A 144,179-nucleotide genomic window follows, 5' to 3' on the forward strand; every position below is an offset into this window, starting at 1 on the left:
TTTTCGGCCTTTTGGCTAGACCAAATGTAGATGTAATGTCACATACCTATGAGATTGGAAAACTGATGTGTTTTGTTTTGTGTTTTTTTTTCCCAAGAGAATATTTATATAATTTTTGACTGAGAATGCTGAACACAGAGCTCTAAAGCATTGGGTATCAACCATGGATGTGCATGATAATCAATTGTGTAAATAAAATAAGAATGCCAGTGTCTATGTTCCACCAAAGAGAAATTCTAAAGAATCTCTATAGCCAGGATTGAAAAATATTGCCATACAAGCAAGGCTTTGGAAATTCTGAACTTCATCACAGGTTGAATTTTTCACTTTTTTTTTTTTTTAATTTTTTTTAACGTTTATTTATTTTTTTGGGACACAGAGAGACAGAGCATGAACGGGGGAGGGGCAGAGAGAGGGAGACACAGAATCAGAAACAGGGTCCAGGCTCTGAGCCATCAGCCCAGAGCCCGTCGCGGGGCTCGAACTCACGGACCGCGAGATCGTGACCTGGCTGAAGTCGGACGCTTAACCGACTGCGCCACCCAGGCGCCCCAAATTTTTCACTTTTTTAAATAGGTTTTATCAGAGATAAGTTCAGATAATAAACAACTGGTTTTCAAACATATATATGAAAATAATAGCACAGAGTTTCTACCTGTATCCTGCAATTTCAAATGATAGAGAATCTTGGAACTCAAGGCCCAGTTTTTAAATTAAAAAACAACTGCTTTGGGTGCCTGGGTGACTTAGTCAGTTAAACATCTGACTTAGGCTCAGGTCATAATCTCACAGTTTGTGATTTCTAGCCCTGCATCAGGCTCTCTCTGCTGTCAGCGCAGAGCCTACTTTAGATCTCTCTCTGCCCCTTCCCTGCTTCCTCTCTCTCTCAAAGAAAAAAAAAAAAAAAAAAACAGTCAAATAGAACCAAAACAAACAACAACAACAACAACAACAAAAACATTGTTTCAAAATCTCAGATCTACAAATGAAAATATTATCCTTAGTTTTTCTTAAGATATTCTGGCTAAATTCACTCTCTCATAAAGAAAGAAACTCTGATGGCAAAATTAATATTATGGATTTTTTTCACAGACTAATGATGAGAACGTTTCTTAAATAATTTTAATAGCTTTTACAAAAATTAACAATTCAGATGATTTTTATATCCAAGCTGACAATATTCTCAAGTTGACAAAACACATACTTTTTTAAAGGCAAGCTGTCTTATTTATTTGGGATAAACCAATAAACAGAAAATAAAACCATAATATTTGAGACTGCTGGGGAACAAGAATCCCTATCCCTCTCAATGGTCCTTCTAGTTAGACAAGGAATCAAATTGACACGGGACAGATTAGCAAGAAAAAATCAAATTTAATAGTGTACGTATAGGGAATCCACAGACATGGAAATTCTGAATAAGCAAAATGAAGTATATACGTATATGTTTTCCTGAACTAGGGGTTAAGATTTTAGAGGAAAGGAGTACAATCAGGGCAATAAGAAGAAGATGCTTGGTAATTAGATATTTACCCAACCATACAGACGGGTACTCAGATAAAATTTATGTTTGCGAATAACTCTTATTCTGGGAAAAACTCCCAATTTACATTCTTCTATGTAGTTAAAGAAGGGGCAAAAGTTTCTCTTGAACCCCTATGGTCTTGATTGCCTTCAGCTCAGAATAATCTTTATGTCAAAGTGGCCCATCTTGGGGCAGCCTGCCTGCAGCCCTTACAAGACGAACAAAGCAAAAGCAACTCAGAGACACCAAAATACAATCCAGTGCTGCTCTGGTGTTGTAAGCAGCATGATGATTATGAGTGATTATTTTAGAAAGAAGAAATGTTTCTTTTTTTTTTTTTAAGTTTATTTATTTATTTTGAGAGGGAAAGAGAGACTGCCGTGGAAAGGCAGAGAGAGAAAGGAGAGAATCCCAAGCAGGCTCCTAGCTGTCAGCACAGAGCCCAACACAGGGCTCCAACCCACAAACTGTGAGATTATGACCTGAGCTGAAACCAAGAGCCGGACGCTTAACTGACTGAGCCACCCAGGCATCCCAAAAGAAGAAATATTTCTAAACCAGCCAAAATGTATCTTTCAAATACTTTATTTACTAAGTCCCTTCTCTATGTCCACATTTTATTCTCACTTTAGCCACTTTTGAATTTGAGTGAACACTGCACTCTCTTTCATTATGGAAATTAGGACACCAAACTGTTTGCATTCCACACACTCATGAGGTAGGTAGGTGTCTGGAAAAAACATTTTTTTCTCAGCCTTTAAAAAATTTTATCTCACTGTTTTGTGGTTTTTTGATTGCTAATTATCCAAATATTTTAATGATTCCTTCCAGAAAAGTTTTCTTTTTTCACTTTTTTAAAAACATAATGGATTCATATTTGATATTCTGGAATTTTGCAACAATTTGACTTTATTTGGTTTTTTTTTTAAACTATATACTTTTCTTGGTAATCTTTTGGATTATTGCAGACCTTTATATATAATATAATGTAATATAATGTAATATAATATAATATAATATAATATAATATAATATAATATAAAACTCTTTCTGAATTTTGAAGCTCCATTTAGTCATATATTATACAATCCATCATTTTGCTCTTTGATTCACATGTTCCATCTCATTTTTTTTTACTACTTAATTTTATTTATTTATTTAATTTTTAAATTTACATCCAAATTAGTTAGCATATAGTGCAACAATGATTTCAGGAGTAGATTCCTTAGTGCCCCTTACCCATTTAGCCCATCCCCCCTCCCGCAACCCTTCCTGTAACCCTCAGTTTGCTCTCCATATTTATGAGTCTCTGCTGTTTTGTCCCCCTCCCTGTTTATATATTTTTTTTGTTTCCCTTCCTTTATGTTCATCTGTTTTGTCTCTTAGTCCTCATATGAGTGAAGTCATATGATTTTTGTCTTTCTCTGACTGACTAATGTCACTTCACGTAGTTGCAAATGGCAAGTTTTCATTCTTTTTGATTGCTGAGTCATACTCCATTGCATATATATACCACATTTTCTTTATCCATTCATACATCGATGGACGTTTGGGCTCTTTCCATACTTTGGCTATTGTTGATAGTGCTGTTATAAACATGGGGGTGCATGTGTTCCTTTGAAACAGCACACCCATATCCTGTAGATAACTGCCTGGGAGTGCAATTACTGGGCTGTAGAGTAGTTCTATTTTTAGTTTTTTGAGGAACCTCCATACTATTTTCCAGAGTGGCTACACCAGTTTATATCCTGCAACTTTGCCATTGGGCTCTCCTCATTCAGTGCAGGGCTCACTTGGGATCCTCTGTCTCCCTCTCTCTCTGACCCTCCCCTGCTTGTACTCTTTCTCGCTCTCTCTCAAAAATAAAAATAAAATAAAAACCTTACAAAAAAGTTGTGATTTCATGTAAGAGCAATTAATGACCATGAGAGAGTTCAGAGAAGCAAATGTCTTCCACAGAATCAAAATACTACCTCAGGAAAATCATTCTTATTATTGTAATACTTTTGAAAAATAGAAAAGTGTAGAAATGAGATAATTATGCTTAAGATATCTAAAACATTAAAGTTTTTATTTTTTTTTAATTTTCTTTTTTTGAACGTCTATTTATTTTTTGGGACAGAGAGAGACAGAGCATGAACAGGGGAGGGGCAGAGAGAGAGGGAGACACAGAATCGAAAACAGGCTCCAGGCTCTGAGCCATCAGCCCAGAGCCTGACGCGGGGCTCGAACTCACGGACCGCGAGATCGTGACCTGGCTGAAGTCGGACGCTTAACCGACTGCGCCACCCAGGCGCCCCTAGAGTTCTGATTTTTTAAATACCTGGCTTAATACTGATAGTTAAAAGAATGTGATATAGAAGACCCTTTATGGAGAATTTGACATGAAGTTTAAGGTAGAAAGATCCAGGAATACAATAACTTATCCAGGATGTTATATCTAAGGGAATTGTTAAATTTCTCCCAAATCTGAGATGTAGCAATAATTAACTAAAAACTTTGTGCCAGTTTTGACGGCTGAATTTTCAGGCGTCCCTAAATGGTTGTAATACATCTGCATAAGCCAGCTATATATATATATTTTTTTAAATTTTTTTCTTAACTGACTGAGCCACCCAGGAACCCCTTTATTTCTTTTTTTATTTTTATTTGAATATAATTTATTGCCAAATTGGCTAACATACATTGTGTAAAATGTGCTCTTGGTTTTTGGGATAGATTTCCCATGGTTCATTGCTTACATACAACATCTAGTGCTCATCCAAGAAGTGTCCTCTTCAATGCCCATTACCCATTTTCCCCTCTGCCCACCCCCCATCAACCCTCATATTGTTCTCTGTATTTAAGAGTCTCTTATGGTGTGCCTCCCTCTCTCTCTGTTTGTAAATATTTTCCTGCTTCTCTTCCCCCATGGTCTTCTGTTAAGTTTCTCAAGATCCACATATTTTTATTTTATTTTATTTTTTAAGATCCACATATTTTTAAAAAAGAATAAAGATGAAAATGAATTATTCACAATAAAGACCAATTAACGAATGAGATAAATGGACAGCTACATTTCCATTGTTTCTTATGGCACATGGAAATCTCCAGCTTTGCTTGGAAACCCAGCTTTGTCTTCCCATCTAGTTATAGAACGTTTATAGAAATTTTATTGGGATGACATCTACCCACTAAGAGCCATCTGAACAGCTGAGAAGAAATCTGTACCCCTGACACCCATCTTTTGGTATAGTACAGATATTCATAAACCTTCCCAGAACGAGATTACAGTAGTTAAGCACAGCATGTGGAGGAAGTTTTTCCTGTGAAGGTTTTGGTTTGGACTTCTCTTCTTGGAAATGACTATGCCCTCTTAACTTCTGTAGGTCACTGTAGGTAATAACTCACCTGCCAAGTAGGTGGACTTCTCTTTTGACTTCAGAGAGAATCATCCTTACTGCATACACCCTTTATAAAATAATTAATTGGCAAATCCCTAATGAAGTTCTTACTTCAATGAAATAAATGGAGTCATTGCAATTACACTAAGGCTTAACCCATGCCACCCACAAAGGCTGTTTACATAGTTTTAAAACCAAATATTGGCAGTGAAAGAGATAAATAGAATTCATATAGACTTTTTAAAATGGAGCCCTAATAAGTAATTTGTTGAAAAACTTCATAAATCTACCCAGTATTTCTGCCCCCAATTTGGAGTTGTAGTTCTTTTTCCATCCATTTCTATTGGAAACACAATAATAAAATTTTAAATAATTCCAGGGTAAACAAATACCTATATAGTAATTACAGAAAATTTATTTTAAATATCATAGTGTAAAATTAAATGTATATATATGTATATATACACATGTATATATATATACATATGTTTGAATTCGGAGGGAAGGATTGGGGGGATTTTTTAAATTAAGATACATTTTTAAAACTATTCAGGGGCGCCTGGGTGGCGCAGTCGGCTAAGCATCCGACTTCATCCAGGTCACGATCTCGCGGTCCGTGAGTTCGAGTCCCGCGTCAGGCTCTGGGCTGATGGCTCAGAGCCTGGAGCCTGTTTCCGATTCTGTGTCTCCCTCTGTCTCTGCCCCTCCCCCATTAATGCTCTGTCTCTCTCTGTCCCAAAAATGAATAAACGTTGGAAAAAAAAATAAAAAAAAAAAAAACTATTCAGACATTATTAAAACCAGTTAATTTTTAGCCCTGGTAAAGAGGTAAAATATGTGTGCTTCTTGCCTTCTATTTCCTACAATGAAATGGAGTGCTTTCAAAAGAAATAATGCTGTAGATATTCCTGGAATAAAATATAAAAGAGAGAATATATTTTTGTTGCAATAGCCTCTTCTACTTGGCTCAGCTGTTTTAAAACACATTGCATTTGAGAGCTTTTTTATTATTTAGACTGACTAAAGTTTAATTTACATTAGCTTTATGTTCTTGTAGGAAAGAGTGGTTATTTGTGACCAAGGAATCCATTTATTACTGATTCTACCATTGATTTACTGTGTGTCCCTGAGCAAGGCAATTAACTTCTTTTTGACTCTATTTCTTAATTTATAAGGTGCAGGTGCCACTATTATGCAGAAATGGTGGAATAAATTTTAAATTTCCAATGAAGAAGAAACTAAGGGACAGAGTGTACAATGTGATGGAAATCTTGTCAGCTGTTTTAAAATGCTTGCGTTTAAAGTCTATGGAAGCTGCTTAACCTAGCCAGATTTCTCAGTCTATACAATGCTAAAAAGCAAGTGCTAGAAAATTTAAAGGGGTAATATATCTAATTCATCTTTGCCAACAAGGAAGAAATGCTATTTTACATATGAATAATGTCTCACCAACATTAGCTGGCTTCCATAGAGGAGTAAGAATGCAATATAATGCCAATCAGAGCACAAAAAATGGGTTAGAAATAATTTTTCTTTCCTTATCATAGAAAACTATGAAAAAAAATCTGCACTGCTAGTCTTCAACTTTATAGAAGATTTTCACATTAAATGTGGTTTTGCATAAAAATACCTCCCTTGATAACAATTCAGATGCCTGAAATTATAACATTAGAAGTGTATTTTCTTTGCAAATATGGAAATTTCCTTTTACTGAATAAAATGAAAACTCTTCTCCAATCAAAGCACCTAAAACATTGAATTAAATATAGCAAACATCCTCTAATATTTCTGTAGTAATGAGTGTAGGCAAGTGACCAGGAAGATGATGGAATCTAGAATTGGAAGAAGATGATGGAAACTTGAACTGAAATTATAGCTGCCCAGGAAAATGGTCAGTTTTGGGACAAGGTTTGAAGATGGCAAGAGAGAAATAGGATGCAAATCTGGATCCAAACAAGAGGGATAGTTTCACTTCTAACAAAAGATTGATGTAGAAGAAATACATACATATATACATATATACATACGTACGTATACATACATATGTACATACATACAGCCAGAGAGACACAGAGATAGAGAGAAAAGGAGAGAAAGGAATACAGGAGAGGAAGAAAAGAAATTTACCTCACCTGAGATTTGGTTAGTGAAGAATATTTCCCTCCAAAATTATAGAAACAGCATTTTCTCCTATTATTCCATAGTTATCATCACCCAGTTTATAAAATCTGTATTATCTCAAAGAGAGGGTGGGTGGGGGCTAGGTTAAATAGGTGATGGGGATTAAGGAATGCACTTGTGATGGCCACCAGGTGTTTTATGGAAGTGATGAATCATAAATTATACATTTGAAACTAATATTATACTGTATGTTGCCTGACTGGAATTTATATAAAAAAATTTTTAAAAAATCTGTATTATCTGAAATTTAGAACTGAAGTCATAGTAGTCACATATTAGTACTTGTGTTGTTGTCTAGAAAATGCAAAAATAAACCCTGGTATTAAAGAGTTCACAATCTTACATTGCTCAACTTACATAAATATGTTTTACAAATGGAGTCATGATAAATTAAACACACACACACACACACACACACACACACACACACCCACCCCAGAAGTAGAAGCCTGAGTATTCTGTTGAGGGAATTGTCAACTATACAAATTATATGAAATATAAAATAATGGATAGCCAAATTAGGAAAATATATTATTTAAAAAGAACAAGTAGAATGTGAAAAGGTCTAATAAAAGCTTTATATGTGACTTAATAATCATTACAACTTGAGGAATGAACAAAATTACAGAAATAATGGGATTGAAGATAAAATTAGTGAAATAGAAGATAGATTTGAAGAAATAATTCAAAATGAAATATAGAACAGCAAAGAGATGGAACATGTGAAACCAGAAGCTGGTTCTTTGAAAGAATTAACAAAATTGATAAATCACTAGCAAGTTTGATCAAAAAGAAAAAGGAAAGGACCCAAATAAATAAAATCAAGAATGAAAGAGGAGAGATCACAACCAACACAGCAGAAATACAAACAATAACAAAAGAATATACGACTATTTATATGCCAATAAAATGGGCAATCTGGAAGAAATGGACAAATTCCTAGAAACATATACACTACCAAAACTGAAACAGGAAGAAATAGAAAATTTGAACAGACCCATAACAATTAAGGAAATTGAATTAATAATCAAAAATCTGCCAAAAAACCAGAGTCCAGGGCCAGATGGCTTTCCAGGGGAATTCTACCAAACATTTAAGGAAGAGTTAACACCTATTCTCTTGAAGGTGTTACAAAATAGAAATGGAAGGAAAACTTCCAAACTCTGTCTATGAAGCCAGCATTACCTTGATTCCAAACCAGACAGAGATCCCATTAAAAAGGAGAACTATAGACCAATATTTCTGATGAACATGGATGCAAAAATCCTCAACAAGATATTAGCCAACCGGATCCAACAATACATTAAAAAAAGTATTCACCATGACCAAGTGGGATTTATCCCTGGGGTGCAGGGCTGGTTCCATATCCGCAAAACAATTAACGTGATTCATCAAAACAATAAAAGAAAGGACAAGAACCATATGATCTTCTCAATACATGTAGAGAAAGCATTTCACAAAATACAGCATCCTTTCTTGATAAAAACCCTCAAGTAAATAGGGATAGAAGGAGCATTCCTCGAGGTCATAAAAGCCATATATGAACGACCCAATACTAATGTCATCCTTAATTGGGAGAAACTGAGAGCATTCCCCCTAAGGTCAAGAACAAGACAGGGATGTCCACTCTCACCACGGTTATTCAACATAGTATTAGAAGTCTTAGCCTCTGCAATCAGACAACACAAAGAAATAAAAGGCATCCAAATCGGCCAGGAGGAGGTCAAACTCTCACTGTTTGCAGATGACATGATACTCTATATGGAAAACCCTAAAGATTCCACCAGAAAACTGCTAGAACTGATTCATGAATTCAGCAAAGTTGCAGGATATAAAATCAATGCACAAAAATCGGTTGCATTCCTGTATGCCAACAATGAAGTGACAGAAAGAGAAATCAAGAAATCGATCCCATTTACAATTGCACCAAAACCCATAAAATACCTAGAAATAAATAAACCAAAGAGGTGAAAAATCTATACACTGAAAACTATAGAAAGCTTATGAAAGAAATTGACGAAGACACAAAACAATGGAAAAAGATTCCATGCTCCTGGATAGGAAGAACAAATATTGTTCAAATGTCGATACTATCCAAAGCAATCTACATATTCAATGCAATCCCTATCAAAACAACACCAGCATTCTTCACAGAGCTAGAACAAATAATCCTAAAATTTGTACGGCACCAGAAAAGACCCTGAATAGCTGAAGCAATCTTGAAAAAGAAAACCAAAGCAGGAGGCATCACAATCCCGGACTTCAAGCTATACTACAAAGCTGTAATCATCAAGACAGTATGGTACTGGCACAACAACAGACACTCAGATCAATGGAACAGAATAGAGAACCCAGAAATGGACCCACAAACGTATGGCCAACTAATCTTTGACAAAGCAGGAAAGAATATCCAATGGAATAAAGACAGTCTCTTCAGCAAGTGGTGCTGGGAAAACTGGACAGCGACATGCAGAAGAATGAACCTGGACCACTTTCTTACACCATACACAAAAATAAGCTCAAAATGGATGAAAGACCTAAACGTAAGACAGGAAGCCATCAAAATCCTCGAGGAGAAAGCAGGCAAAAACGTCTTTGACCTTGGCCACAGCAACTTCTTACTCAACACGTCTCTGGAGACAAGGGAATTAAAAGCAAAAATGAACTATTTGGACCTCATCAAGATAAAAAGCTTCTGCACTGCAAAGGAAGCAATCCACCAAACTAAAAGGAAACTGATGGAATGGGAGAAGATATCTGCAAATGACATATCAGATAAAGGGTTAGTATCCCAAATCTATAAAGAACTTGTCAACCTCAACACCCAAAAAACAAATAATCCAGTGAAGAAATGGGCAAAAAAACATGAATAGACTCTTCTCCAAAGAAGACATCCAGGTGGCCAACTGACACATGAAAAAATGCTCCACATCACTCATCATCAGGGAAATACAAATCAAGACCACAATGAAATACCACCTTACACCTGTCAGAATGGCTAACATTAACAACTCAGGCAACAACAGATGTGGCTGAGGATGCAGAGAAAGAGGATCTCTTTTTGTTCAAATGTCTGCTGGTGGGAGTGCAAACTGGCTCTGGAAGACAGTATGGAGGTTCTTCAAAAAATTAAAAACAAAACTACCCTATGACCCAGCAATTGCACTACTACTAGGTATTCATTCAAGGCATACAAGTATGCTGTTCAAAAGCAGCATTATCAACAATAGCCAAAGTATGGAAAGAGCCCAAACGTCCATTAATGGATGAATGGATAAGAAGATGTGGTGTATATATATACAATGAGGTGTTACTCAGCAATCAAAAAGAATGAAAACTTGCCATTTGCAACTATGTGGATGGAACTAAAGGGTATTATGCTAAGCGAAATCAGTCATTCAGAGAAGGACAAATATCATATGACTTCACTTATATGAGAACTTTAAGAACAGAACAGATGAACATAAGGGAAGGGAGGCAAAAGTAATATAAAAACAGGGAGGGGGACATACATAAGACACTCTTAAATATAGAGAATAAACAGCTTTTTGGGGGGGTTGAGGGAGGGGGGCTGGTCTAAATGGGTAAGGGCATTAAGGAATCTACTGAAATCACTCAACATGTCTCTGGAGGCAAAATCCAGCATCCTTTCTTATATGCTATCTAACTTGGATGTAAATTAAAAAATAAATAAATTTAAAAAATGTTCTTATCACAAAAAATAATGAAAAATAGGATGGTTTGAGGAAACTTTTGGAGGTGATATGTTTAAGGTCTAGATTGAGGTGATAGTGTCATGGCTTTATAGTTATGTCCAAATTCATTAAGTTGTGTATATTAATATTGGTTTTTTGTATTTATACATTTATGTTTATATTTGTATTTTATATTAATTATGTACTTTTTGTATTTCATCATACCTCAGTAAAATGGCTTTTAAAAACACCAGTAATTTAGTAACACTTTTGCGATCAGTTTCTTCATTTTTTTATATCAGAATAATTATGCCTGTTTAAAATCCCTGGTAGCAGATTTTACTCTCTTATCTACAGGTGCTTAAGACATATATTGGTAGTATATTCAGCTCTTATTTTATAATAGGTTACATACCTGTAAATTTTATATGTGACTCATCTCCAACTCATTTTATGGTCCCTGTAATCTTAACCAGCAACTGAATTGTTTGGTGTTTTGAAAATAGAGTATTCCTCCTTTTATTCACAGAGAATGCTTTCCAAGACCCCAGTGGATGCCTGATATTGCAGATAGTGTAAAAACTATATATATTCTTTTTTCCTATACATATACTGCTATGATAATGTTTAATTTATAAATTATACACAATAAGAGATTAACAATAACTAATAATAAAATACAATTATAACAATATACTGTAATACACATATGAATATGGTATCTCTTTCTCCAAATATCTTATTGTACTATACTCACTGTTCTTCTTTTCATGATGTGAAATAATAAAATACATGATGAGATGAAGTGAGCTGAATGACATAGGCATTGTGAGCTTGTGTACACAAGGTGTACTTGTTTTAATACACCTATACATTATGAAATTCTTACCACAATCAAACTAATTACATGTCCACCACTTCAGGTGGTTACCATTGTGTGTGTGGTAACACTTGAAATGTATGCTCTTAGCAAATTTGTCACACTAAAATCCAGTTACTTTTGCAAACACAACTGTGCCAAAAAGCTGGGAAAATAGCCATCATAGAAAAAATAAATTACAGCATCTGTGATATAAACTATAAGCCATCAGATTAGTCATTTTAGCAATCTGGCAGATGTAAGTGAGTGAAGAAACTATAGTTGACAATTACATAAAATATTTATATTTTGAAAATTTCAACAATATTTATAAATTTTTTCATGTTATATAAAATTTATTTTATGGTTGGTAAAAGGTAGAAACTTCTAGTTATACAATAATTAAGTCATAGGGATATCATATACAGTATGGTGATTATAGTTAATAATACTTTATTATATATTTGAAAGTTACTAAAACAGGTAAGTGTAAAAATCCTTATCACAAGAAAAAAATGTTTCTAACTTTTTATTGTGATAGATGCTAACTCTAATGTGGTGTTCATTTCACAATATATAAAAACATTAAATCATTATGTTGTATACATGAAGCATAATATATGCCAATTATCTCTCAATAAAATAAGTAACACAAATATTTAGTTTTAAACTAGTAATACTTTGAGATTTCAGTATCTAGTTTGCTCTAACATAGTATTTTTCAAATGTGCACAAGAATAGCATTCTAAAGGAGGCTGAAAACTACTTGAGAAATGCTGTTCTAACAAAATCTGAAATGACATTTCAGTTTAAAACAACGTGCTTTTTTTCCAAATTCATTTTTTGAAAACTTTCCATGATCAGTGATTATTATGATTTATATCAGGGGTCAGCAAACTTTATCTATAAAGGAACAATAGCAAATAATTTAAGCTTTTTGGGACATATAGCTTTTGTCACAACATTCAACTGTAATGCCATGATGTGGAAGCAGCCAGAGATAATATATGAATAAATGAAGTGGCTGTATTTCAATACCATTTGATTTACAGAAACAGGAGGTGGGCCAGGTTTGATTTTCATGGGCTATAGCTTGTAAACTCCTGATTCAGATGATACCATATATTACATTTTTATACAGCTAATGGTTACATTTTAAAAATTATTTATAATGCATCTTTTAGAGACATGCAATACTAAGGATGTTTCCGTTAAGCACTTTACAATAATTTAGGAATGGACTACAAAACAAATTAATAAATACGTGATTAAAGACATAAAATTATTTGTGTGACTGAGCATTTTCCAAGAGAATAAAACTATATTGAAAATAATGAAGAAAAAATGAACTGAGGAGCGGTATTAAATTAAAAATAAAGTATTTTATACCATAAACTAATTTAATTTACAAACTATAATTGTAAAATATATATTATGAAATAGGAGGATTTTTTAATATAAAATAAACTAAACATAGTCATATGGGACTTCCAATTTCCATTCTGACAGGTAAGGAGCTTGGAAGCCATCGGTCCCATCCTTACAACAACAAGAAAAAATACAAGAAAGAAATTTCACAAAAGTCGAAATAAACAACTGTTCTTAAATCCATCAGATAGTTAAAATCACAGGGTAGTGCTGCCCTAAAAACTGGAGAGACAGGCAGATACAGGGAATCACAGTTTACGTGGAGCAGAAGGTAGTGCTGGTGCTCCAGGTACACTTGAAGCTGGACTTGATGAGGTGTCAAATTCAGTGTAGATTAGTTTGAAAGATAAAAATTCAGAGGTGGGCTTTGTGAGTTTTACCTCCAAGTGCCATACCAGGTTCTCAGGATGGACACTGGAGACGTAAGCCAAATGTGAGCAAGTTACTTTGTAGATAACAATACACTTATTTTAACATATGAAAGGCAAGATAACTGGAAAAAAATCAAAATTGGAAGACTGACACCACTTCAAGCTGCAGTGATGTAGGCAGTGTAGTCTGGGCAGAGAAACAGCCAAATAGATGAATAGAACAGAAAAGGCAGTCAGAAATAGACACTTGGAAATATAATAAACTGATCTCTGAGAAAGGAGTAAAGGCAGCCTAATGGAGAAAAACAAAACAAAACAAAACAAAACAGGCTTTTCATCAAATGGTGCTGGAACAATTGGGCAAAGGCAAAAATTAAAACTGATGCAAAGTTTGTATGTTTTATAAAATTTGCAACTAATTTTAAAAGCACAAAACTATAAAAAGAGTAGAGTATAACGTCAGAGAAAATCTAGATGACCTTAGATATGATGATGAGTCTAGATAAAACACAAAAGACATGATCTATGAAAGAAAAAATTAGTAAGTTGAACCTCATTAAAATAAAAATATTTTTATTTCCAACAGACATAGTCCAGAAAACAAAACAAAACAAAACAAAACAAAACAAAACACATAGCCTGGTGGAAGATACTTGAAATCTCATGTCTAATAAATACTGGTGCTCAAAAAGACATAAAGAACTCTTACAACTTACAGTAAGAAAAGAAACAACCCAATTTAAAAGTGGGCAAAATATCTGAATGACACAAGAAAGATAAATAGATTCCAGATAAGCCCATGAAAAAGATGTTCAATATTGTATGTCATTAAGGACTTGCAAAGTGAAATGAGACACCAGTATACACCTATCAAAATGGCTGTATTTCAAAACACTAGCGACATCAAATATTGATGAGGGTATGAAACAATAAAGACTCTGATAGATGTCTGGTGGGAATGAAAAAATATACAGGCACTTTGGAAGAGAGTTTGACATTTTCTTACAAAGCTGAGCATAAGTCACACAATATGATCCAGAAATCATGTTCCTGGGTATTTACACAAATGAGTTGAAAATTTATGTGTATACAACCTCAACAAGAATGTTTTTAGCACTCATTTATAACTGCCAAGTAGAAATCAGTAATAGAAAAAAAATGCAAATGTCTTAATAATCTATTGGTCAAAGAATAAGTTTAAATGAAATTAAAGAAGATACTGAGCTGAATGGAAATAAATATAAAAATATCCAAGGCTATGGGTTATAGCTAAAGCAGTGTTGAGAGGGAAATTTTTATCATGAAATGCTTACATTAGGAAAAAATTTAAATCAACAGTATAAATTCCCACCGAGGAAAAGAGGGGAAAAAAGAACAAAGTAGATGTAAGGCAAATAGAATGAAGAATGTAATAAAGACAAAAGAATAGATGAAATTGATAACAGAAAAAAAAAAAAACAACCCAGAAGGAATGAAACTGAAAGTTGGTCCTCTAAAAAAGTCAACAAAGTTGACAAACATCTAAGAAAACTAACAAAGAGAAAAACTACTCATGTGAAGAATAAAATGGGGGATATCATTATAGACTGTATAGACATGAAAAGGATAAAAAGCCAATGCTACAAACAATTCTATATACATAATAAATTTGACAATTAAGTTAAAAGGCATCAGTTCTAAGATAAGTAAATACTGCAAGTCTCTCAGTATGAAATGTCTATTTGGAAAAGCCCTATAACTATTAGGGAAATTAAATTTGTGATTAAAATATCGCACAAAATATTATCTTCAGAAACAAAGAATTCTACCAAATGCTGAAGAAGTAATACCAATTGCAAGCAGTGCAAGGAGAGTGAAGCCATTTTTTTAAAAAATTGATGATATATACGTGGACATCTATCAGAACACAAAAGCAAACTACAGGTATTTAAGAAACAAAACAATGAAAAGCCTGCAAAAAAAAATCCTGAGCATGCCTGTACAATCTTAAGGGAGGAGGAAATACAGTCTTAACTGATAAAATATAATTGACATAAATTAAAATGCATACTTTTACTTTTGTTAAAGAAAAAATCACGATAATAACTAAAATAAATAAAATTAGCAGAAAGTATAATGTAAGAAAAACATATGCAATACAAAAACAGTGTGTCACAAGAGCAGGACAGAACCCCTACTAGAAATATAAGCAGGAGTGTGAAAATACAAGTCACGTTACAGCAAATTCAAATGACCAGCATCCTTACAAAAAGATGCTGAAATGTATTGCTAGTAGACAAAAGGCAAGTTAAAGTAAATATGAGATATCATAGTACAAAAATCGGACTGACAAGATTAAAATGAGTGATAATATCTATTGTCAGCTAGAATGAAGGCAAAAAAGTACTCTCCTACATTGCTGGTAGAAATACAAATTGTTAAAAAAAAATCTTAGAAAGCCATCTGGCAACCTTTACAAAAATTAAAAATATACTTATACTCTGTTCCAACAATTCTATTTCTATGAATCCATTCCTTAGAGTAAAAAATGCACTTGTGCATAAAAAGTTCAAAGATGTTTACTGCCACATACTTTGCAATAGCAACTAACTAACTAACTAACTATGCATTGGTTAATGTATTTATAAAACTATTGCAACTATTATACATTATAAAACAATGCAACATTATTAAACATTATAAAACAATGCAACTAACTATGCATTGGTTAATGTATTTATAAAACTATTGAAAACAAGTTGGACTGTAATCAATTTAATTCAAAATTAAACCTAGATTTGAGTGATCAATTCAGAAAAATGTGCACCAGAACTGTGCAAGTTAATAAGGCAATTAATAAGGCTAATGATGACAAGCAGTTCCATATATAAGAGTAGACCAAATCAAAATGAAGAGAATGAACAAAAGTAATCTTAGTTAACATGTGCTAAGAGGGTATTGGGCACATTGATGTGCATGGATGCTGGAATAAAGAAGGGAGACCCCAGTAAGAAGTACAGAGTAAAAGTGTACTAAATATGTATGTCTACCAAAAAAGAAAAAGATAAAGAAAACAACAAATTAGATATAGCTTATGGAAGGAACTGTTTTAGAGCTGAAAGAAACTATTTATTCTAGTAGACAAAGTGTCTGCTAACAACAGTCTGGCTGTAAACACATCATAGAACAGCTTTCTTTTAGTGCCAGATTTTGGGTTCCCTTGGTGACTATAGCCTTAAATAGAAAATAACTCTTGAGCAGAAGCTCAAGTCTTTGAACAAAGATTTAGTGGATTGTCACAAAAGCTTCTGTAACTAAATCTTTCACTCTATACCTGCATCGTTCTCTTGATGTTTCTATGATCTCTTCTCTAATCACTATGTTCTGAGGGATATCCATAGGAATTGTAGTTTAAGTGAAATGACATAAAGTTTATTAAAAATAACTACAAAGAGAGATTTAGTAGAATTACATGTTTTCTTTAGTTGTATATTTAAATAATATTTGTATTTAAATTTTATTTTTCTATTTGAAATAATGTAAGGCATAACAATTATAAAGAAAATGCCTTAATTTTGTTCAGCTAGGTAACTTCAATTTCCTGGTTTAAGAACTAAAAGTCATAGCAATTGTAAAGATGGTACTTTGGAGAAAATAATCTATCTTCAATGGGAACATTAAAACTTTTCATGTGTGTGTTTAGAAGACACAAATGAACCAAGTAATAATCTATTCAGGTATTCGTGGCTGTCCTTTACAAGGAATGAATCTAATGTAATTTGCAGATATATCAAAATCTCATTTTCTGAAGAACACTTTTGCAGCTCCCATAGTACAGCCTAGGAAAGGCAATAAGCAATATGGGCTTTAAGAAGGAATTATTGTTACAAATGAGATTCCTATTAAAAATATATAACAATATTACAACAAACTAATATATGGCACAAGCATAATCAAAATAAACTATATGATATATGATTTTGAAATTATATTACTAGAAAACCAAATCAGGGTTCATCTGCGAACACCTAAATATTTAGAAAATAAAGACAGTAACACAATATTTAACAACTTTTGAAATAAGGGGTTTTGCTCAGTAATCTGAGCAATAATAAAACTGATAAGATGCACATAAAAATGTTGGGTAAGAAGTTCAGCCATAATAGAAGAAAATATAATATGCCCATCCACCCACCACTATGAATATCCAACTAAATATGGGTGAAGTTTTCACTATTATGGATAAGTTTGATTACTTTTCTAATTTACCCAAGATGTTACCACTGATATCCTTTTGTATATCCATTCTAAAATTATACTTTCAAGAGGTACAATTTTGATATGGAGTGAATGGATGGGACTGAATGTTGTATTCTGAATTCAAAATCACCAAGTAGCAAGTTCACCATCTTCTGATATTGTGTAGATGAGATAGTCTGAAATTTGGAATATTATATGCATTATTTATAATAATATTAGATATCAGCAAAGTCTGTATAATTTAATGAGCCATCTACAACAAGATTTCACAGTAGAAATCTATAGCAATACGTTAGATGGTAAAAGATGTTATCAGGCAAGAGGCTGATCAGGAGGTATCTATTTTCTTTTCTTTCTTTTTTTTTTTTTTTCTTTACAAAATGAGTGAGTGACCTAAAGGGGGAAAAATGAGGAAATACCATTTTGTTACATTTGAAAGAACTATTACAGGTGGAAAAAAGAAAACCCATATAGTTTTCAAAAGTAAATAGAATCACATAGCACATCTAATTTTGTCTGTCTATAAAATTCAAAGTATTTCATCATACATGAGAAAATACATTCACATACATGAGAAAATGATTGAGATAATAAAAAAAGACGATCAGAGAAATGTTAACAAAGTTGTATGCAAACCAAAAAGGTAAGTACAATCAAATCATTATTAGAAATAGTAGAGTAGGGGTGCCTGGTTGGCTCAGTCGATAGAACATACAATTCTTGTTCTTGGGACTGTAAGTTCGAGCCCCATGTGGGGTATAGAGATAACTTAAAAATAAAATAAAAAAAAAAAAAAACAATAAAAGTACTTCTGTTAGAGGCTAGGAAAAATAGAAATATGTAAATAAACAAAATTGTGATATTGAAATAAAGATATCAGTAGAAAAATGAAACTCTAAGTAGACCAAACAGCAGAGAGAACTAGGAATAGCAACAGTGAAGTAAAGGGGTAAGGAATGTGATTAAGAAAGTATAAAATATTAGGGCACCTGGATGGCTCAGTCGCTTAAGTGTCTGACTCTTGATTTTGGCTCAGGTCATGATCTCAAAGTTTGTGGGATGCAGCCCTGTGTCAGGTTCTGCGCTGCCAGAACGCAGCCTACTTGGGATTCTCAGTCTCCCTCACCCTGTCTCTCCTCTGCTTGTACATACATGTGCGCTCTCTCTCTCTCTCTCTCTCTCTCTCTCTCTCTCTCTCTCAAAATAAGTAAACAAACATTTAAAAAAGAAACTATAAAATATTGAAATTAGAATGATAAATTTCAAAATATACCTTGTAAGAATTCCAGAAAAACAGTATAAAATATCGGAGAAGCATTATTTGAAATTCTTTTAAGAGTATTTTAGAGATTTTTAATACGTACATCTTTATAAATTAAAAAAATAAAAATAAAAAATACATAAATCAATGGATTGAAAATTTTCAGAAAGAGTAAAGGAGTATCGTGAAAAAGAAAAAACTTGACTATAATAGTGATATCACAGATTCTCAAATAAAAAACAAAAATTAAATACCTGGGGCAAACACATACTACCCTGAAGATACTTTCCATTTAATGTGACTGACAGGTAACTTTTTATCATACAATAGAATAATATATTTAAAATTCTAAAGAAAAAATAGTGTAATGTGGGATTTTGTACCCAGTTAAAAACATAATTTATAAAACATAACAATACAAATGATAGATGACACATAGGTAAATAGTTTCTGCCCAAAAGAACAAAAATTGATATAAAACTAAAGGATGTTCTTGAATAGAAAAATAGTAACAATATGTCATCTGAACTCAATAGGCAGAATTGGAAAGATAGACTATACAATAATTTTGAATAACAACCACAACAAAGATAAAACCTAAGGAAGGTAAACCTAAGGAAGAATTTAAAGAAACTAAAAAAGAATACAATAATAAAAAATTCCACCAAAAGAAAATAATAATTCCAACTCCCAATCACGTAGCATAACTTTGTAGGGCCAATTGGAACATCAATATCCATGTGTCCAAAACTTGACTCATAGTGTCCTTCCAAAACATGTTCTATCTGATTTAGTGAGAAGTCCCAGCTTTAGCTCAGTTTCCAAAAAGTCATTAAATTCATCCTTAGTGCCACCTTACTATGTACTCCCCAGTCAATACATCACCAAGTCCACCTCAAATTTTGGGGCACCTGGATGGCTCAGCCGCTTGAGCACCAGACTCTTGATCTCCACGCAGGTCATGATCTCATGGTTCATGGGACTGACCCCCCATGTCAGGCTCTGTGCTCACAGAGCAGAGCCTGTTTGAGATTCTCTCTGCCCTTCTGCTGCTCTCTCTCTCTCTCTCTCAAAATAAATAAATAAAACATTGTAAAAAACACCTCAAAAATCTATTTTTTCCATGTGTACATTTCCCAAATTTGGGCTCCCATCATCTGTCACCTGGAGTACTACAAAGTGCCAATCTGTCTTTTTACCTTTTAGTTCCTTGTACTTTAATCATTTCATCCAAGTAAGTCTGATGAATTTAATCAAATTTAATAACTTCCCTTACTACATTATCCCATAATTCTGGTTTCTTATTGATTTTATGTTGTTCCAAACTGTTAAAACAATTTGCAAATACATTTATTTATTTACATCTTCAGCTGTAAGTCTTAACAGTGTCTCCCAACACATGCACATACGCATATAGTTTTGTTTCCTCCTGTCTTCCCTCTGTTTTTATTCTGACATCAGGCTTTTATTCTTACCTCTGGTAATTCACACACTTTTTTTCTCCCTTTCCTTTTTTCCTCTTCCCTTCCCTTCCTTTGTCTTCTTTCTTTCTTTCTCTCTCCCTTCCACCCTCTCTTTATTTCTTTTCTTCCTTCCTTCCTTTTTCCTTATTTCTCTTTTCTTTTTTTCTTTTTCTTTCTTTCTTTTTCTTTCTTTTCTTTGTTCTTTCTTTTCTTCCTTCCTTCCTTCCTTCCTTCCTTCCTTCCTTCCTTCCTTCCTTCCTTCCTTCCTTCCTTCCTTTCTCTCTCTCTCTCTGTCTTTCCAGCATCCCCTAGTTAAATATCCTATATCTTCTACCACTCAAAGTTACAGACTTTCCAATGTACTCAGTGATCCATTTTCTTCTTTCCAACCAAATGATTTTTAAATTCTTGGATCACAGTGCCTGTTCTCCATTTAAGTTCCTCTTTGGACTCAAATTATGTAGTTATGAAGTTCAGAGACTTTTCCACCTATGTTGTGTATCACTGTATCACTTTGGGCACTTATGTAGCACTTAGTATGCAGGGCATCAGCAGATATTTGTCAAAGTTATAGCTCCACTTGTATAATTCTTACAGTCAATTTTTTTCTATTTATATACAACTATTATTTCAAATATTCCTCATTATATTCAAAACTAAGATTTTTGTCAGGAACCCAATAATTCTCAAGAGATAGCAGTGTCTTTTACTTCATGTGGAACTAAATACACACTAGAATTAAACTTCTAATTGTCTCTACAATCAAACACATCTCAGTTTCTATGGATACCCACCCCTTCCTTCCTCCTTTCTATAACAACATAGGTGTTTCTTAGTTTTATGCTTAGTCTCTTCTCCTAGGCTTGGTATCACTTCTCATTTCATCCCTTCAGGATCTGTTCTTTATTTATTCTCCCCTTTCTAATGAATATCCTAAGTCAATCTCTTTCACAACCATAATTTAATCTAAATGACATAATCTTCTAAGCAATTTACATAACATCTTATTTTGACTTTAATCTCCCTATAGCATCTGTTATTTCTGATATCCCTTTCACAAACTTTCAGAAAGAAATGCCTGTACACATAAGCCCCGATTCTGTGCCTTTTATTTACTATTCAACCTTCCATATGTACACCCCCCCCACTCAAATTTCAATGAACTTTTGGCAGTAAAATCTAGCAAACATAATTTTAAGTCTTCGTATCTGTTCTGTAGGAGAGTGTTACATTGATCTCCCTCTTCTGAAATATTTTCTACCAAATTTCTGTGTAAATATCTTCATTGCATTCATCTGGAAGTTTTAATTACTTTATTCTGCATTTAGTTTCTCCTCTTCTGTCCTCTTAGAAATCTTAATGTTTTTCCTAAGCTTCCTTTTCTTCTATACACTCACCTTCAATCTTCTTAATTCCCATGGCTTTAATTACAATCTTTATGCTAACAAGTTGTCAAGATGATATCTCTACTACAATAGATGCAAGAAGATTTTAAAAGCATATATTAATTAGTTTCTTGTCAACTATCTACCCTAAGATAAATTGTGGTTTATATCTTGATGGTTTATATCAATGTGGTTTACATAAAATAGTTCCACTATTGATGTCCAAATCTTAGATCTGAAATTTGCTCTTCCAAAGCACGTATCATAGGACTGTGAATGAATTTACTTCTACCCAGTTGCTCAATCTTCTGTGTGTATGACTCTACTTCTCATTATTTACACTCTATCAATTATGACATCTCTTTAGTTTTAATTTTAAATGCCCATTTGCCCATTTTACTCATCTCTATTATTCATGATTCAAGAACAATCATCTTTCAATTGGATTAGTGAAAAAGTCATACTGTTGCTCCTGTGAGCTACCTCAATAGTCTTCCAAATGTTTTAATTGCACTGATAAAGTTAATGTATTTTTCTTACTACTATAATAGATATTTGATAGCTATCTATTAATATGACATTGAAACATAGACATACAAACTCATAGTAAGTGAACTCAAAGAATGGATTCCAAGGTAATCTATTTTCTTATTATACTCCTTTCAAATCAGGAATTTGACAATTATGTAATTGCTGCTTATTAATCATACCATGTTTAAACAAAAAGAAATAATAGGGGCATCTGGGTGACTCAGTTGGTTAAGCGTCCAACTCTTAATTTAGGCTCAGGTCATCTCACAGTCTGGGAAATTCAAACTCTGCATGGGCTCTACACTGACAGCGCGGAGTCGGATAGAGATTCTCCCTCTTTTTCTGACCCTCCCCTCTTGCACGCTCTTTGTCTCTCTCAAAATAAGTAAATAAACTTAAAAAAAATTAAAGACATAATAATAACATATATTAAGAATATTTCTTAAAAACGTAAAATCATTCACAGAATATACTATCTTAATTAGAGCAAAAAAATGTAAAAATTATATCACAGTTTAATTTTACAAACATGAACTTTGTGTTCTATTTTCATAGCAGTCTAATTTGCATCAAACACTTAATTCCATTTGTATAAAATATATTCATTTTTAGGCAGGACTCCTGAACATTATTTAATATCTGCACCACTTGGAGTAAGTATTATAGCTCTGCTTATGATCAGAGAGATTTTGTCTGGGGTGTCCTATACATATAACAGTACAAATCCTGACAGAGACCCATCCTAACAGATGTCCCTCCATTTCAAAGTAGAGATATACCACTCTAAATACTTCAGTCAGTTGTTATATTTCTAAGTTTGCTATCTATAACTCAAAATGTGCACGTCTTATATGGAATTTTGTATCAGGAAAAGCTTTTAATTCTTAGACATTATGAAATATAAAATATTCTCTAAACTTGAAATATGAAATGAAATATAGTTACATTAGGATAATATAGTGTTAAAGATCATAATTAAAAAAATAAATTCACAAATTTGAATAAGGAAGCAGAGGCTCAAAGGGGTGGTTAAAAAGGGGTGAGTTATTAATTTAGTATTTAAACAAAGTTTATAAGCATGCTACAATAGGGAATAAATATGTTATGTAAGTCAGCATGTTATATGAAACCTGCTTTCATTTCCAAAGGGTAGAATTCAGGAGATTATACTCCTCATGAAATATTTTTTCATAAAAATGATAATGTGAGTTGACAAATATAAGCATTTCTATTTTGGTAAGCAGGCCCATTCTTGTATTGTAGAAATATCTTCAGAGTTCACCCTGTTTTGACAACCTTCAAAAAATCCATATCCTGAGAGCTGTCCCAGCAATGAAGAAGCCTTTCAGCATGGGGTTGTTAGCTCAGCTCTCACCTGATGGCTCTGCTTGCAATGAAAAGCTACTGCTGGGAAAACACATGTAGTGGTCTTGAAGCTTAAATCCCGCAGGCAAACAGAAGCCTATTTTGTGAGGAAGCATTGGGAGAAATGATTCCAAGCAATGGGTAGGAAATATTTTCCTGTCATACAATTACATTTTATAGAGAGAACATAGAAAATAGTATATTGTTCTTAATTGCATCTCTGTATCAAAAATCTTAACTCTCTACATGAAACTTTGGTAGATTGGCAATATTATTATTTGAATAATCAGACAACATTTTTTTGGCTACTTCTTCTGAGATCCACCCACAAACTATGCAGGACTCCTTGCTGCTGATTAATGGTACACGTTCTTATTAAGAGTTCTGAAGAAAGAAACTAAAAAGAATGTCAAATGATTCATCATCACATTATCAGCCAGCTGTCTATCATTTATGCTCAAGGGCACTATTTTTGTCTCCCAACATTTGCAACTTTTAAAAAAGAGCTGAAATTTTGTTCCCAAGTGTATAAAAGCACCTAAAAAAAAGACTTGGCATTTATTCATGTATTATCATATATTCATTCTCTCTGACCATTTTAATAAAGCCATCAATATTTATTGAGCACATATTTTGAGTCTAGTCTTGACCTAGAAACCATTAGAGACTCATAAAAAGCATAATACTTTGTCCCTGATTTAAAGAACTTAAATCTAATAATAAGGACAATGTGAGTCACGAAGCAGCACAAGACAATATATAAATTCTAAGCATTAGAATGTTTGAAATAGATACATCTAAGAATATAGTAGAGAAACGTCAAGGAAGACTGGAATAGTGCCTTGAAGTGTTCAGTGATGAAGGGAAATGTGAATATGCACTTGAAGAATAAATAAATATAAATGATAAAGTATCATATGTGTACCTATTTTAATTTGGAAGAACATGAGAGGCAAAGGAATTTAGCATAAGCTCAGATAATAAATAACTACTTATTGGGTGAACACTATGTGCAGATTTTAAAATACAATAAGTACAAAGAGGCAGTGGCCCTATGTACTGACAACCTAGTGGAAAACATGTCTTAATATAATAAATACATTGTAGTTCTCTGATAATAAGTAAAATGCACTGCAAACACCATATGGGAATTTAGACAGAGTGAGAAAGAAAAGGAAAGCTTCCAGGAGTTTAAGACCCAAGATAGAAGTTTTATATGATGAATAAATGTTTCCTCAAAAAGAAAAAAATCCCTGGTGTCAGTCAATTCCAGGCAATAAACACAACTGCAAAGGCAGAGTGATATGCCAGACAGAGTGTGAAACATGAAGGCACTGATAAGGCAAAACTGGAACTTCAAGTATTATGGGTGTCAAAGTAATGAAATACTCAGTAAAGATTAAGAGCTAGTGACAAGGTGATGAAATTATTTACTGTTATTCTAAAGTGTTTTAACTTAATTTGAATATACTTGAGAGCCCTAAAATGATTTTTTTATGAGAGGAGTGATATTTTCACTTTAAAGACAATTAACTCTTTCTTCTTTTGCATTTCCATTCTAAGAATTATTTCCTCATACTTTTATAATGCATATTCTCTAATAGATGTAGATACCAAATTGGAACTGTAAAACTACTCTTTGATTACATCTGAAAACACTGAGTACAAAGTGAGTAGTAAGGAGGGATCTTAACCTTTTTTGGAAAAGTAACAACTAATTAGAGAAAATAAAATACACAAAGGAAGCACTGAAGAATATTTAAGATGATTTCGGATAAAGATAAGACATTGTTCTGTAGACTGTGAAATAAAAATGTAAAAAAAAAAAAAATGACACAAAAAGAAGATGGAGGCAAACATTTAGAATTGCTATTTTTTCACAATTTTCACTAGACCAGAGTCATTAGGTAGACTTGAGTCAATCCAATTCAAAAGTTAACTATTAAGATAAGCCTATTGGCAACTTTATTCATATGATTCCTTTTTACCCTGTGCATAAACTTTCTTCAAAGACAATCCATTTGGGGGACATATATAAATCAGTACTGTATACTGAACAATAAATTTTCTAGGGGCACCTGAGTGGTTCAGTAGGTTAAATGTCCAACCTGGGCTCAGGTCATGATCTCAGGGTTCATGAATTCCAGCCCTGCATTGAGCTCTCTGCTGTCAGCACAGAGCCTACTTTGGATCCTCTGTCCCCCTCTCTCTCCACCCCTCCTCTGCTCTCTCTCTCTCTCCCTCTCTCTCTCAAAAATAAACGTTAAAAAACTTTTTTACGAAAGCATTAAATTCTAGAAAACAATTAGCACTTAATTTGGTGCAGATGTCACTTTCCCAGCTGCTGACAATAATTTACAGTGCTTAAAACACTTTTTTTAAGGGAAAGGTTAAGTTTACCATCAGCTTAGTTTTGATATTTCTCCAAAAATATTTTTATCTGTTTTTCAACAGTTCTGACTTTGATATTTCAGCCCATAATTTTCCTGCAGTTCTGAAGTTATGTAAATAGGAAGCTGAGGGAAAAGTTGATGCAAACAATGTAAAAATCACTGGTAACTAGGCATCCACTTACTCCTTATAGTAATTTCTAGAAATTGAAATAGAGCTGGTGCAAGATAGGGCACATGTCCATATTGCTTCAGGAAAGTAAAAAGATTTGGCAGAATAATACACTGATGCAAATGATATGTAAATTAGCACTGGCTTTTCAAATACTTTGTACTTACTAGTAGACAAGAAATTGAATCTGGGCATGCAGAAGTAGAGATTTCATGTCAAGATAACTGAAGGAAAAACCAAACATAGGGTTTTGTTTATCTGTGTTCTCCCTGCAAGATCCAATAATGAGCCTCATGGGCTAGTTAGCTGGGTAAATGACAAATGTGCTTTGCTATGATAATATTTTTATAATTAAATATAGCAATACGTAGTGTTATATCTATTGTATTCCTTGCCTCACATCAGAAAAGATAATGGAATATTATTTATTGCCTTAACTTATTATAAATTATTATTTTCAAAACTATTAAAATATATTTTTAGAAAGTTTTATTTATTAGAAAATAAAAGCTGATGTATTTCTATTTATAGGTGTATACTTAGAAATCATGGATGATTAATTTAAAATTACTATAGGATAAGGTTTTAGGGAACTTATTTCAATTATGGAAAATCAATTGGTATAAAAATTTACATATGGAAAAGTATCTGTGATATGTCATAGAGTAAGATAAAATTTTAACCACAATAGAGATTTACCATCTATAATTCCCATATGTTGAAGATGATATATAAAGCTTTTTTCTTTGGTTTATGGAATTCAATTCATTCACATTAAAACATATTTTTCATTTGAGAGTAAATATCTCCCTCTTCAGGAATTTTTATTAAATTCAGGAATCTGAAGATTACACTGAAAAAGGTAAACAATTTCATTTCACCACTATCAGATATATGTGAAAACCTACCAATATGTTTTAAATATAGCTCATATGACTTTGAAATTCTATGCAATACAGATTTAATTAATTTTATTTTGTGTCCAATATGCATAGATTTACACTTTTAATATTAGAATGTTTAAAATGAGCAATAAAAATATTTGCTAATAAGCAGACATATATACTGATGATTAATACACATTTATTTTATTTTTATATCTAGTATTGTTTGTTTTAAATTTTGCTCACTTTCATGGTCTTCATTGTGTCCTCAAGTTTACTTTAGTTATATTTATTTAGATAAAGCTCATCAATTTTAACAGTACTCTTTGCTAACACTCAAGTCATAATAAAAAACTAATATAGAAGTAATGTTTTAAGTAAACTGTACAAATTAATTAAAATACTAAGAACTTTATTCCCAATACAAACCTTCAAAACATCTAAAAAAACAAAAAGCCCAATATATAAAAAGGTGGTTTTGAGACCTAGTTTTTCATAACTTGGGGGGAGAATTTTTTTCCTTAACCAGAAACTACATGTGTTAACATGAATAGATAAAGCTTTTAAAAATAAAAATCTACAAGGGACACCTGGGTAGCTCAGGCAGTTGAGCGACCGACTTTTGCTCAGGTCATGATCTCACAGTTTGTGGGTTCGAGCCTTACGTTGGGCTCTGTGCTGATAGCTCAGTCCTGGAGCCTGCTTCATATTGTGTCTCCCTCTCTCTCTGCCCCTACCCCGCTCATGCTCTCTCTCTTTCTCTCTCTCAAAAATAAATAAACATTATTTTTTTCATTTAAAAATAAAAACCTACAAAATCATCCATAAAAACCTTACAAAATTATTTCTGATCCATACACAATTTAGATAATTTATATCAATGTATTTGTTAATAAAATCCCAAATAAAGTTTAAAAATTTTAAAGGACATTTTAGAAAAAAATATCAGTTGCTTCCATAAAAAAATGCTGCATGATGATTTGAATAAAAGTTGTAGATGTAAAAATATATACAGTTATTTTTTTTAATTTATAAAACACTGGCAGGGGTGCCTGGGTGGCTCAGTTGGTTCAGTCTCCAACTCAATTTCAGCTCAGATTATGATATTGAGGTTTGTGGGATTAAGCCCTGTGTTAGGCTCCATGCTGACTGCCCAAAGCCTTCTTGATCTTCTCTCTCTCTCTGCCCCTTCCTCTCTCCCTCTCTCTCTCAAAATAAATAAATAACCTTTAAAAATAAATAAATATAAAACACTGGCAAAAATAAAACACTGGCAAATGAACTTGAAAAAAAAGGTTTATTCAAGGTGATACAAATGTTCTAAATGTTATAGAAATTTGAAAATACTTTTATTCATAAAACAAAAGTGAAATAAGACTTTTTTTGGAAAATTTTTTTAGAAACATTAATAATTTGTGGTAATTTTTAATATTCCTTAACACTACCTGAAAAGATATTTTTCTTCAGCAAAAGAAAAAAAACAACCAGTAAACTACAGATTAGTCCTCACATATTAAAATCAAGAGTAATTTCAAGAGGGGGAAGGGTTACACAAATTGGGTGTATTCTTAGGTTCTTACTCTGAAGCTTACCTTTGGAACCATTTTAGCAGTAGACACAGACATTGTGTATATTTTTATCCTGTTTTCTCAAAGGTAATGCCACTATTCTATAACAGATAGCAATGAGAAAGGTCTAGCAGTAAGTGAAACAAGAGTGTAGCTGTGTTCTAGAATAAGTGTTTATCTGTCTTTTCATCCAAGCTTCTCATTACAATTCCTTGAAGAGGTGTCAACCATGCCAATCACAAAGAAAAAAAAATTCTTAAAGAAAGAGTTGAGCAGAGTCTCCTCCTGCAGTTGCACCACAGATAAATATGGGTTAAAAACCTTGAGAAGATACTTTAGAATAGTTCTTACCACAGATGCAAAATTTGTGGGAAACTGTACACCAATATTAGATTGAAAATAAATTTAATCATCAAGCTGATGAACCAAAGTTGACAAACAGTCAATACACTCTAGAGCAGAACATTTGATTGTCTTTTAATATTATTGTCTGCCAAATGACATTCACGTTTTGGAAGAGTTTCAAGACAGAATTCTGTAATACTCTAATTGAAGAAATCCAAGACTTAACTGTGATCCATTTGCTGGGAACCCCTCTCTTCCCCAACACAACAGCTTGTATCAGATTCCCACTTCCTAGTGCTCCTTCTGCATTTTTTTGAGTTTGTAGTGAAGAAGCAATTCAGATATTTTCTTCTTTGTTTGGATGTTTTAAATGATCACTGCTAAGGAGAAAGCTCATCTCTCCTTAGAAGGGACAGAAGGGGCAAACTGACTCAGTGCCCAATAGAAGATGGAATGGAGACCACCCCAAGATAGGGTGTAACTGGTGCAGGCCACAGTACCTCACAGACTACAACTGAAGAACCAGCCATTTTTCATGAGGTTCACTCTAGGTTTAATATGAAATATACATAAAAACTTGTGATATGTCAGGAAAACAGAGTACAAATGTCTACACACTCATTGCCCAAGTTAAGAAATAAAACTTTACCAGCTTTGAATCTCTTTCTAATTAGTTCTCTTTCTCCCAGCAAGACATACACAACACACACACACACACACACACACACACACACACACACACACACACCCTACACTTACTTTTTTAAATTATTTTATTTTCTTTGTTTTAATTATAAGTTATAATTCTACCCTTCAGCATACATAAAAATGTGTCACCACTGTCACTCCATATAATAATAATGACTTTTAAAAACTCATCTTGATAAATACATGATTCTGGTGTTCATTCACTGTTCTCTCTGCATAATTTTTTATTTAGTTAATATATAGTGTCATCACATATTCCTGTCCTATTAATATATATTCCAGTTTTCTTTTTATTTTATTTTTTTATTAAAAATAAAAATGTCTAACAAATGTCTTTAGAGATATCCTAGTACATGTGCAAGATTAAGTTCAAGACGATTTGTTTCTCTACGAAATTGTGTCAATTTTATCCCAACCATTAATCATAAGATATCTGATGATTAAATGTCAATGCTGACACTTCAAATTATGAAATGTTCTAGTTTTGATACTCTAAATTGCTATATAAAACATTATTTTGTTAAGACAGTTTTTCTTCATAAACTTATTAAATATCACAACATTCTTTAGCATCTTTAGAGTTTACCATATTTTCGTGCCTGTAATTCATGCCTTCATTTTTACTTAATAATCCTGGGTGAGTGTCAATTTTAATACTTTTCAAATAACAAATTAATTTTTTATTCCTCTATACTAAATTCATTTTTTTAATTAATTTTATTCTCTATCTTCTTCCTAACATATTTGTGTTTAATTTGTTTTTCCCCACAATTCTTGAGATGGATGCTTACTGATTTTAATTACTTTAAATTATAATAAATTCAATTAAAACTACAGATTAAAGCAAGACGACTTTAATTGCATCCCATATCCCACACATTTTAGGTGCTTTATTTTCATTTATATAGTTCAAAATGTTTCTATTTTTTATTATTTCAAGTTGGACTGCAATCTATAAACTTCCAATTCTTTGCATTTTGATCTTGCTCTATTGCCAGTAATTGGATAATTTTTCAAAATGCTTTGTAGACTCTTAAAAATAATATGTATTCTACAAAACATTGATGAAAGAAATTGAACATGACACAAACAAATGGGAAGATATTCCATGCTCAGAGATTGAAAGAACAAATATTTTTAAAATGTCTATACTGTCCAAAGCAATCTACACATTTAATGAAATCTTTATCAAAATACCAATAATATTTTTCACAGAACTAGAACAAACAATCCTAAAATTTCTATGGAAACACAAAAGATCCTGAACAGCCAAAACAATCCTGAAAAAGAACGAAACTAGAGTTGGAGTCTAATTCTAGACTTCAACCTCTTTCATATCAGCTGTAGTAATATATTTCTAGATTTGTCTCCTGAGGCAAGGGAAAGAAAAGCAAAAATAAACTTTTGGGACTATATCAAAATAAAAAGATTTTGCACAGCAAAGGAAACAACCAATAAAACTGAAAGATTACCTACGAAGTTAGAGTTGGGTTAGGGTTAACCCATATCAAAAGATATTTTCAAATGACATATCCAATAAAGGGTTAATACCAAAATATATAAAGAATTTATATAACTCAATACTCAAAAACAAATAATCCAATTTAAAAATGGGCAGAAGACATGAATAGGCAGTTTTCCAAAGAAGTCATATAGATGGTCAACAGACACATGAAAAGATGTCCAATATCACTCATCAACAAGGAATGCAAATCAAAACCACAATGAGGTATCACCTCACGCTTCCCAGAATGGCTCTAATTAAAAACACAAGAAACAACATGTGTTGGCGAGTTTGTGGAGAAAGGGAACCCTCCTGCACTGTTGGTGGGAATGCACACTGGTGCAGCTACTGTAAAAGACAGTATGGAGTTTCCTCAAAAAATTAAATAGAACTATCCTGTGATCCCGTGATTTTTGGGTATTTACCCAAAGAATGTGAAAACACTTAGTTAAAAAGACATATGAACCCCTATGTTTAATGCAGCATTATTTACAATAGCCAAAATATGGAAGTGACGCAAGTGTCAATCAATGAATGAATGGATAAAGACAGAGAGAGACAAACCAAGATATACTCTTAACTATAGAGAACAAACTGATGGTTACCATAGGGGAGGTGGGTGCAGGCATGGGTTAAATGGGTAATGGAGATTAAGGAGTGCACTTGTGGTGAGCACCAGGGGTTGTATGGAAGGGCTGAATCACTCTATTGTACACCTGAAACTAATATTACAGTGTATGTTAATTAACTGGAAGTTAAAGAAGAACTTTAAAAAGAGTAATAAAAACAAACCGAGTTAACTTTAGTAGTAAGTAATAACAAGACTAAATTAGATTAATATTGAACAGTAAGCAAGACTAATTTATTGAATATATATTTGAAATAGATTTTTAAGTTTTCTATTGAAATTATTTGTATAATCTAAATTACTAACTAGATGTAAATTATAGTGTTTATTATATTCAAACCTGGAATTTATTTTAAAAGCAAACCTTGATATTGGAAATATTTTAAAAGTGAAGGTAAATGTGGAAATTTTTGCAGTTCTCTCAGTTAACTGTATTTTCCAGTGCTTATAAAGGATGATTGAAAAACTATGTGTATACTATTCCATTTAGAGTGGATCTACTCTGGTAGTCAACTTCTAAGTGTGTCCATCATTACCTTTGACCAAAATCTTCTGTATGGAATACATATGTCAGAGGCAGTCAATATATATATATATATATATAAAATATAAAATATATGTATATATATTATATTATATTATATAAAATATATGTATATATAATATAAAATATATGTATATAATATATGTGTGTATATATATGTAATATATATGTATATATGTAATATATATGTGTATATATATGTAATATATATGTAATAACATTTCTTCATTCTCTGAATTAATCATTTTTTTCAGCACATATGCATTGAGTGCCTGTTTCTTTTCTATTTCTCTCTCTCTCTCTCTCTGTCTATTCCAGTTTATTGTCTAATTTTATATCAGATCTCTGCCTCATATCCTTGTACCTTATTACCCACACCTGTAAGGACTATCCTCAATTATTTGGGATTTAGTGCATATCTATCTATCTATATATCTATATATAGAGAGAGACTATATTATATGATAGAGACTTAAAAATATTTTAGTTAACGAATTCCTCATGTATTCATACTGACTTAGGTCTTAGAGAAATCACTATTTCTTTCAAAGAATTATTAGTCTCTACAGTTTTCTAAAATTACTTTGTAAATTTCAAGAGGTGTGAAAGCTATACTTTGATAATAAAATCAATAATGTAATATTATGATTTGTTATGTTTGTATTCTTTTGGTTAAATATCAAATTAGAAATTTAGTGTCATCATTATTCAAATGAGACACTAAGTTTGGAAGAGTGGACAAAAAGATACATGAGAGAATAGAGAGATTCTGTGTAATAGTTATTCTTTGAACCATCAGCTTAACACAATTTTCGATTTTAAATATCCTTTGCTGTATGGGTAATCATTTCTCATGAGCCATAAATCACTTACAAGAAATCCGTTTTATTGACATTCAAGAGGTCTATGTAGGAGATATTTTGCAATCTGTTACAGTTCAGTGACAATACTTGGCAATGGCACAATGGAATGTTTTTCCTAATTTTCACACTTATTTTATATATATCTTTCTAATAGTAATCAGAAGGTATCAGGAAACATGAACCACTAAAAACTATGTAGAAATAGATCAAATGATTCTTTAAACTTACACACTATTAAAAACTGGCAATATGAGTTCCATTAAAATAGATGAGTGCGTTCACTTCTTGAACTTTTCAACAATATAAGAGTATTTACCAAGTATATAAAAAGTTACATATTATGGGGGCACTTGAGTGACTCGATTGAGTGTATGACTTCGGCTCAGGTCATGATCTCACGGTCTGTGGGTCAGTGAGTCCAGCCCCATGTCAGGCTCTGTGCTGACAGCTCAGAGCCTGGAGCCTGTTTCAGAATCTGTGTCTCCCTCTCTCTCTGCCTTTCCCCAGCTTGTGCTCTCTCTCTCTCTCTCTCTTAATAATAAATAAATAAAATTAAAAAATAATTTTTTCATGTTGATTTATTTATTTTCAGAGAGAGAGAGAGAGAGAGAGAGAGAGAGCATGCGTTGGGGAAGGGCAGAGAGAGAGAGAAGAAGGGAGGAAGAGAATCAGCAGCACAGAGCTCAATGCAGGGCTTCATCTCATGAACCATGAGATCATGATTTGAACTGAGATCAAGACTTGGACGCTTAACTGCCTGAGTCATCTAGGCTCCCCTACTTCATACTTTTAACGGACACTTGTTTCCCAAGATTAGGGAAGCCAATTCACATCATTTTTTTTTTCTTTTGGGAAAAAAAATAGTGGAAAAAATAAAGCTCCAAGAAAAAAATGTCTCTGGACATGAAGTGGGACTGTTGTAACATACATTCTGTTTGTGGGTGACACACGTGAAATCTATACATGGAGCCCAGAAGAAAACACGATTTGAATCAGAGTTTTCATAATATTTCATCATTATAACTTGAATCAATCTAGAACTAAGATATTCATCTACATGGGTATGTACTATGTGAAGAATGGGATTTTGAGAAGTTGGGCAACATAATTGATTTTTGACATTTTCTTTATTCCCTCAAGATATATAAGTCATTTTTTCTTGTGATAGCATGATTAAGTTAGCAGAATTTGAATCATCACTGCTGTAAATTATAGAATTCAGGGATAAATTAACACCTTTATTTATATTCTGCAATATTTCTAACTAACTTTTTATACCAGTTCCCAAGAAATATTTGAGGCAAACTGAAACATGCTTTCAGGGAAAACACTAGATAGATTTTTGTTCTGGGGGCACCTGGATGGCTCAGTCAGTAAGCATCTGACTCCTGATTTTGCCCCAGGTCATGATCTCATGGGTTGAGATCAAGCCCCATGTCGGGGTCTGTGTTGATAGCACAGATCCTGCTTGGGATTTTCTCACTCCCTCTGTCTCTGCTCTTCCACAGCTCACGCTGGCACTGGCGCTCTTGCTCTCTCCCTCTCACACACACACACACACACACACACACACACACACACACACACTAAATAAATAAACACACACTTGCTTTGTTCTTAGTCTTCTTGCAATATAGTGATGAATTCTCTTGCTATCAATGTCCAGAAATTGATTTTAATTAGAGCAATTTAATGATGTGAAGAAACACCTTATTTACAGATATATAACACAAATGTGATGTAGATGTGCTTTCTTGGAAGTGAAGAGCCTGATCAAAATAGTATTGTCCCCAAATAAGGTTTTTTTCAGATTTTGTAATTTTTATTTTTGAAAATCATGGTAGATATGTGTACACTTATTGGCAAAGGATTTGTTTTTTAGTGTTTATTCATTTTTGAGAGAGAGAGAGAGACAGAGAGTTTGAGCAGGGGAGGGGAAGAGAGAGAGGGAGGCACAGAATCTGAAGCAGGCTCCAGGCTCTGAGTTGTCAGCACAGGGCCTGACTTGAGGCTCGAACCCACAAACCACTAGACTATGACCTGAGGTGAAGTCAGATGCTGAACTGACTGAGCCACCCAGGTGCCTCTGGGTGACTGAAGAATTTTGAATGAAGAGGGTATTCGCTGTTACAATAAAAGGTAACGCCCTTTGTCTAGGTAAGATCGCTTTGTTTCATTCTTTCATAGATATTGTCACCATTGGGCACAATTGATCTTTCAGATTGTGATTATTTAGGAGATGTCTGTATCTCATGTTGTAACATGATTTCTTTAAAGTCAGAGACTTTATCCATCTTTACATCTTTATCACTTAACAACATATACCAGATTTTTGCACATCAAAAAATTAAATTAATTCACCTCCTCTGTATCTTACTCTTATTAAAAGTTATCCATAAGCAAAGTACAATTATTAAGATGATATTAGTCCATACACAAGTAAATAGAAGTCAAATGACACATCCTGTCTAATTTGCACTGTTAATATTCTTGAGGGAATTTCCTCCAGGAAAGATTGCTGTAATACCTTAAAAGATGAATCCCCCCAAATTAAATCCATAATCTAAATGACACAATAATGTTAATGTTAAGGTCAATGATTTGGGAGTGGATTTTCCAGACCATAAAAACATTCCAAATTCAGTGTTATGGTGATTCAGCTTTGACCAGCAGATTCTCTAGGATGCATGTTCATCTTGGTGGCTACAGCTCCATAAGGTAGGTTCCATCTTGACCCAAAACTAAAATGTTTTCCATTTTTAAACCAATACACAATCCCAAAGATGTCCTCCTGCCAACGTTCTCTTTTCCACAGTGGGGGACCCACTGAACCTGGAACCACTCTAGCCTCACCCTTCTAACCACCATATAAATACTGTCTTACTTTCTATACTCTGAGAACGCATCTAATTGCTCCTGGACATAGGATGCTCATATAATAAAACAGATATTTTTGATTTAAATATATATGTAAACATATAAATAAATGCAGAATACAGTGTAAGCTAATTATGTCCTATATATTCAAAAATATGTTTATTTTAATAAGTACATATCACATATTACAATAGTGTTATGCTTCATGTAAGAAACCATTATTCTCATAAATGTATAAAGAAGTACCTGATGTGGAATGTAGACATGAAATAGACAAGAATTTTCTACAAATTCTAATCAATTGGCCTCATCATTTTGCTTCTTTTATAAATCCAGTTCCATTGTGTGTGCCTTTTTGGGAACATCATGAATCTTACATTCTCTGTAGTTTTACTCACTTGTCTATTCCATCATGAAGTAAATTTTTGCTGTCACTTCACTCATCCAAGTTATCCTACTTTTCCAGAGTACCTTGAAAAGTACTTTTTGACGTATCCTACATATAATAATTAAATCAAATCTGACATGACATCAAAAATAAAATTTTAAGACAGACATAGTCATGGTTTGAGTGTGTTATAATTCAGTTTTGCAGAGAATCTAGACTATATATATCATCTAATCTTCAGCAATTTCTCAAATTATTTCCAAGTTTTGCCTATATTTCATACTAGCAAAAGCTACTTATCTTATTATATTTTTATATAATTTTCCACTCTCCACAATGTTTCCCATGAAAAAGAGGTAATTATCTAAATTGTTTTGTGTCCCTCAGTTGAGAATCACATCATAGAACTTGCCATTTATATTCACTGAGCTAGCTAGGCAGGCCATAATTTGTGTTAACTTAACAGAAATTGTTTTAATTAGGGACAAACTATTACACAAATACTGAGAGAAAGAAAATATGATTTATTGAGTCATTAACTTGTAATTGAAATATATGTTTTTAGGGAAAAATTATATTTCTGTATAAATTATTCTTTTATTTTTTAATTCAGTTTCTTTTTTTTTTTTTTTGCATTTATTTATTTTTCAGAGACAGAGTGAGACAGAGCACAGTGGGGGAGGGACAGAGAGAGAAGGAGACACAGAATCCAAAGCAGGCTCCAGGCTCTGAGCAACCGGTCAGCACAGAGCTCGACGTGGGGCTCGAACCCACGAACTGTGAGATCATGACCTGAGCTGAAGACGGATGCTCAATGACTGTGCCACCCAGGTGCCCCAATTCAATTTCTTTTGATTTAGATTTTAATGATTTGAACTAAAAGACAAGGCAGATGGTAATTTTTCAATAATGCTTTAAAATGATGTTATCAGGCAAAATAAAAGCAAATATAGTAAAAATAATGCATTATACAAAATTTGCCTCTCAGTTTTAGCTTCTATGAACTTTCTGAATCTCAGATACCTCCCTTCTAAAAATAAAAGAAGTAAAAAATAAGTAAATAAAGGAGGTAATACAATATTTCTAAAGTCAAATACATGTCTAATATTTACAGATCCAACATTTAAAGTTTTATTCATTTAATATTCATTTCTAACAGCTTCACTCTATTTCAGGAATTATAATTCATTAGGAGAAAAAGTTTTGATAGACTAATTCACATTTTTATAAAATTACAATAATTAGAAAAAAGTATCAAAGCATATGGGGATTTTGTAAATATAGTTTTTAAGATATTGCAATTAAGATTGCTTATTTTGGCAATGAGAATGAATAGCTACAGAAACATGAGTGTGCTCTTTTAAATAAGGAAGATTAATGTTAGATCATGATTATGATTTTGATAAATAGATTGATCCAGAGTATTGATAATTTCCTAAAACATTTCTATATTCACCATAAAGCAAAATGCATACATTATATTGAGAGGCAATGCTACTGAAGAGTTTAAAAATAAATTAGAAAATGTTTCTTTCCACTATCTTAAAATTCATTCCCATGAAAAGGACCTGTCTACATCCTGTGGCAGTAGCTATTTTCTATACTTATTGTACATTGAGTCTGGTCTTTTAAGCAAATGTTTATGTATAAAATAAGTGAAATCTAAAGTATTAAATACAAAGAATTTTGCTATATGAGGGGGTAAGATTTTAAAACTGGCATATAAGCAAAGGCACTTTTCAGAAACTCTTTACCAGAGTTTCAGACAATATCTTGAACTTCATGGGTAACCTGACCAATCACTTATAGATTTTGATGACAACCTATTTCAAATTAATTACAACATGGCAAATGTCAGGATGGATAAAGAAGATAGCTCAGCAGTACATTAAAAAATTATCAGTTAGTGACACTGCATAGAGACATGAACTTTCATTGCCATTTGTCTCTTGTAATTCTCAGTGTCAAGAAGAGAGGAGGTGGAGTCTTAAGATACCTTCTTTTTTAGCTTTCTTTTATTATATATGAAAAATCACAGTCCTATGAGTAGCAGCAGGTTCCATAATTAGCCCATTTTAATTTTTGACCAATAGCAAGAAAGAACCAAGAATGCACAAAGAAGATCATGGTGTAAAATTTGTTGTAGATTAAACTGTACTGTTTTACATTTAAGTTCTATCCCCCATATAGGCCATTTGAATGTACCAAATTATATTATGTTAATAACTTTATGTTTTTATAACTAAACATTTAATGTTCCATATATTTAATAAAATTAATCAGTTTAAAAACAAGAGCAAACTCTTAGGGAATAAATAGTTATGACATAATCTGTTAATATCTGTTAACAGATAAAACATATTCTGTATCTAACATGCATGTGAATATATGCAGACATTGAAATAACCATAAAGTCAGCACTATTACTATTTAGTTGACCTAATATATACTGTACACTGTACAATATACTGTACACTGTACAAATCTCATGTAAAATATTATTTTTATAGAAGTCCCATAGAATTGACCCATTAATTGTAGTTACCCCATCCATGTTTGAGGATTCATGAATAATGTTAGCTCTTTGTGGGTTATTGTCAACAGAGATTTGCTGTTCATTTAATATACTCTGTGCAGAATAACCAGAACTTGGTTGATGTAAATGGTAGCAAAAAATGCCTGGCTTGTAGCTAAAATGAAGTATTTTTTTGTTTCTAAAATTAGAATTTATTTTTATGTTACTCAATGTTATTTTATTTGGTAATTGAAAGAACAACGAAATGTGTGTGTGTATGTGATTTGATATGAACAGATAAGTAGAAGGAGGTGGTTTGGCTAATGGGACAGACTACAGGGACTAGAAGAGATATAAAAACATCAATGATCCATTATCCACTTAAAGAATTGAGCTGTATTTGGATGCCTTTCCTAGTGACAGATATAGAAATAGGTCGCTTTATTCTTCAAGAATAAAAAGTATAGCATATGCAATTATGAAACTACTGAGTAAGGTTGTAGTCCAATCATTGAAAGAATATGTAAAATGGATGATTCACTTAAATTCTCTGAGCTTAATTCCTTCATCAGTACAATGAAATTATTTGTTTCAGGGTTCTGGAAATAACACCACAGACTAATCCACTCAGTATGCCTTATGTTATACACAATTAGATCACATGGTATTCTTGCAAGATTTAATCAAGTGTCTTTAAAAAGGGTTTTGTAGAGGCCACACATTTTTTTATGAGAGAGCAAAAGAGGACAAAAAATGAATAGTACTAGCTAAATTTATCAATAACAAATTCATACAAAAGAAGTGATGTTTAAATTAGTTTTGCAGGTTGGACAGGAATTTAAAACAATAAATAAATAAACGAAAAACAAATGAGGCCATATTGAAGAAGGAAACCGTGGTATAGACGGAACCTCACTGAGATACTCTGTGCTTGAAGGCAGAGGTACATTAAGTTGAGGGGGATCTGAGACTAGAGAGAAAGTGATGACAGCACCAGGCTGTGCTGTCTTCCTCTGACAATAGCTATGATCCTGTGTCAAAAAGCTGTGGGTGGCTGTTCCCAAGCAAGTGTAAAACACCAGAGAGAACTTAGAATAACCTTGCATTAGAGACCTGAAGAAGCAAGAATTCCCTCCATAGCCAGCTTGCATCTACCAATGTAGAAGAATCTTACACATCTCCGGCAAAAAAAGGTCCTGAAAGAAAGAGCGTGCTGCCTACTCATGACCACCAAAGTTGATCAGAAAGTTTACCACATAGAATCAAAGATTATTATATACTTAAGGAAAGCATACATAAGGAAATTTATCAGAACAAGTAGAAGAAAAAGGAAATCTTTCAAATAAGCATTACCTAATCATCAGAATTTCAAGCAAATAGTGTATCTATTAAAAAGGTATCAAAAAATTTCTTGGCAATTAAAAACATGGTTACTGAAATAAAAACAATTTAAACAAATTAGAAAAAATACATGATAGAATTGAAAAATAGTTTTATATAAATTATTTAATAACTTTAAGTTAATAGTTCTCAAGGAAAAGTAAATATTCAATTTACATTCCATAAGTGATAGATGACAAAAATCAAGAAACAGGAAGAAAATTGAAAATGTATCAAAATAACTTCTCTTCCAAAAAGGACAAGGTTTAGATTGTTTTAGAAGCAGATTTTACTAAGTAATCTTGGAATAAATTTTTCCATACATATACATGTAATTGTATGAATACAAAGGCTACACAACTCTTTCCAAGGTAACCATGACTACTCTACTCCTGACCACACAAGATGCATCATTCTTCCCTGGCTTCCAAAATAAAATACCACAGACTGCATAGTTTAAACAACAGAAATTTATTTCCTCACAATTCTGAAAGCTGAAAGTCTGAGATAAGGGGACCAGCATGGTCAGTGCCTGGTAAGAACCCGCTTCCTGGTTTATAAATGTTTCCATCTGGCTGTGTCCTAACATGGCAAAGAAAGAAAGAGGAAGAAAGATGTTTGGATCTTTTTATAAGGTCCTAATCCCATTAAGACAGCCCTACCTTCTTTACCTCATCTTGCCTTAATTACTTCCCCAAAGCCTTATTTCCAAATACCATCACATTAGGGATTAGGACTTAAATATAAAAATTGGGGGGAAGGGTACAAGAATTTAGCCCATATTCTAGGACATTTGAAACCAACAGAGGTGCTTTAAAGAATGAATATATGGGGTGCCTGGGTGGCGCAGTCGGTTGGGCGTCCGACTTCAGCCAGGTCACGATCTCGCGGTCCGTGAGTTCGAGCCCCGCGTCGGGCTCTGGGCTGATGGCTCGGAGCCTGGAGCCTGTTTCTGATTCTGTGTCTCCCTCTCTCTCTGCCCCTCCCCTGTTCATGCTCTGTCTCTCTCTGTCCCAAAAATAAATAAACGTTGAAAAAAAAAAATTTTTTTTTAAAAAAAGAATGAATATATGTATAGTTTGTTGTTTAATTTATTAAGCATGTTTCAGGTAAACAATGCAAGTTAATACCATTTATGATGCTTAATTTCTACTCTCTTAGCAAATTTCAAGTGTACAACAAACTGTTACAAATTATTGTCACCATGCTGTATGTACATTAGTTCCTTACAATGTATTTAGCTTAGATCTGGGAGGAGCCAAGATGGTGGAACAGCATGGAAGCTTTTTGTGTGTCTCACATCCATGAAATACAGCCAGACCAACACAAAACCATCCTACACACCTAGAAAACTGACTGGAGGAATAACACAACAATCTGCACAACCTGAACCACAGAATTCAGCAGGTATGCGGCATGGAGAAGTGAACTTGGGGAGCTAGAAGGCACAGGAAGGGAGGTACTTTTGTGAACAGAGAGAGGACAGAGACTGGGGGGGTGGGGTATAATACGGGAAAAGCACCACTCCCCAAAAGCAGCTGGAGAGAAAGTGGAAAATTGGAAACAGCTGCAGGGACTAAGCTAAAAAGTGAGAAAGGAGAGGGTTTAAATTCCTTAAGACTGTAAACAAGGGGAGCGCAGTCTGCAACTCTACAACTCGATACCTGGCAGTGCTCTGCTGGGAAGGGCGAATCCCAAGAAACAGAGTGGGGTCCAGGAGGTTCTCAGGCCACATGGGGAAAAGTGGTTCCACTTCCAGAAGGACATTTGGTAGAAACTGTTGAAGCCACCTGGTCCCAGCGGACCCCAAGAATAGCCACATTTGCTAGTGCTGGAACAAGGTCGTTAAGGGTGAAGCCTGGTGCCAGATGTGTGTTGTGATTTTCCATAATCCCTGAAACACTGCTGCTACACTCTCTGGTGCACTATATCTGGGGCGGGCTGGCACCTGGTCGTAGTCTTGGGGCACCGGCAGCAGCAGGGTCCAGCAAGCTTTCCTGGGTACAGCTGACTTTCAGCCATTGCTCATTCAGCCATGGCTTGGTGAGACCCTCCCACAGAAGGGTGGAATGGGTCAAAGACACAGTCCTTCAGAAGTAAGTGGCTGGGGAAAACAGCTGCATCAGGGGCAAAACTTGGGAGAGAGGTACTGTCTGGGGCCTGATCAGAGAGTGAAAAAGCAGGGAGTGGACGAAAGCTGAAGACAGAGGACCAGTGTGTGACTGCTGATCCGGGAGAACAAACTGGGTGGCTGGGTGGCGCCATTTTTCACCGCTCCCGCGCATGGGCATGGACACCAAGAGCAACACAACAATCTACCCCAGTAGGCTAGCAGCGCCATCTAGTGGAGAGCAGAACTGTTACACCGAGCCCTCCCCAACTGGGCCAACTTTGCTCTTCAAAAACACAAGTCTCACCACCGGCTTAGCTTATGGACTATAAAGCACTACATAGACTAACTTCTAAGGGAAAACAAAATTTCAGTCCTACTTCAATCTGTTACCAGGTCCATCTATTCAATTTTCTTTCTTTTTTTTCTCTTTTACACTTCTTTTTCTTGAATACAGAAAGAGAAAAAATTCATTGTTATTTTCCACTTTTATTAAAAATATTTTTTCATTAATTTTTATTACTATATTTTTTCAAATTCTATTTTACTTCTATCATTTTATTGTAGTCTACTTCAGTGTATTCACCTTTTCAAATTTTCAAAGGATCTCCTTTTTTGTTTCTTTTTCTTTTTTCTCTTTTTTCTTTTCTTTCCCTTGAATGCAGAAAGAGAAAAACTTCATTTTTACCTTAATTTATATGAAAAATATTTTCATTTAATTTTTTTACTATATTTTTTGTTCTTTGTAGTTTTTTCAAATTCTGTTTTACTTCCACCATTTTATTTTAGACTACTACAGTAGACTACAGTAGACAGTAGTCTACTACAGTATTCATTTTTTCAAAATTTCAAACGATTTCCTTTTTTCCTTTTCTTTTTTTTCTCTTTTTTGTTTCTTTTCTTTTTCTTGAATATATAAAAAGAAAATTTTCATTTTTATTTTTAATTTTTAATAAAAATATTTTTTTAGTTCTTTTCTACTATATTCTTTGCTTTGTGTATATTGTTTCAAATTCTATTTTACCTCCATCATCTCATTTTAGTCTACTTCAGTGTATTCATTTTTGCAATTGCTGAAAAAATTCAATTTTTCAAAAACGATTTCCTTTTTTTTTATCTCCCCCCTTTTTTCTCTAATCTGTCAAACCACTTTCAACATGCAGACCAAAACACACCTAGGATGTAGCATCATTTATTCTATTTGTGTGTGTGTCTAATTTTTTAATTTTAATATTTTTTAATTTTAATTTTTTTAATTTTAATTTTCTACCTCATTAATTCCTTTATCATCATTTGATTTTTTGTGTGTATGTTTGTTTTTAATATTTTAATTTTAATTTTTTTAATTTTAATTTTTTCTACCACATTAATTTCTTTTCTCCCTTCAAAATGATGAAACATAGGAATTCACCCCAAAAGAAAGAGCAGGAAGAAAGGACAGCCAGGGACTTAACCAACACAGATACAAGCAAGATGTCTGAACCAGAATTTAGAATCACGGTAATAAGAATACTAGCTGGAGTCAAAAATAGATTAGAATCCCTTTCTGTGGAGATAAAAGAAGTAAAAGCTACTCAGAATGAAATAAAAAATGCTATAACTGAGCTGCAATCTCGAATGGATGTCGCTGCAGCAAGGATGGATGAAGAAGAAGAGAGAATCAGTGATACGGAGGAAAAACTTAGAATAATGAAGCAGAAGAGGAAGATTAAGGCAAAAGAGCACGATTTAAGAATTAGAGAAACCAGTGACTCATTAAAAAGGAACATCAGAATCATAGGGGTCCCAGAAGAGGAAGAGAGAGAAATAGGGGTAGAAGGGTTATGTAAGAAAATCATAGTGGAAAGCTTTCCTAACCTGGAGAAAGACACACACATCAAAATCCAGGAAGCACAGAAGACCCCCATTAGATTCAACAAAAACCTACCATCAACAAGGCATATCAGAGTCAAATTCAAACAATACTCAGGCAAGGAAAGAATCATGAAAGCAGCAAGGGAAAAAAAGTCCCTAACCTACAAGGGAAGACAGATCAGGTTTGCAGCAGACCTATCCACAGAAACTTGGCAGGCCAGAAAGGAGCGGCAGGATATATTCAGTGTACTGCATCAGAAAAATATGCAGCCAAGAATTATTTATCCAGCAAAGCTGTCATTCAAAATACAAGGAGAGATAAAAAGTTTCCAAAACAAAAATTAAAGGAGTTTGTGACCACTAAACCAGCCCTGCAAGAAATTATAATGGGGACTCTCTGAGGGGAGAAAAGATGAATACACACACACACACACACACACACACACACACACACACACATATGGGAGAAAGTAGGGATAGAAGGAGCATAACTCGAGATCATAAAAGCCATATATGAACGACCCAACGCTAATATCATCCTTAATGGGAGAAACTGAGAGCATTCCCCCTAAGGTCAAGAACAAGACAGGGATGTCTGCTCTCTCCACTGTTATTCAACATAGTATTGGAAGTCTTAACCTCTGTAATCAGACAACACAAAGCAATAAAATGTTTCCAAATCGGCCAGGAGGAGGTCAAATTCTCACTCCTCACAGATGACATGATACTCTATATGGAAAACCCTAAAGATTCCACCAAAAAACTGCTAGAACTGATTCATGAATTCAGCAAAGTTGCAGGATATAAAATCAATGCAAATAAATCAGTTGCATTCCTATATACCAATAATGAAGCCACAGAAAGAGAAATCAAGGAATTGATCCCATTTACAATTGCACCAAAACTCATAAAATACCTAGAAATAAATAAACCAAAGAGGTGAAAAATCTATACACTGAAAACTATAGAGGGGCGCCTGGGTGGCGCAGTCGGTTAAGCGTCTGACTTCAGCCACGTCACGATCTCGCGGTCTGTGAGTTCGAGCCCCGCGTCGGGCTCTGGGCTGATGGCTCAGAGCCTGGAGCCTGTTTCCGATTCTGTGTCTCCCTCTCTCTCTGCCCCTCGCTCGTTCATGCTCTGTCTCTCTCTGTCCCAAAAATAAATAAATGTTGAAAAAAAAATTAAAAAAAAAAAAACTATAGAAAGCTTATGAAACAAATTGAAGAAGACACAAAAAAATGGAAAAAGATTCCATGCTCCTGGATAGGAAGAGCAAATATTGTTAAAATGTTGATACTACCCAAAGCAATCTACATGTTCAATGCAATCCCTATCAAAATAACACCAGCATTCTTCACAGAGCTAGAATGAATAGTCCCAAAATTTTTACGGAACCAGAAAATACCCCGAATAGTCAAAGCAATATGCTTTTTGAGCAAATAAGCTCAAAATGGATGAAAGACCTAAATGTAAGACAGGAAGCCATCAAAATCCTCGAGGAGAAAGCAAGCAAAAACCTCTTTGATCTTGGCTGCAGCAACTTCTTACTCAACACGTCTCCAGAGGCAAGGGAAACAAAAGCAAAAATGAACTACTCAGACCTCATCAAAATAAAAAGCTTCTGCACAGCCAAGGAAACAATCAGCAAAACTAAAAGGCAACCAACAGAATGGGAGAAGATATTTGCAAACGGCATACCAGATAAAGGGTTAGTATCCAAAATCTATAAAGAACTTGTCAACCTCAACACCCAAAAAACAAATAATCCAGTGAAGAAATGGGCAAAAGACATGAATAGACACTTCTCCAAAGAAGACTTCCAGATGGCCAACCGACACATGAAAAAATGCTCAACATCACTCATCATCAGGGAAATACAAATCAGAACCACAATGAGATACCACCTTACATCTGTCAGAATGGCTAACATTAACAACTCAGGCAACAACAGATGTTGGCAAGGATGCGGAGAAAGAGGATCTCTTTTGCATTGTTGGTGGCAACGCAAGCTGGTGCAGCCACTCTGGAAGACAGTATGGAGGTTCCTCAAAAATCTAAAAATAGAACTACCCTACCACCCAGCAATTGCACTACTAGATATTTATCCACGGGATACAGGTGTGTTGTTTCAAAGGGACACATGCACCCCCATGTTTACAGTACCAGTATCTGCAATAGCCAACGTATGGAAAGAGCCCAAATGTCCATTGATGGATGAATTGGTAAAGAAGATGTGGTATATATATACAATGGAGTATGACTCAGCAATCAAAAAGAATGAAATCTTGCCATTTGCAACTACGTGGATGGAACTGGAGGGTATTATGCTAAGTGATATTAGTCAGTCAGAGAAAGACAAAAATCTTATGACTTCACTCATATGAGGACTTTAAGAGACAAAACAGATGAACGTAAGGAAAGGGAAACAAAAATAATATAAAAACAGGGAGGGGGACAAAACAGAAGACGCTCATAAACATGGAGAACAAACTGCGGGTTGCTGGAGGGGTTGTGGGAGGGGGGATGGGCTAAATGGGTAAGGGGCACTAAGGAATCTACTCCTGAAATCATTGTTGCACTATATGATAACTAATTTGGATGTAAATTTTAAAAAATAAAAAATTAAATTAAAAAATGTATTTTGCTTATAAGTGACAGTTTGCATCCTTTGACCAATGTCTTTCCATTTCCCACCCCAGCACATTAGTCTTACTTTTGTTGTTGTTGTTGTTATTAGGGTCTGCATGTAAGTGATATTATACAGTATTTGTATCTCTTTGTCTGATTTCACTTAGCATCATGTCCTCCATTTCATTGATGTAGTCATAAATGTCAGGATTTCCTTCTTTTTTATTTTCTGTGTGTCTGTGTGTGTGTGATTCATATTTAAGTTAGTTTCCAGTTTCATTTTTAGTTGCTTATTTAAAGCATTCACTGACTCTGACATTCAAGATTAAAAAAAAAAAACAAAACCTCAAGTCATATTTTTCCTCTTAATAATGCCAGCTTTGTCTAGCACATTCAAAGTTGACCTAATTTTATCCTGACATTCATGTGGCCAAATCTGAGGGAAAAAAATGCTTCTAAATAGCCTAACATTGTTTCTTTAATTTCTCCTATCTCTATCCAAAATGCTTTTTCTACCACTATGTGTGACAGAGTAGTGTTCAGTTGACTTGTAAACATGTGGTGGTATCAGCCATGGCAACACATGAGCACCCAAGTTTGAGGACTTTGGAATAGTACTGTATTATCCAGAATTTCAAACCTGCACTATGTTCATGAGCTCTCCTCCCAGAGTTTTTTCAATTTAGTTAGATAGAAAAGTTTCCCATTTTTGCCAGTGAAGGCAAAATGTGTAACATGAGTATATATGCTATTTTTGTTGCAGACAGGATTTACATATATTCTCTATTTTTTATTTCTTGTTTGATTTTTAAATTGTGTGTCAAAAGAATGAAGTGTGTTTATAAATAGGAAGCCTTCAATTTCATTGGATATTATTAACATAAATATAATACCCCCCTTTGTTGGCTACTTGAACTCTGGAAACATTTTATGATTGAACATGTGTAAGTAAATACTGAGATATTATTAATCAACTCATCTTTGGTATTACCAACAGTGTAACATGTAAAAAAAACCCTGAATTTCTAAGGACTTTAACATACACAAATTTATGTATAAATAATAAAATCATATATAAAAAGCAACATTCTCCTTTGACATACAAGAAGAAAATCCAGTATAGCAAAACACACTAAAAGCATTAAAGTAAAATTACAGTAAATAAAATTAGAAATTCATGGATGTTTTATAATGCAAATACATACCTGTCATGTATAATCAACACAATTAAAATTAACATGGGGATATAACAGGTAGATTACTCCAGGACTGAGTTCCTATAATTATAATTAAAATTACTTTCTGTTGAGTTTTTTGAGTTGTGTCAATTTACAACTTATCACTAGTGTCCTAGAAGAAACAGATGAATCATTGAGGAATATATGAATATTTGAATATTTCTGAATAATTTGAGGAACACTTAATAAAAAGACTATATAAATGTGGACATTTTATAATAGATTATTGTTCAGCATGCTTTATGTTATGGTATGGTGAGCCAGATGAGAGCTGGTTCATGATAGAGATATCTGGGAGCACAGTCACTTGATCATGATTTTAATCTCTCACAAAGCTTAGTAGCAAAGCAGGTAAAACTTTTAAAGTTTAGAATATTTAGTGGCAGATGAGAGCATAGCCTTTTTGTTAAAGCTACAAATCTTCTCTGTGATTTTCCTATGGGCTTTGCAGAATCCCTGTATATATTCCTCTCTGCCTGTAAGCATTTCCAATACCATTAGATGTGTCCCTCAAAATTCACATAGTGATCCTCAATATGATGGTATTTGGATGTAGGGCCTTTAAAAGGTGATTAGGTCATAAGGGTGGAATCCTTATGTATGGGTATTAGTACCCTAATAAAAGAGATGCCAGAGAACTCCCTCATCCTTTTTGCCATGTGAGGAGACAGAAAGAAGAAAGACTGTGAACCAGGACTATACTAGATCTGCCAGTTCCTTGATCCTGAACTTCCCTGCCTCAAGAACTGTAAGAAATACGTTTCTATTGTTTACAAGTCACCAACACATGGCATTATTATTATAGCAGCCCTAACAGACTAAGACACAATCTCAATATGTACATGTCACACATGGGATGACATGCAAGCTTGAAACTATAAACTGCAAAGCTTTGTAAGGAAAAACAGAAAGTATACCAGGCTACAGGCTTTCTTCCTATCTCAACAAAAAGGCAAAAGAAGGATGAAAGAAGGCAAATGAGATGAAAAATTGAGGGATAAGATTATTCATTTATTTTATCCCATGGACTGATTTAGATTATTTTTCTTAAAATGCTAAATCCTTTTTGATATTGAGCAAGAATCTTTTAGAAATTGACATGTCATTTCAAGACGCTAATCAGAAATAGCACCTGTCAGATTTCATTTCCAAAGTGATTCTCTGTTACCCAGTGGTTAGGAACAGGTCTCCGTGTTCTAACTCTCTAATTACTTTGTGACACTGTTGTATTCAAACACTTGAAAATTTAAGGAAATGAATAACAAACTCAATTAATTAACGACACATTAACTCTGGTGTTTTTACGGCTTTTGTCACTAAAGTAACACTTTCAGCATGGTACACTACGGATTCCATGAAATGATTCAATTAACCTTAATGTCAACTTTGTAAGAGGCATTTCCCATAAAATGAAACAGGGTTGTATATGTTATAAAGTACACAAAAAGGAAGAAGAATAAGACTCAGATTTAAGTGCACTTAAAACATGTACTCATCAATTTTATCATAAAATAAACATAAACTCCTATGATAAGAGAATTAGTTGATTAAATAATTGACTTGATCTATTAATTAAACTTCATTAGTCATTACTAACCATAGCGACCGTAGTTGTAATGATGTGTCATATGAGGACATTGAGAACTTGGCAGTGTCACCGTAATCAGATGGGAAATGTCAAGCATCATTTTAATCCAAGCCAATCCAGGATAGAAAGGAAATGCTATTATTGCTGCTGCTGCTGCTGAAAATCTTGACCTCTTCTCAGTCTCTCAGTGCCTTGTCTCAACTGCCTTGTATATAAGCTTACAAACTAATAAACACAATTTAATATTTTTCTGAAATTTATGAGGAAAATTCATGTTGTTTTTAGAATAAGTGAGGTTTATGATAGATTCTATTTGCCTACTTTAAGCTTTGAAACTAATTTTATATGCAATTAAAACAAAATATAACTTGCTATTCAGAAGTGATCTTTTAAATCATTCCATCACTCTACTAAAACACTGAACTGATCAAATATACAGTGTTCTGTTTTGATTCTATCAGTTGTCACAATGTATCTTATCACTAATACAGAGAACTCTGTATTTAACTTTTATATGTTAATTAGTTCCATGATACAGTACCTTACCTTGAGGGGCGCCTGGGTGGCTAAGTCAGTTAAGCATCTGACTCTTGATTTCAGCTCAGGTCACGATCCCAGGGTCATGGGAGTGAGCCTTGCGTTGGGCTCCATGCTGACAACACAGAACCTACTTAGGATTCTCTCTCTCTCCCTTTCTCTACCCTCTCCCACTCATGGTCTCCCCCCTTTCTGTCTCTGTCTCTCTCAAAATAAATATATAAACATTAAAAAAATAAAAAACAATATTTGACTTTGAGTCTTTACTGCAACAGTGATGTATTTAGAATTACTTAGTCAAAGGAAAAACAAAATATAGCCTGCAAAAATATTTCAAACATAACACACACTGGGAGAAACAGTGGATAATTTTGATCAAGAAGAGAGACATATAAGTATATATCCTAAAAAATTACACAGCAAAGTGTTTACTTCAAAATATTCCTCTCATAATTACTCTTTGCAATATTATTTTTTTAAGTTTTATTTATTTATTTATTTTGAAAGAGACAGAGACAGAGACAGCATGAGCAGGGGGGTGGGTACAGAGAGGGAGAGAGAGAATCTCAAGTAGGCTCTGCACTGTCAGTGCAGAGCCCGATGTGGGGCTCAAACCCACGAAACCATGATATCATGACCTGAGCCGAAACTGAAAGTCAGACTCCCAACTGACTGAGTCACCCAGGCACCCTTGTAGTATTATTTTGAAATCATTACTTTAATAAAGTTTGGAATTATCACATTGGATCATACACTCCTTAATGAACTATTTTATAATATCTAATATCATCCTTACTTGTGAAAAAAACCTGAATCATAATATACTTTTTAACTATAAAAACAGTATGTGAGATGTTATTATCAACTCAGAGAATTTAGATATTATAATACAATATGGAGAATATTGCATCAAAAGATAAGCCCTATTATATTTTTAAAAATCTTTTTCAGGATGATTTTGAATATCTCCTTTATTTATACTTTCCCTTGTGACATGGGTCATTAAAAAGTGTCTGTGGCATGAATGAAATTCATATATGAACATATTCTAAATTATTATGTCATAGCAATGTATGCTCATTGCATGCTATGTACTTCACTAAGTAATTTGAGAAAACTGAGGGAAAAATAAAACTTCTTCTCTATTGTAATCTATAATTCTCTCACATTCCTACCTCAGTTATGAGCATCCTTACTTTGACAGATTAAATTTTGGAGTTGAAAACAAATGAGAAAAGTTAATGCTTATAAGAAAATACTTTAAAAATTCATGTTTTTGTTTTTTTAACTTTTTCATCTTACTCTATTTCTTTTTCTTTCTCCACTATAATTTGATTGATGTATATCCTTCCTTAAAAGTAAGCACAATGGGGGCATGTGGGTGGCTCAGTCAGTTGAGCACCCAACTTTGGCTCAGGTCAGGATCTTGCAGCTTGTGAGTTAGAGCCCCGACTCGGGTTCTGTGCTGACAGTTCAGAGCCTGGAGCCTGCTTAGGTTTCTGTGTTTCCCTCTCTCTCTCTGCCCCTCCCCAGCTCATGCTATGTCTCTCTCTGTCTCTCAAAAATGAATAAACGTTAAAAAAATTTTTGTTTAAAGTAAGCACAATGTCTCTAGACTAGAAAGCCATGGGCATGATTCAGGACAACAGGGAGGCAGATGAGTGCTTGATGAGATGATGAAATAGAAATGGAATTTCTGGTCACAGTGACATCTAGAGACTGTGCCGTTTAAAATGGCACTATGAGTACATTCAGTTGTTCAATAAATGTTAATTAATTCCTGCTAGGCCTTCTGCTAAGACAGAAAGGCCCTCTACTAAAACAGAGGCCCTTTTCCTCAGACAGAAAAGGAAGAAAAATCTCTACCTTTCTGAATCTGGCTTTCAACTCACTTTGAGAAAAGATAGTATCACTCTAGTTTGTGAAGAGAACAGGAGAGGAAGGGTAAGAATCAGACTGAGAGATTTATCAGACACTAGTGGAGTCATTTTGATGAGCACAGATGATAAATTATATAATTGTGGAGGTAGTTTTGCAATATGTAGTCATGAAAATTAGATGTGGACTCCATTTGAAGAGCTGCTGAAATAAGCAAACTCATAAATATACATACAAATGCTGAAGGTATAACTTGCAAGAGATGATCTATTTATTAAATTGTTGGAAAATCATCCATTGTTAAGACTTGTATGCAGTCACTTATTTCACTTATTTTGATGTTTTTGAAGAGCAGTATATATTTTCAATGGTTTCAAATGTATTGGCATTAAGATTTTCTTATCATTACCATTTTAAAAACTTTATTGTAGATTTATTTTTCCTGGCATTTACATAATTGCATAACCTGAATATCTTCTTGTATAAAATACCTAGAAACAATGCAAACGATAACTTACTTCATAGTGTAAAACTGACTTCCTTGAAAGTAACCAATTATTCCAAAAACAAACAAAAAGGTTTCTTAAATCCAGATAATCCTGAGCTGAGGCGATAGCTAATCTATGTAGAGAGAGAAAAGATATTCCTAGGATTATTTATAAAAACAAAAATCCGCATACAAACCTCCCATAAATTCTAAAGCCTACTTTGAGGTAAAAGATTTCACCTTGGTTTGGCTCTGGGCAGAAGCTGAGACACCCAGATAATCCCTATGGTTCAAGAATTATATCCTCATATCCAAGACTATTTAGAGAGAGAGAGAGAGAAAGAGAAAGTTCAAAATATTGAATGACAATATCCTGTCTGAGAGGATAAGTCTTCAGGATTTCTTTTCAGGGTATTTACATAAAAATGTTAAGATTAACTATCATAAGAGTAATAATAAAAAAATACTCTCAAACCTTTAGTAGGAAAACAAACCAAACTCAAATAATGTAATGGCAAGCAAGAGATTTTTGAAAAATGAATACAAACTGGAGGTTTACCACCCAACACAAAATGAACTGCTAGAAATAAACCTAAATATAAAAGTATTCACAAAATTAGCTCCTCAACTAGATTGCTTTAGTGTACATTCCACTGATTCTACATGCCCCGTGTAACTTAAAATTTAATAAAATTCTCAAAAAAATAAAATTCAATGAAATTCTTTCTCAATATGTAAATCAAGTATTTAAAGAAGTACACACCTCAAGAAGTTTGTTTAAAATAGTGCCGGAAGTGCTAGGGCACAGACAAAGCCATCCAGGACCACAAATGAGACCTCACTGAGAGGAGCTTCCCCAGTGCCAGAGTGCAGGGAGCAGGACTTTGAATCCTAGCCAAGCACTGGGTCAGGGGAGTTGGTGGAGAGAGAAGGACCACCCCATCTATGCCTGTGGCACAGGGGTGAGGACGACTCAAATGGAGTCCCCCAGTCTGTGGAGAAGAGACTGGGGGATCACCATTTTCCGTCCCCCCACCACCACCAAGGCAGAGTCTCAGGGGGGTCTGCAGGGCCCACAAAGGAGGCGGGACCAGCCTACACCAAACCACGCCCCTCCATGCCTGGTAACTGTGTATCTACTGGAGTGGGATGGACACTTTGGAAATAGAGGGACAGGTCCTCCAGACCAGTGCTGCAGGATTGCCTGGATTTAATTCTAGAACAATTCTGGATATACCAATATATTCCTCCCCACCTACCATTTCCCCTACCTTATCTCTTCCCTCCTCTAGGCTGGTTACTGTGGTTATTGGTCTGTCTAAATAGACATATTTAATCCATTCTCTGGATACATGTTCTACACCTTCTTCTTTACATTCTTTTTTCTCTCTCTCTCTCTCAGGAATATTTAAGCCATACAGTTTCTCAGTCTGGGTAACTTTACCTTCATTTCTTTGTCCCCGTCTCCTTCCTTATTTTCCTTCATCTCTCTCTGGATTAAGCCTTTTAGTCTCTCTGCCTAGTCAATGTTTATTTTTTCTTTTTCCCCCACCCCTGTCATTTCTCTCTTTGCATGTGCTCTTCCATCAGCACTTCCTCCACCCTGTTCTTCATTTGTAGCTGGTGTTTCTGGTTTTTGCTTTTAGATTGACTTTAGTTTTTTTTCTTTTGTTTGTTGGTTGGTTTGTTTTATTCGTTTGTGTGTGTGTCTGCCCGTTTTTGTCTCCTGTTTGTCTGTCTGTTTGTTTTCCTTTACAGGGGTACTTCAAGGAACAAATCAAAGCACACCTGGTGGAGGGTCCAAAACATCACTATGAGTAGGGAAATAAAATAACCAAAGTCACAACAACAGAGAGCAAGTAATACTCTCCAGAAAACACCTTCTGAAGGGCCAGACCCTGGACAGTGTATGACCCCCTTTAATATAGCAGTGCTCACAGGTGCAGAGCACACAACAAGCATTTAAAACTCATAAGGGACATAAAACTAGCAAAAATGATGAAACGGAAGAATTCTCCTCAAAAGAAGTTCTAGGAAGAAGTGATAGCTAAAGAATTGATCAAAGCAGATTTAAACAATATAACTGAACAAGAATTTAGAGTAATAATCATAAAATTAATTTCTGGGCTTGAAAAAAGCATAGAGGACAGCAGAGAATCTATTGCTACAGAGATCAAGGGACTAAAAAATAGCCATAATGAATTTAAAAATGTTATAAATGAGGTACAAAATAAAATGGAGGCAGCCACAGCACAGATTGAAGAGGCAGAGGAGAGAACAGGTGAATTAGAAGATAAAATTATGGAAAAAAAGGCAGCTGAGAAAAAGAGAGATAAAAAAATCCAGGAGTACAAGGGGAGAATTAGAGAACTAAGTGACTCAATCAAATGGAACAGTATCTGTATCATAGGAATTCCAGAAGAAGAAGAGAGAGAGAAAGGGGCTGAAGGTGTACTTGAACAAATCATAGCTGAGAACTTCCCACTCTGGGAAAGGAAACAGGCATTGAAAACCAAGAGGCACAGAGAACTCCCTTCAGACGTAACTTGAATCAAACTTCTGCATGACATATCATAGTGAAACTGGCAAAATACAAAGATAAAGAGAGAATTCTGAGGGCAGCTGGGGATAAATGGGCCCTAACATACAAACGTAGACACATAAGGGTAGTAGCAGACCTATCTACTGAAACTTGGCAGGGCAGAAAGGAAAGGCAGGAAATCTTCAATGTGATGAACAGAAAAAATATGCAGCTGAGAATCCTTTATCCAGCAAGTCTGTCATTCAGAATAGAAGGAGAGATAAAGGTTTTCCCAAACAAATAAAAACTGAACGAATTCATTACCACTAAACCAGCCCTACAAGAGATCCTAAGGGGGACTCTGTGAGTGAAATGTTGCAAGGACCACAAAGTACCAGAGACACCACTACAAAGCATGAAACCTACAGATATCACAATGACTCTAAACCCGTATCTTTCAATAACACTGAATGTACATGGACTAAATGCTCCAACCAAAAGACATAGGGTATCAGAATGGATAAAAAAAAAAGACCCATCTATTTTCTGTCTACAAGAGACCCATTTTAGACCTGAGGACACCTTCAGATTGAAAGTTAGGGGATGGAGAACTATCTATCATGCTACTGGAAGTCAAAAGAAGGCTGGAGTAGCTATACTTAAATCAGAAAAACTAGACTTTAAATTAAAGGCTGTAACAAAAGATGAAGAAGGAGTAGCTATACTTAAATCAGAAAACTAGACTTTAAATTAAAGGCTGTAACAAGAGATGAAGAAGGGCATTATATAATAATTACAGGGTCTATCCATCAGGAAGAACTAACAATTATAAATGTCTATGCACTGAATTTGGAAGCACCCAAATATATAAAACAATTAATCACAAACATTATTGTGAAACCTTATTGATAAGAATGTGGTAATTACAGGGACTTTAATACTCCACTTACAACAATGGACAAACCATCTAGACAGAAAATCAGTAAAGAAACAATGGCCCTTAATGACACACTGGACCAGATGGACTCTATATTTAGAACTCTACACCCTGAAACAGCAGAATATACTTTCTTCTTGACTGCACATGGAACATTCTCTAAGACAGATCACATAATGGGTCACAAAACAGCCCTTAACAAATATAAAAGAATTGAGATCATACCATGCACACTTTGAGATCACAATGCTAAGAAAGTTGAAATCAACCACAGGAAAAAGTCTGGAAAACCTCCAAAAGCATGGAGATTAAAGAACATCCTACTAAACGATGAATGGGTCAACCAGGCAATTAGAGAAGAATTTTTTTTAAATATTTAAACAAATAAAAATGAAAATACAACAATCCAAACACTTTTGGATGCAGCAAAGGCAGTCCTGAGAAGAAAATACATTACAATCCAGGCCTATCTCAAGAAATAAGAAAAATCCCCAATACAAAATATAACATCACACCTAAAGAAACTAGAAGCAGAACAGCAAAGAAACCACCAAGTCCAGCAGAAGAAGAGAAATAATAAAGATCGGAGCAGAAATAAACAATATAGAATCCAAAAAATAGTAGAGCAGATAAATGAAACCAAGAGTTGTTTTTTTGAAAAAATAAAAATTGATAAACCTCTAGCTAGGTATCTCAAAAAGAAAAGCAAGAGGACCCAAATAGATAAAATCACAAATGAAATGGAATTACTACAACCAATCCTTCTAAATACAAGCAATTATCAGGGAATACTATGAAAAATTATATGCTAACAAAATGGACAACCTGGAAGAAATGGACAAATTCCTAAGCACCCACACATTTCCAAAACTAAAACAGGAAGAAATAGAACCTTGAACAAACTATAATCCGTGAAGAAATTGTATCAGTTATCAAAAATCTCCCAACAAATAAGAGTCCTGGACCAGATGGTTTCCCTGGGGAATTCTACTAGACATTTAAACAGAGATAATACCTATCCTTCTCAAGCTGTTCCAAAAAATAGAAAGGGGAGGAAAACTTCCAGACTCATTCTATGAAGCCAGAATTACTTTGATTCCTAAACCAGACAGAGACCCATCAAAAAAAGAGAACTATAGGCCAATATCCCTGATGAATATGGATGCAAAAATTCTCAACAAGATACTAGCAAATCGAATTAAACAGCATATGAAAATAATTGTTCACCATGATCAAGTGGGATTTATTCCTGGGCTGCAGGGCTGGTTCAATATTCACGAATCAATCAATGTGATACATCACATTAATAAAAGAAAAGATAAGAACTATATGATCCTGTCAAAGATGCAGAAAAAGCATTTGACAAATTCAGCATCCTTTCTTAATAAAAACCCTCAAGAAAGTCGGGATAGAAGGAACATACGTAAACATCATAAAGCCATTTATGAAAAACCCACAGCTAATGTCATCCCCAATGAGGAAAAACTGAGAGCTTTCTCCCTGAGATCAGGAACATGACAGGGATGTCCACTCTCACCACTGTTGTTTAACATAGTGTTGGATGTTCTAGAATCAGCAATCAGAAACAAAATGAAATCAAAGGCATCAAAATTGGCAAAAATGAAGTCAAACTTTCACTTTTCTCAGAAGTCATGATACTCTACACGGAAAACCTGACAGACTCCACCAAAAGTCTGCTGGAACTGATACATGAATTCAGCAAAGTTTTAGGGTACAAAATCAATGTACAGAAATCAGTTGCATTTTTATACACCAATAATGAAGTAACAGAAAGAAATAAATTAACCCATCGCATTCACAATTGCACCAAGAACCATTAAATACCTAGGAAAATACCTAACCAAAGATGTAAAAGAACTGTATGCTGAAAACTACAGAAAGTTTATGGAGGAAATTGAAGAAGATACAAAGAAATGGAAAAATATTCCAGGCTCAAGGATTGGAAGAATAAATATTGTTAAAATGTCAATAATACTCAAAGACATCTACGCATTCAATGAAATCCCAATTACGATTGCACCAGCATTCTTCTCAAAGCTAGAACAAGCAATCCTAAAATTTGTATGGAACCACAAAAGACCCCGAATAGCCAAAGTAATATTGAAGAAGAACCAAAGTGGGAGGCATCACAATTCCGGACTTTAGCCTCTACTATAAATCGGTAATCATCAAGACAGCATGGTATTGGCACAAAAATAGACATATAAACCGATGGGATAGAATAGAGACCCCCAGAATTGGACCCACAAATGTATGAGCAACTAATCTTTAACAAAGCAGGAAAGAGTATCCAATGGAAAAAAGACAGTCTCTTTAACAAATGGTGCTGGGAGAACTGGACAGCAACATGCAGAAGAATGAAACTAGACCACTTTCTTACACCATTCACAAAAATAAACTCAAAATGGATGAAGGGCCTGACTGTGAGGAAACCATCAAAACCCTAGAGGAAAAATCAGGAAAAAACCTATCTGACCTCAGCTGCAGCAATTTCTTACTTGACACATCTCCAAAGGCAAGGGAATTAAAAGCAAAAATGAACTATTGGGACCTCATGAAGATAAAAAGCTTCTGCACTACAAAGGAAACAATGAACAAAACTAAAAGGCAACTGATAGAATGGGAAAAGATATTTGCAAATGATATATTAGATAAAGGGTTAGTATCCAAAATCTATAAAGAACTTTTCAACCTCAACACCCAAGAAACAAATAATCCAGTGAAGAAATGGGCAGAAGACACAAATAGACACTTTTCCAAAGAAGATATCCAGATGGCCAATAGACACATGAAAAGATTCTCAACGTCACTCCTCATCAGGGAAATACAAATCAAAACCACACTGAGATACCAATCACACCAGTCAGAGTGGCTAAAATGAACACATCAGGAGACTGTAGATGCTGGCACAGATGTAGAGAAATGGGAACCCTCTTGCACTGTTGGTGGGAATGCAAACTGGTGCAGCCACTCTGGAAAACAGCGTGGAGGTTCTTCAATAAATTAAAAATAGATATACCCTATGACCCAGCAGTAGCACTGCTAGGAATTTACCCAAGGGATATGGGAGTGCCAATGCATAGGGACACTTGTACCCCAATGTTTATAGCAGCACTTACAACAATAGCCAAATTATGGAAAGACCCTAAATGTTTACCAACTGGCGAATGGATAAAGAAGATGTGGTTTATATATACAATGGAATACTACTTGGCAATGAGAATGAAATCTGGTCATTTGCAGCAATGTGGATGGAACTGGAGGGTATTATGTTAAGTGAAATAAGTCAGGCAGAGAAAGACAGATATCATATGTTTTCACTCATATGTGGATCCTGAGAAACTTAACAGAAGACAATGGGGGAGGGAAATGGGGAAAAAAGAAGTTACAGAGAGGGAGGGAGGCAAACTATAAGAGACTCTTAAATACTGAGAACAAACTGAGGGTTGATGGGGGGGTGGGAAAGAGGGGAAAGTGGGTGATGGGCATTGAGGAGGGCACCTGTTGGGATGAGCACTGGGTGTTGTATGGAATCCAATTTGACCTTAAATTATATTTAATAAAAAAATAAAAAAATAAAACCGTGGCAAACTCCAATAACAGATATAAGATAAATAAATGTACTGTAATATTTTTAGTGTTATTATATCTATCAGTCTGGGTCTAATCAGGAATAGCAACTGCACAGTAATTTAAACATGGAAAATATAAAAATATATCAAGTATATGAGGACATTAGAATATCAAGGTACTGGCTAATAAGAGTAAGTATAACTCTAAAAAATACAGGAAAAGAAGATACAAGAAGATACAAGAAAAGAAGATACAAGATACAAGAAGATACTACAAGGGCAGAGATAAGCACTTAAGACATACATCTCTGATCCCCTAAACTCAAATCCAGATATTTGTTGGAGAAGGGGTGACCTTGAATCACTGAATGCTGAGAAAGCATGGTGTTGGTAGATCTTGCTGGTAACCTGCCCTCCAGAACGTGCCAGAAAACCATCCTATAGGGAAGGGCAGAGAAAACCACTTAAGGGGCTGCCATTAGAACCTGCTGGCTACCAGCAAATATAAGAGCTAGGGACTGGAAAAGCAGTGTGTGCTACAAGTAACCTGGGACTGGAAAAACTATGTCCCCATAGGAGGCAGGTACTGGGGAAGTAACACACTGTAGGAACCTACTGAAAAAGCACACTGGAACCAGGAATCACCCCTTACCTCCTGCCTGGTTTCTCTAGTGCCTTATATTCATAAAAAATATTTAATACACTGATCCATTTTCACAGAATAGGCAAAAAAAGGACAGAATTTGGAATTAAGAGGCAATAAATTGATAACTGATGATGTTAAGTTGTATAAAAATATCATTAAATAAGTAGAGCTTATTTAAATTACTTTAAGAATTCAAGTTATATGCTCTTCAAAAAAAGCATTCCAAATTATAACACATCTAAAATGTAGTGAGCAGAATCCTAACAGCACTTCCAAAGATTGCTCAACATAACCCCCAGGACTGTGCACTTGAAATAGTATGCCTGTGATTATGCTATATTTCATAGAAAATAAGATTTTTACAGATATCATCAAGGTTACTACTCAGTTGACTTTGAGTTAATTAAAATGGAGTTTATCAACATTGCACTAATCTAATCACATGAAGCTGACTTTTAGAGACTGTGCAGAAGTCAGAGAGATTTAAAACATGAGAAGACATATGTTTGGTGAGGGCGAGGAAGACATATGAATAGGCCTCTAAATATAAAAGGCCTCTAAATCTCCTGACAGTCAGCAAAGAATCAGGTAAGACATGTTATAAAAATATGTAACTATATCGTGGCATCAACCTGAATGAGTTTGGAAATGGATTATTTCCTGGAATCTCTAAATGAGAACCCAGCCTGACCAACACTTTGATTGGAAACTTTTCAGAACTTGAACAGAGAACCCAGTGCAGTGCATTTGTGCTTTTCTGAAAAATACACTTTGTTTTTAGAGCAGTTTTAGGTCAACAAAATATTGAACAAAAAACACAGAGATATCCCATATACTTGCTGCTTCCACATGTGCATATAGCCTCCTTCAATATCAATATCCCCCACCGAAGTTGTACATTTGCTACAATTGATGAATCTATATTGACACATCATTATCACCCAAAGGCCATAGTTTACATTAGGGTTTACTCTTGGAATTGTACACTCTACAGGTCTGGACCAATAATGATGACACGTATCCACCATTATAATAACATAGTAATTTCACAAAACACTGTGTCTTTTTCAGAGAAAAAATAATTTTAGTGAGGTATAGCTTATTAATTTTTTAATTCATGGATTGTAGCTTTGGTATTGTAGTTTTAAAGTCATCACCAAACAAAATGTCATCTAGATTTTCTCTGTATTATCTTCTAGAAGTTCGATAATTTAGTTTTTTATATTTAAGTTTGTGGCCCATTTTGAGATAATTTTTGTGAAGGATATAAGAGCTGTGTCTAGATTCTTTTTTGGGGGGTGGGGTGGGAGACATTTGGATATACAGTTGTTCTAGCATCATTTGTTGAAGAGACTATCTTTGCTCCATTGCACTGACTTTACTCCTTGACAAAGATCAGTTGACTATATTACGTGATTCTGTTCCTGGGTTCTATCTTGTGTTACATTAATTTATTTGTCTATTCTTGTGCCACTATGACATTGACTTTATTATTTTCACTTTATATTTAGTCTTGATGTTGGGTAGTGTCAGTTCTCCCACTCTGTTCTTAAATATTGCATTATTCTGGATCTTCATAAACTTTGGTATCAGTTCATTGCTATCCACAACTTGCTAAGATTATTATTGAGATTGCAATGAATCTATAAATCAAGTAGGGAAAAACTGACATCATGACAATATTGAGTCTTCTTATCCAAGAACATGGAATATCTCTCATTTAGTTCTTTATTTTATTTATCAGAATCTTTTAAGTTTTCCTCATATATATCTTGTACATATTTTGTTAGATTTATACTTAACCACTTTATTTTGGGGGATGCTTATGTAAATGGTTGTGTTTTAATTTCAACTTCTACTTGTTTATTGTTGGTATATAGGAAAACACTTGATATTTCTACATTTATGTATCCTGCAACTTCATTATAATTGCTTTTTTTTATTACAAGTACTTTTGTGGATTTTTTTTTCTGATGTCCTACATAGATGATCATGTCCTCTATGTAAAACAGTTTTAGTTATCCTTCCCAATCTGTATACGTTTTATTTTCTTTGTATTATCCCACCACTAGGACTTCTGTATGACACTGAAGAGCAGTGGTGAGGGGCACGTGGGTAGCTCAGTCTGTTAAGTGTTTGACTTCAGCTCAGGTCATGATAGTCACTTCAAAAATAACCTTCTAAAATTAAGGAAAGTAATGAGAAAGATGGAGTTAAGGTACGTATTTTGTTTATTTTTAAGATGAGAGAATTTCAATTATGATCATTAATCAAATGTATGGAAAAGCAAGAAAAATTGATGATGCACAAGGAGCTAAGCATAAATGGAGAAGCAAGGATTTTGAGATGGCTAGGGAACACATGATACAGAAAATAACTAGATAACATAAAAAAGAATAACCTCTCCCACTTTAACAGAGAGAAAAACAACAAATATCAGTCGGCTTCAGGTAGATTTATAAATCTCTCTTGTGAAAAGATAAAGCCTTTTACCCCTGATAAACTGTAAATGAGTCAACATATGAATACTTTTCCTGATACAGAGAAGACAACAAATATAGCAGAAGTAAAAATCTGAGGTCCCATTAACTAAATGTGAGTTGTAGACAGAAAATATGCATCCAAATTATAATAACTTACCATATTTTAGAAAAAAATAACAATATAGGCTAACACTTGGAAGTAACTTAGCAATATTTTGTACTGTCATGGCAGGAATATAAAAAATCAATAAAATATAAAATCCCAACCAAAAATGAAAATGAACATTTATGAATAGTGGTTAACAAAAATAATATTATTTATCATACACAGTATTTTGCAGTAATGTAACTGCTCTCTATAATGTATTTTTCAATAATTTAAATTTTACTTACAGTAGATAATATCTTATTTTGAAAACCTAAATTCCATTTCACCAAAGATGGTTGAGAAGGAAACCCATGAAAGTTTTCACGCTCATAAATGAAATAGTAAATTCTAAGATTAAGCAAGGCTCAGAATATATGGCATTTATATATTATTTTAAAATATATTTCTTGGGGTGTCTGAGTGGCTTAGTTGGTTAAACTTCCAACTTCGGCTCAGGTCATCATCTCACAGTTTGCAAGTTCAAGCCCCACATCAGACTCTGTGCTGACAGCTCAGAGCCTGGAGTCTGCCTCGGATTCTGGGTCTCCCTCTCTCTCTGCCCTTCCCCTGTTCATGCTCTGTCTCTCTCTCTCAAAAATAAATAAACATTAAAATTTTTAAAAAATATATACATATATATTTATTGAAGTATGTGTACTCTCTTTGAATACTAGGTTATGCAAAACTACAGAAAGCAAGCATTTTAAAGTAGTAGGATAAAAATATGGCTAGAAATTTAAATAGTTAAAATGAAGGTGGCTTAAATATATAGGAAAAGTTATACTGTAAAAGTGTAAATGCAGCCCAGTGATTAATGACACAGGTTTTGCAATCAAATAGATCTCAATTTAAATAAAGCAAATAGCCTCTGCTAGCTATGTCACCTCGGGCTAAGTTTTTAAACCATCCTGGCTTTGGTATCCTAATTTGTAGGATGGGGATCACATCATCTGTCCCTAATGTAATGGTAAAATTTAAATGACAGAGTATACGTGAATGCTTATCACACATCCTCTCACTGATTAAGTGCTTAGAAAAGGCAGCTAGCAGAGGTAGAAAGCAGAAGCAGCTGTACTATAAAATTGTTGTAAATCTGTTTCTAACAGATTTTTAAGAGAGTATACTGGCCACATGAATACCGCAGCATGAGAGGTATGCAGTTCAGGGTTTCACAAACTATGAGCTCAGAAATCATAACAACTCTCCAAATATGTCCTTTAAAAATCTCTGTAAAAACCAGTGTCTATTATGGAGAGCCAAAAAACCTTATCAGAAGAAAAAAAAAGTTTGCTGATATCACCCTCACTATTTTTTTTTTCTGGGCTCTTTTATCACTTTTCTTACTACACATATTGTTCCTGTGCACTTAAGCACAAAAATATTAAAACCTAGATTGTATATAAAAACCCTTAGAAAACCTATTATTTACCATTTTGACCTTTACTCCTGTTAAGGCAATATCAATGAATACAAATTTTAGATATTTGTACATTTCAAACAAAGCCTCCCAATTCAATTAGGTAAAAGTAAAAATGCTTAAGAATATCTATTATGTTTCCAGGCATCCATTTAAAATCATGTTGGTTGAAAGAATTTAGGCAGAATTTTAGTTATTCATTCTTTAAAAAGTATTTGGTAATAGACTCTTTGCATAATTGTACAATTAGTGGAGATGCAATAATAAACAATAGACACTGTGTTCCCTCATTAATGGACTGGTATCAGAATGATCTTAACAACCTACAGTCCACATTAACAGCATGAAACTAAGATCTGTAGATTTATCTCATGTTTGACAAATCCAGAACTCATTGGCAATAGTCATTATACAGGGTTTGCAGCCAGCACCAGCTGGAATATGGGAGATTAACTTTGTAATGCCCCAAGGTCATTCAGAATTTCGCCTGCCCAGATAGGTGTTCAGCAATAACACAGACTGTAGTAAGAAAATCAGTAATATTTGTGAAGGAAACCATGTCTATGGGCAACTTGTCAGTAACTCACCTAGAAGCATTCTTATATCTAGAGTACCCCAAACTGAAAAAGTAATCTGCCATGGAAGGAAAATTATTGCAGAAAACCTTCATTCCTACATAGTCTTCTGAAAAAAGTAGTCCTTGATTAAAATGCTCCAGTAAATCTAAATTACTTTGGAGGATAATTGTCATCTTTGTAATTTTGAAACTTGAATTATAAAATCTGAATTAACTAAAGCTTTCTTAAAAGACCTTATATTTTGGTTATTGTTGATAATGCTGCCATAAATATTGAGGTGGGTGTATCCCTTTGAATCAGTATTTTTGTATCCTTTGGGTAAATACCTGGACTCTTAACTCTTAGAGAACACACTGAAGGTTGCTGGAGGAGAGTTGGGTGGGGTGCATTAAATGAGTGATGGATATTGTATGTAAGTGATGAATCACTAAATCCTACACCTGAAACTAATATTATATTGTATGTTAACTAACTGGAATATAAATGAAAACTTGAAAGGAAAAAATAAAGACCTTATTTTTTAGAGCAGTTTTAGGTTCATCTCAACATTGATCAGACGGTACAGAGATTTCCCATGTAACCCCTGTCCCCACACATGCAGAGCCTCCCCCATTATCATTATTTCCCACCAGAGTGATGCCTTTGTTATAACTGATGAACATAGATTGACACATGATAACCCACCTGAAGTCCATAGTTCACTTTTGATGTTGAACATTCTATGGGTTTGGACAAATGAATAATGATCCATTGTCATGGTATCATATAGAGTGCATTCACTGTCCTTAAAGTCCTCCTGTATGCTCCATGCATTCATCCCCCCCTCCTCCCTAACCTCTAGCAAATACATACTTGATGTTCAGAGATTGTTCCAAACAGGGTTAGTGCTACCTAGTGATGGCATAAATGGGTGGCTACTATTATTTAAAAAAATTATCTTTGAATTATCAAAATACAAAAAACAATTTGGCTGTTTGACATCTTATCTTCCAATTCATATCATTTATTCTCTTTCTAAAATGTTTTTCTCAATTTTGCTTGCTTTAATCAAAAGTTAAATACATAGCCAAAAGAATGGTGCTAAGTTTTAGCTTTAGGGGGATTTCATGACCCATGGAATTCTACTGTGAGTACTAATATAAATTGATACCAATATGTTGGGAAAATTGGATAGCTACATGTAAAAGAATGAAACTGGACTACTTTCTAATACCATACACACACACACACACACACACACACACACACACACACACACAAACTCAGAATGGATTAAAAGGCTAAATGTGAGACCTGAAACCATAAAACTTCTAGAAGAGAGCACAGGCAGTAATATCTCTGACATCAGCCATAGAAACATTTTTCTACATATGTCTCTTAAGGCAAGGGAAACAAAAGCAAAGATAAACTTGGGACTACATCAAAATAAGAAGCTTTTGCACAGTGAGGAAACCATCACCAAAACAAAATGGAAACCTACTGACTGCAAGAAAATATTTGCAAATTATATACTCAATAGGAAGTTAATATCTAAAATGTATATAAGAATTTATACAATTCAAAACCAAAAAATAATCTGATAAAAAAATGAGCAAGGACCTGACTATCCATTGTTTCCAGAGAAGACATACAAATGGCTAACTGACACATGAAAATATGCTCAAATGCAAATCAAAATCACAATGAGACATCATCTTACACCTGTCAGAATAGCTAAAATTTAAAAGACTAGAAATAACAAATGTTGGTGAGGATATGAAGAAGAAGGAAACCTTTTGCACTGTTGGTGGGAATGCAAACTGGTGCAGGCACTGTGGAAAACAGTATGTAAGTTCCAAAAAAAAAATTAAAAATAGAAATAGAAATCCACTTCTAGGTTTTTACCCAAGGGAATAAAAACACTAATTCAAAAGGATATATGTACCCCCATTTATTGCAGCTATTTACAAAAGCCAAAATATAGGAGGAACAAAGATGTCCATTAATTAATAGACAAATGGACAAAGAACATGTGATATGTATCATATCATATGTATGAAATATTACAAAGGCATAAAAGGAATGAGATTGTGCCATTTGTGACAACATGGATGGACTTAGAGGGTATTATGCTATGTGAAACAATACAGACTGGGAAAGGCTAATACCATATGATCTCACTCATATGTGAAATCTAAAAACAAAACAAATAAAATAAAATAACAAGTAAAGAAACAAAACACAAAATTAGACCTATAAATACAGAGAACAGTTTGGTGGTGGCCATAAGGGGTGGGAGAAGTTGGGCAAAATGAATGAAGGGAAGTTATGGAACAGGCTTCCAGTTATGAAATGCATAGTCATGGAAACAAAAGGCACAGCGTAAGGAATATAGTCAACGATATTGTAATAGCACTGTATGGTGGCAGACAGTAGCTATACCTGTAGTGAGTATAACAAACATAATGTATAAACTTGTTGAATCACTATGTTGTACACATGAAACTAATGCCACAGTATATGCCAACTTACACTCAAATAAAAATTAATAATTAATTGATACCAATAATTTCTTCCAAATTCAGAGATTATTTGGACAATAATAAAAAAGAAATGTTTTAAGAGCCTATTTGCTTGTCTAAAGGCGCCTGAGTGGCTCAGTGGTTTGAGCATCTGATTCTTGATTTTGGCTCAGGTCATGATCCCAGGGTTGTGGGATTGAGCCATGTGTTGGACTCTGCACCGAGCACGGAGCCTACTTAAGATTCTCTCTCTCTGCCCTTCCCCAGCTCACTTGCAGGTGTGCGCGGGCAAGCACACTCTCTCTGTCTTTCTTTCTCTCTCTCTCTCTCTCTATCTCTCAAAAAAAAAGCCTATTTGCTTTTCTAAATATTGGGAAGTTACCTAATGTTATAAGATAACGCTGGCATTTTTTGGTCAGATGTAGAACATAGGCAGATCGGTTTGTGTTTGGTAGAAGATATTTAATACCAGTTGTTAAGCAATTTTCGACTGCAGGACCCCTCCGTTCATATTTTTAATAATAATTTTGAAACTTCTGCTGATAACTGAAAATACAGATTGCATCCAAAATTATTAACAAAATCACATAACTTTATACACTAATTATGTTTGGTAATGGTCATAAATATCCAGTTAAAGTGGAATTTGTAATAGCATTGTTGATGAAGACCCCAGATATATATACTTTTAAACCAGTTGTGTTTATTGTAAATTCTAAGTACAGCATTAAATATCTAACTTATCAAATGATTTTGGATTGATGATGGGTTGAAAGTGAAATCTGGAATTATTTTTCATGGAAATTAAGTCAATATGTAGGATGACTGAAATGGTCTCCAAACTGATTTTTCACTTATCACTTTTTTTTCCAAATTAGAAAGATACACCTGTATGTAGTACACATAGTACTTATTTGTTTTGTGTGTTCTTAAAAAGAAACTAACACAAAATTCATTTTGTAGTACATTGCTGTAGTATATATTTTATTATGGGTTAATTTCAGCATTTCTGTATGCAGTTATATGTAGATTTCTCTAATTAATTGAGAGACTAAGAGTGAATATAATCCATGTTTCTGACACCTATCATTATGAAAATTGAAATTATTTTAGTTTTGGTGACCACATATATTTCAAGCAGTTATTTTGCCCAAATATATGCATTTTTTAATCTCTAGAACTACAAACTTATATTTATCTAAAAGAATAATTAAATCAATTTCCTTTCAATTAGGTTTTGCAAGCCAACATTAATGGCATATTCAGAATATTCACTATAATTTCAATTTAGCAGAATATCAACGCTCACATTATTGTTTTATGTTATAAGAGGCAAAATGTAAACTGGATGTCTTAGATACAAGAACCCACTCTGTTTCTAAGTAACTACATTTAATCTCTATGTTAAAGTACTTCAAATACTTAAATTTTAACATGTGTTCTTCACAAGCAAGCTTCTCTGAGTAGTCAAACTTTTTCAATAACAATTGCAAGCTTTCCTAGAGCTCTTATTTCACTACTTTTATTTTTCTTTGATACCAGTAATGAAACCTAGGTTTTTCAGATCTACCCCTCCATTTAGTGACAACTAGAAAACCTAAATTTATAATGAAAACAACATCTGTCACTAGAGTAATCAGGCAATACACCTGAGCTTCTCTAATAGGGAGTCAACTTTACATGATGTATCTTCTGATACAAAATATGAACAACACCATAAAACGTTTTTGTCAAACTGTTAGGGTTGACGATTTCATCTGATGACGTTAAAAAAGTAAAACAAAATAATTTAAAATACACTTCAAGAATGTTAAGGATTAATATGTAACAAATGATTTATCAGTTCAAAAACTGAAAGAAAATAAGAAGTAGAGATGTTGAAGGAAGGAAAAAATCACAACTGTGGAAAAACCACCCAAAATTTATGGTGGTACTCCAGGGGGCTAAATCCTAGGAAAAGAGTGGATTGGAAGTAAACATTAGGAGTTTTGGTAAACAGACTGCAACACAGCTTCAAGTTACTTAGAGTATAGAAAACCACAAGTCCTAAAATTGGTTTAAGATGATTCCATGTTACTTCCTGACCTACTTGTGTGGTAGAAGGAAAGGTCAACGTTTATTGGACATGGATAATTCCCTAGGTCTGAAATTATTGATACAATTAGTATTGCAAACACAGAGTCCAAAACACTTCTAAAGATAATTAGGCATATGGAATACAAGCTATATATTCTGATATACAGTATCCAAGAGATGGATAGGCACCAGAAAACACAACCACGGGACCTCTAGGTATTAGAACTATCAAATGCCAAATTTATAATTGGTAGGTCAATTAAGAAAATTTGAATATCAACTTTAGATTATATATTGCAATTAGTAATTTTATTAGCTGTGATCATGATTTGTTTATATACTTTATGTATTCTTAGGAATTGCATCATTTGAAACAGTACAAGAAGGAAGGAAGAAATAAATATGACAAAATATCAACACATATTCAACATAAATGTGTTTATACAAGTGTAATTTAAATCCACCCTCATATTTTTTGTATGTTTAACATTGTATAATAACACTTGGAAATTAAAATAGATGATAGAGTACACTTCCTTCCTGGTGTTCAGTAGTTTATAAATTTGTTTTGAATTTGCATCATAATAATCTTTATAAAATTTTCACATAACAAAATAATTGTTAAAATGATATCTCATCATATTATCATATTATGGGGTATCTATGGGTTTAGGGCCTTCTAAAAATTCTGCTCACTACCCTGGTGCACATACAATTTATTTTTCCTTGCAAACTCATTTTTGTTTTCACCGACTCTTGTTTTATGGTCTTTCTGTTTTTTTTTTTTATTGTCCCTTCCTAATTGTAAAACCAGCATAGTCATAACATCATAAGTGCTGCATTAATTTTCATAATAAAAGATGGTGGAATATCTATTTCTATTTTTAAAAGTTGGGTATCTTAAAACTTATTTTAAATAGCTAGAAAGTTATAAATGTAAGGTTTTTATAAACTAGAACAGTTCTTTTTAACTTTTCATATTAAACTGAGACCAGTAAACCAATATTTGCTCAAAATTGTTCTTTATACATAAAAACAGGGTTGTAACTACATATTTTCGTGAGAACTTGAATTGATCTTTTTCTGTTAAGCAATATCAAGAAATTTTGATGGAATATATCTACATTCTCATTTCCTTTTCTTTTTAATCTTTATTTTCCACTTAACACCTCACTCTTTTCTTTAGTACGTAATATACAAATGTAGAAGAGATGTATAAAAACAAAGAGAAGAATCTGAAGGAATAGAACAGAGAATAAATGGTTAAGAAAACTTTAGGTGTGGGGTACCAGGTTGGCTGAGTCAGTTAAGCAACTTCGGCTCAGGTCATGATCTCACGATTGCTGGGTTCAAGCCCCGTGTCAGGCTTTGTGCTGACAACTCAGAGCCTCGAGCCTGCTTCGGGTGCTGTGTCTCCCTCCCTCTCTGCCCCTCCCCTGCTCACACTCTGTCTGTTTCTCAAAAAAAAAAAATAAATAAATACACGTTAAAAAAAATTCAGGTGCTTTTTTTTGTTTGTTTTTTGTTTTTTAGTGTGTAAAAAAGGCCTATACTTTTTATATAATACTGATAAAAGTAATAATAGCAAATGAATGAAATGATAATTAAAATTTATTGAAAATCTATTTGTAAGACTCAGTGCTAGAAGCACTACACATTTTGGGCTTGTGGATTTAATATTTTTCTACAACTTGCAAATAAGGAAACAGTTATGAAGACAGTTAAGTAATTTGGATAGTTAAATACTTAGAACTGTAAATGTACATCTCCCAATTCAACTATAATTTTACATCCCTCTTTATAGTTTCACTTTCCTCTTTTATGAAATTGCAAGAAAACACAGCATGGTGCAGTAAAAAAGAGCACTAGAAATGGAGTTAAGTATTCTAAGTGCTAATCTCAGCACTCCCAATTACTACTAGTGTAGTTTGGGGAAAATTGTTTAAATATGCCTATCATCATTTTTCTCGTTTCAACAGGCACAGTACATGCACAGATGTTGTGCAATCACATAAGGTAGTGGAAGTGAAAGTAGTTTTCCCAAGATGAAAATTACAGCATAACTCTATAATGTGGTAATGATGGTATGATATATACACAATTAAGACAAGGCACAAGCTGGCATTCTCTCGGTCACCCCTCCTCATTCACCAGAAGCAGGTAATAGAATCTCTCACTCTTCCTTCTTATCTTAAAGAGAAAAATATGATTCTCTCTATCATCACCTTTATTTTTTACTTAAAGAACAATTATAAGGAAAGTTGGAAAATTATAATGAAAGCATAAGGTAAATGTAGGAATATTCAATTTAGATCAGGAAATCCTAGTTTGAGTTCTTCCTCCACCAATGAATATTTACTTGGTCCTATGCAAATTATTTCTTTGCTCTGAACCTGATTTTCCTCATACATAAAACACAAATTACAATATTTGCTCTTCTAACCTAAAACACATTTATGAATTTTAATTACTATAATAAATGTAGTATCATTTGGCATAGTATAAAATAATACAGTATAAATAGTAATGATACATTATTTTAAACAACTATACAATATGATAGTAATGACACATTATTTAAAAACTATATGATAATATAGTGTGAGAATGATACACTATTATATTTTATAACAATACATTAACTAATACATCATTAGGAATCTATTTATAGAATAGTACTTGGAAAATATGTAGGAAATATAGAAATATAGAGGTAAATCAATACTGAATTATTATTCTACACAAAGATATGTATATATATGGTTTAAGATGAATAATATGAATTCTAGTAAACGACAAAATATAGGGCATACTAGAAAGAATGGTAAGATATCTTTGTAAAATTATGACCCACTTTTTACGTAGAAAAAGAATGGTAAGCAAGAGTACATCTTCTGTTAGAGGTGGGAAGAAAATGAGGGGGAGAGAGAGAGAGAGAGAGATGCTCCATGGAATTAAAATATAATTATGTGCAATATGGGAAAATAGAGAATATTAAAAACTGAATGGACAAGAAGCTAACCAAAATTAGTAAGATAAGCTTTTTTAGGCAAGTAACTTCTAAACTGAGACCTGAAAGATTAATGGATGTGAGGGGCGCCTGGGTGGCTCAGTCGTTAAGCGTCCGACTTCCGCTCAGGTCATGATCTCACGGTCTGTGAGTTCGAGCCCCGCATCAGGCTCTGTGCTGACAGCTGACAGGCTGACATCACAGACAGGCTGAGAGCCTGGAGCCTGTTTCAGATTCTGTGTCTCCCTCTCTCTCTGCCCCTCCCCTGTTCACGCTCTGTCTCTCTCTGTTTCAAAAATAAATAAACGTTAAAAAAATTTTTTTTAAATAAATAAAGGATGTGAATCAAGTGAAGAAAGGTGAGGAAAAAAAATAATCCCAGCAAATGGAACAACATGTTTTATGGCCAAAGAACAAATCAAACCATTACATGATTGAAGATTCAAAGGAGATTTGGTATCAGAGTTTGGCATTAAGGACAAAGATGATGAGAATAAAAAGATAAGCAGTGGGAAGTTATTAGAGAGCCCCAATAACTTCTATTTAAGTATTTAAATCCGAGTCCAAGTAGGCAAATAAAACAATAAAATCGTTCTTACAAAGTAGAAATCATTAGAATGACATCAAGACTATAGACTGAAAAACAAGTAATTTAGAGGTAACCTAGATTACCTAGAAGTGGGAACCTAGAAGTGGGAATAGATTGAATAATTAAAGTTATTTAACATAACAAATAGATAATATGTGCTCTTTCACTGATTGTGATACAAAGGGACACAGGAAGCCCAGGCTATAAAACATACATAATATGTAAGGGATAGTAAATCACCATAAATTTATCCTCAATAGCACTTAGCTGCTGGTTTTCCATAAACTCCCATGTCAAGACCAAAATCTACTAATACCAGATTATAGTGATACTTCCATAGGACTTTGAGGATACTCCTTCAAATGATGATTTACATGTCATAAAGTATTCTTATCTTAAAGAGAAAAACATCATACAAAATGAGTTTCATCTGCAGCAAGAGAAGGAAGTATCCTTTCTGCTCTAATATGAGTAGAAATATAATGCATAAGAATACTGGAAGAGAGACCAAGTTAGGATGCACGTGTATTAGAATCGCCTTTCATTTGCCAGAAAAACTATTGTAGATGTTAGATGTACCTGCAGAACATTTTTCATTACTTTGCTCCTCGGGTTGTGTAAGGAGATACTTCAAGGGTTCCCTTTCATAACATAGGAAATCTGTTAACTGAAGTAAAAAGAAACTACACGAAGCACAAAAGAGGCAGGCCCTGAACTTGTGCCTTTGAGTGTCTCTTGACTACTTCTGTGGTATGAGATGAATGGAAAGATTGTATAAGCCCATCTAGGCATATGGAAATAGCTGGTTAGAGAGCCAGTGGAGAAAGCCAGGGAATAGATAGCTGAAAGATTTGGCATTTACTGTGCCAGGAATAGCCAATTGAGGCAGCATCAGCAAAGGACTTGGTTTTTAGCCAATGCAAGATAGCACAAGTTCACAAGCTGCTGGTCCGAGGTCAAAAACACAGGATGGCAAGGGATTACTTTAGGATAGTCATCCTGCAAAAGATACCCTAGAAGGCAACTTGATGACCCTCAGTCATCTTTGAGCCCCAAGTTGATGCAAACCCCTACCTCAATCCCAAATATATATAAGCAGCATTTAGGGAGTAATAGGGGGAGATAAATAGAAGGAATAGAGTGTACTGAGAAGACTGAGCTTTTCAAAACTCACTATTGAAACTTACTAATTGGCAAATATTTCCATACATTATCATCGGATGTTTAACTCCCTTTTATAAAAGATGATCTACAGAAAGTAAAGACACTGTATTCTCTCTTCACATATGCTAAATAGAATGGAAATTTATGACTAAACCACAACTGACTACAAGATTACAGTCTAGGGGGAAAATAAGTGGATGGTTTTACTATTCATTAAAAATAATTTATATGTGTATCTCTGATGGAAACTGATATACAAGTTTGGAGACCCAGAGAGAGTCTACCTGGCATCAGCATTTAAACATTTATCAGTAATATGGGAATAGATTAAAGTACACGGAGAATGCAATAAAGTTAGGAGAGAGAAGCAGAACTAAACCGACTCTAACATATACATAATTAAAAGACAGACACAAAGAGAAGTACACATAAAAATACTTAGTAAAGCTCTTCCTAAATATATCCTGATATACCCAAAGATACAGGAAAGCATTAGGATAAGTTCCTACTGAAATTCCCTGGGAGGTTGAATGTATACAAGGTTATGGAATTTATTCATGGATGACTTGGTGAGTAGGTAACCCCACCAGAATGCATATGGTACAGTGGATTTAGTAACCTATCTGCAGAACCCCAGAAATGATTTGAGCTGGAGAGGGTAGAAAATAAATAAATAAATAAGGAAAGCATGAATATTAAAGAAATAATAGGAGCTAATTTCTCAGTGGAGGAAGGCACAATGCTTCAGATGCACAGCAATCTCTAAGTGTAAGCACAAAGAATGCAAGGGAATCTGCATGAAGTAACAGCTTCGTGAAAATTAAGAAATCTGAGGCCATAAAGAAGGTCACCTGAAAAGAATTGTGACCAAGCCTTGGCATGAGATGTTTCATTAACAAATAAGATTTCCAGAAATCATGAAGAAAGCCTACATTGTGCTTAGAGAAAAATGATCTGGGAGCCAAATAATCAATGAAGCAGCAGGGCAAAACAGACATTTTTCAGATATTCATGGATTCAGGAAAATTTATCTTGTAACAGTCTTCTTGCCTATAGGAAACTGACACGCCCACCAAAAGAGGGGAGGATGTAAATGGAAGAATTGTTGCACCTTTTCCACAAATGTGGTGATACCTGGACTGTTGGGAACAACAGCACAAAAGAACAAATGTATAACAGGAACCGGAGTCAAATCATGGAAGTATGTCTTTAAGCCTATAACTTGGACACTATGATTATATATAATAGGCCTTAAATAGAATTGTTTGTGGATATATATTAATGAATATTTATCACAAATAAATGGACCCCAGACCATTTGTTATAGTCACTTATCCCAATGCAAATGTAGAATTTTCAGAAAAAAAAAATTTGCTACACTATATATTTGTAGTGTGTATATATAGTTACCTTCCATTTAGAGGTATGTAATATTAAAATTGATAAGTAATAGTGACAAGGTAAACACTTGTTCTACTCTTATCCAGAAATAAAAATCTATTAAAAATGTGTATTTGTTAAAAATATTCATTTTTATGTAGTAATGTAATGAAAAAAGGTTACTAAGACCATTCTATTACAGCCTATTATTTCTTCATGAATATTTTAAAGTTCAATTTTTAATAGTAAAAATATGTGTACTACTATTAAAGATAAGAAAACATAATACAAAATAATACATTTCTGGGGTTTTTTGGATCAATGAGCATGTATCATTTTATTTTATTTTTATTAAATTATTTAAACAAAAAATGAAAAGAGTTCATCCATTTCTCCCAGGCTTCTAAACATAGCCTCTGGCAACCACCAGTCTGTTCTCTTTATCTATAAGCTTGGTTGGTTGTTTATTTATTTGTTTGTTTACTTATTTATTCAATTATCATTCCACATATAAGAGAAAACACATGGTATTTTTATTTGTCTCACTTACTCACTTAACACAATGCCCTTAAGTTCCATCCATGTTTTTCAAAACTAGTTTTTGGATATGTGACATTCCTAAACTTAGGAAAATGAAATAGTATTACTTAATAGTTTGGCAAACACATAAATAAATAACCTTTGGGCATACATTCATTTAATTTCTATAATTTATTTTATTATGGTATGAATTTTCTTACACCTTATTACATTAGCATATTTTGACAGCAATATGAACTACTTATAAAATCACTACATTTAAAAATTTTTGTAATTGAATGCAAATAAAAATATATTTTATTCCACAAATAGATTTAACAGAACATATTTTAATATTTTTGGTATAACACGTTTATGCTTTAGACACTCAGAGAAATGGTCTTTGAATAAGCTGTTTGCTGGTTTGAACAGCATTTATGATAATATTACAAGGCATACATTCTGAATAATTACTGACCAATATGCCCAATATAAGGAAGTATTACTGATTGATTTGTGAAAACATTGTGCCTCTTGGATATATGAATTGTGCTTATAATGTTATTGGAAATGTATGCCCAATATAAATAATATGTTCATAACTGCTAAACATTTAAATGGCTAAAATGCCATTTATTTTTTTATTTATTTTTGTTCATTTTAAATCAATTTGCACTTGTGACTCTTGTCTAGCCTTTGAATGGTCTTACAGGTGTTTCAGAGCTATAATATTATATCAAATTTTAATTTAACTTTACAACAATTTCAGGAATGTTTTACTTGTTTACTTTTTTTAATCTACTCAAGTAGCTTAAGGAACATTTGCATCCTTCTCGTAGGTGAGCACATACTATTTGTGAAACCAAACCAGCTAACTCGTAAGCTTTTATTTGGCTCTATTGGCCCATACTAGACATCTGAAAGACACGGAAGGATTCATACTAACCTGGTATTTTTTATCACACAGGAAAGTGAGAAATATACCGTTCTTGGTATTGACATCATTCCTCCTGAGTAGAGCACCCAGCGACCTGCCTCTTTACAAAACTTTTCAGAATGTCAGTAGTACTCACTTATTAATTAGACTCAGTAAAAGTTATTTATTTTAATAAAACTTAGGACATGAATTAGCTATTTGTCTCCTAGCTCTTTAAAGAATTTCAGTGACTGTCAGAAAGCAGCTCCCTAAATATTTTCAGGGAAACTGGTGGCTTTTTGTCAGATATCATCCTGATGTCTTGTGATTACTAAAAAATTAGTCAGAAAAGAGACACAAATTAGCAGAAAGAGAGCTGGAAATGCCCCCAAATACTTGGAGATTAGTCAACATATTTTTAAATAATACAAAGTTCAAAGAAAAATATCAAGAGAACTTTTTAAATAGTTTTAGGTAAGTGAAAATGAAAACACAGGTTATCAAAATATTTAAGATGGTGCAAAAAGATTGCTGAGAGTGAAGTTTATAACATTAAGGTCGTGTATTAGAAAAGAGGAATGATCTAAAATCAATCATGTAAGCTTCCAATTTAGGAGACTAGAAAAAACAACAAATTAAATCCATGATAAAAATTCTTAGTAAACTAGGAATAGAGGGGATCCTCTTCAGTTTGATAAAGAATATCTACAAAAACACTACAGCTAAGGTTATATTTTAATAGCAAGAAACTAAAAACTTTTCCACTAAAATCAGGTACAAAGCAAGGATGTCCTCTCTCTCCACTCCTTTTGAACATTGTACTGAAATTCCTGGTTAATGTAATAAGACTAACAGAATAAAAGCTATACAGATTGGGAAGGAAGAAATCAAACTGCCTTTGTACACAGATGACATAATAATTTATATCAAAAATCTGAAAAAAATTGACAAAACACTCCAGGAACTAAAAAGTGGTTATAACAAGGTTCCAGGATACAAGGGGATAGAAGATTAATTTACAATAGTCAACTGCTTTTTATACTCCTTCAAAGAACGAGTGGAATGTGAAATTAAAAACACAGTGTCGTTTATATTAGCACCTCCCAAAATGAAATACTTAGGTACAAATCTAGTAAAATATGTGTAAGTCAAGACAAGGAAAATGACAAACCTCAGATAAAGAAAAAAAAAGAAAAGGAAAAAAAGACAAAAAGGAGAAAATAGAAAAAAATTATATACATGGAAAAATATTTCATGCATGTGGATATTAACTCAAAATTGCCAATATTGACTGAATATTAATTCTTGGAAATTGGTCTATAGATTCAATGCAATCCCAATCAAAACCTCAGTAACTTAGTTTATGGATATCACCAACTGTTGCTAAAGTTTTAAAGAGAGAGGCAAGGGATTCAGGATAGCCAACACAATACTGAATAAGTACAGAGTGGAAGGAGTGGCATAACTCAATTTCAAAAATTAGTACAGAGTGGCACTAATCAAGACAAAGTGTTATTGGGGAAAAAAACTGAATAAGAGATCAATGTTTCAATAATAGAAATCCTGAAAATACACCCATATTAATATAGTCGATTGATGGTTGATAAATGTACAAAAGCAATACAATGGAGTGAAAATAGCCTTTTCAACAAGTGATGATGGGACACCTGGAGATTCATATGCATGAATAAATAGATGATAGATAGATAGATAGATAGATAGATAGATAGATAGATAGATAATAGATAGACAGACAAATGAATTTCCACAGAGGCCTTACCTATCCAAACATTTAACTCAAGATGCCTGGTGTCTCAGTCAGTTAAGCGTCTGACCTCAGCTCAGGTCATGATCTTGAGGCTTGTGAGTTTGAGCTCCACTTTGGGCTCTGTGCTGACAGCTCTGAACCTGGAACTTGCTTCAGATTCTGTTGTCTCTGTCTCTTTCTGCGCCTTCCCAACTCACACTCTGTCTCTCTCTCTCAAAAATAAATTAAATGTTAAAAAAAAATTTAAAAAAAAGAAAACATTTAACCCAAAATTGATAACAGGCCTAAATGTAAAACTTTAAAAGTCTAACAGACAATATGGAAGAAAACCTGCATGACCTTGGGTTTAGTGAAGACGTTTTAGACAGAACACCAAATATGAAATCTATAAAAGAAATAACTGATAATCTAGTAATCTAGACTTCATTAAATGTGAAATCTTCTGCTCTGAGAAAGACAATAGCAAGATAATTAAAAGACAAGCCACATACTGGGAGAAAATATTTGCAAAAGACATTATCTGACAAAGGACCACTACCCAAAATATACAAAGAACTCTTAAAATTCAACAATAAGGAAACAACTTGATTCAAAAATAGGCCAAAGGCCTTAATAGATACTTCCCGAAAGTATACTGATGGCAAATTAAAGCACATGAAAACATGCTCCACATTATATATCATCAAGAAAGTGCAAATTAAACCAACAGTGAGATACAACAACACACTTATTAAAACGGCCAAAACCTAGAACACTGAATATACCAAATGCTGGTGGCATGTGGAGTAACAGGAACTCTCATTTATAGCTGGTGGGAATAAATAGCAGAGCTCATTTTGAAGAGACTTTGGTGCTTTCCCACAAAACTAAAATTCTTACAATACAATCCAGCAATCATGCTTGGTATTTACTCAAAGGGGTGAAACTTATGTCCACACATAAAAATTGCACATGAAAGTTTATGGCAGATGTTGATAATTTGCAAAACTTGGAAGCAACCCAGATGTCCTTCAATATGTGAATCAATAAGCTGTGGTGTATATCTAGGCAATGGAATGCCATTCATCATACACACTCAAAAAAAAAAAAAAGTTATCAAGCCATGTAAAGTCATGGAGTTATCTTAAATGTCTATTAATAAATGAAAGAAGCCAATCTGAACAGGCTATATACTGCATGATTCCAAATACAGGTGACCAAACCTAAACAACACAGGTTTGAACTAGGAGCGTCTACTTACACGTTTTTTTTTTTTTTTTCAATAAAAACAGTGCAATACTGTCAAAGTATTTTCTCTCCCTTATGATTTTCTTAATAACATTTTCTTTTTTTCTAGCTTACTTTATTGTAAGAATGCAGTGTATAATACACATAACATACAAAATATGTGCTAATTGACCATTTATGTTATTTGTAAGGCTTCTGGTCATCAGAAGGCTATTAGTAATTAAGTTTTGGGGAAGTCAAAAGTTACACAGGAATTTTAGGTCAGCACTCCTAACCCCCACATTGTTCAAAGGTCAACTCTATATGATTTTCTAGAAAAGATAAAACTATGGAGACCATAAAAAGATATGTGGTGGCCAGGAGTTGTGGAGGGAATGTGAAGGAGGGATCAATAAACAGAATTTTAATGCAGTGAAATACTCTGTAGTTACCATAATAATCCATATATGTAATTATTCATTCATCCAGACCAACAGAATTTATAAAAACAATAGTAAACTATAAGTTAACTATAGACTTTAAGTGATTTTGAAGTGTCAATATAAGTTCATTAATTATAACATATTAATCACTCTGGTGAGGGATATTGATAATGGGGAAGCTATGCATATGTGGGTGCAGCTGGTGTATGGGAAATCTCTGTACCTTCCCCTTGCTGATGCTGTGAACCTAAAAATATTCTAAAAAATTAGATTATTAACTGAAAAAAGAAATATGAGAACTTTTGACATAATAACAAAAAAAGAAATGTGTGTGTTTTTTCGCATTTTGTATTACCATATATGTAGACAATCTTTTATTATTCATTCCAGGCAGCTTAATTCCATGAACTTATTTTCTGTGCCCCTGAAAATACCTTCATTGTAATTTTTATTTCATATATTAATTTTGCTGCCTACAGAATCCTAGTTTGGTAGATTATTTCCCTCTAACCTTTTCTGATCCTTTGAAGATGACACTCCATTTTCCCATTTTTTGTTGTTTTATTAGTAATAAGATGTGTTAGTATTGTCTGTAAACTATTTGCAAGTACATTTCTCTCTAGTACTTATGTGATTTTGTCACTATTCATAATGTTTGTCAGCTTAATGAAAATGCACTTTTACCTATACGCATGTATTTATTTGTTTATTTGTATTGGCTAGGCCTTCATGATCTCCTTTTCTTGGAAGAATTGACTTTACTTCTAGAGTATTCTCAGTCATCATAATTTTTAATGTTGCTTCTCTACCACTCCATCTATTTTCTCTTCCAAGACTTCCCATCAGGAGTTTTTATTTTGGCATGCTTCAATATGTCCTCTTTATCTTTATTTCCCTTTCACATTTTCTTTCTCTATAGCCCTGTGCTGATTTGGTGGGATGGCAAGAGAAAATCCTCAGTACTAAATCTTAATTCAAACATTCTCTTTTGGATTATGACTAAGGTAGAGTTCACTCCATCTTTGAAAGTTGGTTTTAGACTTTTGTTTGTATAATATATTACAGACACAGAAAACCACCTAAGATAAATGCTCAATGAGAGGATATTGTTTTTGTAGCTTCAAGTTTTTATTTAAATTCCAGTTAGTTAACATGTAGGGTAATATTAATTTCAGGAGTAGAATTTAGTGACTCAACACTTACATACAAAACCTAGTGCTCATAACAAGGGCCCTCCTTAATACCCATCACCATTTAACTCATCCTCCCACCCACCTCCCCTCCAGCATCCCTCAGTTTGTTCTCTATGGTTAAGTCTATTTTATGATTTGCCTCTCTCCTTTTTTGTCCCTCCTACATTCATCTGTTTTGTTTCTTAAATTCCACATGTGAGTTAAATTAAATCATATGGTATTTGTCTTTCTCTAACTAACTTATTTCACTTAACATAATACACTCTAGCTCCATCCATGTCATTGCAAATGGCAAGATTTCATTCTTTTTGATGTCCGAGTAATACTCCATTGTGTATGTATATGACATCTTCTTTATCCATTCATCAGTAGATGGACATTTGGACTCTTTCCATAATTTGGCTATTGTTGATCATGCTGCTATAAACATCAGGGAGTATATGCCCCTTCAAATCAGTATTTTTATATATTTTGGGTAAATACCCAGTTGTGCAACTGCTGGAACAATGACTATGTATTTCATATATACCTATTCTTGATTTGTATTTGTTTTTCTTTTTCCTTATGCTTTTGATTAGGAACATAATTTTCTCCAAAAATTATTTTAGATCCTTAAACATATATACTTAGTTTTGTGCATATTTTATTTGTTAAAAAAAATATTTCCCTATTGTACCAGTTTGATTTTTACTTTCTTTGGATCAAAATATCTTTTATGTTTGCAGTATATGTAGTCCCAATAGTTTCTATTTGTTTGTTTCATCTCTGTTCTTATACTCTCTTCTCCAGATGTTCTACAGATTTCCCCACTTGCCAATGAAATGGTTGGAGTTAGTCTTCAAGCACTCACTGAGCCATGCACAATTTAGTCCAACTTTGTTCCAGGATTTTCCCAAATTCCTAGTTATGCAGTTAATATATTATTCAGCCTTCTTTTACTCTTCATTTTCTTAACTCTTTTTAAATGTTAAATCTCATTTTTCTGTATTTGGAAGAAAAAGTTGATATTGACATGATAAACTCAAAATTCCACATAATTTTTTTCTAAACTTTTTAAATATTAGATTCAGGGGCATAGGGGTGGCTCAGTCGGTTAAGCATCTGACTTTGGCTCAGATCATGATCTCACGGCTTGTGAGTTCGAGGCCCGCATCAGGCTCTATGCTGATAGCTCAGAGCCTGGAGCCCGTTGTGGATTCTGTATCTCCCTCTCTCTCTGCCCCTCCCCTGCTCATACTTTCTCTTTCTCTCTCAAAAATAAACATTTTAAAAATTTAAATATTAGATTCTATACAATATGATTTTCTTATATAATTTGCTCCCATCTTTCATCATCCAAATTTTTGAAAGGTCAAGGTCTTTATTCACACTGATGGAATGGCTGGGGAAAGACCCTCTATTTATGAACACAGAGGGTCATATGACACTGTTTGCAACCCTAGGAAAGCTTCTTAGGTTACTATTTCATCTTTATTTTAATGTCCCATTTCTTTACTTTAATACATAAATCTGTGAAATAGTTTCTTCTTTTTTGATTAAAAAAAGACCTAAACTTTATTGACAAACTGCTGCAGACATTTTGACATAAATTTAAGCTACCTATTTAAGCAGACTTACATGGGTAGCTTTTAATCTTCCCAAAACAAAACAGGAAGATGGTACAATCCAGTTAGGGCTTTAACTTATATACAAAATGGATTTTGATTCCTTTCTCATTCAGCTGTAGTCTCTTTTTATATCATGTTAGTGTTGAGACATACTTGACTAACTACCTTAGGAGCAGTTCATTATAATTGGTTTTCTTTACATAAAGGAAAACAAAATGATTTAAATAAAAATGAAAATTTTAGAAGTTTCTATTTTCATGTGACTCTACTATTGAATAGAAATTAGGAGAGTTTCCTAAACAACCTTATGCACAGGTAGGCCTTGGAGTGGCTGTAGAAGGAATTGTTGTGAATTATTTTGCAAGTTCAAGTCTTTTAGTTATTATGTGGATTATCTTTTGTTAATAGTGTTGCTTATGATATGGCAACATACAAACATAGACTTCTTTTTGGCAAAAATAAACAGATATTTATTCCAAATATATCTTTATTATTGATATTTTAAAAGTGACTATAAGGGGCGCCTGGGTGGCGCAGTCGGTTAAGCGTCCGACTTCAGCCAGGTCACGATCTCGCGGACCGTGAGTTCGAGCCCCGCGTCAGGCTCTGGGCTGATGGCTCAGAGCCTGGAGCCTGTTTCCGATTCTGTGTCTCCCTCTCTCTCTGCCCCTCCCCCGTTCATGCTCTGTCTCTCTCTGTCCCAAAAATAAATAAAAACGTTGAAAAAAAAATTAAAAAAAAAAGTGACTATAAAATCTAAAAAGGAAGGAAGTTCAACTGGTACCAAAGAATACCAAAGAAAATTTGGCTTATGATTGCTGAGAAAAAATGTTGATGAGACCCTGACCAGAACCCCAAGGAAGAAACGACACATTGAAAAATTGTGCTTCATTAAGTCCATGCTAGATGATGGTTTTATTGTATTTTTACTTTTCACATTTCTCTGGGTTGAAATTTTATGCCCTTATGTTGTAGAAATTACTCCTAAATACTATTGCCAAAGGAGAAACAGTGTGAATGCCTAGGATGCATTCATTCTTTACCAAGACTTTTAGTCACCCTAAAATTAGTTTTTGCATTTATTTAGAGCACAGTCACTTGTCTCCATTACATGTGGGTAAGTTTGTTACTACATGTGGGTTAAAATATTGTCATTGCCTCTAAAGTGTAAAATTGTTATAAATACATACATGGAGTCACTAAAAATTAAGTAAAATTGTTATTTCTCCCAATACACATGGAATATGTATCTTTGGTAAAAATGTGTTGGTATTTTTTTTAATTTTTTTTTTTTTTTATTTTAGAGAGAGAGCACACATGAGTCAGGGAGAGGGGTAGAGGGAGAGAGAGAGAGAATCTTAAGCAGGCTCCACACTCAGCACAGAGAGAGCCCCATGCAGGGCTCCATCTCACAACCATGAGATCATGACCTGAGAGAAATCAAGAGTTAGATACTTAATCGACTGAGCCACGCAGGCACCTTAATAAAAGTGTTTTAATCAAAACAGTACTGGGGTGCCTGGGTGGCTCAGTTGGTTAAGCGTCCAACTTTGACTTGGGTCATGATCTCGTGGTTTGTGGGTTCGAGCCCTGCATTGGGCTTTGCGCTGACAGCTCAGAGCCTGGGGCCTGCTTTGGATTCTGTGTCTCCCTCTCTCTCTGTTCCTCCCCTGTTCACACCTTGTCTCTCTCTCTCAAAAATAAATAAAGATTAAAAAAAACTTCAAAATAGCACTATGTAAATACATATGCAATTGGTTATAAGTTAGTGTTGATGACCCATATCAGTAATAATAATAATGATAATAATAATAATAATGATGTTAATAGTATCTAACATGTATTAATATATTGAGTGATAAAAAATTAAATATTCAGTAAGAATTTAGTTTATTGCATGCATTCTCAACAGGGGGAAATATCAACCTAAGGGGCAAAAATTGGTTCTAGAGTGGAAGAAGAGAAAAATATCTTAGTTATTATGGTAGTTTCCAACCCTCCAAGGGGCCATAGTGAATCAGCTAATATACAATACATTCCTGGTGTAAAAATTTTATGGTGAGGAATTAGGATATAAAAATATCCTAAAGTTTCCTTAATGGGGTAATAAAGGAAAGGAAAAGTTTAAAAATACTGGCTCATTTTATTTAATCTTCATAGAGAACCTATGATGTACATACTGATACTATCCTGATTAATAGGACCAAACCCCAGACATTTGCCCAAAGTTACAAATCTGGTCAGTGGTAAGACAGGAATGTAAATACAGGTCTAGATTGTAGTCCAGTCTCCAAGACTCCTAATCAGCATGTTTACTGCCTCTTTATACAAAAACAAATTCAATGTATTAATTATATTTTGTTAAATAAATTTAAAAAATTGTCAAATTATATGTATAAGTCATTATTATTAATAGTTACAAAAATAACACCCTTATAAAATTTTAACCTAATTTAGAGATTTGGATACATAACTAGTAGCAACATAACATACATTGCCTTTACTATATTGTATTTGCATGTCAACATGTTGTTCGATTTTTCATTGACTGATGATATTTGGAATTAACAGTAGCTCCAGCTTGTAGAATAATCATAACTTTGAGCATACATTTCCTATATCTTTGAAAACATAAGCTTCATATTTTGTACCTTACCATTCACTCATTTGATAAATTTTAATATTTTTAATGATTATCTATTTTTGAAAGAGAGAGAGAAAGAGACAGAGCACAAGTGGGGGAGGGGTAGAGATCTAGGGGGAGACACAGAATCTGAAGCAGGTCCAGGCTCCAAGCTGTCAGTACAGAGCACAACACGGAGCTCGAACCCACGAGCCGAGTTGTGAGATCATGACCCGAGCCAAACTTGGAAGCTTAACTGACTAAGCCACCCAGGCACCTCCCATTTGATAAATTTTATACAAGGAAACCCACATGGACTTGCGTATTATTTACATGTTACATGTAAAAAAATATGTTTTCTCACTTACAATTTATGCTTATTAATCCCATTGTTGCAGTAAATAATGTCACTCTTTCATTTACATTTTCTAACAGACAGCAGTCGAGGCTCATTAGTCTTCCTGCTGCAAAGTAAAAATTAAATTTTTATTAAGTAAAGCAAGCATTAAGTAAGCATAAAATTGGTATAATTATCTCTTCCATCTTCACGAATAAGTAGTCTATAATAACCGAAGGAAAAAAATGGTTTAAAAACTCAAGAAAACACATTTCTAGTTAATTAGAATATGAAAACAATATACATTGGTTCTGAAAAAAAGGAAAATAAAAACATTTTCATATTTTAAAACGTTCTGTGGTCATATCAAAGTATCTAAAAACAATAACAGAAAAACCAACAAATACTAGCCAACAAATAATAAGTCTCATTGAAAACTAAATATTCAGGATCCCTATCCAACAGAAAATTTTAACCCACTTCTGTAACCCACTTCTGTGGCTGAGTCACAGAAGTGGGTTAAAATTAGGTCAGTATAAACAATGGTATGGTTGAAGTATTTTTTCCTAAACAGAGATGTATATAGTTATCATTTGGTTAAAAAATGAATACTTAACAGTTAATTTTTCATTGTGATTACACTATAGGCATATATTTCTCTAAGTACAGTGTCAAAGAAATATCAACAAAATCTTATGGAACCAAGAATATGAGGTGAAAAGGCCAGTCACCCATCCCATGAGAAGTATTGGAACAGACAACATTTTACATGCCAGGTTTAAGTAAATTGAATGTTTCTAATCAATTTAATTGGATTGATTACATATGCATTAATTATAAATAAAAATTTAACGATGTCATATTCATTTATTTTCAAAATGTAATACCACCATCTGCCAAACTATTTAAGTACTAAAACTTAATTTTAAAATATGGAATAAAGGCAATTCTGGGAAAATGTATATTTTAAGATTTTTCATATTGAAATTTTCAAGAAGTATTGACTATTCTCTGTTTTTAAAAATAATTATCCACAAGGCCCCTCTGGGGATACTCTGGTGCTTTCTATAAAATGAATTGCCAGGCCAAGCAGCCGTGGCAATTAATTAAGCAGAGCAATCTGTCACATCTGGTTTGGCTATGAGACACAGTCCTGAGCAAATTCCCGGCTTTATGAATGACCCAGAACTAGAATGAGTAATGGAGAACGAAACTCATTGGCCTTAGCACCATCACAGAATGGTTTTTGTCTGTTGCTCATTCCAAATTTTTTGGCATCAGAGACAGATACCAAGTGTACCTAGAGTTGTAATATGTAGATTTTAGAAGCCTATACTAAAATGTGTTGCTTATATATATTAAAGAGATATGGTTTTAATTCTCTTGTCTTTGGGGATGTGCCAAGTAAGAAATTGCTGCGGGGGGAGGAGACAAGATGGCAGAACAGCATGGAAGCTTTTTGTGTGTCTCGCGTCCATGAAATACAGCCAGACCAACACTAAACCATCCTACACACCTAGAAAACTGATTAGAAGATTAACACAACAATCTGCACAACCTGAACCACAGAATTCAGCAGGTACACAACATGAAGAGCTGAACTTGGGGAGCAAGAAGCCCCAAAAGGTAGGGAACCCCTTTTGCGGGCAGAGAGAGGACAGAGACTGGGGAGGGGGGGAGCATACGGGAAAAGCACCCCTCCCCAAAAGCAGCTGGAGAGAAAGTGGAAAATTGGAAACAGCTGCAGGGATTAAACTAAAAAGGGAGAAAGGAGAAAGGAGAAGGTTTAAATTCTATTAAGACTGTAAACATGGAGAGCGCAGAGGCTGCAACTCTGCAGCTCCATATCTGGCGATGCTCTACTAGGAAGGGCGAAACCCCAGGAGCAGAGTGGGATCTGGGAGGTTCTCAGGCCACACGAGGAAAAGCATTTCCGCTGCCGGAAGAACATTTGGTAGAAACTGTTGAAGCCACCTGGTCCCAGCAGACCCCGGAAGGCAGCCACATTCGCTGGTGCTGGGGCAAGGTTGTTGAGGGTGAAGCCTGGTGCCAGATGTATGTTGCAATTTTCCATGGTCCCTGAAATGCTGAGGCTACACTGCCTCGCGATCTTTTTTGGGGGTGGGCTGGCACCTGGCCACAGTCTCTGGGCATGGGCAACAGCAGGGTCCAGTGGGCGCTCCTGGGTGCAGTCGACATTCGGCCATTGCTCAGTGAGACACTCCTGCAGGGGGCAGAGTGGGTCAAAGCTGCAGTCTGTTGGAAGTAAGGGGCTGGGGAAAACAGCCGCATCTGAGACAAAACTTGGGAGAGAGGTACTGCCTGGGGCCTGGTCACGGAGAGTGGAAAAGCGGGGAGTGTACGAGAGCTGAAGATGGAGGACCAGTGTGTGATCACTGATTGGGGAGAACAAACTGGGTGGATCGGTGATGCCATTTTTCACCGCTCCCACGAATGCGCATGTGCACCAAAGAGCACTGCAACAATCCACCCCAGTAGGCTAGCAGCGCCATCTAGTGTTACACCGAGCCCTGCCCAACTGGGTCAACCTCGCTCTTCAAGAACACAAACCTAACCCCCGGCTTAATTTACGGACTATAAAGAGCTACATGGACAGACCTCTAGGGGAAAACGATGCAATTTCAGTCCTACTTCAATCTGTTAGCAGGTTCATCTATTCAATTTTTTTCTCCTTTTTCCTTTTTATTTTTTACAATTCTTTTCTTTTTCTTGAATACAGAAAGAGAAAAAACTCATTTTTATTTTCAATTTTTATTAAAACTATCTGTCTTTAATTTTTATTACTATATTTTTTACTTTTGTGTAAATTTTTTCAAATTCTACTTTACTTCCATCATTTAATTTTAGTCTACTTCAGTGTACTCACCTTTTCAAACTTTCAAACAATTTCCTTTTTTTATTTCTTTTTTTCTCTTTTTCATTTCTTTTCTTTTTTTGAATGCAGAAAGAGAAAAACTTCAGTTTTATTTTCAATTTCTTTTAAAAATATTTTTATTTAACTTTTATTACTATATTTTTTGTTTATGTAATTTTTTTCAAATTCTATCTTACTCCCATCATTTTATTTCAGTCTACTGCAGTGTATTAACTTTTTCAAATTTTCAAACAACTTGTTTTTTTGTCTTTTCTTTTTTTAAATCATTTTTCTATTTTTCATTTCTTAACTTTTTCTTAAATACAGAAAATGAAAAAATTCATATTTCTTTTTAATTTTTACTAAAAATATTGTTCTATAATTTTTTTCACCTATATTCTCTACTTTTGTGTCTTTCAGTCTACTTTAGTGTATTCATTTTTTCAAATTCTCAAACGATTTCCTTATTTTTCTCTCCCCCCGCCTTTTTTTTTTTTTGTTTCTCTAATCTGTCAAACCATTTTCTACACCCAGACCAAAACACACCTAGGATCTAGCATCATCTATTCGATTTTAGTGTGTGTGTTGTTAATATTTAATTTGAGTATTTTTTTATTTTTAATTTTTTTAATTTCAATTTTTCTACCTCATTAATTCCTTTTCTCCCTCCAAAATGACAAAACAAAGGACTTCACCCCAAAAGAAAGAGCACAAAGAAACGACAGCCAGGGATTTAACCAACAGAGATACAAGCAAGATGTCTGAACCAGAATTTAGAATCACGGTAATAAGAATACTAGCTGGAGTCGAAAATAGATTAGAATCCCTTTCTGCAGAGATAAAAGAAGTAAAAAACAGAATGCAATTAAAAATGCTATAACTGAGCTGAAATCACGGATGGATGCAGTGGCCGCAAGGATGGATGAGGCAGAACACAGAATCAGCAATATACAGGACAAACTTATAGAGAATAATGAAGCAGAAGAAAAGAGGGAGATTAAGGCAAAAGAGCACGATTTAAGAATTAGAGAAACCAGTGACTCATTAAAAAGGAACAACATCTGGGGCGTCTGGGTGGCGCAGTCGGTTAAGCGTCCGACTTCAACCAGGTCACGATCTCACGGTCCGTGAGTTCGAGCCCTGTGTCGGGCTCTGGGCTGATGGCTCAGAGCCTGGAGCCTGTTTCCGATTCTGTGTCTCCCTCTCTCTCTGCCCCTCCCCCGTTCATGCTCTGTCTCTCTCTGTCCCAAAAATAAATAAACGTTGAAAAAAAAATTTTTTTTAAAGGAACAACATCAGAATCATAGGGGTCACGGAGGAGGAAGAGAGAGAAATAGGGGTAGAAGAGTTATGTGAGCAAATCATAGCAGAAAACTTTCCTAACCTGGGGAAAGAAACAGACATCAAAATCCAGGAAGCACAGAGGACTCCCATTAGATTAAAAAAAAAAACCTGACCATCAACAAGGCATATCATAGTCAACTTCACAAAATAATCAGGCAAGGAGAGAATCATGAGAGCAGCAAGGGAAAAAAAGTCCCTAACCTACAAGGGAAGACAGATCAGGTTTGCAGCAGACCTATCCACAGAAACTTGGCAGGCCAGAAAGGAGTGGCAGGATATATTCAGTGTACTACATCAGAAAAATATGAAGCCAAGAATTATTTATCCAGCAAGGCTGTCATTCAAAATACAAGGAGAGATAAAAGTTTCCCAAACAAAAATTAAAGGAGTTTGTGAGCACTAAACCAGCCCTGCAAGAAAATTTAAGGGGGACACTCTGAGGGGAGAAAAGATGAAAATATATACATATAAATAAATAAATACCAAAAGCAACAAAAGATTAGAAAGGACCAGAGAACACCACCAGAAACTCCAACTGTACAAGCATCATAATGGCAATAAATTTATATCTTTCAGTATTCACTCTAAACGTCAATGGACTCAATGCTCCAATCAAAAGACATAGGGTAAACAGAATGGATAAGAAAACAAGACCCATCTATATGCTGTTTACAAGAGACCCACTTTAGACCTAAAGACACCTCCTAAAGACACCTACAAATTGAAAATAAGGGGATGGAGAACCATCTATCATGTTAATGGTCAACAAAAGAAAGCCAGAGTAGCCATACTTATATCAGACAATCTAGACTTTAAAATAAACACTGTATCAAGAGATGCAGAAGGGCATAATATCATAATTGAGGGATCTATAGACCAAGAAGACCTAACAATTGCAAACATTTATGCACCAAATGTGAAAGCACCCAAATATATAAATCAATTAATCACAAACATAAAGAAACTCATTGATAATTATACCATAATAGTAGGAGACTTCAACACCCCACTCACAGCAATGGACAGATCATCTACTCAAAAAAATCAACAAGGAAACAATGGCTTTGAATGACACACTGGACCAGATGGACTTAACAGATATACTCAGAACATTTCATCCTAAACCAGCAGAATATACATTCTTCTCCAGTGCACATGGAACGTTCTCCAGAATATACCATATACTGGGACACAAAATAGCCCTAAGTAAGTACAAAAAGATCGAGATCGTACCGTGCGTATTTTCAGACCACAATGCTATGAAACTTGAAAGCAACCACAAGAAACAATTTGGAAAGGTAACAAATATTGGAGACTGAAGAACATCCTACTAAAGAATGAATGGATTAACCAAGCAGTTAAAGAAGAAATTAAAAAGTATATGGAAGTCAATGAAAATGATAGCACCACAACACAAAACCTCTGGAATGCAGCAAAGGCGGTCATAAGAAGAAAGTATATAGCAATCCAGGCCTTCCCAAAAAAGGAAGAAAGATCTCAGATACACAACCTAACCTTACACCTTAAGGAGCTAGAGAAAGAACAGCAAATAAAACCCCAAACCAGCAGAAGACAGGAAATAATAAAGATTAGAGCAGAAATTAATGCTATCGAAACCAAAAAAAAAAAACAAAAAAAACAAACAAACAAAAAAAACAAAAAACAGTAGAACAGATCAATGAAACCAGAAGCTGGTTCTTTGAAAGAATTAACAAAATTGATAAATCACTAGCAAGTTTGATCAAAAAGAAAAAGGAAAGGACCCAAATAAGTAAAATCAAGAATGAAAGAGGAGAAATCACAACCAACACAGCAGAAATAAAAACAATAACAAGAGAATATTATGAGCAACTATATACCAATAAAATGGGCAATCTGGAAGAAAAGGACAAATTCCTAGAAACATATACACTACCAAAACTGAAACAGGAAGAAATAGAAAATTTGAACAGACCCATAACCAGTAAGGAAATCGAATTAGTCATCAAAAACCTGCCAAAAAACAAGAGTCCAGAGCCAGATGGCTTTCCAGGGGAATTCTACCAAACATTAAAGAAGAGTTAACACCTATTCTCTTGAAACTGCTCCAAAACATAGAAATGGAAGGAAAACTTCCAAACTCTTTCTATGAAGCCAGCATTACCCTGATTCCAAAACCAGACAGAGACCCAACTAAAAACGAGAACTATAGACCAATTTCCCTGATGAACATGGATGCAAAAATCCCCAACAAGATATTAGCCAACCGGATCCAACAATACATTAAAAAAAGTATTAACCATGACTAAGTAGGATTTATACCTGGGATGCAGGGCTGGTTTCATATCCACAAAACAAATAACATGATTCCTCACAACAATAAAAGAAAGGACAAGAACCATATGATCCTCTCAATAGATGCAGAGAAAGCATTTGACAAAATAGAGCATGCTTTCTTGATAAAAACCCTCAAAAAAGTAGGGAAAGTAGGATCATACCTTGAGATGATAAAAGCCATATACGAGTGACCCTATGCTAATATCATCCTCAATGGGGAAAAACTGAGAGCTTTCCCCCTAAGGTCAGGAACAAGACAGGGATGTCCACTGTTGCCACTGTTATTCAACATAGTATTGGAAGTCTTAGCCTCTGCAATCAGACAACACAAAGAAAGAAAAGGCATCCATATCGGCCAGGAGGAGGTCAAATTTTAACTCTTCACAGATGACATGATACTCTATATGGAAAACCCTAAAAATTCCCCCCAAAACCTGCTAGAATTGATTCATGAATTCAGTAAATTTTCAGGATATAAAATCAACGCACAGAAATTGGTTCCATTCCTATATACCAACAATGAAGCAACAGAAAGAGAAATCAAGGAATTGATGCCATTTACAGTTGCACCAAACACCATAAAATACCTAGGAATAAATCTAACCAAAGAGGTGAAAAATCTATACACTGAAAACTATAGAAAGCTGATGAAAGAAATTGAAGAAGACACAAAACAATGGAAAATGATTCCATGTTCCTGGATAGGAAGAAATATTGTTAAAATGTCGATACTACCCAAATCAATCTACATAATCAACGCAATCCCTATCATAGTAACACCAGCATTCTTCACAGAGCTAGAACAAATAGTCCTAAAATCTGTATGGAACCAGAAAATATACCACATAGCCAAAGCAATCTTGAAAAAAAAAAAAAAAAAACCAAAGCAGGAGGCATCACAATCCCGGCCTTCAAGCTATACTACAAAGCTGTAATCATCAAGACAGTATGGTACTGGCCAAAGAACAGACAATCAGATCAGTGGAACTGAGTAGCGAACCCAGAAATGGACCCCAAAATGTATGGTCAACTAATCTTTGACAAAGCAGGAAACAACATCCAATAAAATAAAGAGTCTCTTCAGCAAGTGGTGCTGGGAAACCTGGACAGCTACATGCAGAAGAATGAACCTGGACCACTTTCTTACACCATACACAAAAATAAACTCAAGGTGGATGAAAGACCTCCATGTAAGACAGGAAGCCATCAAAATCCTCAAAGAGAAAGCAGGCAAAAACCTCTTTGATCTTGAATGCAGCAATTTCTTACTCAACACGTCTCCGGAGGCAAGGGAAACAAAAGCAAAAATGAACTACTCAGACCTCATCAAAATAAAAAGCTTCTGCACAGCCAAGGAAACAATCAACAAAACTAAAAGGCAACCAATGGAAAGGGAGAAGATATTTGCAAATGACATATCAGATAAAGGGTTAGTATCCAAAATTTACAAAGAACGTATCAAACTCAACACCTGAAAAACAAATAATCCAGTGAAGAAATGAGCAAAAGACATGAATAGACACTTCTCCAAAGAAGACTTCCAGATGGCCAACTGACACATGAAAAACTGCTCGACTTCACTCATCATTAGGGAAATAATAATCAAAACCACAATGAGATACCACCTTACACCTGTCAGAGTGGCTAACATTAACAACTCAGGCAACAATAGATGTTGGTGAGGATGTGGAGAAAGAGGATCTCTTTTGCATTGTTGGTGGCAATGCAAGCTGGTGCAGCCACTCTGGAAAACAGTATGGAGGTATCTCAAAAAACTAAAAATAGAATTACTCTAGGAGCCAGTAATTGCACTACTAGGCATTTATCCATGGGATACAGGTGTGTTGTTTTGAAGGGACACAGGCACCCCCATGTTTATAGCAACACTATCAACAATAGCCAAAGTATGGAAAGAGCCCAAATTTCCATCGATGGATGAATGGATAAAGAAGATGTGGTATATATATATACAATGGAGTATTACTCGGCAATCAAAAAGAATGAAATCTTGCCATTTGCAACTGTGTGGATGGAACTGGAGGGTATTATTCTAAGTGACATTAGTCAGTCAGAGAAAGACAAAAATCGTATGACTTCACTCATATGCGGACTAAGAGACAAAACAGATGAACATAAAGGAAGGGAAACAAAAATAATATAAAAACAGGGAGGGGGACAAAACAAAAGAGACTCATAAATATGGAGAAAAAACTGAGGGTTGCTGGAGGGGTTGTGGGAGGGGGGGATGAGCTAAATGGGTAAGGGGCATTAAGGAATCTACTCCTGAAATCATTGCTTCACTATATACTAACTAATTTGGATATAAAATTTAAAAAATAAAAAATAAAGTTAAATTATAAAAAAAAAAAAAAGAAATTGCTATGGCTGAGGTCAGAGATGTTTTATCCTGCTTTCTCCTCTACGGTTTTGATAGTTTCCTGTCTCACATTCAGGTCCTTTATCCATTTGGAGTTTATTTTTGTGAATCGTGTAAGAAAGTGGTCTAGTTTCATTCTTCTTCATGTTGCTGTCCAGTTCTCCCAGCACCATTTGTTAAAGAGACTACCTTTGTTCCATTGGATAGTCTTTCCTGCTTTCTCAAAGATTAGTTGCGCATACATTTGTGGGTCCAATTCTGGAGTCTCTATTTTATTCCATTGGTCTATGTGTCTGTTTTTGTGCCAATACCATGCTGTCTTGATGATTACAGCTTTGTAGTAGAGGCTAAAGTGTGGGATTGCCTCCTGCTTTGGTCTTCTTCTTCAATTACTTTTACTATTCGGGGTCTTTTGTGGTTCCATACAAATTTTAGGATTGCTTGTTCTAGCTTCAAGAAGAATGCTGGTGAATTTTGATTGGGATTGCATTGAATATGTAGATTGCTTTGGGTAGTATTGATTTTTTAACAACATTTATTCTTCCAATCCATGAGCATGGAATGTTTTTCCATTTCTTTGTGCCTTCTTCAATTTCCTTCATAAACTTTCTATAGTTTTCAGCATACAGATCTTTTACATCTTTGGTTAGGTTTATTCCTAGGTATTTTATCATTCTTGGTGCAATTGTGAATGGGATCAGTTTCTTTATTTGTCTTTCTGTTGCTTCATTATTTGTGTATAAAAATGCAACTGATATCTGTACATTGATTTTTGTATCCTGCGACTTTGCTGAATTCATGTATCAGTTCTAGGAGAGTTTTGCTGGAGTCTATCAGGTTTTCCATGTATAATATCATGTCATCTGCAAAAAGTGAAAGCTTCATTTCATCTTTGCCAATTTTGATGCCTTTGATTTCCTTTTGTTGTCTGCTGATGCTAGAACTTCCAACACTATGTTAAACAAGAGAGGTGAGAGTGGACATCCCTGTTGTGTTCCTGATCTCAGGGGAAAGGCTCTCAGTTTTTCCCCATTGAGGATGATATTAGCTGTGGGTTTTCATAAATGGCATTTATGATATTTAAGTATGTTCCTTCTATCCTGACTTTCTCGATGGTTTTTATTAAAAAAGGATGCTGAATTTTGTCAAATGCTTTTTCTGCATCGATTGACAGGAAAAGCAAAAATGAACTATTGGGACCTCATGAAGATAAAAAGCTTCTGCACTGCAAAGGAAACAATCAACAAAACTAAAAGGCAACCAACAGAATGGGAAAAGATATTTGCAAATGACATATCGGACAAAGGGCTAGTATCCAAAATCTATAAAGAGCTCACCAAACTCCACATCCGAAAAACAAATAATCCAGTGAAGAAATGGGCAGAAAACATGAATAGATACTTCTCTAAAGAAGACATCCAGATGGCCAAAAGACACATGAAAAGATGCTCAATGTCGCTCCTCACCAGTGAAATACAAATCAAAACCACACTGAGATACCAGCTCATGCCAGTCAGAGTGGCTATATTGAAGGCTAAAATGAAAGGAGGCTATAGATGCTGGAGAGGATGTGGAGAAACGGGAACCCTCTTGCACTGTTGGTGGGAATGCAAATGGGTACAGCTGCTCTGGAAGACAGTGTGGAGGTTCCTCAAAAAATTAAAAATAGATCTACCTTATGACCCAGCAATAAACTGCTAGGAATTTACCCAATGGATACAGGAGTGCTGATGTATAGGGGCACCTGTATCCCAATGTTTATAGCATCACTTTCAACAATAGCCAAATTATGGAAAGAGCCTAAATGTCCATCAACTGATGAATGGATAAAGACATTGTGGTTTATATACACAATGGAATACTACGTGGCAATGAGAATGAATGAAATATGGCCTTTTGTAGCAACATGGATTGAACTGGATAGTGTTATGCTATGTGAAATAAGTCATACAGAGAAAGACAGATACCATATGTTTTCACTCTTATGTGGATCTTGAGAAACTTAACAGAAGACCATAGGGGAGGGGAAGGAAAAAAAAGTCAGAGAGGGAGGGAGCCAAACCATAAAAGACTCTTAAAAACTGAGAACAATCTGAGGGTTTATGGGGGGTGGGAGGGAGAGGTGGGTGGGTGATGGGTATTGAGGAGGGCACCTGTTGGGATGAGCACCGGGTGTTGTATGGAAATCAATTTGACAATAAATTTCATATTAAAAAAAAAAGAGATATGGTGTGTAGGACTTGATATGTGTGACATTAACACTGGAAAACCAATTTGATGAAAAAAGCAAATTATTCCTTCAAATATTCATTCATTACTGCTGATATCTTTTTGGATTGGGTAAATGCAAAATTAGCAGTTATACAGTTCATACGTAATTGAAGCATGCACATTGTCAAGACAATTGACAGGAAGTCAGACTTGAGATAGCTACTGAGACCTGAGCCAAATATTTATAAGCATAAATAAATATAAAAACCTTTACACCTAGATTGGTTCTGTATCACATCTCTAAATAATAATAAAAATCACATTAGTAATATTCACACAAATGAAGATAATTCATGAGTTCTATATTTGATTAATTGAAGGTAGGAAGTTTTGAACTACATACTGTAGTTACTTTATAGTTCATTTTCTTCTGTGTACATATTATTTAATAAAGCTCTCATATCTAAATTATATTCCCTTTGTATTATACTTTTTTCCATCCAATTGTATGAATAAAATTATTACCATCATCTGATCTGAACAGCTATGTGTCATTGTGTATAAGGAAACTGAGATGATAAATGAGATAATATGAAATATCAGTATAGACTGACAGTGAACCATACTGTTCTAATAAATATTAAGTTCAATGATCATGGTAAGAAATAAATATATATACAGTTTCAACATTCTTTGGAATGCACATAGAGTAAAGGAGCTTAAGTTATGTAGAAGTGTGTTGTCCTCGCAATGATGCCCACTGCATCACCTGATATCTTTTATAATATATAGTATTGTGCAATCAAGTTTCAAATTAATACATATAAATGAAAGAGAAAATTTTAGGCATCTGGTGACTTCTGAGCATCACAAGCACAATTAAAAATGACACACGTTTTCTTTTTAGGCCACATACCGAGAAGAGTCATATATATTACCCAAGAAATAAGATGAAAATTAAAAAAGAATATATATATAGAGAAATGCCAGGACAAGGCATTGTAAAGTAACTTTTACCTTCAAGTATATTGTAAAATGAAAAAATATTCAGCTTCTAAGTGTTCTAAGTGTTCTAAGTCCTAAAGTACTTCAGGAAATATTTATCAGTACATTTGACCTCATAAACAATTTCCTTAACTGTAAAACACAGTTAGGCTATACATGTTTAATTACTTCAATAAAGTATGTTGGGTGTTACAAGCAGAACTAAACATGCAGAATCTAAAATACTTTAAAAATAGTGTCAGAACCTAGACCTTTAGATGAAATAGGGAATGAAATGTACACATCGTAATGAGACAATACAAAAAAGAGTTATTAGTCACCAGGGCTTGGCCATGATAGACTCAGCTGTCAAATAACAAAAATATTAAAGTTTTTCAGTTTCGTGCTAACTATCATTATTGAGAACATTAGGAGAAAAAGAGCAAGCATAGTTTGGAACCAGAGAAGACTACACTGTAATTACTACATGTTATGATTAAAACAAATCCCCAACTTTAAAACTCAGTTCCTTCTTGTAAAAAATGGAAAAGACTACCTCACACAAGTTGATTATGCTGGGCTTTATGTTGCTTTTTGGAAAGAGCTATTTTTGCCCTGTTATATATACTTCCAAGCTTTTATTAGCCAGGGTAACGTTTTGGGCAAGCAATATGAATTCTAATTCAATTGGCTTTAATGGAAATGAAATGTATTATCTTACTGAATTGAAAGTCTAAAAGGAGAACCAGGCCTCAACTAGGGCATATGTGTCTCAATACAAGTGACAAGGGCAAATCCATGCACTGTTAAGTTTAGGATTTCAATATTACAAGGTTTGGGCCCTTCTCCCCACCTTGCCATCCTTAACAGCAGGCATTCAACCAGGGCTCCATAGATAAAAAACACCATTATGCTCATTGATTTGGAAGATTGTGATGACAAGAAGTCATGTGCCCAGCAGAAGTTATTCAGAAGTCATCTTGAGAGACATTTACGTTTCAGACACTGTAGTGGAGAGATTCTAAAATCAATCTGCATACCAAGACCCTGCAATGGTGAGTGTAGGCTTCTTACCAAGTCACTTTGGTGTCAGGTTCTTGACACCGGCTTTTTGGAAGTATAATGTGGGTTAACAAAGTATAACATTGGCTACAATGTTTCTAAACCTGATTTCATACCATCAAATGTTCCTGAAAATTCTATGAGATAACTAATAGTCTTTGATGAATTATTCTGATTAAATCAGACAGCATCTTAGAACAGTAACTGATATAGATGGAAAATCTGTTCAGTTAGGCTGACAGTAATAAATTCACACACATTTTAACTCCTGGATTTACGAAGGTAAACCATGTAGTAATTTTCTTGGAATAATCCATATATATTCTGGAAAAGGGAGATAATATAATTTCCCCCCTAATCAGGTGAGAGAAGAGTGAATACCTCAAGAAAGTCTCATTTTATAAAGAAAAAAGGAAAGTTAAGGGATATTTGAAAAGCAAATAATGGGTCAACTGGAAATGAGTTACTGCAGAACTAAGCAGATATAAAAGCCTTAATGTTTTTTGAGTCATCCCTCATTCCCTAAAACCATACGCATTGTCTTTTTTCTTTTAATTGTCTTTTAATGTTCGTTATTTTGAGAGAGACAGAACGTGAGTGGGGGAGGGGCAGAGAGAGAGGGAGACACAGAATCTGAAGCAGGCTCCAAGCCCCAAGCCCCAAGCCCAACCTGGGACTTAAACTCACAGACCAGGAGATCATGACCTGAGCCAAAGTCGGATGCTTAACTGACTCAGCCACCCAGGCACCCCATATTCATGGTCTTAAAGACACTCCAAATGCTAATATCCTCTACCAGTTTCCTCTTTATGAGGCTTAAAATTGACAGGAATTGTTGGTAAACTTCAATGAAAGTAAATATAATCTTGAAAATCATGATGATGAGATGATGATGGCAATGATGATAACAGGAAAATAAAGAGGAGTAAATAACTGATATGAAAAACTTCTATTTAATTCTTGTTTTATATAAGGTACTTGGAAGCTGTTTGAGGTGCCCTGATGGAAATAATATAAAAGACAAATTTTAACAGACTTATCGAGATATTTTTATATCATGCAATTTCCCAGCTATAGTATATAATCTGAACAGTTTTAGTACAAAGAGCTATGCACTCATCATCACAATAAATTCTTGAATATTTCCTTTATCTCAAAATGGAAAACATGTACAAATTAGTTGCCATTCATTCCCTCAATCCCCAGGCCTAGGCAACCATAAATACAGTTTTTTTTTTCTCTATCTATTTCCTTATTCTGGACTTCCAATGTAAATGGAATCATATAGCATGTACTTAACATAAGCATTATAAGATTTATCCATGCAGAAACTGTTTCTTATTTTATACATTTAACATTATGGGTACACAATTATCAATAATAAGCAAAATACAGTATTAAAGATATTAGGGCTGGGTTAGTCTAGTGATATTCTAATGAGGACATTTAATTGAATAGCGTATAATTGTATTCAAAATATTTTTTTAAGTTTCTATTTAAATTACGATTAGTTAACATATAATGTAATATTAGTTTCAGGTGTAGAATTTAGTGATTCATCACTTACATACAACACCCAGCGCTCATCACAACCAGTGCCCTCCTTAATACCTATAACCCTTTTAGCCCATCGCCCTGCTACCTCCCTCCATCACCCTTCAGTTTACTGTCCGTAGTTAAAAGTCTGTTTTATGGTTTGTCTGTTTCTTCCCCCACCCCATATTCATCTGTTTCATCTCTTAAATTCCATGTCAAAATATTTTCTAATAATCTTTGTCTCAGGTGGTTAACAATTTACAAGTCTGACAAGTTTAATACTTTACAGAATGTGTTTGCATGTTCCTTAATAGATTGTGATTTCTTGAAAAAACACATATTATGACTAATTCAGATTTTTTACTCTCATAATACCCAGAATTATGCTCTGTTCAAAATAAACACTCAGGAAATGTTTATTAACTTGCTCAATATATCAATGCAATTACCTGTAATGTATAAAGGTATCCCCTACTTTTCAAAGCCCCTTCACTTTTATGAAAGGCCTACCTTAGAACCTGTTTTTCCTAACCTAAAGCAATTCAAAAAGGATTTTCACCTTTATGAGAAAGGGTAAAAAACCAAAATAGTGTTCAGTGTTTGTCCTGCAGGGAGCCATTAGAGAGGCAGTTTTCACCCTAAGCAGTGACAGCAGCATCACCAAGCTCCTTCCCTGGAACTACACCCAGCATCTCAGCATCAAGCTGCCACAGCTTTGAACTGTCTCTGAGCATCTGCATTTTATCTCAATGTATTTTAGCACTATGTGTCCTAGAGTATCGGAAAAGCCTAAGAGATGTTATTTTTTGAGTGTAGTAAAGTTCAAAACATTTTTCATGTAAATTCATTATAATTGCTCCTTTGTTTTACAGCATTTTGGCTTACAGTTTCATAGGAACACTAACTTTTGGATGGCCAGAAAAACCTGTCCTGTTAATCAAAAAGTACTTTTGAAAGTCATAATTCTCCGACATTAAGTATATTGACTCACTTCAGGAAAAAACAATATGTTCTCAGTTTCTTTTAGAAACATACCATCTGCAACACTTAACAAAATAAGACTTTTTTCCAAACTTAGTAATGGTATCCGCAGGAGACACTCATTGGGTATTCTCAGCATGGTGAGCACATAATTATGAGAAATTAAGTCAAAGAGTTTGGCACAATTTATCTGGTTCTTCCTGTCACTGATGCTTGCAAGGTGAATATGACAAAGGAAACAAAAGGAGGAGAGAGGCAGTAAAATAGAAGTGGCCATGTTGAGTCTATGACTATTGCTTTTTGAAATTTAACATTGAATCTGTCAATACTATAATAAAACAAAAATGAATCCAATAATACAGAAACACTGCCTACATAATGTCTGCTTAGTTTTTTTTAAGCAAATAAAAAGACTACTAGTGTCATTGTGTAGAACTACTGCTTAGTAGGACTCTATGGTAGCAAAAGAATTTATTAGACAGGGCAGTAAAATTAGATAAGTGCTATAATTTTCTCTAACATTCAACATGTATTTATAAGGCTTTTGTGGGAAATTACTATCCATTATCAAATGATCTATCGCACATTATTGAAAGATGCCATGTTCAGGTCCAAATTCAATCATGCCACTAGAAACAGAGGTAACGGAGGCTCTTAGCAAAAAATAAAAGCAAAAAGAAAAAAAGCTTAAAAAATGTTCTGAGAGTTTATTTTTATTTTTTTAACCTTTTTATTTATTTTTGAGAGGGAGAGACAGAGTGCGAGCAGGGCAGGGGCAGAGAGACAGGGAAACACAGAATCTGAAGTGGCTCCAGGCTCTGAGCGATCAGCATGGAGCCTGACATGGGGCTTGAACTCATGAACCACAAGATCATGACCTGAGCCCAAGTCAGACGCTTAACTGACTTAGCCATCAAGGTGCACTTTAAATGGTTTCTATTTATTAACATGAACTGCATTTTGAGTACATACAATATAATTTTTTTTCATTAAGGTAGATTTGAAGTGGTCTTTAGGAGGAAGTAATTGTCACTTCTAAACAACCATTAATTTAAAATATAATTAGTTCATTTTTCAGGTTTTACCGGATTAATACATGCATAGATGGACACACCTCCAAACCCATAGAGATGCATGAATAATTAATTATTAAGAATAATTAATAGCCAAACATTCCTGTGAAAGTCCAGGGGAACTAATGCTTAATAACACCCAGTAGTTGAAGAAAACTATTCAAATTCTCAGAGAAAAGAGTTTAGAGAGGAACACAGTGGCCATTTTCATAACTGGATTAATTCAATAGTTCCTGGGTTGGATGGTGGGCTTACAGATGTATGTTTTGTAATTATTTTTCAAAATCCACATAAATATGAAGTATAGTCTTTCATACTTGTCAAACATTACATAAATCAATTAAAAACAAAACACACACATCTATATGTATATACACACCAGATAAATATAATTCTTTAATAGAAATGATTTTTAATAGAAATTATTCTATTTTTTAATAGAAATGATTTTTAATAGAAATGATTTTTATTTTAATCTTTTGCTTCAGAATAGAAGAAGTTAAGAGACAATGGAAAGGAGTTTTAAATGACACTCAGTATATCAAGAAAATACATTTATAAATCCTAGATTAAATCTGTATACCAACAACTATTCTTTTGAATAAGCCTCCAAAGTATTTATCTCCCTAATTTACACACACACACACACACACACACACACACACACACACACACACAAGCAATTGGACTAGATTTGTAACAGAGAGAAGGGTACTGATACATGTGGGAATGGCCACTGAAACTTTATGTATACCAAATTTTAAAGTTAAAATGCTTTCAAAAGTTTTGCTGGTTATCTCTGGGCATATGGGTAAAAATGTAGTACTAGAAGTATCTTAATGTGTTACTCAATTTTTTCTCGATGTTAAGTATATTAATATTTTTATTTGAATTATTTTCTTAAGTGTCCAGTTCCCTCTCTCTGGAAATCAAATATAATTTAGCTATTTTATAATGCTCCTTTTTAGTCCATAATTAAGCTTGCATTTAAATATATTTTCTGGGGTGCCTGGGTGGCTCAGTTAAGCATCCAACTCTTAGTTCCAGCTCAGGTTATGATCTCATGGTTCATGAGTTCAAGCCCCATGTTGAACTTTGCACTGACAGTGTGGAGCCTGCTTGGGATTCACTCTCTCTCCCTTTCTGTACCTCCCACATCTCTTCTCAAAATAAATAAATACATCTTAAAAATAAAAAATATATATATTTTCAATAATATAAGACATTTCTTACCTTTCTTCAAAACATGTGAGAAGAAAGCAGAGTTTGAATAAAATGAAATAAATTATCCTGATTTTAGTGCACAATTATGCGTAGTATCTCTATCAAATTATTTGTGGGTGTTTGACCTTCTGCATAATATTCACCAGTCATTTGTGATGGTATAATATTAATTCTTTTTCTACAGGCAATTTTTAAGTTGGAAATCCTACAAAAAGCCAAAACAAAATTGGTTTTTGTTGAAAATTCTATGTTGAATGCCTATTTGATTACTTTTAAATTTAGATACTTTAAAACAGATATTTATTTTTTAGTAATACATGTCTTCTTTTGTGGCTAACAAATTACCTTTAAAATATTTACAGATTTTACTTCTAATTGCCTTCCACATCACCAACATACATGAGACTATTTAGTGGTAGTTCTGTTTCAAACAATTAATGGCACATTTGTGAATGCCTCATTGTGAGGATTTAAAGGCACTGAAGTCACTGATTAATTGCATATTGTTTGCCCACTTATCATTTTTCTATATTTGACCTAAGTATCAAGTTTTGACTTTCAGAAAAACTTGAGTATTTTCACTCAATTCAATTGTATTGATTACATATTTTAATGACTACTGTATCTGTTTCATCACAAAGAAAATTGTCATCCTTATTATCAAATCATTTCTTGATCACTCAGAATAAGATTGATTTCATTCTATAAATTTATATTTTGCATCATAAATAAGTATGCTTCTATTTATACAAAATAGAATATTGTAAAAGAGTTAATTTTAATTTCCATGTGAGCTGCTGAAAATGATATTTAAAAAATTATTACGGTATCCTTCTTGGAGAATCATTTACGTTAATTTTCAAGTCTACATGTGACTATGATGATATTAATAAGTGATTCCTTTATTTGTCAAATAATAAGAATGGAAAAATACTAGGTAATATAAGGAATGAAGAAACTCAGAAAGAGACAACACTTTTTTATTCATCATAATTACACTAATGCAACTGATGTCATGAATTATGCTAACTTTATTAAGTGTACATTTTTCATCATAATTCTCTAATCCTCACAGCTATGCATACGGAAACATTCTCCTTTTCTGCATAATTTAAGCTATATTGTTGATCTGTTTTGGCTGTCATCTATTAGCCTAGCCTCTGTAAATCTATTGAAACACACACACACACACACACACACACACACACACACACACACAATTATAGACATTCTCATTCCAATACAATTACCCTGGTGACCTAGAGAAATTTTTACATTACTAACAGTATTTGATGAATCATGAAATAATTAATATCATACGATGGAAAATAAGATCTAAAAATATGTTTCATATATATGCATCTCTATAATTTTTATTCCTAGAACACTATCTAAATGTTATATTTAAAAGCAAATAGGTTTATGATTCACTTGAAAAATCACAGTTATAAAAATATATTCTTAGTATATAGAATCCATGTTTTTAGGATGTAAAATAGATGTATTTTAGAAAATTGTGCCAAATTTTATACTGGTTGGTATTTGTTGTTGTGCTTTAAAGCAACGTAATTTCAAATTCTGTTCAGGGATTACTTCTAGCAACTGTTTTAGCTGTGTTGCCCTGATATGGCTTCCAAAGAAATAGAAACTTTGTTTTCCTCTTGATTCCCCCATGGAGTCTATGGCACACAACGTGAGCCCTATAATCTGCTATAAAGCAATATTGTATAAATGATGTTTACCTGCATACATTTTTTATGGCCATTTGGAGGCTTCAATTCTGCAGGGAACCCATTTCCCTTATACCCTGGGATCCTTTCTCATCACGATTAAACAAAGCCCCTCTCACTAACACAGCTGAGATAAAAGGATTTGTTGGGCTTCTATCACATCAGGCAGGTGATGACAGATTCCCATCTATTTCAGGAACAAACTTCAAACTAGCCACAGGTGATTTCCTTTCCATGCTGAATGGCACAGTAGACATTATGTTTCCCACAACAGCAACTTCTAGCTTATTATTTAGCTCCATGACAGAAAAACAAGTAAAAACTCAGATTTTTAAATATGAGCTGACACATTTTAAAAAAGGGAAATTCATGTGGTTCTCTTTAATTTTCAAAGAGTGTTTCAACAAGCATTCTAAACTATAATATTAATTTTGCAAATACATTTTAATTGCTTACTCATCTGTATTATAAAAATAGAAAAGGAAAGATGAATTATATGGATGGATGGATGGGTGGATGATAGATGCAAAGCGATATGTATCTAAGTGGGTACAATATTAGAAGGGTGAATTTCTAAACTTTATTAAAATATGGATCTACCTATTCTGCACACAGCAAACACTACTGCTGAAAAAAAGTATAGAAAAAAATCTTTCAAGATGATTACGTAGAATTTAATAAATCCTATATGCATTCAAGCTCCCAAAAGAACATAAAAGAAATAATTACATTTCAGAATTCAATCCATCATCATCATCATCGTCATCATCGTCATAAAACTTCACTAGATTCACAATGTGTGGACATGCTTCTAATTTTTTTTTTTTTTTTTTTGCATTTACTCTGGCATTTGCTCTGTTTCATAGCTCTTTGAGGTAGGAGCAAAGTTAAATAACTGGCTAAAGGTCAAAGAGCTAGAATATGTGATTTGTAATAAAACATCATTTTGTTTCCTTGTGAACAAGAGCATCACTTATGATTTATATCACAGAAGTTCCCTGAATGGACTGTTTATCTATTAAATTAGTTTTAAAATTCTTGTATTATTTCTGGCAATATACAATTTTGTCCGTAAATCCTGATTATTAAAATATTAATTCTAACAGATAATAATTAGTCATTACATAATCAATAAATTTGAGAAACACTACAGAAAGGAAATTTAAGCATATTTATTTATTAACAGAATTATCTAAAATATTCAATTGCTAATATATATTGTGATTCACAAAGAGGGGCATTCAGTATCCATACATTTGACCTTGGCAACGCTTCATTTGTTGTTTCAATAAAGCAGGTTATTTTCTTGAGGGGTCAGTGTTCAACAGTTTAATGATCTTATAAAACATTTTCTAAGATGTTGACAAAATGATACAAGACACACATAGGAGGACTATCATCTCTATGCCACTTAACTTTACCTAAAGTATGGCTGTGATATTGTACAAAGCCAAACAAGGTGTTCACTTAGTACATACGTACCACAAGAAATGTGGGTCAATATAATGAACCAGTGGGGAGGGGGGATCTAACACTACACAAGAAAAATGAATTCAAGGGATTGTCTCTAAAAAGTATGTTAATTAATATATCCTATTACACCTTAATCTTGAAGATGGCCTGATAAGATGTATCACTCAGTCCTCACATATTCCTATTTTATAGTGAAACAAGTAGCCTGAACATACTTTTATAATAATGCCAAGAAAAATGATATATAATTCTAAAAACTACATGTTTCAAAAGCTGTTTACTTATTTGATCATTCATCCGTTTCATCGCTTATTCAGTAAATATTTTTAGTCATTTATTCTGTAGTCTAGGCTTGAACAATGTCACAAAAATGAGAGATAAACAATTAATTAGAATAATAATTTAAAAATAGAAATATTAGCCTTATAATTAACAGTTTTTAGATGTCACACTTCTATTGTACAATTGTTACTACTACTGATAATTAAAATACCGGTTACCATTTACATAGCACTTACTACATTAAAAACTCAAGGAGGAAAGTCACCATAAAGGTTAAGAGCACAGATGTTGAGTCAAAGTGCCTGCATTAGAATCAGATATGCATATTTATTAACTCTACAGGAGTGGGCAGGTTACTTTATCTCTCTACACATTAATTTGTTACTTTACCTCTCCACACTCATCTCTTTTATGAGAATAATAGAGTTCTTCTGAGAAATAAGTGAGAGAAAATATTTACATTTTTATATCATCAACTGAGAAATAATAGCCATTCAATTAATCTTAGGTATTCTCTATACAAGTGTTCCTCCCATTTTTTTCTCATTTCAAGTTTTTATTTAAAGTCTAGTTAGTTAACATATACAGTTTCAGAAGTAGGATTTAGTATTCATCACTTACATATAACACCCAGTACTTACCACAAGTGTCCCCCTTACCACCTGTCAAGCATTTAGCCCATCTCCCACCTACCTACCTCTGTCAACCCTGTTTGTTCTCTAAGAGTCACTTAAGGTTTTTACTTCCCTCTATTTTTTTCCTTTCCCCTATGTTCATCTTTTTTGTTTCTTAAATTCCACAAATGAGTGAAATCATAGGAACCCAAGACTCTGAGTGACTTATTTCTTTTAGCATATTACACTCTAGCTCCATCCACATCATCGCAAATGGCAAGATTCCATTCTTTTTGATGGCTGAGTAATATTCCATTGTATATATTTACCACTTCTTTATCCATTAATCATTAAAATTACATTTGGGCTCTTTCCATAGTTTTGCTGCTGTTGATCTTGCTGCTATAAACATAAGGATGCATGTGCCCCTCTGAATCAGTATTTTTGTATGTTCTGGTGCAATTGCTGGGTCACAGGGTAGTTCTATTTTTAACCAGTGCAATTGCTGGGTCATAGGGTAGTTCTATTTTTAACTTTTTGAGTGACCTCTACACCATTTTCCAGAGTGGCTGCACCAATTTGAATTCTCACCAACAGTGTAAGAGGGTTCCCCTTTCTCTGCATCCCTGCCAACACCTGTTGTTTCTGGTGTTGTTAAGTTTAGCCACTGTGGCAGGTGTGAGGTGGTATTTCATCATGATTTTGATTTATAACTCACTGATGATGAATGATGTTGATCATCTTTTCATGTGTCTGTTAGCCATCTGGATGTCTTCTTTGGAAAAAATGTCTATTCATGACTTCTCCACCTTTCTTAACTAGATTTTTTTTATTTTGGGGGTGTTGAGTTTGATAAGTTCTTTATAGACTTAGGATACTAACCCTTTATCTGATATGTCACTTGTGAATATCTTCTCCCATTACATCGGTTGCCTTTTAGTTCTGTTGATTGTTTCCTTTGCTGTGCAAAAGCTTTTTATCTTGATGAAGTCCCAGTGGTTCATGTTTGTTTTTGTTTCCCTTGCCTCCAGTGACATGTCTACTAAGAAGATGCTCTGGCTGAAGTCAGAGAGGTTACTGCTTATGTTCTCCTCTAATGTTTTGATGGTTTCCTGTCTCATATTTAGGTCTGTTACCCATTTTGAATTTCTTTTTATGTCTCGTGTAAGAAAGTGGTCCAGTTTCCTTCTTCTGCATGTTACTGTCCACTTTTCCCAACAAAATTTTTTGAAGAGACTGTCTTTTTCTTGGATATTCTTCCCAGCTTTGTCAAAGATAGTGTACCATATAATTGTGGGTCCATTTCTGGGTGTTCAATTCTGTTCCACTAACTTATTTATCTTTTTGTACCAGTACCATACTGCCTTGATCACAACTTTGTAATATAGTTTGAGAACTGGAAATGCAATACCTCCACATTTATTTTGCTTTTTCAAGATTGCTTTGCTAATGAGGATCTTTTGCAGTTCCATACAAATTTTAGGATTACTTGTTCTAGCTCTGTGAAAATTGCTGGTTGTGTTTTGATAGGGATTGTATTGAATGTGTAGATTGCTTTAGGTAGTGTAGACATTTTACAATAATTGTTCTTCCCACCCATGAGCATGGAATATTTTTTCATTTCTTTGTGTTTTCTTCAATTTCTTTCATAAGTGTTCTATAGTTTACAGAGTACAGATCTTTCACCTCTTTGGTGTTCTACAGTTTCCAGAGTACAGATCTTTCACCTCTTAAACCTCTTAGGTTTATTCCTATATGTTATCATTTTTGGTGCAATTGTAAATGAGACTGATTCCTTGTTTTCTCTTTCTGCTGCTTCATTATTCATGTACAGAAATAAAACAGATTTCTGGACATTGATTTTATATTCTATGACTTTGCTGAATTTGTGTATCAGTTCTAGCAGGCTTTTTTGCTGGAGTCTTTTGGGTTTTCTACATAGAGAATCATGTGATCTGCAAACCATGAAAGTCTGACTTCTTCCCTGCCGATTTGGATGCCTTTTATTTCTTTGTGTTGTCTGATTGCTGAGGCTAGGACTTCCAGTAGTATACTAAATAGCAATGCTGAGAGTGGACATCCCTATCTTATTCCTGACCATAGAGGAAAAGCTCTCAGTTTTTCCCCATTGAGGAGGATATTAGCTGTGGATCTTTCATATATGGCCTTTATGATGTTGAGTTGTTTCTTCTATCCCTACTTTGTTGAGGGTTTTTGTCAAGAAAGGATTCTGCATTTTGTCAAGTGCTTTTTCTGCATCTGTTGACAGAATCATACGGTTCTTATCATTTCTTTTATTAATGCAGCATATCAGGTTGATTGATTTGGGAATACAGAACCACCCCTGCAGCCCAGGAATAAACCCAACTTGACCATGGTGAATAATTATTTTAATGTAATGTTGGTTTCAATTTGCTAGTACTTGGTTGAGAAATTCTGCATCCAAGTTCATAAGGAATATTGGCCTACAATTCTCCTTTAGAGTGAGGTTTTTGTCTGGTTTTGAAATCAAGGTAATGCTAGTCTCATAGAAGGAGTTTTCCTTTATTTTTGTTTATTTATTTTGGGGGGAACTGTTTGAGAAGAATAGGTATTAACTCTTTTTGATTTTTTTGAAGATTTTTTAAATGTTTATTTTTTTTAGAGAGAGAGCAAGCAAGTAGGGGCAGAGAGAGAGAGAAGGGGGCAGAGGATTGGAAACAGGCTCCATGCTGAGAGCAGTGAGCCCAATGTGGGGCTCTAACCCATGAACCATGAGATCATGACCTGAGCTAAAGTCAGACATTCAACTGACTGAGCCACTCAGGCACCCCACTATTAACTTTCTTTAAATGTATGGTAGAATTTCCCCGGGAAGCCATCTGGCCCCAGATATTTCTTTGCTGGGAGATCTTTTAAATGTTTATTTATTTGTTTTTGAGAAAGAGAAAGCACAAGCAAGGGAGGGACAAAGAGAGAGGGAGAGACAGTGAATCCCAACCAGGCTCCATGTTATTACTGCAGAGCTCGATGCAAAGCTTCAACTCATGAACTGTGACATCATGACCTGAACTGAAATCAAGTGTCAGATGCTTAACCAACTGAGCCCCCAGGCACCCCATGTTGGGAGATTTTTGATTACTGATTTCTGATTTCTTTGCTGGATATATTCAAAATTTCTATTTCTTCCTGTTTCAGGTTGGTAGTTTGCAGATTTCTAGGAATTTATCAATTTCTTCCAGATTGCCCATTTGTTGGCATATAATTTTTCATTAATATTCTCCTAGAATTGTTTGTATTTCTGTGGTGCTGTGATATCTTCTCTTTTATTCATGATTTTATTTATTTGAGTCCTTTCTCTTTTCTTTTTCATAAGTCTGGCTAGGGGGTTATCAATTTTATTAATTCTTTCAAAGAACCAGCTCTTAGTTTTGTTGATCTGTTCTACTGGGCTTTTTGTTGTTGTTTATAAATCACTTATATCTGCTCTGATATGTATTATTTCCTATCTTCTGCTGGCTTTTAGGCCTGATGTGATGTTCCTTTTCCAGCTCCTTTAGGAGTAAGGTTAGGTTGTATATTTGAGACTTTCTTGTTTCTTTAGGTAGGACTGTATTGCTATATCCTTCCCTTTGAGGACCACCTTTGTTGCATCCCAGAGGTTCTGGACTGTTGTGCTTTCGTTTCTATTTGCTTCCATGTATTTTTTAAAGTTTATTTATTTATTTTGAGGGGGGGGGGGAGTAGAGACAGGGAGAAAGAGAATCCCAAGAAGGCTTTGTACTGTCAGCTCAGAGCCCATACCCAAGATTGTGACCTGAGCTGAAATAAAGAGTCAGATACTTAATCGAATGAGCCACCCAGTTGCCCCATTCCATGTACCTTTTTTAATTTATTCTTTAATTTCCTGGTTAACCCATTCATTCTTTAGTAGGACGTCCTTTAACCTCAATGTATTTGGGGTCTTTCCAGTTTTTTTTTCTTGTGGTTGACTTTAGGTTTCATAGCATTGTGGCCTGAAAATATCCATGATATTATCTTGATCTTTTTTGTACTGGTTGAGGCCTGATTTGTGACACAGGATGTGATCTCTTCTGAAAAATGTTCCATGTGCTCTTGAAAAGAATGTGTATTCTGCTGCTATAGGATTAAATGGTCTAAATATATCTGTTAAGTCCATCCAGTCCAGTGTGTCATTCAATGCCATTGTTTTCTTTTTGATTTTCTGTTTGATCTGTCCATTGCTGAAAATGGGGTGCTGGGGTGCCTGGGTGGCTCAGTCGGTTAAGCGGCCGACTTTGGCTCAGGTCGTGATCTCGCGGTGCATGAGTTCGAGCCCCGCGTTGGGCTCTGTGCTGACAGCTCGGAGCCTGGAGCCTGCTTCTGTTTCTGTGTCTCCCTCTCTCTCTGCCCCTCCCCCATTCGCACTCTCTCTCTGCCTTTCAAAAATGAATAAATGTTAAAAAAATTTAAAAAAAAAGAAAGTGGGGTGTTAAAGTCCCCTCCTATTATTGTATTATTATTAATGAGTTTCTTTATGTTTGTTATTAATTGACACATATATTTGGGTGCTTTCAAACTTGGGGCATAAATATTTACAGTTGTTAGATCTTCTTGCTTTATAGACACCTTTATTAGGATATAGTGCCCTTCTTCATTTCTTGTTACAGTCTTTGGTTTAAAATCTTATTGGTCTGATTGAGTATGACTACTCTGGCTTTCTTTTGACATCCATTAGTATGATAGATGGTTCTCTATCCACACATTTTCAATATGGAGGTGTTTTTAGGTCTAAAATGAGTCTCTTATAGGAAACATGTAGATGTCTCTTTTTTTAATCCATTCTTACACCCTCTGTCTTTTGATTGGAGCAATTAGTCCAATTATAGTCAGAAAAATTATTGATAGATTTTAATTTAGTATCATTGTCTTACCTGTAAAGTCACTGTTTCTGGATATTTTCTCTGTTCCTTTATAATCTTTGTTGCTTTGGTCTTTCTGCCTCACTGAAAGAGTCCCCTTTAATATTTCCTGCAGGGCTGGTTTAGTGTCATAAATTCTTTTAGTTTTTGTTTTCCTGGAGACCTCTATTGTTCCTTCTATTCTGAATGGCAGCCTTACTGAAAAAAACTATTCTTGCCTGCACATTTTTCTCCTTCAGCATGATGTATATCATGCCACTCCCTTCTGGCTGCCAAGTTTTTGTGGAGAGATCTGCTGCTAACCTGATTTGCCTTCCCTTATAGGTTAGGGTCTTATTTTCCCTTGATGCTTTCAGGAATTTTTCCTTATCTCTATATTTTGGAAATTTTACTATGATATGAGTTGGTGTTGACCAGCTTTTGTTGAATTTGATGGGAGTTCTTTGTGCCTCCTGGATTTGGATGTCTGTTTCCTTCCCCAGATTATGGAAGCTTTCAGCTATAATTTGCTCAAATAAACCTTCTACTTCTTTTTCCTCTCTTCTTCTGGGAATCTATGATATAAATGTTATTATGCTTTATGGAGTTGCTGAGTTCCATAAGTCCACATTCATGTTCAATACTTCGTTTCCTTCTTCTTATGAGCTTCATTATTTTCCATAATTTGATCTTTTATGTAACTGATTTGTTCCTCTGCTTCTTCCATCCTTGTTGTCATTATATCTAGTTGGTTTTGCATCTCAATTATAGCATTTTTTAAATTAGGCCTGACTGGTTTTAGTTCTTTTATCTCTGCAGTAAGGGATTCTCTAATGTCTTCTATGATTTTCTCAAGTTCAGCTACTGTCCTTAAGATTTTGTTTTGTTTTGTTTTAATTCTGGTTCAGGCATATTACTTATAACTGTTTTGATTAGGTCCTTGGCCATGACCTCCTCTTGTTCTTTCTTTTGGGGTGAATTCCTCCATTTTGTCATTTTGTCTAGGTCACTGTTTAGTGTGTGTGTGTGTGTGTGTGTGTGTGTGTGTGTGTGTGTGTGTGTTAGGAAAATCTGCTATATTTCCTGCTCCTGAGAGTAATGGCTATATTAGGAAGAGGTCTTATATTGTCCAGGCCTGGCACTTCAGAAAGTGTTTAAGAGTGTGCGGTCTGCGGTTATGTTTTGGTAGCTCTTTCCCTTAGGTCCTCTGAAGAATTTCTCCTTGCCTAAAGTGGGCAGTGCTTGGACCTTGTCCAGTGTGTGGCATTTTAACTACATGTTCTTTGGTCTATTAGTTAAAATAAACCTGATCCTATTTTCACTACAGCTGAGTCTTTGCAGCACTCTATGGCCACTAGACTTGGTGCATTTGGGTGGGTGGGGAGGGGAGGGGAGGGGCAGGGTTGTGCTGGTCTTCTCAGGGAGGTGCCTGCTCTGCAGGTTCTCAGGCTCACTTGGTCTAGTAAAGATGCACTTGCAGGGTGTGGGGAAAGGGGCTTGGTGTATGTGGCTCCAGCCTCCACTGGGGGCACTGTGCTACTCACTGAAGTCTGTCAGTGCTGATGGATATGTGGGATGAGAGGGGATGGCATCACCCTGCTCTCTCCTCCTGAGCAGGAAGTTTGTGCCCATCACTGTTTAGGAAGCCCTCACAGAAATGAATGACCTCCCCTTTTGTGTCAGGGAGATTGGATCCTGTGTCATGCAGGCCCACACCAATCCTCTTGGGGAGGGTCCTGCCACACTGCAGCTGGTGTTGTTTTGTCCCAAAAAAATAGTTGCAGGATCACGTGGCTTGGAGTTTATGGTAAAGTGCAGCAAAAAGCTGGCATCAAGTTTGCTGCCCTCAGCAGGTGGCACCGGACAACTCTTCTGTCCCCTGAGAGGCGGTGTCACCCCTCCCAAATGCACTCCAAGAAGGGGAACTGTCTCTCCCAGTGTGACCCAGGGTACTCTCAAACCATGCTGTCTGCTTCTGGGCCTCTGCCCTCCTTCCCCACATCAGGCTTGCCTGCCAGTTTCCACCTGGTGGTGGCTTGGGCTTCTAAAACATCAGACTTTGAGCTCCACTACTTGTAAAAACTTGCAATAATCAGCCACTCTAGTTTTCCCAGTCAATGAATTTGGGGAAGTGTTTTTCCTGTGCAATCCCCTGCATGCTGCTCTCTCTCTCTCTCTCTCTCTCTCTCTCTCTCTCTCTCTGCTCTCTGAGATCAGGGCTTCTTCCACTGTGCAGCACCAGGGATTCTTTTCTCTGCAGTATTCTGTCTCCACAGCTTCCACAATGTGACTTCTTTTCTCTCTCTAGTTCTGCAAGTTGTTCTCTCAGCATTCAGATCAATTTCTTGGGTATTTGGAATGATGTGATTTTTATCCAGCTGTGTTTGAGGGACGAGGCAAGCATAGGATCCCCACCGCTTCCCTGTCTTAACTCCTCTCTCCATTTTTGTTAACATATTCTCTAAAATACTTTTCAATACCTTCCTCTTTGCAATTTTATTTTTAATTTGGCAAACACTTAAATGGCATTAAAAATGTCATTACATGGAAATACAGAAAAAAGGTAAAAATTCCGGCTTTATTGCAAATAGTAATATTAAAAAAATTTAAATGGAGCTTTAAATGTGTTCAATATCAGTAAAATGTCTTAGGAATTTGATACCCTACATTATTCTTGAAAGATTAACAACTTCTTAAGAAAACAAAGAATAAGTGGACAAAAAAGGAGTATAGACATGTCATTCAATATCTGAACTCCAATGTTATATGCCAAAAATTATATAATAATCTATCATCAGAATGTAAGTCTCTTGCCCTATCAATTGGTATCTTAGATGGAAGTCTTCCTTTAATATGTTAAAATAAATAAAAAGGGAAACCACACAACTTACAAAAAATAACTTGTTACTCAATCATTAGTGTGGTTCACTTTTGTTTTCTAATGTTTACTTATTCTTGAGAGAGAGAGATACAGAGCCCAAGTGGTGAAGGGGCAGAGAAAGAGGGAGACACAGAATCCAAAGCAGGTTCCGGGCTCTGAGCTGTCAGCACAGATCCTGACATAGGGCTCGAACTCACAAACCATGAGATCATGACCTAAGCCAAAATCAGAACTTAACCGACTAAGCCACCCAGGCACCCCTGGTTCACTTTTTAATATTATATCAATATTTAAAATTCTTTCTGTGACTAGTTGTAATTTAACTCCCAGAACAGATCACTACAAAGAGACTAGAGGTATTCCTTATTTGTAATGTTGGGGTATAAGGTGCAATTTATGGCAGGTGAGTTTGGAAAAGAAAATGCACAGGACAGTTTCTAGCAGATAATTATTAAGTATGAGTATACGGAATTTGAAGTCCTAGAAATTTATTTCCCTAGTTCTTTCCATTGTCAAATAATCATTAAAAAATTTTATGCACTCCGGGAGTACATGTCTTATTTTGAAGAATGTAATTACTTTTAGTACTGAGAACAATCCTGTGAGTAAATGAAATTACGTCCAGGTTCACAGAATAAAAACAACAACAATAACAATGGCTTATAGAGGTTAATCTGCCAAGGTCATAAAACTAATGAGTGGCTGATTTGGGATCTATGCCAAGGTGTGTAATGTCAGGTTTGTGTTTATACCAATGCATGTGCTGGGACAAAATGTACCTGAGCCATCATCACATTATGGTTCACAGTGAAAAGTACACTTAATTTTAGAGACTGAATTTTTCCTAGGCTATTGGAAGAAACACCATTTGAAAGAGGAAAATAGCATGTGTAAAAAATACCTGAAACAACTTATTTCATCAATTATGGGATCTAAATTATTCCACATTTTAACATCTAAAATTTTAATGTATATTGCAATTAACAGTACAACCAAATCCAATTGTAGAGTTTTTCTTAGTGATACATAGTGCACATATATTTTTTAGATGAACACATAAAATCTAAAGAACAATAAAAACAATTAAGTCAGTCAGAAAAAGACAAATACAATCTGATTTCACTCATAAGCAGAATATAAGAAACAAAACAGATGAACATAGGGGGACAAAAGAAAGAGGCAAACCATAAAACAGACTCAGCTATAGAGAACAAACTGAGGGTTACTGGAGGGGAGTTGGGTGGAGGGATGTGTTAAATGGATGATGGGTATTAAGAAGGGCACTATTGTGATGAGCACTTGGCATTGTAAGTGATGAATCACTAAATACTACTCCTGAAACTAATATTACACTGCATGTCAACTAACTGGAATTTAAGTAAAAGCTTGAAAGAAAAGATCAATCAATCAATCAGCTAGAAATATCATTGTGCAATATAAATGTGGGGAGTCTGCATGAGATGAAATGAGGCTGATTAGAACTAAAAATATGACTAACAAATAAAACATTATTTTGGTGAATATGTATGAAATGTTATGTGCTATTAAATATAATTTCTATATTTCTACCAACTTTTTAAGTGGTACAGATAATTAAATGTTAATTATTTTATAATTATTAATACTTATGAAAAAGTAAATAAGTATTTTGGCCTTATTTGATGACTGCATATATTTGAAACTTAAGAAATATAAAAATGAATAGAAATCTAGATAACCTTTTATATTTAGATGTTTGGATTTAAAATTATTTTCATTTTAATTCTAGTATAGTTAACATACAGTATTATATTAGTTTCAGGTGTACAATATGGCGATTTAACAATTCTATACATTACTCCTCATAATAAGTGTACTCTTTAATCCCCACCACCTATTTTACCCATCCCCCAACCACCTCTCCTCCTTTGTTAACCAGCAGTGTGTTGTCTGTAGTAAAGGGTCTCTCTCCTGGTTTGTCCTTCTCTCTCTTTTACTTTGCTTGTTTGTTTTGCTTCTTAAATTGCCTCTTAAATACACATACTGTCAATTGCAGATGAGTAAAATCATACAGTAATATGGTATTTGTTTCTGTCTGACCGCCATTTTGTCTAAGTCTCTGCCTTCTTCCCCGTGTTAGAAAAGCCAGTTATGTCTCCTGCTTCTGAAAGTAATGACCTTATGAAGAAGAGGTCATGTAATGTGCGGGGCCTGGCACTTCAGGGAGTCTCTCCTCTGTGTGCTATGTGAGCTCTGCTGTTGTGTTTTGGCTGCTCTATCCTTTAGGACAGTCACCTGCAGAGGTCCCCCTTGCCTGTTGTGGGTAGTGTTTGATTCCTGGCCTGAATGTGGCGAGTTTTAACTAGGTGTGCCCTGGTCTGCTTGTGAAATGAGATCTGATACCAACTCCATCAGAACTGAGGTCCTGTAGAACTCTCTGGTCAGGAGACATGGTGTGGGCAGGGGTTTGTGCTGGTCTTCTGGGGGAGGGGTCCACCACTGTCTAGTTCTATCACTGTTTTGTAAATTTCAAGATTTCATTATTTTTTAGAGCTGGATAATATTCCATTATTCCATTGTGTGTGTGTGTATATATATATATATATATATATATATGTATATATGTATATATGTATATATATATATATATATATATATATATATCCTCTTTCTCTGCATCTCTCCCTCTCTCAAAATAAGTACACACACACACACACACACACACACACACACACACATACATACACCACTTCTTGTTTATGTGTTCATCTCTGGATGGGCACCAAAGCTGTTTCAATAATGTGGCTATTATAAATAAAAATACTACAATAAACATAGGGGTATATGCATCCCTTTGAATTAATGTTTTTGTATTTTTTGGGTACATAACTAGGAGGACAATTACTATATCATAAGGTAGTTTCATTTTTACCCTTTTGAGAAAGTTCCATACTGTTTTCTACAGTGGCTGCACCAGTTTGCTCTCTCACCAACAATGCAAAAGCATCCCTGTTTCTCCACATCCTCTTTAACACTTGTTTTCACATTTTAAAAAATTGACCACATCAGGCACCTGGATGGGTCAGTTGGTTAAGCATCTGACATTTGATTTTGGCTCAGGTCATGATATCATGGTTCATGAGACTGAGCCCCACATTGGGCTCTGCACTAATAGTGTAGAGCCTTCTTGGGATTCTCTCTCTACCTCTCTCTCTGCATCTCTCCCTCTCTCAAAATAAGTAAATAAACTTTAAAAAAATTACATTTATACTCTGACAAATATATATATGTATATATATATATATATATATATATATAGAGAGAGAGAGAGAGAGAGAGAGAGAGAGAGAGAGAGTTGAGTTGATTTTAAGACACAGTAGTCCATAAATCACTGTCTTAGCAGCTACAGGAAGACGATGTCATCTTCTGTTTAAGTAGAAATAAAATAAAGACACTTGTGATTTTTATAGCACAAATACCTGACTTCATGGCTCAATTACCACAGATCCAATTATTTTTTCTATAATTAAACATTTGTATAAATGTGCCCTTTAATTAATTTTACTTCCCAATGTTAATATTAGATTTCTAAAGGAAAATATTAGGAGTTTTAGAAACCTTTATTTCTAGTAATTCATATTTTTAATATCATGAAGTAAACAAATTTTTTTCTTCTCATACTATTAACATATACTCCTTCATTTCCAAATTACAAATGTTTCCCATCATTGATAAATATACTTAGGAAAATTATATTACATTACAAAATATTAAATGTTAACTTAATCACATTAGCTGAAGACCACCTCTTCATAAAATTTTCAATATGTCTTTCAAGATCCTTTTTTACTGTCAGAGTCAATGTTGTTTTAAATGATGTTGATTTCTAAACTACTCTCTGCTCAGGATCTGAACTACCTTCATTAAGTTTCTCAGAAAAATAATGATATTTTTCTTAATTATAAAATTAACTTACATGCTTTAAAACAAACTCTGGAAAGGGGAAAATAATATGTACCTAAAATAAAAGCCTCAAATCACCCATATGAATCTGTTTCATTACAAAAAATCTTATGAGTGATATCATCCATATAGAATTACATTTGTTACATCATTACATAATTTGATCACAATTTACCCCATGAACATTAATAATAAAATATTTTCAAGCTCATATTTCACTAAAAATATAGGCAGAATAATGCTTTAATTTTGAATTACAAAACCATGTTTTCAAATTCAGGATTATCCTATTTATGCTTGATAGATATTGACAAATTTCCATTAAATTAAAGTTTTTTTTTTTTTTTTTACCAGAAAGACATATTAGTGCCTATTTACTTTCAATTTTGTAAGCTTTTTAATCTCTAATCATTGGACAGGTTAAAAAAAAAGAAATTTAAATTGAAAATCAATAAAAGGAAATCAACAGAGGAAATCAATGAAACCAGAATCTGGTTCTTGGAAAAGATAAACAAAATCAGTAAACTTCTAGCTGAGCTAACTACAAAAAAAAAAAAAAAAAAAAAAGACACAAACTACTAATACCAGACTTGAAAAAGGAGTCATCATTAAAGATCCAATAAAAAAAAAGAATAATAAGGAATACTATGAATAAGTTTATGCTCAAAAATTGGATAATCTAGGTGAAATGACTAAATCATTCAAAGACAACCTACCAAAACTCACACAAGAAGAAGACAATTTTAATAGGCCTACATTTATTTTTTTTAATCAATCAATAATAATCTTCCAAAGCAGAAAGTGCCAAGCCCAGATGATTCACTGTTAAACTTTACAAACATTTAAGGCATAATTTTTACCAATGTCTACAATCTCTTTCAGAGTATAGAAGAAGGGGGAATACTTTTTAGCTCTTTCTATGAGGACAACAATAACCTAATACCAAAACCAAAGATATTACAAGAAAAGACAGCTACAGAGCAACACCTCTTATGAACATAGATGAAAAATCTTCACCAAAACTTTAGCAAACCAAACCTAAAAATGCAAAATAGTAATTATACATTACAAACAAGCAGTATATGCCCTAGGTATGCAGGTCTGGTTCAACATTGAAAAATGAATTGGGTGCTCAGTCAGTTAGCATCCAACTTCAGCAAAGGCCATGATCTCACGGCTCATGGGTTCCAGACCCACGTTGTGCTCTGTGCTGACAGCTCAGAGCCTGGAGACTGCTTTGGATTCTGTGTCTCCATCTTTTTTTGTACCTCCCCTGCTCATGCTCTGTCTTTCTCTCTTAAAAATAAACATTAAAAAAAAAGTAATTAATGTCATCCATTCCATTAACAGACTAAAAAAGAAAAATCACATGATTCTATCAACAGATTCAAAAAAAGCATTAAAAAAATACCAACACTCACTCATGATATAAATTCCCAGTAAACTAGGAAAATTCATTTTGTCACACTGAAAAAGCTTAATTACAAAAAATAAATAAATAATCTACAACTTATATCATAATGCTGAGAAACTAGAAGCTTTCCCACTATAATTGGCAGAAGGTAAGGACATTCTCACTGATATCCATACTGGATGGTCCCTCTTTTCAAATAATACTGGAAATCCCTCTTTTTTTTTTTTTAATTTCTTATTTGTTTTTAAAGTTTATTTTTGAGAGAGAGAGCGTGAGTGGGCAAGGGGTAGAGAGAGAGGGAGACACAGAATCCAAAGCAGGCTCCAGGCCCAAGCTGTCAGCACAGAGACCGATGTGGGGCCCAAACCCACAAACTGTGAAATCATGACCTGAGCTGAAGTCAGACGCTTTACCAACTGAGTCTCCCAGGCACCCCTGGTAATCCCTCTTAATGCAATAAGACAAAGACAATAAAAGATATAAAAACAGGAAAGGAAGATGTAAAACTGTCTTTGTTCACAGATGATATAATTTTCTACTTAGAAAATCTGAAAAGAATCAACAAAAAAATTACTGGAACCAATAAGTGATTAAAACAAGTTGTGCACTTAAAACAAGATTCATATACAAAAGTCAATTCCTTTCCTATATACAATGAGTGGGCAAGTAGAATCTGAAACATAAAACATAATACCATTACATTAACACCCTCCTCCCAAATGAAGTAATTGTGTATAAATCTAACAAAATATGTAAAGGACCTATATGGAAAAAAAACTAAAAAAAACTCTAATGAATAAAATCAAATAAATAAACAAACAGAGAAGTTTCGTGTTTGTGGACAGGAAGACTCAAAATTGTCAAGATGTCAATATCTCCCAAATTGATCTGTAGATTCAACACAAGCTCAGTCAAAATCCTAGCAAGTTAGTTTGTGGATGTTGACAAATTGATTCCAAATATCATGTGCAGAGGCAAAAGATTCGGAGAAGACAGCATAGTATCAGAGGAGAAAAACAAATGATGGACTGATGCTACCCAATTTCTAAACTTACTATATATAAATCTATGGCAATCAAAATAGTTTGTTATTGGCAAAGCGAGAGTTGAATAAATCAATGGAACAAAATAGGAAGTGCAGAAATATGTCTCCATGAATACAGACAACTGATCTTTGACAAAGGAGGAAAGACAAATGTAGCTGAAACAAATGGACATGCACAAGTTAAAAAAAAAAAAAAAAGATCTGGAAATAAACCTTACATGCTTCATTAAAATTAACTCAAAATAGGTCGAAAACTGACATGTAAAATGCAAAAGTATGTATCTCCTAGAAGAAAACACAGTTGATGATTTAGATTGGGTATTGTGATACCTTTATAGAGACAACCCCAAAGGTACAATCCATTAAATAGCTAATAAACTGGACTTCATTAAAACCAAAAACCCCATTAATATTAAAGACATATCTGTGAAAGATAATGCCAATAGAAAAAGAAGACAGGACACACTGTGGAAGAGAATATTTGCAAAAGACACATCTGATAACGGGCTGTTATCCAAAATATACAAAGAACTCTCAAAATTCAACAAAAAGAAAAAAAACAACCTGATTAAAAAATAGGTCAAAGACCTTAACTAATGCCATTAGAAGCTTTCCCACTATAATCAGGCAGAAGGTAAGGACATTCTCACTCACCACTGCTTTTCAAATCACAATGGAAATCTCTGCTAATGCAATAAGACAAAGATAATAAAAGATACAAAAACAGATATACAGATGGTCAAAGAGCACATGAAAAGATACTTCACATCATAATGCATCAGGGAAATTCAAATAAAAACAATGAGATAACACTATACAGCTATTAAAATTGATAAAATCTGGAAATCTGACAACCTCAAATGCTGTTGAGGATGCAGAAAAACAGGAACTCTCTTAATTTGCTGATAGGTATCTAAAATGGTACAGCCACTTTGTAAAATAGCTCAGTGGTTTCTTACAAAACAAAAAGCTCTTACCTTATGATCCAGCAATCACACTCCTTAGTATTTATCCAAAGGAGCTGAAAAATTAGGTCTACACAAAAACTTGCACAAGGATGTTTATGGTAGCTTTTTCATAACTGCCAAAACTTGAAAGTAAGTATGATGTCCTTTGGTTGGTGAATGGATACACAAACTCTGCTGCATCAAGACAATGGATTGGTATATTGCACCAAAAAGAAATGAGCTATCAGTTCATGGAAAGAATGGAGAAAACTTAAATGCATGTTAAAGTGTCGGAGAAACCAATGTAAAAAAGCTGCTTACTGTATGATTCCAACTGTTTGACATTCTGGAAAGGGCAAAACTATGGAGACAATAAAAACATAATGGCTGCTAGGGGTGAGGAGACAAATAGGCAGAACACAGCCAAATATCAGGGCAGTGAATGACTCTATATAATATTATAGCATGTACAACGTATCACAGCATGTACAATGATAACAGTAAAACCTAAAGTAAACATATACTTTGGGTGATTATTATGTGTCAATGTAGGTTTATTCATAATAAATGTATCACTCTTACGAGTGATGTTGATAATGGGAGAGGCCATGCAGGTGTGGAGCAGGAGGTATATGGGAAATCCCTGCACCTTCTTTTCAATTTGTGTGTGTGTGTGTGTGTGTGTGTGTGTGTGTGTGTAGGTAAAACGGCTCTTATAAATAGTCTTTAAAAAAAAGAAAACAAAATCAACCAACTTCACATCCACACCCATAGTCTGAATGTCCCTACATGCCATCCTATGAGTAACATCCATACTTTGAGTATATCTTCCAAGATTTTGAACAGTGAAAATTTCTCAAAACAAAACTGAACTTTGACTCAGCTTCTTCAATCTCCTACAAATCTATTTATTGATCTATTAAGCTAACAGTTTTTGACTGGTTTGCTCCTTTCTTAACTCTTCATAAGAAATCTGAAGTGTTATAAAGTTCTAAGGTTGCATGACTTGAGGAAAATCCATTATGTATTTATAACTTAAACAATAAGTCCTATTTTCAAGTATCATATATATTTGGAGTTTTTAAACATGGATAAGTTTTTCTAAAAACATTAAAATTTCATCATATCTGAATAAAAGGAGCTCTCAGAGAAAATGACATATAATCAATAATTATTGAAGACTGTGTGCTGTACAAACACAATTGCTTGTCATTATTTGTTATACAAATACAAAATCCAGTACATTCATAGGTCATCAAAACAGCAAATAAACAGTGCCTCTCTAGTATATTGCAGATCCTTAACTGTTATTCAAACATGATATATTGTCTGAAAATCCTTGGATCTCAATCTAGATTTTTGTTTCTTTCTTAAATTTTTAAGTATGCATTATTTATTTATTTTTTTTGTCTTTCTTTTTTTTTATTTATATATGAAATTTATTGTCAAATTGGTTTCCATACAACACCCAGTGCTCATCCCAAAAGGTGCCCTCCTCAATACCCATCACCCACCCTCTCCTCCCTCCCACCCCCCATCAACCCTCAGTTTGCTCTCAGTTCTCAACAGTCCCTTATGCTTTGGCTCTCTCCCACTCTAACCTCTTTTTTTTTTTTTTTCCTTCCCCTCCCCCATGGGTTCCTGTTCAGTTTCTCAGGATCCACATAAGAGTGAAACCATATGGTATCTGTCTTTCTCTGTATGGCTTATTTCACTTAGCATCACACTCTCCAGTTCCATCCACGTTGCTATAAAAGGCCATATTTCATTTTTTCTCATTGCCACGTAGTATTCCATTGTGTATATAAACCACAATTTCTTTATCCATTCATCAGTTGATGGACATTTAGGCTCTTTCCATAATTTGGCTATTGTTGAGAGTGCTGCTATGAACATTGGGGTACAAGTGCCCCTATGCATCAGTACTCCTGTGTCCCTTGGATAAATTCCTAGCAGTGCTATTACTGGGTCATAGGGTAGGTCTATTTTTACTTTTCTGAGGAACCTCCACACTGCTTTCCAGAGCGGCTGCACCAATTTGCATTCCCACCAACAGTGCAAGAGGGTTCCCGTTTCTCCACATCCTCTCCAGCATCTATAGTCTCCTGATTTGTTCATTTTGGCCACTCTGACTGGCGTGAGGTGATACCTGAGTGTGGTTTTGATTTGTATTTCCCTGATAAGGAGCGACGCTGAACATCTTTTCATGTGCCTGTTGGCCATCCGGATGTCTTCTTTAGAGAAGTGTCTATTCATGTTTTCTGCCCATTTTTTCACTGGGTTATTTGCTTTTCGGGTGTGGAGTTTGGTGAGCTCTTGATAGATTTTGGATACTAGCCCTTTGTCCGATATGTCATTTGCAAATATCTTTTCCCATTCCGTTGGTTGCCTTTTAGTTTTGTTGGTTGTTTCCTTTGCTGTGCAGAAGCTTTTGATCTTCATAAGGTCCCAGTAATTCACTTTTGCTTTTAATTCCCTTGCCTTTGGGGATGTGTCGAGTAAGAGATTGCTACGGCTGAGGTCAGAGAGGTCTTTTCCTGCTTTCTCCTCTAAGGTTTTGATGGTTTCCTGTCTCACATTCAGGTCCTTTATCCATTTTGAGTTTATTTTTGTGAATGGTGTGAGAAAGTGGTCTAGTTTCAACCTTCTGCATGTTGCTGTCCAGTTCTCCCAGCACCATTTGTTAAAGAGACTGTCTTTTTTCCATTGGATGTTCTTTCCTGCTTTGTCAAAGATGAGTTGGCCATACGTTTGTGGGTCTAGTTCTGGGGTTTCTATTCTGTTCCATTGGTCTATGTGTCTGTTTTTGTGCCAATACCATGCTGTCTTGATGATGACAGCTTTGTAGTAGAGGCTAAAGTCTGGGATTGTGATGCCTCCTGCTTTGGTCTTCTTCTTCAAAATTACTTTGGCTATTCGGGGCCTTTTGTGGTTCCATATGAATTTTAGGATTGCTTGTTCTAGTTTCGAGAAGAATGCTGGTGCAATTTTGATTGGGATTGCATTGAATGTGTAGATAGCTTTGGGTAGGATTGACATTTTGACAATATTTATTCTTCCAATCCATGAGCAGGGAATGTCTTTCCATTTCTTTAAATCTTCTTCAATTACCTTCATAAGCTTTCTATAGTTTTCAGCATACAGATCCTTTACATCTTTGGTTAGATTTCTTCCTAGGTATTTTATGCTTCTTGGTGCAATTGTGAATGGGATCAGTTTCTTTATTTGTCTTTCTGTTGCTTCATTGTTAGTGTATAAGAATGCAACTGATTTCTGTACATTAATTTTGTATCCTGCAACTTTGCTGAACTCATGTATCAGTTCTAGCAGACTTTTGGTGGAGTCTATCGGATTTTCCACGTATAATATCATGTCATCTGCAAAAAGCGAAAGCTTGACTTCATCTTTGCCAATTTGGATGCCTTTGATTTCCTTTTGTTGTCTGATTGCTGATGCTAGAACTTCCACCACTATGTTAAACAACAGCGGTGAGAGTGGGCATCCCTGTCGTGTTCCTGATCTCAGGGAAAAAGCTCTCAGTTTTTCCCCGTTGAGGATGATGTTAGCTGTGGGCTTTTCATAAATGGCTTTGATGATCTTTAAGTATGTTCCTTCTATCCCGACTTTCTCAAGGGTTTTTATTAAGAAAGGGTGCTGGATTTTGTCAAAGGCCTTTTCTGCATCAATTGATGGGATCATATGGTTTTTCTCTTTTTTTGTTGTTAATGTGACGTATCACGTTGATTGATTTGCGAATGTTGAACCAGCCCTGCATCCCAGGAATGAATCCCACTTGATCATGGTGAATAATTCTTTTTATATGCCGTTGAATTCGATTTGCTAGTATCTTATTGAGAATTTTGGCATCCATATTCAACAGGGATATTGGCCTGTAGTTCTCTTTTTTTACTGGGTCTCTGTCTGGTTTAGGAATCAAAGTAATACTGGCTTCATAGAATGAGTCTGCAAGTTGTCCTTCCCTTTCTATTTCTTGGAATAGCTTGAGAAGGATAGGTATTATCTCTGCTTTAAACGTCTGGTAGAACTCCCCTGGGAAGCCATCTGGTCCTGGACTCTTATTTGTTGGGAGATTTTTGATAACCGATTCAATTTCTTCGCTGGTGATGGGTCTGTTCAAGCTTTCTATTTCCTCCTGATTGAGTTTTGGAAGAGTGTGGGTGTTCAGGAATTTGTCCATTTCTTCCAGGTGGTCCAATTTGTTGGCATATAATTTTTCATAGTATTCCCTGATAATTGTTTGTATCTCTGAGGGATTGGTTGTAATCATTCCATTTTCATGCATGATTTTATCTATTTGGGTCATCTCCCTTTTCTTCTTGAGAAGCCTGGCTAGAGGTTTGTCAATTTTGTTTATTTTTTCAAAAACCAACTCTTGGTTTCGTTGATCTGCTCTACAGTTTTTTTAGATTCTATATTGTTTATTTCTGCTCTGATCTTTATTATTTCTCTTCTTCTGCTGGGTTTAGGCTGCCTTTGCTGTTCTGCTTCTAGTTCCTTTAGGTGTGCTGTTCGATTTTGTATTTGGGATTTTTCTTGTTTCTTGAGATAGGCCTGGATTGCAATCTATTTTCCTCTCAGGACTGCCTTCGCTGCATCCCAAAGTGTTTGGATTGTTGTATTTTCATTTTCGTTTGTTTCCATATATTTTTTAATTTCTTCTCTAATTGCCTGGTTGACCCACTCATTCGTTAGTAGGGTGTTCTTTAACCTCCATGCTTTTGGAGGTTTTCCAGACTTTTTTCTGTGGTTGATTTCCAGCTTCATAGCATTGTGGTCTGAAAGTATGCATGGTATGATTTCAATTCTTGTAAACTTATGAAGGGCTGTTTTGTGACCCAGTATATGATCTATCTTGGAGAATGTTCCATGTGCACTCGAGAAGAAAGTATATTCTGTTGCTTTGGGATGCAGAGTTCTAAATATATCTGTCAAGTATCTGATCCAATGTCTCATTCAGGGCCCTTGTTTCTTTATTGACCGTGTGTCTAGATGATCTATCCATTTCTGTAAGTGGGGTGTTAAAGTCCCCTGCAATTACCACATTCTTATCAATAAGGTTGCTTATGTTTATGAGTAATTGTTTTATATATGTGGGAGCTCCGGTATTCGGCGCATAGACATTTATAATTGTTAGCTCTTCCTGATGGATAGACCCTGTCACTATTATATAATGTCCTTCTTCATCTCTTGTTACAGCCTTTAAGTTAAAGTCTAGTTTGTCTGATATAAGTATGGCTACTCCAGCTTTCTTTTGGCTTCCAGTAGCATGATAAATAGTTCTCCATCCCCTCACTCTCAATCTAAAGGTGTCCTCAGGTCTAAAATGAGTCTCTTGTAGATGGCAAATAGATGGGTCTTGTTTTTTTATCCATTCTGATACCCTATGTCTTTTGGTTGGCGCATTTAATCCATTTACATTCAGTGTTATTATAGAAAGATATGGGTTTAGAGTCATTATGATGTCTGTATGTTTTATGCTTGTAGTGATGTCTCTGGTACTTTGTCTCACAGGGTCCCCCATTAGGATCTCCTGGAGGGCTGGTTTAGTGGTGACAAATTCCTTCAGTTTTTGTTTGTTTGGGAAGACCTTTATCTCTCCTTCTATTCTAAATGACAGACTTGCTGGATAAAGGATTCTCGGCTGCATATTTTTTCTGTCTAGCACACTGAAAATCTCGTGCCAATTCTTTCTGGCCTGCCAAGTTTCAAAAGAGAGATCAGTCATGAGTCTTATAGGTCTCCCTTTATATGTGAGGGCACGTTTACCCCTTGCTGCTTTCAGAATTTTCTCTTTATCCTTGTATTTTGCCAGTTTCACTATGATATATCGTGCAGAAGATCGATTCAAGTTACGCCTGAAGGGAGTTCTCTGTGCCTCTTGGATTTCAATGCCTTTTTCCTTCCCCACTTCAGGGAAGTTCTCAGCTATGATTTCTTCACGTACCCCTTCAGCACCTTTCCCTCTCTCTTCCTCCTCTGCGATACCAATTATGCGTATATTATTTCTTTTTAGTGTATCACTTAGTTCTCTAATTTTCCCCTCATACTCCTGGATTTTTTTATCTCTCTTTTTCTCAGCTTCCTCTTTTTCCATAACTTTATCTTCTAGTTCACCTATTCTCTCCTCTGCCTCTTCAATCCGAGCCGTGGTGGTTTCCATTTTGTTATGCATTTCATTTAAAGCGTTTTTCAGCTCCTCGTGACTGTTCCTTAGTCCCTTGATCTCTGTAGCAAGAGATTCTCTGCTGTCAGCTATACTGTTTTCAAGCCCAGCGATTAATTTTATGACTATTATTCTAAATTCACTTTCTGTTATATTATTTAAATCCTTTTTGATCAGCTCATTAGCTGTTGTTATTTCCTGGAGATTCTTCTGAGGGGAATTCTTCCGCTTGGTCATTTTGGATAGTCCCTGGCGTGGTGAGGACCTGCAGGGCACTTCCCCTGTGCTGTGGTGTATAACTGGAGTTGGTGGGCGGAGCCGCAGTCAGACCTGATGTCTGCCCCCAGCCCACCGCTGGGGCCACAGTCAGACTGGTGTGTGCCTTCTCTTCCCCTCTCCTAGGGGCGGGATTCACTGTGGGGTGGGTTGGCCTGTCTGGGCTACTTGCACACTGCCAGGCTTGTGATGCTGGGGATCTGGCGTCTTAGCTGGGGTGGGTAGGCAAGGTGCACAGGGGCAGGAGGGGCAGGCTTAGCTTGCTTCTCCTTAGGTGATCCACTTCAGGAGGGGCCCTGTGGCAGCAGGAGGGAGTCAGATCCGCTGCCGGAGGTTTGGCTCCGCAGAAGCGCAGAGTTGGGTGTTTGCGCGGAGCGGAGCGAGCAAGTTCCCTGGCAGGAACTGGTTCTCTTTGGGATTTTGGCTGGGGGATGGGCGGGGGAGATGGCGCTGGCGAGGGCCTTTGTTCCCCACCAAACTGAGCTCTGTCGTCAGGGGGCTCAGCAGCTCTCCTTCCCTTTGTCCTCCAGCCTTCCCGCTTTCTGAACAGAGCTGTTAACTTATGACCTCCCAGACGCTAAGTCGCGCTTGCTGTCAGAAACAGTCCGTCAGGCCCCTCTGCTTTTTGCAAGCCAGACTCGGGGGCTCTGCTTGGCAGGCAAGCAGCCCCTCCGCCCCGGCTCCCTCCCGCCAGTCCGTGGGGCGTGCACCGCCTCGCCGCCCTTCCTACCCTCTTCCGTGGGCCTCTCGTCTGCGCTTGGCTCCGGCGACTCCGTTCTGCTAATCCTCTGGCGGTTTTCTGGGTTATTTATGCAGGTGTAGGTGGAATCTAAGTGATCAGCAGGACGGGCGGTGAGCCCAGCGTCCTCCTCCGCCGCCATCTTCCCTCTCCCCCTATTTATTTATTTTTGAGAGACAGAGAGCAGAGGAGGGGCAGAGACAGAGGGACAGAGAGAGAATTCCAAGCCGGCTCTGTGCTGTCCGCGTGGAGCCTGACATGGGGCTCAATCCCCTGAGATCATGACCTGAGCTGAAATCAAAAGCTGGATGCTTAACTGACTGAGCCACCCTGGCACCCCTGCTTATTTCTGTTGCATGTGTGTGGTGTTGTGCTTGAACCCAGAAGAGATACTTTTATCAAAAACCTTTTCATATCCTACAAAATAGAGTGGAAAATTCAAATAGCTTTATAAATAGGATACATAACGTTAGACTTCCTGTTTGCCTTTCAAGATAAGTTTTCTTGCACATTTTGCATGTCTCTGTTCTTCTGGTCATGCTAATTCTGGTCAACTTTCTGAGAAAACTGCAGAAAATGGCTAGCTAATTACTTTAAGTAACCCTGAAAAGGGAAGATTCCAAAATAGTTCCAGAGTTTCATACTTAATCTCTTGGGTTTTTTCCCCAAAATATCTGCCTCTAGTTTATATTTGCTTAACTTCCTCTGTGACATTCAATTATATTTTGTATTATCATCACTAGACATGATGATGTCTAGCCTTTATTTTGATTGATGCCTTGGTTCTATCTGAAATTATGATTTTACTTTCAATTTTATTTGAAGTTTATGAATATTACTCTCTAAGGAAGAGTTGGTTTTGCTTTTATTTTTATTTTTTTTTTAATTTTTTTTTCAACGTTTTTATTTATTTTTGGGACAGAGAGAGACAGAGCATGAACGGGGGAGGGACAGAGAGAGAGGGAGACACAGAATCGGAAACAGGCTCCAGGCTCCAAGCCATCAGCCCAGAGCCCGACGCGGGGCTCGAACTCATGGACCGCGAGATCGTGACCTGGCTGAAGCCGGACGCTTAACCGACTGCGCCACCCAGGCGCCCCGGTTTTGCTTTTAAAATGTTTTTTTTTCTTTGAGAGTTGTCAACATCTCTTTAATTCCCCACAATCATAATGAGTTCAATGTGTTAGATCACATAATTCTTTCTAAGCATAAAAATATGCTTAAATATATTTGATTTATATAAAATAATCAATTTTAAATAGGATTATTCTCTCCTATTGTTAAACTAATTATACAAGGTGTCATTAGGGTGAGATGCCTTTAATGCTCTGACAGCCATATACGCAAACCGAAATCTAAGCCTATAAATGCTTCAAAGTTACAAAATCAAAAGCTACAGGTAACCAATCAGTGACAACCAAATAGGCTTTATGCTATAGACAACTAGTGATTTCCTTACTTTGCTTCTGCCTTTTTTCTATAAAGATCTCACCCCAATTTCCTCTTGCTAGAGTGCTCCTAACATCTCTAGCATAGCACTGCCCTACATGAAATTGTAAAGATTAGAGGGTTTAATATATTCTGAAAGAGGAATGGGAATCTCCATTTCAAGACAATTCTACAGAAATAAATAGCAACCAGCCAAGTGAAAAAGGAAAGGCTATTTATATAGGGTTTACTATATAGCAAAAGAGTCATCCGCCATCATATGCATGTTGATAGAGACTCAAAGACAGGCAGAGGAGTAGATAAGCGTCACAGAGGAAGAAAGGAAAGGCTTCAAGTATGTACTGTTGGAAGGCCACTAGCAGGTGGAAGCTGGAGGTGTGCTAACTAGAAGCAGTGAATCCTATATGATTGCTTAGGGATGCATATTTGTTTTACTCTGGTCAATCCTTCCTTGGAAATGGGGACAAATTTAGGGAAGCTATCAGTTACAAATAAGTCCTGACAATTTTGATCCAACTGTTACAGAAGTTATTGCTTGGCTTTCTGGATTGTCACTAAAGATGGCAATCTGACTTCCTGCAAGTCTAATGGATAGCAGACTGGCTTACTAGGTTCTTTATTACAGATAAAAGGGCTGGTTTTCTTGGCAGGCTACTGCAGGCTGTGTGTCAAAGTCCTGCTTTTAAATATGATCTGGCCATTGCCTGTGTGTATATTCAGTCTCTCAATTCAATTACATGTGATATCCTAAGTAAAGTGTACCTGATTGCACCAAAGCAGCCGAAAGACCCGTCTTGCTTGCAATGCTGAAATATAGTAAAGACAATTTTTTTGGTTATAAACTTTTCCTTATTTTCATAATACTAAACTAACATCATATTACTACTTTTTAGTATATGCTGATCAATCTGGGAATACAAATAGCACAAACATACCCACAGACAAACATATATACTAAAAGATAAAATAGAGGAAAAAGAGTTTACCCTCTAATATAGAGCTTATAAAGAAAGGCTAGGTTTAAAAAATGTCATAACAGGTTTTTTTTTAAGTTTTTATTTAAATTCCAGTTGGTTAACATACATTGTAATATAGTTTAAGGTGTACAATGTAGTGACTCACTTCCATACAACACCCAGTGCTCATCACAAGTGCCTTCCTTAATCATCATCACCTATTTAACCCATCCTCCCACCCACTTCCCCTCTGGTAACCATCAGTTTGTTCTCTATACTAATGAGTCTGTTTCTTGGTTTGCCTCCTTCTCTTTTTTTCTCCCTTTGCTTGTTTGTTTATTAAATTCCACATATGAGTGAAGGAATATGGAATTTGTCTTTCTCTGACTGACTTATTTTACTTAGCATAATACTCTCTAGCTCCATGTATGTCATTGCAAATGGCAGGATTTCATTCTTTCTTATGGCTGAGTAATACTCCATTATATATATACCACATCTTTGCCCATTCATCAGTCAATGGACACTTGGGCTATTTCCATAAACATCAGGATACATATCATTCTTTTAATTATTATTTTTGTATTCTTTGGGTAAATACCTAGTAGTGAAATTGCTGGGTCATAGGATAGTTCTATTTTTAACATTTTGAGGAACCTCCATACTGTTTTCCAGTGTGGCTGTACCAGTTTTCATTCCTACCAATAGTGCAAGAGGGTTCCCCTTCCTCCACATCTTTGCCAGCACCTGTTATTTCTTGCATTGTTCGGTTTTAGCCATTCTGATAGGTGTGAGGTGATATCTCATTGTAGTTTTGGTTAGTATTTCCCTGATGATGAATGATGTTGAGCATCTTTTCATATGTCTGTTAACTATCCATATGTCATATGACCATCTAAATGTCTGTTCATATCTTCTGCCCATTTTTAACTAGATTATTTGTTTTTTTGAGTGTTCAGTTTCATAACTTCTTTATATATTTTCAATACTAGCACTTTATCAAGTATGTCATTTGCAAATATCTTCTCCCATGCCATAAGTTTTCTTTTAGTTTTGTTTATTGTTTCCTTTGCTGTGCAGAAGCTTTTTATTTTGATGAAGTCCCAATAGTTTATTTTTGCTTTTATTTCCTTTTAGTCAGGAGACATATCTAGAAGGAAGTTGCTATGGCCAATGTCAAAGAGGTTACTGCCTGTGTTATCTTCTAGAATTTTTACAGTTCAAGTCTCACATTTAGTCCCTCAATCCATTTTGAATTTTTCTTCGTGTCTGGTGTAAGAAGGTGGTCCAGTTTCATTCTTTGGCATGTTGCTGTCCCGTCTTCCCAACACCATTTTTGGAAAAGACTGCCTTTTTCCCAATGGATATTTTTTCCTGCTTTGCCAAATATTAATTGATCATATAGTTGTGGGTTAATTTCTGGATTTTCTATTCTGTTCCATTGATCTGTGTCTATTTTTGTGCCAGTACCATATTGTCCTGATCATACAGCTTTGTAATGTATCTTGCAGTCCTGAAATGTGATGTTTACAGCTTTGCTTTCCTTCTTCAAGGTTGCCTGGGCTATTCAGAGTCTTTTGTGGTACAATACAAATTTTACGATTGCTTTTTCTAGCTCTATGAAAAATTCTTGTGGTATTTTGATGGGGACTGAATTAAATGTATAGATTGTTTTAGGTAGTATAGACATTTAAACAATATTTGTGGGGCGCCTGGGTGGCACAGTCGGTTAAGCGTCCGACTTCAGCCAGGTCACGATCTCGCGGTCCGTGAGTTCGAGCCCCGCGTCGGGCTCTGGGCTGATGGCTCGGAGCCTGGAGCCTGTTTCCGAATCTGTGTCTCCCTCTCTCTATGCCCCTCCCCCGTTCATGCTCTGTCTCTCTCTGTCCCAAAAATAAATAAAAAACGTTGAAAAAAAAATTAAAAAAAAAAAACAAAAAAAACAATATTTGTTCATCCAAGCCATGAGCATGGAATATTTATTCATTTCATTGTGTCATCTTCCATTTCTTTCATCAGTGTTTCATAGTTTTCAGAGTACAGGTCTTTCATCTCTTTGGTTAGGGTTTTTCCTAGGTATCTTAATGGGTTTTGGTGCAACTGTAAATGTGACTGATTCTTTAATTTCTCTTTCCACTGCTTCATTAATATATAGAAATTCAACAGATTTCTATACGTTGATTCTGTATTTTTCACTGAATTAGTTTGTCAGTTCTAGCAGATTTTTGGTGGAGTCCTTCAAGTTTTCTATATAGAGCATCATGTCACCTGCAAATAGTGAAAGTTTTATTTCTTCCTTCCACATTTGGATGACTTCTATTTATTTTTGTTGTCTGATTGCTGTATATAGGAGAGTGTTTTGAATGGGGAGCAAAGCCAATTATTTTAGGAATAATTTCAGTATTCACACGCACTACAACTAAAGACATAAGATTTGTTGATTATGTTATAAAATTGGGTTAAAAGCTATCATGTGATCCCTGAAAAATACTTCCTCGGAATGTTAATAAAAATATGAACTAATTTTCACTCTTAAAATGGAATAATGTGGCTATCCATCTAAATTAACAAAATAAAATGCTATATTTAATATTACATAAGTACTCTGACTGCAGTAAGTCAGAGCCAACAAGGAGACTCAATAATACATCCAAAGATGAATTGGGAAGTACATGAATTTGGAAGTCCTAAGTTTGATCCATGACATTACAATTTATTAAATTGATGAATCTGCATCCATTATTTAATCTGAAATCTTCATTGTTAAAAGTTGTAGAATGATAATGACTGGCGTATACTCAATGTATTGTTCTTAAAAAGAATCAAATGAGATCATGCACATTTAGGTAATTAAGTATGATCTACATTAAGGAATCTAGATGTGCTATCCAATGTAGGGTTTTAATAACTCTATTTAGCAGAAAGATGGGTTTATCCAAAGCCAAAGACTGAGATTGACAAAATTACAGAAAATTTATTTAAATATAAACCTGGATATTTAAATCATGTTTCACTAAAAAAATATGTTGTTGCTTATTTTTTTGAGAATTTTTATGTAACGCTTTTTCTTGGGGGACATTTGGTTAATATTAAATTCACACTAGGCTCCTCGTAATCTACTTAGTGCTCCTTGCAACTGTTTTAGTGTTATTTTTCCATAAATACACAAAACATGCAGTTACATCAGTTCTTAATATTTAATTTTCCTATTAATATTAGTCTGATATTCTAAAAAGTACTTTCATCTGATAAAGTGTTGGATAACTGTAATTTTGTATCTAATCTTAAAGTATATTTATGAGAAGCCTCATTACTTTTTAGTGCATTTGTTCTGCACTTTTCCTTAAACCTCATTTATGAGATTTATTGCCATCTGTATTAACTTATTAATAAATAATACAAATGAAATACTTGAATTATTAATTACTTGATATCAATCTCTTGGATTATCACTATTCTTCCTGGAGGGGGGACTGTGCAATGAATTAATTGCATTGGTGCTGCACTATCATTATTTATAAGTTATTTTGTTGGAAGCTGCTGTTCATTCTCATATTCAACATTTACACATAAAAAAACTACTAATGAAAATACTTTTCTTCAAGGCTAGATGTTATGGGTATTTTGGTTAAATGACAATGTTCTAAAAACTAGATTTGTTTTGACTGGCAACAGTTTAAAATTAAGTGAGGCAAAAATAAGAATAACAGGAAGATATACCCATGGCACTAGAAATGATTTTTCTCTCTGAAGGTATGTGTTATCCAGGAGGCTGGGCTTGAAAATGTATAAAAGGGAAGATTATTATGCATTTATTTGCAATCATGAAACTTTGTTTAATTTAATTTAGTATATAGCTCCAAATATCAAAAAAATTATAACTCCAACTCTCAAAATAATAATATTATTTTGTAGCTATATATAGTATAATCATTTCTTTTTATATTAAAAATATAATTAATAAACTAATATTTTGGTAAAATACATAAGACATCTGTATGAAAAATTTGGATATATAAAACATACAAATGTGGCCTTATCTTATTAAAAATGACAAAGGAAAATTTTTTCAAAATAAGAGTTTCCCGAGGTGCCTGGTTGGCTCAGTCAGTTAACCATTCAACCCTCTATTAGGGATCAGGTCATGATCTCATGGTTCATGGGATCAAGCCCCACACCAGGTGCTGCACTGACAGTGTGGAGCCCGCTTAGGATTCTCTCTTTCTCTCTCTCTCTCTCTCTCTTTCACTCTCATGCTCTCTCTCTCAAAATAAATAAACAAAAAAAGTAAGAGTTTCTGTTTTAATTGGATCCCAGAGAATGTCCATTAAATTTTTGAGTTTCCATTTTATTGGTGGGAAATAATATATAATCTAACTTACAGTGTTGCTATTAGTATCAAATAAGGCAATATTTTTGGAAATTCCTTTGTAAAATATAACACTATAAACATAAGATTATTACCATTTATTAATATTGCTATTATAAAATGCATTAGGTTAATTTTGTGTTAATAAAATGTAAAGGAAAATCATAAACACACAAAAAATTGAAAGCCTAGACATCTATGTGTTCAAGTAATCTGGATTAATGACTGCAATATTTTTGCAACTGTAAGAATCAAACATTTGTATTATGGAAGGATGAGGAGATGCTCTACACAGATCTCTTCCCAAGTATTTGCTGCCTAGCTTCGGGAAAAGTGTTCAGCAGACAGCATCCAACTGTTAGCTCCTTCAGGGACTTCATTAGCAGTAAAGACTCCTCTTTCCCAAGGGCATGCCCCTTCTGGATTTGGGGTGTGGGTGTCATCGTACGACCAAGTTGGGATTGTAAATACTGAGCAATTTGTTTCATAGCTTCCCACTGAAATAGCCAATTTTGTCAGACCTGCATCTGAGTTCAAGTTTTTCCTCTCCCCCAAACTATCTGCCTCTCCCTTTGACAAGTGATGTTTACTACTAAGTAACTTGAACCTGGAAATCTACCTTAACAATTATGTTCAGAGAACTGCCACTTTTCATCAGGTGATAAGATCTTTGAGTTTAATAATTCAGGGTCAGAATGCCCATTGAAGGCCCCATTACTAGTGATAAATGGAACACCTACTGCCCATGGCATACTGTGGTGAAAGGGTAAGGATGGAAGGGAATCCACGAGTCAGTGTGAGGTAGTTACACCCCATGAAGGCAAGTGTGTTATTCCCTAGCCATGGATCTAGTGTGGAAAATTTCAGTCTCTTACACCTGGCCTGAAGCCATTTTAGGATATGCCCCCCAAAATGGACTCCCCAGATTCTTGTTTAACCTTCTGAGTTTGCCGATATAGCCTGTTCCTTTATATTCACAGCTCATACTCTCTTGTGCTGGATGAAAATTCAGAAGCTTTTTCTTCACAAGAGAACGTGTGCTGCTCTTAGAAACAGCCCCTAACTACCCTACTAGACCACTAAGCCTTCTCTCAAATTGAACTGCAGTAAACTCTAGCTGGTGATGCACTGGCCTGATAAGGGACGGAAAGGCCTTATCCAAAAACACACACAAGATCTAGCCAGCATGCACTGGAAGAAGCTGGGACAGTAGCCATGGGACTCGATTCTGAAGATTTTTAACAAGAAGATTGATAGATGACATTGGGTAAAGAAAAATGTGTTGACCTGAAACCATTTTCCCAAGTTACAGCATTTAACACCTTGATGAGCCACAAAGAAAGCTTTTGAAATTAAAAGCATCACAGCCCAAACTTAGTGAAGGTGAAATGTCTAAATTGCCACAGAAATGATGAAAGATTAGACTATATGACAGAGAAATATGCACTTACTTAAATGGATACAGTATGTCTAACTAGAAGTCCCATCTGAGATTAGGTCCCACTGGAAGATTTAGAGAATACTCTATATACCAAAGACTCTAAGAGGTTGGGAGGGGCACCAGGATCATTAAAAAAGTTACTGGGGGCTCTTCTCCACAGGTTAATGTTGACAATAGGAGAGACAATAACAGAATGGTCTGTTTTGCTAGCAAGTACATGTTAGAGCCACAAAAGAAGAGAGGCTAAAAGATGGCACATAACTGACAAGAGTAGGGATCTCAGGTTTCATAATGACTACCATGATTATATGTGGATGTGTTACTTAATAATAAAATAGTTACAACCATCAGAGTATAACTAAAACTGATATAAGTAAAACGACAATTTATTGGTCAACGTAACTAAAAAATCCAAGGGAAGAACAACTTTGTGTTGGGAAAACCAGGAAACAGATGCTCCCTTGTGGCAATGATTATGACCAGCTCCAAGAATGCCTCTCATTCTCCCATTTCACAGGAAATGAAATAAATTCCCAGCCTGCTCCAACAATCTACTAGTGCTGAGTCTCATTTGCTGATAGTTCTTGCTTCAGGCTCATATCCATGCATGAACACTTGCTATGGCCAGTGTGACAGAAGGCACAGGTAAATCATGAAATTATTTACATTAGGTTGTTTTAATGTTGGATGATACATGTCAAAATCATTCAAAAGAAACAATTATATTTACATTGACATGATTGTTAATTTTGAATGTTTCATCATTTCACTATATAATTTAAAAATGGCTCTATTGCCAACACACATTTTGGCAAAAAAGATTCACATTTCAGTATCTTATTTTGTAAACAACTTCATTTCATTCTGATCATTTTGGCATTGTTGTTTAAAGAGAACATCTTTTATGTAATGAAATTGTGGTCCTTGTAATTACAACCAAGACATTATATTAAGTGAGGAGAAATAAAATAGAAATCCAAGGTTTCATCTTACTTTTCTCAATTTTTTTTGGTTGCGTTTAGGATGCTAGAACAAAAGTTATTAAACTATTTCATCATTATAACTTTTATGAGAAAAATATATATTTAATTATCCAATATGTTCAAAACAAGTTAGTATAAATATAACAATAATTAGAATAGTGGTACTCCTGGAATTCTGCTTCCCAAATTTGTCATATTTATATAACATACTGGGAGAAAACTAAGCATATGCTGTATTCTCATAAACAAAGCAATTCTGGAGGAAATTGCCACTTTAGGGAAGAACACAAGTACTCACAGGTTTTAAGTGCTATGTTTAAAATCCAGGTTTAATTATAAAAGTTGGCAAAATGAAATGAGGAGAAACATCATAGATCTAGAATAATTTATGTCTAAACTAATTAAAACACAAGTATTATAGAAAATTGCATTAGTTACTAGAAAATCCAATATTGGCCACTACATATTTACATAATACAATTATTTTCTATTTTTATATGACAATAATTAAAAGAAAATACTATAGTATGAATTTGTATAGGATAAAATTCTGTCTGGCAAAGTTTTAGCTCTTCACATGTTAAAATGTCATCTTTACTCTTTAAGGTTCCCTTCCCTATTAAAATTAAAAACATGAAACATAGGGATGACATATAGAAAGCCTGAAATTGTATTTATTATCTTTTTTTACACTATGTATTTTCTAAAGCAGAAGGATTGAAAATGGAGGTTGTTTCAGCCAAATTGTGTACCTGTCACATTTCATTAGAATTCAGTTTTCCAACAAAAAGATGTGTTCCCTCTCTTCAAAAAATATGGTGTAAAATAGTAATTTGCACCTAGAACTAAATCAGTAATAACTCTGTCTCTATAAAAACTTTTAAACTTAACACTAGAAGAATATCTAAGATTTTTTTCTTGAACATTATCATCTTTTTATTTAGGCCAAGTTAACCATAGTTTATTTCTATTGTGTTCTGGATTTCTAAAAGATATGAATAGGTTTCCCACAGTCAAAGGATATAATGTTGGTTTTATGAAATGAGATAAGCTCATTTTTATTTTTAATTTTCTTAAGTTTATTTATTTTGAGAGATAGAGGGAGCACAAGCAGGGGAGGGCGGGATACAGAGAGAGAAGGAGAGAGAGAATCCCAAGCAGGCTCTGTGTTGATAGCACAATGTGGGGCTAGATCCCACTAACCATGAGATCATGACCTGTGCCAAAATCAAGAGTCCAGCACTCAACTGACTGAACCCCCAGGCACCCTGAGATAGGCTTATTTTCAAAGAAATACATACAACCAAATTTATACAATACTTAAAATTCCTCAAGAAAAAAAATATTTGTTTAATAAGATTTGTCCACCATACAAGCCATTTTGGAATAATCCATCATAAAGCATCATAAGTATATAATAAATTAACAAATTGTGAATAAGGTGGCATTTCTCAAAATTATTAATTGGAGTTCTTCAGTTATAACCACCAAAATCAACTATGTTTAATTAAGCAAAAATCAAATTTTTTGACAGTTAGCAGGCAGTGTACAACATTTCCTGGGAATTGGAGAATGAATCTTAGAAACAGTTCAGACTCTAGGGCAGCAGGCAACAGAAATTGTAGATAGATAGATGATAGATAGATAGATAGATAGATAGATAGAGTAAATAGATATAATCTTCAACAATTTTCCCTTAGCCCTGACATCAATCTATTCATTAAAATTTGAGATGATTAAATTATTGTCTAGCTTGAGTTACATCCGTCTGTTTTGGTTAAGTGGACATTTGTCATTTTTGCCTGCCTGGGATTTAATTGAGTCCTCAAATGGCACCCTGATCACCATTTGAAGTATTTTCCCTCTGTATTAAGCATTGTCTTTAAGCAAGGACATCCCTAGATGATCTCCTATTAAAATGGCATGCTTAGCTAGTCAGACACCTTGAAGTACTTTGAATTTTGAAGCAATGACAAAGAGGAGAAATCATGACTGTAGTCATGTGTTACAGCAGAATATTTTTTGAGTCATGAGGATTTTGGTTATTGAACAGAATGGCTGCTCTTTTCACACTATCAAATGACTTAAAGGCAAGAGAATAACAAAAGACACACACATATTATATACTATGCTTATAATTTATTGTGTATTTGTGTTTATATATTTAAATTTTATTTGTTTTGAGTAATTTATTTCTGGACACTTAAATTTTGAAAAAAAACATGAACACGTTTTGGTCCAAAGGACTGTCATCTATTCTTCTGCCCCTCCCCCACCAGGCTGATTTTATGTGGACTTTCAGCTGCCTTTGCTATTTTTGTTCTTCCCAAAGGTTACACAATTATGAGATAGGATAATGATAAGACATTGGAGAAATGTAAACTAAAGTGAATTCCTGGGTATGAATCATTTTGGGGTTTAAGTTTATTCCACTTAATAACATTCAATTTGTTTTTATGAATTTCCTCAAATTTACTGATCAATTAAGCAGAGCTTAAAATGACTAAATATTTTTCTCACTCCATAATAATCAGGAAGGGACAGATGAACCAAACCTGACTAAATATTTTTAGCTGGTACAAAAGTATACAGGGAATGGTGAAGCTTATCAATGTAAAAGGATACATTTGCACATGTTCAAACAAAAGGTACTTACTATGTGTAATTGTTCAACTTATCTACATCTGAAAGTCTGTCTTTGTAGGTTTTTAAGTTTCCACATGACCTCAAGAGCAATCTCCACTGTTTATGTTTTTTCTATAGAAGCACATGCTCTCTGAATTCTCAGAGTGGAATGAAAAGAGTGCACTATTTAACTTTTAACCTACTACTTATTTTTATCTTGATATTATATTAATATGCCAACATTTGAGGATATACTTCTTTACACTGAAGAATATTACAAATAATTCTTATCCTATTTAACTACCTTTTATTCTGTGCAAGATAAAGTGAAAATTATTTTGATGTAGTCATTATGTTTAAAATTATCTTAATGATTGTTAAATTATAATATTTAGTACCAGTCTATCTCAAAAAAAAAGAATCTGACTTATTTTGGAAATCTATTTCCTGCAAATTTATAATCTCTAAAAGCAAGGACATTTCATAAATTTAAACAATTTTAGAACAAGACATAATTTTAAGTGTATTCTAGTCCATTCTCCTTGTTTTATAGATTAGGAGACTGAGGCTCAGAAAGAAAGCACATATTAATTAATATTGACTAGTTTGTATTAATTTTTAGGTTACTTATAACACATCTGACTATAAATTAAAAACTTTTTTAAACGTTTATTTATTTTTGAGAGACAGAGAGAGTGAGAGCATACATGCAAGCAGGGGATGCATAGAGAGAGAAGGAAAGAGAATCTCAAGCAGGCTCCATGCTGTCAGCCCAGAGCCCAAAGCAGGGCTCAATCTCATGAGACCATGAGATCATGATCTGGGCCCAAATCAAGAGTCATTGCTTAACTGACTGAGTCATCCAGGCACCCCTAAATTAATAACTTGAAAGCAAAGTTAAAGGTTAAAAGAATTGGTGTGATAGAGGAAAATTTAAATAGGCTCAACAGGAGAAATTATAGGTTAATATTTACACATTAATTAAATGTAATTGTGAAAGTATATAATAAAAGCATACATAATCACAAATTGAGTTGAATATGTGAGTTCTTATGGTAAAGATTACAGAAAGACAAATACCACATGATTTCACTCATATGTGGAATTTAAGAAACAAAACAGATGAACATAGGGAAAGAGGAAAAAAAAAGAGAGGGAGGAAAACCATAAGAGACTCTTTAACTATAGAGAATGAACTGAGGGTTGATGAAGGTAAGGTAGGTGGGGGATGGGCTAAATCGGTGATGGATATTAAGGATGGCACTTGCGATGAGTACTGGTGTTCTATGTAGGTGATGAATCACTAAATTCTACTCCTGTAACCAATATTACACTATATGTTAACTAAAATTTAAATGAAACTAAAAAAAATTAAAAAGAAAAGAAAATATGATCATTTTATGACATAAAATTCAAAATAATTGAAGGAAGTCTTTAAAACAATCATAATATATTATAGGAGAGGCATTCAACTTCAGTTTGATCAAGGATATGCTTATAAATTACACATTTTTTAAGATAGCCTATGGCATTTTGCAA

This window comes from Herpailurus yagouaroundi, unplaced genomic scaffold (assembly GCF_014898765.1).
Source record: "Herpailurus yagouaroundi ecotype Mexico unplaced genomic scaffold, PumYag 164, whole genome shotgun sequence".
Lineage (NCBI taxonomy): Eukaryota > Metazoa > Chordata > Mammalia > Carnivora > Felidae > Herpailurus > Herpailurus yagouaroundi.